We start from the raw sequence: 109,301 nt of genomic DNA, 5'->3' as shown, positions 1-109,301 counted from the left end.
GAAGGCAGGATCGTGATAATGCCCTTAGTTTCTGTAGCATTTACAGATTTCTTCTGATTTCAAGCATTCTTATGATTTCTTTGATCTGCACAATCATGCTATAAGTAGGCAGGGAAATCAGAAGATGAAATTGAGGGCTGGGATGGTTATAAGACTCACTTGAAGCCACAGAGCCTACAGTTTGCTGGACTCATAGCTAGACTGTCTCACAATAGCAAAGGGCTACTAGGCCATGGCTCAGATGTATTCCTTGGTTGCTTTTTCTTTTATTTTACCACCTTATTTGTCTGCTCTGTTCATGATTTTGAATCCATGGAGGCACGCAGAATGGATTTTCCTGCCGAAAAGAAGTTGCAAATGACAAACAAATGTGCTGAGAAATCACTCAGCACAGGACACACTCCTACCTCTTGCTTCTTGGCTCACTCACATTTGCCTAACTCTGGCTCCAAACACCCCTGGTGAGGTTGCCACAGGTATTCTTTTGGCTTTATCTCCTGAACTTTTAGACTTTTACCTACTCTTTCACCCTCAGAAACTCCTTGATTCTAGAGCCCCTGGACTTACACTAAATTCCTGGCTAGTGCTCTACTGGCCATAATCAGATTGTGAGAGGTTAAGTTCAACATTTCTTATACCCACTGGATAAAATCATGGCAGTTCTATCTTTCACCTCTGAGGAAAGAAAGCATGAAATCCTTCAGACAGTTGGCTATACTTATGGCCTGACAGGCAACACTAAAGCTGCTGGCTCATGTTTAGTTACCATCCACCAGGGCATTAGCTCTGCCTTGTCCTTCCCAAAGAGTTAGCTCTAGTAAATTTGGGACCTTTTTTGTTTTACATGACTACAGAATTTCTAATCTGTGGGAATGAGTGATCCATTTTAATACAAATCATCCCAAATCACAAGAGCCTTCCTTGTCCCTTATGATGTGTCAAACACTACATCAATCCATTGAGTAGAAGGTTTGGTGTCAATGCTAGACCTGTTTCCACTACTATTGGGTCAGAATGAGGTCTTTGCAGTGGTTTGATTACAAGCACAGGAACCTACCATTGCCAACTCAACTTTTTGAAAGGGGGAATCAACTGTGGTCTGGTTACTTGTATGGTACTTTGTAGTGCACAATTTCACATCTTATTTGCACTAGCTTTCCATCACTACAGTGAAATATTAGAGGTGAATTAATTTATCAAGAGAAAAGATTTATTTGGTTCACAATTCTGAAGATTTCAATCCATGACTGAGCAACCCATGGCTTTGAAATCTGATAGTCAAAGAGCCTTGAGTTTGTGAGCCAGGAAGCAAAAGAGAAAGAACAGGAAGAAACCAGAGTACTACAACTCCTTCAAAAGCATACTGTACTAGACCCTAAGGTTCTGTCACCCCCCCAATGATTCCCACCCCTAGGATCAAATCTTAGGGAGCATGGACCTTAGGAAGACACTCATTCAAACCACAGCACTGGCACTTCCCAGCTGGAGATTAAGCACTCAGATCTTACCTGGGAAACCTGAATCTGCACTTACTTTCAAGTACTGCTACCAGTTCTGCTATAGGCCCCAAAACTCAAGAATAGTCTGCCCATTTCTAGAATCCTAAATAGTATCTTACCTGCCAGCAAGCATTTTGCCACATGAAGCAGGATAGACGAGATTCCAGTGACTCAAACTTGTAATCCTAGCTACTCAGGTGGATGAGATCTGAGGATCTGGTCAGGAAAGTCTATGAGACTCTTAAATCTCCAATTAACCATTTAAAAGCAAGAAATGGAGCTGTGATGGAGTGCTATCCTTTAGCAAAAAGCTGAGACAATTGTCTAGTCCCTGTGTTTGAGCACCTATACAATACACACACACACACACACACACACACACACACACACATTACAAGGATAGCTGTTACAGCCTACTGTCTAGAGCCTGTCTACCTTCAAAGCTGAAATGTTTGCTATTCAAGCCTGAACAGCACCTTGAGCTCATGAGAACTTCCCTGCCTTAGAAATGTGGTGAGCTATCAGAGCCTTTAGGCAATCTTTCATTTGGGATTGCTAAGCTAGTTTACCAACTTCCCTTTCTCCCACGGGGACTTCAAAAATTTGAGAGTAATCAGATAAATTGTGCCTGCAATTTAGGCACAGGATTGCAACTGAATATGATAACCACAGTGGTAAGGGCTGAGAGACAGTGCTGTGACAGTCACAAAGATCTCGTTTTAGGAGTAAAGAATTATCTAGTAGTCAGCCAGGCATGGCGGCTCACACCTGTCCTAGCTACTCAGAAGACTGAGATCTGAGGATCGCAGTTCAGGCCATGAGAGTCAATCTCCAATTAAGCACTAGAAAACTGGCAATGATGCTGTGTCTCCAGGGGTGGCAGACTTGAGCTGAATTGCTCAGGGACAGTGCTCAGGCCCAGAGTTCAAACCCCATGGCCAACCACCACCAACAACTAAAAGAATATTTAGTCAAAAGTGCTACATCCACTCCAGTGGAGTCTGTGCAGCATGAAGCAGAAAGAGCTTGAATGGCTGCCAGTCCTGATGTTCACACCAATGGTGATCAGGCCTCCTGGAGGTCCCTGGCAGAAACTGGGACATATGTGTGGAATTCTCATAATGCTGGGTGCTGGGGTTCTTTTAACACTCTTTTCATTTCTGATAGTTGATGGTATGGCAGTAATATTCTGTGCCAGCTACTGGCCTAAACAATTGATTGAGCGACTAGATGCTCCAGGAACTAAAAGTGCATGCCCGACTACTCTGGCGCAAGACACACCCACAGCAGCCTTGATGACCTCAATGCATTCTATTAATAATAAGACAGAATTAGAAACTAAAACAGAAAATATGATCTTTGAATTAGTAATAAATGTTTGCCTGAATATGCCTTTAATGCGTCTGCATTACTTGTGTAAATGTTGCAAGTACATAATGAATCACATGGGAAAGGATTAGAAGGGCTAGAGCACCGTGGTGTGCTCTAACTGAACAGCAACAATGGACTCTTAGGTTTAAGGTTTTACAATTCCTGGCACAGGGTAATAATTACTGACTCAGAAACAGAATCATAGGAAGAACTAGAATGGAACAAATGGTAAACAAAACTAATATTGATTAATGCCAAGGCGGATGACGCCTAACCACAATGTCTGACATATTAACCATAACTCCTTAGAAGGGAGGGAGAAGTTTCTTTTCTACTTAGAAAATGTACCCTGTAACCATTCTTAAACATGATTGTAATCTTTTGACCTTATGCCAACTGAAAGAAAATGCTCCTGCTTTGACTGTATATAATCTCACATTCTACAAGTAAAGCTTCGCAGCAGACTTCAAACCTCCCTTGCGTTTGTGTCTGTCTGTCATCGCCGAATCCATTCCTGACTTGTGAATCCAGACTTGGTCTCCCCGCACTCCCGCTGAGTCGGTCTGTAGCACAAAAGGATATTTGAAGTCTTCAGTCAAAATTGAACTACATTTAGACATAAAATTCTGTGCAGATGAGAATGTTGACCAAAGCTCTTTCCAGAAGTACTCTGATGAGATGACCTAAACCTGTTAGATTGCTTCTGTGTCATTACATCACTGCATCATACATCAGAGTGTTCCATTCAGGAACTGAAGAAGGGCAGAAAAGGAGGACCTAATATTGCCTCTCTCAGGGATGTGGCTTTACAAGGTGGGTCCCCTCAGGCACACTGCCTCTATAACATGGGAGAGTCTTTCTTTTGGGGATTTAGTGGTTCTACAGATTTGGGGGAACTTGGCAAGGGGATGCTTGCTTGAGTTCTGTTGCTAGGAGAAGACAGGAAATTTAGCATATCAAATGGCAAAGGTAAAACCACAGTGGAAGGTTTGTCTGTGGACAATGACTGCAAGGTGTGTAGATATCGAAGCTGGACAGCAGCTGGGGTGCCTGACAGAATCTCAGCTGCCATCCTTAGGGACTCAGAGGCTGCCTTTTCTCCTTCTGCAGCGATCATCTAGAAAACAGAAGAAAAGCAAAGTGATTGTGCTTTTTCACTCATGAAGGTTTTGTTCACTCACTATTCATTGTGATTCACCCAACAAGCACTGAGTATCTCTGAGGCAGCAATGGTGCTCAAGAGAACAAATTCAGTCAGTATCCTTTTAGAAGGATATGGAGCAGTATAGACAGTTATAGCAGTTATCAGTTGAATTTAGTTTGGCAGAGGCCATGACAAGTATAGAAAAGTGTTAGAGGAGTTATTAATGTATGGTAAGCTTGAAAAATAAGTTGAATTTTGCTATCTGGTATAAAAGCTGGCTAGTGTTCAGGAAAAGACATGGAACTGTGGATGAGTAAGTTCCAACTTGGTCCAAATAAACAGGAAGGGCATAGGGTCATAGCTGAAGTGGTGGAGTGCCTTTTCAGCAAGCAGGAGCCCTGCATTTAAAACTTAATACTGGGGGGGGGGGAAGAATAGCCAAGGGCCAGGCACTGTGGTTCACAGTGGGCTAAGAGGATCATGATTCATGGCTAATCTAGACGAAAGCATGAGGCACTATCGGAAAAAAAATAAAGCAAAAACATAAAGGGGGGTGCTCAAGGGAAACTTGGCTAACAAGCTCAAGGCTCTGAGTTTCAAGTCCCAAGACCCATCTCCTCAAAACAAATGGACAACTCAGTAGTTAAATGTCACCTGCAAACAGGCTGAGAGGACTAGGCTCAGTTAGCTTGAAACAGCTCTGCCAGAGAACACCTTCCTTTGCACTTTCTCTTAAGTATCCCAACACGACTGGATCTCTTGTGCGGTTAGGGATTTTTCCTTCACCTACTCTGTTCTTGGAGAGAAATACCCCTGCCCCTTCATTCCTTCACCTGTAACCTGTTCCTGTAACCTACTGGGAGCAGGTGACTGAGATTACTAAAGGAAAGATGCCTTCACAAGAAGAGGGTGGGAGGAGATGTTTTTAAGGAGAGAGAGAAGGCAGAGGCAGCCATTATTGGCACCAGCTTTGGAAGGAGAAAGAGGTATTTCACTAGAACAGAGTCTGTGACCCTTCTGGAAGCAATTTTAACCGAATGGTGGGGACTCAAGCCAGACTGCCCCCAGCACCGGGATGAATAGTAGGTAAGCAAGCAAAAGGGGAGTGTTCTCCAGCAGCAGCCCTGCCTTTAAGTTCTGTGGTGTTCCTCAAAGAAACACCTCATTGAAGGCTGGGGTGCTCAGTCCTGGCTCACCCGCACTTTGGCTTGTCTCTGTGCTTCGGCTTCCACAGCCAGGGAGTGCTGAAGCCCAGCCGGCAGCCTCAGATCCTTACTGAAAGAAAGAAACAGGCAGGTTGGTGTGGATGCTGACAGTCAGGGATTTCTGACAGCTTGCTGCCGTTCTACTACTTTTCCATGAGCAGCAAAAGGAATGTGCTGGGAAGAACATGCCGGGGGGGGGGGGGGGGGTATGCCTTAAACACAGGTGTGGCTTAGTGCAGGGACTACAGGGAGGTTCTCCTGTTCTCTTCACACACCTGTATTTGGTGTTTACAGGTGGTTGGCATTTCCCCCACTTAAGAGTCAATCTGCATCTCAACTGATTCATTTGAACAATGCAAAACAGCTTTGACTAGGCATAGAATTTATATCATGTGCTTAAGTTTAGAAAAGAACTAATTTTGAAGTATAAAATTGACCAAATAAGAACAGCTTAATATATTGCACAAAAGGTACCAAACTGGTTTTTTTGCCCTGATTGTAATGAATGCTTTTACAGTTTAGCAGTTCCTAAAAAGTAATAGAGGGACTGGAAGTTTGGCCTAGTGGTAGAGTGTTTGCCTAGCATGCACGAAGACCTAGGTTCGATTCCTTGGAACCACACATACAGAAAAAGCAGGAAGTGGTGCTATGGCTCATGTGGTAGAGCACTAGCCTTGAGAAAGCTCAAGGATAGTGCCTAGGCCCTGAGTTCAAATCCTAGGACTGGCAAAAAAAAGTTCTAGAGTTTACCATGCAGTCCAGTAATTCTACTCCTAGGAATATAGCCAAAAGAGTTGAAAATAATATTCATACAAAAATCTTGCAAATGAATGTACATTTCACACAAAAATCTTGTAAATGAATGTACACTGAAGTATTTTTCCTAACAGTCAAAAAGTGACTAAGCATGAATGGGTAAGTGTCTAGCCATACAAAGGAATATTACTTCATTTTTAAAAAATAATGAAGTTAGGCTGGGAGTTTGGCCTAGTAGTAGAGTGCTTGCCTAGCATGCATGAAGCTCTGGGTTCAATTCCTCAGTACCTCATACACAGAAAATGCCAGAAGTGGTGTTGTGACTCAGGTGGTAGAGTACTAGCTTTGAGAAAACTCAAGGACAGTGCCCAGGTCCTGAGTTCAGTCCCCAGGACTGGCTAAAAATAATAATAATAATGAAGTGCTGATCTATGCTATATCATGACTTTAAATCTTGAAGATATTGTGCTAAGTGGGAAAGAAGCCAGACACAAAAGGCTTCTTGCTATGATACTGTTTATGTGAAACGTGCAGAATAGGCAGATCCATGGAAAGAAACAGTGGTTTCCAGGGCTTTCAGCATGCTGGGGATAGAGAGTTCCTAAGTGTATGGTCATAATGGCTAATATGCTAGGACATCTAATAATTTTCCAGTAATGGGCTCTCAGTTTTTTCACTCAAGGCTGATATACTACCACATGAGCTTTGCTTTCATTTCTTACTTTTTGCTGGTTACTAGTAGCTAAGAAAGTGTCAGATTTGTCAGGCTATCTTCTTTGAACCTTGATCTTTAGATCTCAGCCTTCTGGGTAGCTAGAATTATAGATATAAGCCATGGCACCCAGCAACTGTACAGTTTTTAATGGCTAAAATTGTAGTTTCATGTCAACCTTTTTTTTTTTTCTTTTTTTTTTTTCTTTTTTTTTTTTGCAGGTCATGGGGCTTGAACTCGGCCTGGGTGCTCTCCCTGAGTTCTTCAGCTCAAGGCTACTGCCCAACTCTGAGCCAAGCCCCACTTCCCATTTTCTAGAATTAATTGGAGATAAGTCTCAAATCCTTTTGTGCCCATGCTAGCTTTGAACTTTGATCCTCAGATCTCAGCCTCCTGAGTAACTAGGATTACAGGCATGAGCCACCATGCCCCAGCTAAACATCATCTTTTTTTTTTAAAGGCTTTTTAATGCATAATGAAAAGAACCAAGAGTAGTTTGTCCAGTTTCTAACAGTGGTTGCATATTGGCTATGAGATGTTAGGTATTTTTTTTCTCTAAATTTGTGCTAGTATGGAAAGAGTACTCAAGATTTTTCTAGTAGAAACTTAAAATGAAACCAGATATCTTCCCTTATTGTACTATTCTTCTTGGTTATTTTCCTACCCACATTTCTGTTCTCTCCACTTTGATGCCCCAAATACAGGTCACTGAATCCAAGGCTATCTGTGGAGAGAAGAGTTGGGATGTCAGTGAGAAGCTCGGGTAGAAGAGCAATCCATGCCCAAGAGCCATACTTCTCTATTAAGAGCACTTCTAAGAGGATGCTACTTGCTTTCCTGTGTTGGTTAAGTTTCACAGTGTAGAGCTGTTTAGCTTTCAGAGTGCCACTCAGTAATCCTTTGTGGGACTAAAGACCACTGTTTGGTGGTAGGCTGAACAGTGGTCCCCAAAGATGTCCATATCCCCATCTCTACCACCCGTGTTAGCCCAAGAAGCACTTTGCAGATGAGATTAAGTCAAAGGCTCTTCAAATGAGGCTATCTAGATAAACAAGGTGGGCTCCAGATACAATCATGGGTGTATTTTAAGAGGAGGGCAGACTTGAAGGGGATTCCACAATGGAAGCATAGATGGAGTAGTGCATTGTGGAGATGGAGGGAGTAAAGAGGGACTGGGAAAGTGATAAGATGTTGACAAGGGCATGGGAATTGGTTCTTCTCCCAAAACTTCCTAGATTTCTGGATACTGCATTATTTTTAAAGTTAGTGGTAGTTCAGGTTGCCTAATGCAGTCATCATGCAGTTCCTTTGCTTCTTAGTGTCCTAGTATCTGAGGTTCTCCTTCCTATATCTGATTTACAACCTCCTGACCCTATTCTGGACTTAGGCACCCTGTGGTTTCAGTGATAGGGTCAGTCACTAGTGGTACACTGAACTGGGCAGCTGCCTGAAATTCTGCTTTTTTCCTGTGTTTTCTTCAGTGAGGCTACTTGGGGGGCAGGTTCCACTTTTCTCCCCTCCTTGAACTCCAATTTCCAGACCAAGTAAATCCAGACAAAAGATTAGAAAATCATGGAAGGCTGAGCAGCATCTTAACTTCTGAAATTCTTACTTTAAGCTATTATTACTTACTTTAAGCTATCATTACCTTCAGCTATCATTACTTAACTGCATATATTGTGCTAATCCACAGCTAGACTTTTAAGTCCCTAGGATGAATGTGCCATCATTTTTGTATATCAGCAGCCCCTCTACCCATCCCTGTCAGTTCCATCACTCCTGCCAGCAGCCACTCCTAACACATTACAGCAAGTGTGTACCTCACAGGGAGTATGGGGTAACTGTAGCAGTAGAGTTGAGAGGCTTAAATAGAGACTATAATTGATTCAGGGGCCAACTGGGAAACTTCCTAATTAACTATCTCCTAAGGGATGGCATCTTGAACCCTGAGTGTTAATTACCTTTACATCTTGGGCAATGCTCTTCCTCTCCAGAAGAATTTCAGTGAGGGAACGATGTGCTAGGAGGCGCTTCATGGTGGTTTGCACCAGGAACTGGATAGCTTTGGACACATGAGCAAGACTGCTTAGGAGAAGAGAGGCATTTTCCATTCGGTAGTAGCAGATGGCATCTATCTCCATTATAAACATGTCTTTAGTAACAATCTAGGCATAAAAAGAAATGTTTGGATAACAGGCTGGGGTTCTTGGATCCCTTCCCTATGTGGGAGGAGAGGAACTAAAGGTATTCAAAGTGACTTTTTTTTGGGGGGGGGGTTGGTTGTGGGGCTTGGACTCTGGGCCTGGGCGAGGTCCCTGAGCGCTTCAACTCAAGGCTACCGCCCTACCCCTGAAGCCACAGTGCCACTTCAGTTTTTTTAGTAGTTAATTGGAGATAAGAGTATCAGTCTTTAGTGCCCAGGCTGGCTTTGAACCTTGATCCTCAGATCTCAGCCTCTTGAGTATCTAGGATTATAGGTGTGAGCCACTGCACCCAGATCAAAGTGATTCTTTTTTTTATTAAAGAATTTATTAACGTTGATTTTTACATCATATTTTAAATGACAAGTTTAACAAACAAGTGTTCAAGAAGGGAATCTCTATTTACAATCACTGGGATTTAGTATTTAGAACTTAATAAAAAAAGTGATTCTTTTTTTTCAGAGAAGGTATATACCATGGAAAAATAATTAGCCTATCAATGTACATGTTATTTCTCATCTCTTTTGTTGTCCCTTGGTTATTCTCATATTGTTACAGTATCTTACCTTGTTATCTGGTATATTGTATATATGATTATTTATTTGAAATAGGAAAGGGAAGGGGGAAAACAAGATGAGGGGAGGGGGTGGGGGAGCGAAATGGGAACAAAAACATTAGAAGGGGTATCAATGTGTGTGTGAAGTAATGCACCCTCTATCCAGCAAATATAATTGTAACCCTTCTATTAATTACAATAAAAAAGTAAGCAACATATTTAAGAAAAAAAAAGAGATGACAAAGGCCCAGAAGGTAAAGGGTTTAGTATTTTTCTTTGGGAAATGTCTCATTTTAGAAGAGAATTCTATGCCTCAGTACCAATTCTGGCTTTTTTCTATGTATGTGGTACCAAGGAATAGAACCCAGGCCTTTGTGCATGCTAGGCAAGCACTCTACCCCTAGGCCAAACTCCCGGCTGCCTTGATTATTTTTGTGTGACCGTCTAATGATACAAATGTCAAATGGTCCTTGGCAGAAAAAAGGTTCGCCATCACTGTAAGAATGAATAATATCACATGATAGGTTATGTATCACATTTTATCTATTAGCCATCAGTGGGCTGCATCTCTTGTTTGGCTATTGTAAATAATGCTGTGAGGAATATGAATATTTCTTAGGATCCTGCCTTCAAGTCTTTGAAATTGCTAGGGTCTAAAGTAATAGTGTCTTTAATATTTTGCAAAGCTATCATGGAGATGGTGTCGCACCATCTTGTTCTCCCATCAGCAATGCACATGTTTCAATCACTCTTCATCCTCCTCCCTATTTGCTATTTTCTCTTTTTAAAAAATTGTGGTTGTAGTCAGGTTTGAACTCAGGACCTCACACTTGCTAGGCAGGTGCTGTACCACTTGAGCTATGCTCTCAGCTCTCTGTTGTGACTTGGTACACTAGCCCTAAATTTTTACTGGTTATGAAATGGTATGTTCTTATTTTAAGTTGCATTTAGCTAGTGGTGATATTGGACATATTTTCATGTGTTTGTTGGCCATTTGTATAACTTCTTTGGAGAAATTTCTCTTCAAATTTAATTGAATCTCCAGAGAAATAAAACCAATAGTGTGTATGTGCATGTATGTATGTGTATGTATGTGTGTGTATTTGTATGCGTGCGCACTAGTGCACTACCAGTTGAGCTATATCTCTGGTCCTGCTTTATTCAACGTTTACAGGCTTAAATTCTAATTCCATCTAGAAGGTACTTACAAAATAATATCCAGATGTGTTTAGCTAAATGTAGGCTAAATGATCATTTAGTAGATATATAAGGTTAACAATCATAAAGTTCTTCATTCATGTTTGGGTCAAGTCTTTGCTTTTTTTGTTGATATATATAAATTCTTTACATGTTTTGGATATTTACTCCTTATAACACACATGATTTACAAATATTTTTTGCCATTCCTTAGGTTGTCTTTGTCTGTTGTTTGTATCCTTCATACACAACTGTTTTTAATTCTGACATCTGTATCTTGAGCATTGTCATTTTCCCCTGGACCATGTAAATACAGAGGAAGCAGAGAGCATCATTATAACCTTACCTCATGAAAGGGTATCTCCAAGGTCTGGAGACGGAGGTCAACCTTGTAATAGGTATCCAGGCAGGGAAGAAAGAAGAACAGACCTAGAAGAATAGGAAAAGGTACAAGTGAGTAGCAAGTGTGAAGAGGGGTACTTTTTCAGAATCAGGCTGCACTCTGCATTGCATTTATTAGCCTGCCTAGTCATTGCAGCAGGAATGACTGGTGCATGCCATCACATCCATCTTCTTCCATTGATATGGGAGCTGTGTGCACTTTTCTGCCCAGGCTGGTTTAGAACTGTAGTCTCTTGATCTCCTCCCCTCCCCCAATGTAACTAGGATGACAGGCACATGCCATTCTGTCTAGTTTTTGTTGAGAAAGGGTCTCTGGAACTTCCTGCTTGCAGTTCTCCCTCAACTTCTTGAGTAGCTAGGATTATAGTAATGAGCCATTGGCACCCATTGGTACTGGGTTTGAACTTGTACTTGCAAGACAAACATTCTACCACTTAGTCATGCCCCCAGCCCTTTTTACTTTCATCATTTTAGTAGTCTTCTGTTTTTCTTTTTTGAATATTCTTATTATCTAAGTAGTTGTACAAAGGACTTGCTATTCTACAAAACCATTTATGAATATGGCATGTCTTGATCAGCGTCCCCCATTTTCAACATTCTCTACACCTTCCAATCCACCCCTTTCCTCACTTTTCTTAATCTTTAGGGTATGTATTGAGTTTTTTCCATTTAATAAAGCAGTTATGTATGTGATGCATCTTGATCTGTATCACCCTCCTTGACACGGAGATGTGTCAATTCTGAGGTATATGCAATTAATTTTTGCCCTGGTACTTTGTTGGGCCTTGACTTTGTTTTTTGAAAGAATTACACTATTTGAGCTCTATCTTCTTTTTTAATAGAATCTCCTGTTTATCCAGGTTTGGCCTGAGCGATGGTCTTCCTAGTTTCTTATGTAGCTGGGATGAGAGGATCATGCTACTATGCACAGATGTGTATTGCTTGAGATGGGTTCTTAACTTTTTGACTGCACTGACTCCAAATCACAGTCCTCCTGACTTCAGCCTTCTGAGTAGCTAGGATTACAGGCATGAGCCACCACACTCAATGAGGCAATGCTTCTTTTAGTACCTTCATAACTGACTTGTATCTCCAAATACAGCTATTAGACATTTTTACACTAACTATAATTCTTTGTGTGTGGGGGGGGTGTCATGGGGCTTGAACTCTGGGCACTGTCCTTATGCTCTTCAGCTCAAGGCTACCGCCCTATCCTTGAGCCAAGCTCCACTTTCCATTTTCCAGAGGTTAATTGGAGATAAGAGTCTCAGGTCTTTTTGTGCCTGGGCTGGCTTTGAACTGAGATCCAAAGATCTCAGCCTCCTGAGTAGCTAGGATTACAGGCATGAGCCACCACGCCCGGCTAACTAACTATACTTATATGTTTACCTCATAACCAGCTTGACTTTAAGAGAGGCCATGTCTGACCATCTTCATAAATTAGCACAGCGGGTCCGAAACTCAGGAATGAATCAATCTATGTCTTTTATTTCATTAGCTAAAGACCAACTTGTTACTTAGATACAGAATTTCCCTGATTTAATCTGGCCCATTGGAGTCTGGACTAGTTCATCTCTTCTCTGAGAAGTCACTTGACTCCAGTCACACCCAGTATCCTCAGAACACTGGTCCAGATGTGGCTCCCAAGCTGACTTGCTATTCCCATCAGCCTAGCACTGGTATCTAATACCACCCCCCACACCTATGTCCTAAAAGTTATAACTGGAGAGTCTCTTCCATGGTTCATAACATAATAAAGTAGCTTCATGTAATCTAAGATCTGTGTTATAAATGGATTGGAGACAATAGCAAATTAGGAATTGAGTGAGAGGTTGGTGAGCTGGAAAAAAAGTTTCTTACCAGGACCTTTGGCTCTTCCAGGAAGCAGGTGTCCCAGTCGGAATATAATTACTCTCTCATATTCTTGGACAACCTAAACAGAAATGTAATTCTTTTAAATCATAAAATAAAAAGTCTTCAAAGATCATTTTTTTTGGTGGGGGGACAGGCATGGGGCTTAAACCCAGGGCCTGGGCACTGTCCTTGGACATTTTTTATTCAAGGCTAGCACTCTGCCACTTGAGTCAAAGCACCACTTCCAGCCTTTTCTATGTATGTGATACAGAGGAATCAAATCCAGGGCTTTGTGCATACGAGAGCACTCTACCAGTAGGTTATGCTCCTGTCCCAAAGATCTTCATTTTAAGAATGAGCCTAAGTATCAGAAATAAATTGTTCTGAGAATTCAAAATAAATTTGTATTGCCACCTGATATTCTAAAGTCTAGATTTAGTACATGTAGACTTTCACAGAGAGACCAATGAAAAAGTATATAGTATTTTGGAGTCTATAGGTAGATTTTTGATTAAAGACTTGCTCTAAAACATGTTTTGAATTTGATTTCCCAAAAGCAAATCTTATGAGCTTTTTAATTTTATTTATTTATTTTTTTGTCAGTCCTGGGCTTGAGCTTGGGGCCTAAGCACTGTCCTTGGACTTTCTCAAGGCTAGAGCTCTATCACTTGAGCCTCAGCACCATTTCCAGCTTTTTTTTTCTATGTATATGGCACCAAGGAATCGAACCCGGGTGTTTGTGCATGCTAGGCAAGCACTCTACCACTAGGCCAAACTCCCGGCCCTTAAAAGAGCTTTTTTGAATTTCTATCTTTGCAGTGATTTAAGCATTGCTAGCTTTTCCATGTATCGCACACTAGCTATTGAACAAACAATGTGATCTTAGTAACACATATTTTGTTCCAAACTGCAATTTCTTCTAAGGCTACTTCAAAACGACCCAGTTGGACTTTAATTTGCCAGTTCTCATGCATCTTGAAATGTTGAGCACATCTGAAAATGGGTAGAGATGTTTTGAAATGACAAAAGGATTATATAGAATTCTCTGTGTAGTAGAATAGGAAAATGATTTCTGGTTCAATATTAGGATATGGATTCTGCTGCTAGATTATTTGATCTACTTACTTATATACCCAATAGACTATAATATAGATTTTTTTCTGTGCCTAAAAAACCACCTAACAGGTAGTTTTCAGTATATGTTGTTGAATGAATAAATAATTTGTGACCATAGGCAAGTCCATTTTCCTTCTTCATCTTTCACCTTAAAGCAACAATATAGATGATTCCAGATGAGAGCGTTTTGCAAACACTCTTTCAAAGTTATTTCCTTCCTTCCTTTTCTTTTTTTTCTTTGTATTTTTTTGCTTAAACTCAGGGCCTGAGCACTGTCCTTGGGCTTTCTCAAGGCTAGAGCTCTACCACTTGAGCCCCCGCACCACTTGCAGCTTTTTTCTATGTATGTATCACTGAGGAATCCAACCCAGGGCTTCATGCATGCGAGGAAAGCACTCTACCTCTAGGCCAAACTCTCAGCCCCCTCCTTTCTTTCTTTCCTTTTTTTTTTTTTTTTTTTTTTTTGCCAGTCCTGGGCTTGAGCTCAGGGCCTGAGCACTATCCTTGGACTTTCTCAAGGCTAGAGCTCTACCACTTGAGCCTCAGCACTATTTCTGGCTTTTTTCTATGTATGTGGTACTGAGGAATCAAACCCGGGTCTTTGTACATACTAGGCAAGCACTCTACCACTAGGCCAAACTCCCAGCCCCATTTTCTTTCCTTCTTTTTTTCCCCTCTTTTTGTGGTGTCAGTCCTGGGTCTTGAATTCAGAGCCTGGGACTTGAGCCATAGCTCCACTTCTGGCTTTTTTTGGTGGTTAATTGAAGTGTGTCATAGACTTTCCTGCCCAGGCTAGCTTTGAACCACAATCATCAGACCTCATACTTCAGAGTAGCTAGGATTACATGCATGAGCCATTAGCACACAGCTGAAAGTTGAATCTTGTCAAATATTGTTACAATACTGTTCCTGATAAGGAACATGCACCCTTTCAAAAAGTGCTTTGGCTCAACAGAAGATCAACTGTCGTAACTGCCACTTCCACCTAGGCCAACCAGGGGAGTATACTTCATCAACAGTAGACCAGTCAATGGTTCAAATATAACCTTCATTTGCATAGTGTACCATGTTTGGTGTAAAAATGAACCAACAGTTGACACCCTCATCCCCTTCCTATTCTGAACCTGGAAGACAATTTGCTAAGATAAATAAGCCAGATATAGAAAGATGAGTACTTCATACTCTTATGTGGGAATTGAAAAAAGGCTGAACTCATAGAAGCAGAAAGGAGAACTGGGCTTATGGGCTTATTGGGAAGAAGTTCAATAAAGGATAAAAGGTTCAATTATGTAGGATGAATGAGTTCTAAGGTAATTACAGCATGATGATTATATTATACTGTAAATTTGAAATTTGCTGAGATACTATCTTTAAGATTATCACCAAATAGTACCTATAAAATGGTACATATGAGTTTGGTGGTCATAGTCATTTCACAATACATATGTTATATAAAAGCATTATATGGAGACTGGGTAGTTCAGTAGTAGAGTGCTTACCTAATATGTGAAAGCTCTGGGTTAGGTTCATAGCACCACAAAAATAAAACACACTGTATAATTTCTACTTTTCAAGTATATCACTGGAAAAACTATAAAGAACTTGAAGAAAATGGAAAGTACCCACCAAAAATCCAAGACCAACTGGTTTCACTGGTGAATTCTGCCAAATACCTGATAAGAAATTATCAACTTCTCAAATTTTCCCCCCAAATAACAGAGCACACAGAAGTCTTTATGAGATATCGCTAAAGCTAGTATTACCCTGCTGCCAAAACAAGTTAGAGATGTCACAAGAAAACTATACAGTATATTTTATTAATATAGGTATAAAAATCTGTATGCCCTGTCTTTCCAGCCTATTTTTTTTTAATCGGTCATGGGGCTTGAACCCTGGGCTGAGGCACTGTCCTTGAACTCTTCAGTTCAAGGTTACTACTCACCACTTGAGCCACAGTGCCACTTCTGGTTTTCTGATAGTTAATTGGTCATAAGACTTATTGGGGCACAGACTTTCATGCCCTGGCTGGCTTTGAACCATGATCCTCAGATCTCAGCCTCCTGAGTAGCTAGGATTACAAGCCTGAGCCACCGCGCCCGGCATCCCCCAAAGTTTTATTTCTCCTATTAATTGTATATAGGCTGTCTCCCAATAAATACCCTGCGCTTCTGATTCTACCTCAGCATGTACTTTCTGAACTGGCATAGGGCTTTGTTTACTTCAGGGATTGGCATGTGTCATTGCCATGGGTGAATGTCCTTCATGAGCTATAGAAGTTGCCTGAGAAGTTTTCGTCTGTGTCAGGAGGGGATGAGTAGATGTCATGGTCTATTCTGGGCCAGTCTTTGGGTCACCAACTATGGATGAACTATATGTGACCCATTCCCTAAAGGCCCTCTCCATCTGATGGGTGATAACTGGGTCTCGGTAAATACACATGTGGCAAATGTATGAGTGGAGTCAGATTGGCCCAGAAGCATAGGGAAGGGATTTGCAGTCTGGAGGACTCCCAAAGTCTTCCTGGTGACATTTGAGCCAGGTCTTGAAGGAGTCAAAGCTTTCCTGGAGGGTAGGTAATATCATAGGCATTCCAGACTGAGCTACAGCAAGTAGTAATATACATGCCAAGAGTGGCCTGCTGTGGTCAGTAAGAGGCATCAGGAAATTATTTGTTAGCTCCTCATGAAAACTCACCTTTATGCAGAACCAGATGGAAAAAGGGAAAGTCAGGATGATGAAGAGCAGGGAAGTAAGGACAAGAAGCCACTCGAAGGCCCCTAAACCAGAAGACTTGATGCCTTAAAATAAAAAAAAAAAAAGAATTACATTGAAACTCTTCTATATTCACTGTATAGTCAGTACATATTTGATATCAGCATTTTAATAGTTTGGAGATGTTTCAGAAATATTGAAATGGAGCAGACATCAAAGTGCTCAGAGTTCTCAGGACTGAGAGTGTGGTCTGTGTGGCTGGTGGATGGAAGAGCAGGCTCTGGGGGAGGGCAGTCCCCGTGGTTCTCAGTTCTTTTTATTTATTTTTTCTGCCTATAGGGCTTGACCTCCAGGCTCTTCAGCTCAAGGCTACCATCCTACCCCTGGGCCTGGGTGTTGCCCCTGAGCTCTTCAGCTCAAGGCTACTGCCCTACCCCTAAGCCACAGCCCCACTTCCCATTTTCTAATGATTAATTAGTGCCTAGGCTAGCTTTGAACTGTGGTCCTTAGATCTCAGCCTCCTGAATAGCTAGGATTACAGATGTGAGCTGGATCTCAGTTCTGGCTCCATCATTTCATGTCCTCAGATGACATTTAGCAGGGCATAGGACTTCTTTAAATTAGTTTCTTCATCAGTACAATGAGATGGTTATACTTTCTAAGTGTTATAAGTAATGAGAGAGGGAGAGAGAGAGCTCATATCACATAATGCTAAAATCACATATATACATAAAGACGCTGTTCTGTGGAAAAAAGTGTTCAGAGTCTCACCTCCCATGAAATAATTTCCCCATCTTCTACCAGCTCTGAAGTCTAATTCCTCCACTAGAGTCCATTCATTGATTTTTATCTATGAAAATCATAGAATGTCATATATTTTAGTGTCTGCAAAAACAAGTGATAGTTGGTTGCAGAACATGCAGCAGGATAAATGAAATGGTACTAAGGACAGTTAACCTCAGGGATACAAAGTCTTGCAGTTTTTGCCTTGTTTACATTGTGTCCTCTTGGCTTAACAGAGTGCCTGCTCAATAAGTACTTACTGAATAAAGAAGGGAGGGAGGGAGGTGGGAGGAAAGAAAGGAAGAGGGAGGGAAGGAAGAGAGGGAGGGATAGAAGGAAAGGAAGGGAAGGGAAGGAAGGAAGCACAGGACCGTGAAAATTACTTAAATTGAATGGAAATCTGAGTGATAGAAATCACATATGAGACATGAAAAACTGATTCAAGGTATGAAAAAAACTGATTCACAGAGATCTAGAAAATGATTAAAAATTACAAAATGGTAAAAAGCTAAGAAAAATGAGTGCTGAGAGCTGAAGGCTCCTTTCCTTGCCTACCCTGCTTATGTGATCTGCTACTGCAGCATTGAACCCAGCATTAACACAGCCCCCATTGAAACTACATCCCCACTTATAGATTTCCTCAGCTTTCTATGAATTGGCATATACTGCATTGCTAGTAACAAGCGAATGTGAAAACATCATAGCCAAGCAGAAAGCTATGTATGTGACATGCAATTCCTTAATTTCCTTTCAATGTCTACCATCCCGGATTTCAGGTATAATGGATGTCTTCCATTCATTACATAAAGGAGTAATGGTCGATAACTTTGTTTCTAAGAATTGCTCCACCTGTGAAATGGACACTTTTTTTGTGCATTTTCCCCCTTTTGATCTGGTGTTCTTGTCTAGCTACAAGGAGTTAGCTGTAATTGAACATAATATTTCCCCCAAGTTTATCTCATTTTATTCTCACAACTGGCTCCAGGCTTTTCTTTCTTTGGCTCTGCTCTTTGGAAAGAATATTCCTCCAAAGAAACCATGAAATGCATTCAGCTAAGCCTGATGGATGGGGTGACAGGAGAAGGGGCCAGGGCTGCACAAAGCTTGGGGCTCATTTGCGTCTTATGTATCCATACGCCCTTCCCTCGACACAAATATCAACTCCGGCTCATTTGCACGTTGCGGGGTTCTGGGCCACGCTCCCTCTCACCTGCGTGCATGGCTGGCCCCGAGTCCCCAGGACATTTAACTGCTGTTATGTTTGTATTTCCTCTGATGCACTCTCGTCTTGCGGTGAACGTGGTTTGTCAGATCCTCACACTTCATTCCTGCAGTGTGCCCTGGCTTTGTCCCACAGGGGAGAGCCATTCTGCCACCTCTCCGGTCCCCCCCTAGAAAGGCGGAGCGACCCTCCCCGTGCTCTCCCCTCCCTGGTGCCCCACCTGCCCTACCTTCTTCAGGTCGCTCACTCTCCAGCAGCGCCATCACCTCCGTGCCCTCCTCACCAGAGCCCTGGACTTTGTCCACGTCCACCACGGTGGTGGCAGGGACTCGCAGGGCGGTGGGGGACTCCGCGGGGCTCCCAGCCCTCGCGGGGCTTCCAGCCCTCCCGGGGCTCCGCCGCTGGGGCCCCGCGTCCTGGCGCCCGTGCTCTCGGCCGCCCCTCTCGGCCTTGGATCTCTTGCCTCCCTTGGGGGAGGGTCTTCCACTTCTCCCCGGGGCTTCTCGGGAGTGGCTGCGCGCCCTCCTCTCCATGCTCACATGCGGGGAGGCAGCAGGCAGGCGAGGCTGGCAAAGTGCGGCCGGAGTGGGTGGCCCAGACCCTGGCCATAAAGAGGGATGGGCGGGAGGGCGGGGTCTGGCCTTGGGAAAGCCGGTGGGTGTGTGGGTGGGCGGGGGGTGGAGTGAGAGGTGGATGAGAGGCCTAGTCTACTGGCTCAAAAGCCCACAGCACTTCCCAGAGGGGCTGGGTACACAGTGGAGTCAGATGGCCAAACACGTGGTATTGCCAGTTATCTCTCCGTGGACACAGGATGCCTGGGCTGGGTAGCTGGGGACACAGCACTGCCACCAATGGCTGGAAATTGCTGAAGGGATGGAAGCACTCAGCTTTGATTTGTAAAGATGGTGTGAAGTAGGTCCTAGGGCAGGAGTGGACCATCTGGATATTTATAACACTCAAGATTATGCAGCATTATCAGTACAGGCAGATAGAGGGCCAGAGACAGGACAAGTCCAGGAGAGAAGCTGGCGCCTGTCCTGTAGGAAGTGATCCATGGGCCCTGGAAGTTCTCCAGCCTTGTCCTAGAGAAACACTACAACATGCTGGGAAATTCAAGTGTCATTGAAGTACGTGAAATCAGACATTTCTCCTCTTGCCCTCTGTTTGCCCTTTGGAGTTTTCCCAAGGCTGCATTTTCCTTCTTCCTGCTTATTACTTTCATATCAGCCTGCTGTTTTCCTCCCAATATATTAAGCAGTAATAGCATTAGCTGAATCTTCCCTGCTTCCCTACCTCTTCCCCCTTCTCTATTTTTATTTATTATATGGTAGAAAGGTTAAACGTTAAACATGAGGTACAGTTTATAATTTCATAATTATAATTTTTGATGGTCCTACTTTTTTCCTCCTATTTATATTTTTAATTTTTTTCTTAAACCCAGTGCTTGCTAGGTAGGTGCTCTACCACTGAGGCACACCTCCAGTCCTTTTGTTTTCAGCTTTAGAGTCTTCACTGTTTGTCCCAGTAGACTTAAACCTCAGTCCTCTTATCTAAAGTCTCTAGGACTACAGATGCACACCACCATGCACAGTTTTGGCATGGTGGTTTTGTGGAGATGGGTTTTTTTCTTTCTTTCTTCTTTTTGGTTGTAGGGCTTGAACTCTGGGCTTGGGCCCTGTCCCTGAGCTCTTTGGCTCAAGACTGCTGCCCTACCCCTTGAGTCTCAGTGCCACTTCTGCTTTTGTAGTGATTAATTGGTGATAAGAGTCTCACGGTCTTTAGGGTCTTTAGTTCCCGGGATGGCTTTGAACTGTGATCCTCAGATCTCAGCCTCCGGAGTAGATAGGATTACAGGCGTGAGCCACTGTACCTGTCTTGGTCTTTCTAACTTTTTGCATGGGCTTGCCTCCAATCTTGATCCTCCGGATCTCTGCCCTACCTCCCACCCCAATTAGCTGGAATCACAGGCAAATGAATCACCCCAACAGGCCAATAATGTTTAATCTGATGATAATGTAATGCTTCATGGAGAATTCTAGAAGGGAAGGGGTAGGCCCACTTTTTTCTTTCTTTTTTATTGTATTATCAGGGTAATGTATAGAGGGGTTACATTTACATTCATCAGGTAGTGGGTATATTACTTCTTGAACATTGATACCCCTCCTTCTCATGTTTTTCTCTCACTTTCCCTCCCCCATCCCAATCATCTTGTTTTTCCCCTTCTCTTCCCTATTTCAGAAAAAAACAAAAATATATACAAAGTCAGATGCAGTAACAACATGAGATGAGCCATAAGGGGGAAAAAAGAGAAAAATAACTTCACATAGTACAGTAAGAACAACAATCACAAAGATAAACCCTTGTTTAGACTCACTGTTTTCAGGGCAAAGTCACTTTTGTCCCAACTAGACCCTGTTCCCATATAGGTGGTATGAAAGGGTTTTTCTTTCCTTCCTTTCTTTCTTTCTTTCTTCCTTTCTTCCTTTCTTCCTTTCTTTTCTTCTTTCTCACAGGTTTGAACTGAGGGCCTCACTTTCAGTTTGCTGAATAAGCTAGCAATCTATTACTTGAACCATGCTTCTAGCCATGCTTTTTGCTCTCTATTTTGGAGATGGAATCCCATGGACTTTTCTGTCTAGTCTGGCTTGTATCTCATTCCTCCTGTTGTATAGGTAGGATTCCAGATGTGAGCCACCTGTTCTCAGTTTTGCTTTTTCTAGACTCACAATTTAGGCTGCTTCTAGCAGCAAACTGTCTCAACCATTTAGGAGGAACTTGAAACATCCAGTAGATGTCTCTTATACTCTTAATAAATTGTTTTTCACTGAATGAGAGGTTGGAATAGATAAGTCTTTAAGCAAAATTTATGATTCTACTTGAATAACTCAGTTCTCAAGTTGGTAAAAATAACTCTGTTTTCCAGTATTTATTGAATGCATACAGAAAGTTTTTTCCCTCTCTCAAAAATATTGAAGACTGTAGAGCCAAAATATTTGGGTCTAGGGAAACTATCTAGCCATCTTTTCCATAGGCTCTACTCTAGATCATTAAGAGTAGATTAATTTTTAGTTTTTACCTCTTCAAAACTGGTAATTTCACTGATTATGGAAAGGATGACAAATATCTGGCCAGATGATAGTCTTCAAACTGGCCAGATAATATTCTTCAAACTATACTGTCAGCCAATCAGAGCAAATTTTTTATTTTTGTGGGCCATGGGGCTTGAACTCTGGGTCTGGGTGCTGTCCCTGGGTTCTTCCACTCAAGGCTACTGCCCTACCCCTTGAGCCTCAACCCCGTTTCCCATTTTCTAGTGATTAATTGGAAATAGTCTCACGTTCTTCAGTGCCCAAGCTGGCTTTGAACCTCGATCTTCGGATCTCAGCCTTCTGAGTAGCTAGGATTACAGGTGTGAGCCACCTCACCCAGAAATAAGAGAAATTTCTTGTAAGAGAAAAACCAGTGAGAACAGCTACTATTGAGTGTTGAGGTTCCTACTTGGCACTTTTTCCCCCTAGTCTCTCTTGTTCATTTGACCACAGGCGAGTTCCTTAATCACTGCTTATTTTCTTTTTTCTGTTTTTCCCCTGGAGTTCCTTTCACTTACCATCATCTTTTTAAATTTTATTTTATTTCATTTTATTGTCAGGGTAATGTATAGAGGGATTACAGTTACATTCATCAGGTAGTGGGTACATTACTTTTTGCACATTGATACTCATGTTTTTGTACCCCTTTCCCTCCCCCCTCCCAATCATCTCTTCTCCCTTTCCTTCCCTTCCCTATTTCAAATAAACAAATAAATGTATATACAACATACCAGGTAGCAAAGTCAGAAACCGTAACCACATGAGATTAACCATAAGGGGAAAAAGGAGAAAAGAAATAACATAGTACATTAAGAACAACAATCACAAAGATAAAACTCTTGTTTCCATATCCTAGAGTTCATTTTGTTTAGTCTCATCCTATATGACCATATATACATAGCTTTTGATCTGTTGTGATTCTCTGCTAGGAGAGTCTTAGATGTGTACTAATTATTACAAATGAGGGAAACCATTAAGCCTATGTTCCTTTGGTCTGGCTTACTTAATATGATTTTTTCCAAGTCTTTCCATTTCTTTACAAATGGGGCAATGTCATTTTTTTCTGATGTCAGCATAGAATTCCATTGTGTAAGTACCACATCTTCTTGATCCATTCATCTACTGAGAGCCATCTGGGTTGGTTCCATATCTTAGCTATGGTATAATAATGCTGTAATGAACATCATTGTGCTAGTAAGTCTAATATATCCTTGTTTCTGGACATTTAGGTATATACCAAGGAGTGGAATTGCTGGGTCATAGGGGAGCTCTGTGTTTAGTCTTTTGAGGAATCACCATACTGCTTTCCAGGGTGATTGAATGAGTTTATACTCCCACTAACAGTGTAGTGACATTCCCTTCTGGCCACATCCCCACCAGTATCTGCTATTAGATTTCTTGATAATGGCCATTCTAACTAGAGTGAGGAAGAATCTCAAAGTTTTGATTTGCATTTCTTTTATGGCCAGAGATGTTGAGCATTTCTTCATGTGTGTATAGGGCATTCGTTGGGGTTTTTTTTTTTGCCAGTTCTGGGACTTGAACTCAGGGCCTGAGCACTTTCTTTGGATTTTCTCAAGGCTAGAGCTCTACTACTTGAGCCACAGCATCACTTCTGGCATTTTACTATGTATGTGGTACCGAGGAATCGAACTCGGGTGTTTGTGCACGCTAGGCAAGCACTCTACCACGAGGCCAAGCTTCTGGTCCCATATAGGCCATTCTTATTTCCTCTTCAGAGAAGTCTATCTTTAAGTCTTTAGCCTACCTTTTAATGGGATAGCTGTTTCTTTGAGGATTTGTTTTTGAGAGATTCTATTTTTTTGAGCAGTAGGCATATTTTAGATATGAGGCCTTTGTTTATTGTATGGCTAGTGAAGATCTCCCACTTTCTGGGATTTGAATTTAACTTTCTAGCTATGTCCTTTGCCATACAGAAGCTCTACAGTTTAATGCAGTCCCATTTGTCTAAACTTTCTTTGTTGTGTTTCTGGTCTTTAAGAAAGTTTTGACCCGAATAAAGAAAATTTCAATCTGCCTATTTTCTAGATCTATGTAAAAAGTAATACAAACACCTGCTTACAAAACAAGTTGGTTGGGGTTATGAATAAAAGTATCTGAGAAAATACATCACATTCCATGGAAAAGAGGCCATGTCAGCATTTCTGCAAGATAGAGGAGTTGGGAAGTGGAGTGTGCCATCAGCATGTGGGTCCAGCTGGCCTCTCCTACTCTTGTAATGCTGCTCTTGTTTCGTTTACTTTTTTTTTTTTTTGCCGGTCCTGGCTTGAGCTCAGGGCCTGAGCCCTGTGCCTGGAATTCTCAAGGCTAGAGCTCTACCACTTGAGCCTCAGCACCTGTTCTGGGTTTTTTCTATGTATTTGGTACCGAGGAATCGAACCCGGGTCTTTGTGCATGCTAGGCAAGCACCCAACCACTAGGCCAAACTCCCGGCCCCTTCGTTTACTTTTTAATGGAAAGTGTTGCTTCTTCCTTGGTTGAAAGTGTCCTTGGTACACATTTATAAATGCTTACTACTTGTTGTGGGAATGGGATTGTAAGAAGGAAAGGCTAAGCTAACTTTTGCGTTTGTTTCCAAGAAGAAAGATACTAAACGATGGTAAAATCTTGAAAATTATTGTATTCTCACTTCGTGTTTTGAATGTTGAAATTCACATAGATTAATGGAATATTGATTTATGTTGATTACTTAGTGGAAACATTAATAATCACAGGCATCGTTAGATGAAATTGAAATTCTTGTGATTTTTAAAGCTGGAAATCATGATTTGTTAAATTTGACCTCCTCAATTTGTGGGTGGCAGAGAGCCAGAGTGTGTGTGTGTGCACGCACGCACGCACATGTGCGTGTGTGTGTGCGTGCACAGGAGTGGCATAGGGGCCTGACATGAGGCTTTGGCAGCAGGGATGGCCTGGATTTTCTAGGTAAATCTAAGGTATCAGCAGAATTTGGTGATTTTATGGGATTATGGAACAGGGACTATGAGGGAGGATAGGACTTGAGAAAGATGGAAAATGGAGACTTCCTCTGAGGCTCAGCTGTTGGTCATCATAGCAGCTGGCTTCTCGCTTCTTAATACACAGACTCTGAACATTCCCAATGCTTTTCCAGGAGAAGCAGGAGTTAGATGGCTTCAACTGTGCCATCTGGAAGCCTGCCAGCTCACCCCACTTGATTGCCTCCTACAAAGTCTAGGTGAAGGCTACTTTGAACTTGGGGTTCCCAGCACTTTTTTGCACTAACCCCAGGCTTCCCTGACAGCCTTCCCTGACATGCTGAGAAAACCAGAATTAGACATCTATTCACAGCACCATGGAAAACTTCTCTAGGACATGTATCAAAATCACCTAGAAGTCTTGGTAAAACATTGCTGGACTCTACACATGCTCCCCTGCACCCCTTTCTCCCTTCTTATATGTGTGGAACTGGAAAATCTGAATTTTCCTTTTTCTTTATGTAGTACTGATATTTGAACTTAGGGCTTCATGCTTGCAGGACCACATTCTACCAACTGGGCCATACTTTCAACATTTTTTGCATTATTTTTCAAAAAAGGTCTAGTTTTACCCCCCAGGCCACCACTGACCGTGATCCTCCTATTTATACTTCCTGCTTGGCTAGGGTGACAGGTGCACGCCACCATGCATGCCTTACACTAATTAAGATGAGGGTCTTGTGGACTTTTTGTCTGGGTTAGTCTCAAACCATAAATCCTCCTGATCTGCTACTGTATCCAGTGAGAATCTGCAATTTTTTTGCCAAATTTCCAGGTGATGCTGTGAGAAAGGTTAAAAGTGTTTTCTGAATATTTCATGTAATTTAGGGCTTTCTTACTCTCTTAATTTTGGCTTATTTTTCCACAAAGCATTTTGTCTTTACTAGGCATTATCTGTCTACTCTTTCCTGCTTGTCTTCTAAAAATTCTCTTGGACCAGAAATATTGCTCATATAGTGCTTGCTTATTTTGCACAAGGTCAGGGATTTTATCCCCAACACAGCAATTTTTTCCTCTCATTTCTGTCATAAAGCATATATTGAAATGCCAGGAACTTTAGATACATAGACAAAACTCTTTACTGACTTTGGTAAGGGAAGAATGCTTCCAGGAATGGCTTTAATTAAAACATACTCCCAGATATAAGCAGAAGTGGGAGGAGACCAGCTGGAGGCAGCTAATTACTAGAAGAAACATAATAAACAGATGGTAGGGGGTCATACTGGTCTAATCCACAGAGCCCTCTGGTTGTAGTTAATTGTAGGATTCCAAAGAATGAACTCAACATTCCATTAAGCCTTTTTGGTTTGTGGAGTAATAAAAACCTTTAAAAACACAGGCTCTTACTAAAACCCATCTCCTACTTCTAATCCCTTATGCAAAACTTCCCTGTAGAAAAGAAAATAACCTAAACTTGTGACTACCACTTGGCAATCCCAAACTGATACCAATTTCTGGGACCCCCAAATGTTCCTGTTTGAAATCAACATTTTTAGGGTTTGGAGACAAATGAACAGAATTTTAGTTCAAGTTCATGTTTAGAAAAGGCTAGCAGGACTGAGTTCATGCTTTGATTATGGCCCTAGTTGCCAAGTATTCAGCTGGGAATATATAATTGATTGTGCTGGTGGCTTTACTGACTCTTGGCCTGTACCCTTTTGGGTTAGAATTACTGGATCATAGGGTAATTCTATTAATTTTTTTGAGTAACATCCATACTGCATTCCAGAGTAGTTAAAAACGTGTACACTGTCACCAACAGTGTATTTAGGGTTCCCTTTTGACTACATCCTTGCCAAATTCTTGCCATTTCTTGATAATGGATTTTTAATTGGGATAAGGTGGTCTCTCCATGTAGCTTTGATTTGCATTTCCTTTTGGTCAGGCATGTTGAGCATCTCTGTCTACTGGTCATTTTTACTTCTGAGTTCACTAGCCCATTTATTAAACAGGTTTTTGGTCTTCTGAGAATTTAAAAGTGTTCTGGATATTAGGCCATTGTCTAATGTATAGCTGGCAAAAAGCTTCCATTCTGTAGGCTGTCTATTTACCTTTCTGGCTATATCCTTTTAGCAACCAGTCAGTTTGGGGGCTCTGAACCCCCCAGCAATAGAGTCACCAGCACTCAGTGAACTGAGCTAGGAGTCAGTTTAATAGTAGCACAGCAGCTACTGTCCACCTTTGGGCTGATAGAGAGCAGCCCTGACCTTCAGTAGGCTGAGCTTTTAAATGTAAACACCACACCCAAGTGGTAGTGACTGACCATATAGTCACTATATGACATCTTACAATGCCCATAGTCAATAACCACAAGGCTGAAACCACACAGGTGGTAGTACACACTTGCATGTGGTTGAGCAGGTTAGGCATTTTTACAAAAACAATTTGGCAGCTAAACCTTCCAGGTTATTACATTTCTAAGGACTTCAGTGTACCCCTTTAAAATCTGGAGTTTTTTTGTTTTTTGTTTTTTTTGCCAGTCCTGGGCTTGAGCTCAGGGCCTGAGCACTGTCCTTGGACTTTCTCAGGGATAGAGCTCTACCACTTGAGCCTCAGCACCACTTCCGGCTTTTTTGTATGTATGTGGTACCAAGGAATCGAACCTGGGTCTTTGTGCATGCTAGTCAAGCACTTTAACCACTAGGCCAAACTCCCGGCCCAAAAAATCTGGAGATGTTTTTGTTCAAACTTAAATCTTTCAATCTACCCAACCCTCATGACCATTACCCTTATTACAATTCTTTTCTAGTTCTGTCATTCATGCAGTAATTTTCCTTTTACTACTCAGACCTGCTCATTCTACTACAGACCAGCTATAAATCTGTCTATATTGTTAATAGTCTTTGTTCATTGGTATATTTTGATTTTGGTTATAACATACATAAGATGGGATTTCAGGAAGTATTTTTTTTTTGCCAGTCCTGGGCCTTGAACTCAGGGCCTGGGCATTGTCCCTGGGCTTTCCTAAGGCTTAGTGCTCTACCACTTGAGCCACAGCACCACTTTCAGCATTTTTCTACTACATAGTACAGAGGAATTAACCCAGGTCGTGCATGGTAAGCAAGCATTCTAACATTTGGCCAAACTCCTAGCCCTAGGCTTGAACTTGGCTTGGGAGCTGTCACTGAGCTCTTCAGTTCAAGGCTACTGCTCTACCCTTGAGCCAAGCCCCATTTCCCATTTTCTAGGGAATAGTTAGAGATAAGAGTCTCAGGTCCTTTTGTGCCCGGGCTGGCTTTGAACCTTGGTCCTCAGATCTCAGCCTCCTGAGTAGCTAGGATTACAGGCATGAGTCACCACACCTGGCTTTTTATTTATTTATTTAAGGATTTATCAATGTAACCCAATAGTCCATATTCTTAGATATGCTCTTTGTCTCAGCCTCTCAAGCGCTGGGATTACGGTGTGCAGATTTGTCATTCCTTGGTTATCTTTTAGTTTGTCCTGTACATTGGGTTGTACATAGTATGCCTCCATTTTCCCTCTCATAAACTAGTGTTTGGTATTTCTCAAGGACCCTATAAGTTTGGCTAATTTCCGGACACATTTTTTCTCTTCTTGAGTCCCCTGAAATTGTTGGAACCTGGAATGTCCTCCACCCAACCTTGCAGTGGTTTTCTATGAAGAAAACCTGTGGGTGGGGTTTGGACTCCTTACAAGGCAGGAGTGCTACCACCTGAGCCAGGTCCTTGGCCTCGTGTGCTGAGCTGTTTCCTTATAGCGCATCCTGGGCGTACCTGGTTAACAGCCCCCAGGGGCCGGTGCCCTGGAGAACCCCAAACGCCGTAATCCCACCTGGCTTCTTCTACTCACAAGGGAGGCGACAAGCAGAGCGACCCCGACAAGGGACCCCCCAGGTGGGCCTCTAACCGTCCCTCCCACACACGCATCACGCACCCTAGGCCGAACGTCCTCGTGCGTGAGCATGCGCAGTGCAGCGGCAGGCGGGCTTGGGGAGGGCGGTCAACGGCCTCCAGGCCGCGTGAGGCGTGCTAGGCCTAGATCACGTCCGGGTCCCCGACCCCGGTCCCCGAGATCCCCGGGCGGGTGGAAGGACGGCTCTTCAGTGCCACGGGAGGGGGGGTGGGGGGCAGGGACATTGGGGGCCGTTGGTCGCGGGACCCCAGCACCCTGGCAGAGTGAGGAGAGACAGGCTGGTGAGAGACTCGGTTGCCTTGAGGTAAGGGGAAGCTCTGAACACTGTAGGCCTCCTCTGGCCCCAGTGTACATGGGGCGGCTTCCTCCTCCAAACTGTCCTGGCTTCACTCCCAGCGGGGCCCTCCCCACCCTGAGTGGTTGGGAGAGATGCCATAGGGACCAAGCGGTACCCCAAAGGAGCCCTAGTGATCCTCTGCACTGAGCCAGGCTGGGTGTCACACCAGCCAGAGTCAGGGTCTCCTCACCACAGCCTCACTTTTGAGGGTGTGAAGGGGTGGGGTAGGGGGCATTCCCCATCACCTTTATGGCTTGCGTCGAAGTATAGATTTGTTATTGATCATTCTGTTATTGATGGTTTAAGGAGATTTTCCCCCCTCCCCGCCTTGAGCAACATCATTGTCTTAAATCCTGCAGGGTACAATGTCTGAACAAGAGCGTGTACAAGAATGTTTGCGGAAAGAAATAAGGTCACTTCTTATTTCTACCAAAAATGGTTTGACCCCGCAGCAACTGGAAAAGGAGTACCTTTTGATGGTTGGCAACCATCTACCACTACGAATCCTGGGTTATCGGTCTACCATGGAGTTGGTGTTAGACATGCCTGATGTGGTTAGTGTCTGCCCTTGTGGAAATGGTACCGTAATACTGAAAGGTAGGTTTACACAATGCAGAATTGTTCTACCTTGATAGATATCCTAGCAGATTTTAATTTGAGAGTTTAAAGAATCAGGTGTCTTTTAAGATTGTGAGCAAAGTGAAAAGCCTCTAAAAGAAGCCAGCCCTGTGTTGGTGGCAAACACCTCTTCTCGAGAGGCTGAGATCTAGAGGATCTGGGTTTGAAGCCAGCATGGCAGACTCTCTTTACCAGTTAATTAGCAACATGTTGGACAGGATGTGTGGCTCAAGTGGTAGACTGCCAGCCAACAGGCTGAGCCAGCATCAGGCCTTGAATTTGAACCCCAATACTCCAGTACTGCTTAATAATATACATTCCTCAGAAAAATGTGCATTTATAAAAATGTATAAAAACATTTACATGAGCCTGACTGCAGGTTCTCACCTTAAACCAGGGGAAAACAGTGAAAACTTTTAAATTACAGTAATTCTTACTTTGTACAACCTGGGTCCTGGGGATTGAACTCAGGGTCTGGGTGCCATCCCTGAGCTGCTTTTATACAAAGCTAGTGTTCTGCCACTTAAGCCAAACCCTCCACATCTGGCTTTTATTTATTTATTTATTTGGCCAGTCCTGAGGCTTGAACTCAGAGCCTGGGCAATGTATTTGAGTTTTCTCAAGGCCAGCGCTCTACCACTAGAGCCTTAGCACCACTTCCTGCTTTTTCTGTATGTATGGTACTGGGGAATTGACTCCAGGGCTTTGTGCATGCTAGGCAAATACTCTACCACTAGGTCACGCTCCTGGCCTGACTTTTTTCTTATTTTTTTATTTTATTTGGTCATAGGGCTTGAACGCTGGGCCTGGGCACTATCCCTGAGCTCTTCAGCTCAAGGCTGCTGCCCTTCCCCTTGAGCCACAACCCCACTTCTGGTTTTCTAGTGATTAATTGGAGATAAGACTCTCATGTTCTTTAGTACCTGGGCTGGCTTTGAACCGTGATCCTCAGGATCTCAGCTTCCTGAGTAGCTAGGATTACAGGCATGAGCCACTGTGCCTGGCTCTGGCTTTTTTTTTTTTGTAATTAATAGAAGGATACAGTTATATTCGCCAGATAGAAGGTGTATTATGGCCGTGAGTTTGGCTTAGTGGTTAAAGTGCTTGCCTAGCATGCACGAAGACCCAGGTTCAACTCCTCGGTACCACATACATAGAAAAAAGCCGGAAGTGGTGCTTAGGCTCAAGTGGTAGAGCTCTAGCCTTGAGAAAGTCCAAGGACAGTGCTCCGGCCCTGAGCTCAAGCCCAGGACTGGCAAAAAAAAAAAAAAAAAAAAAAAAAGGTGTATTACTTCACACACATTGATACCCTTTCTCATGTTTTTGTCCCCATTTCTTTCCCCCTCCTCCCTCCCCTAATCTTGTTTTCCTTCCTTCCTTTTCCTATTTCAAAGAACCAAATAATCATATATACACTATACCAGATAACAGTGTAAGATACTGTAACAATATGAGAATAACCAAGGGACAAGAAAAGAGATGAGAAATAACATAGTACATTTTTTTTTACAATAAGAGTCTTCTGGACTTTACATGCTCTGACTGGCTTCAAACTTGAGATCCTCAAGTCACAGCTTCCTGAGTAGCTAGGATTACAGGTGTGAGCCACCAGCACCTGGCAAGTACTCGAGAAACTTACACATAAATCATCACAGAGAAATTTTTTGTTCATCTGAAGAGTTTCAAATCTTTCAGGAGCCAGTAATGATGATACAATGGATTTCATCTTAGAGGGTTTAGCATGCTGTTGTCCAAAAGCAAGAAATGATGGAACAAGGATTTCATGTGTATTATGCTACTTAGATAAAAAGCTTCTTGGGGAGTTCAAACTTTCTATATAACTTCAGATACCCAGAATAAACTGAGGGTGTAGTTCACCTAGATATGCTTTATCTGTTCTCATCTCCTTAGCCATTCCAGATGAATCCACAAAAGGAATAGCAAATCTAGTTGCAAAACAGAGGAGCAGCAATAAGGTTCGAAACGCCATACAAAAGGGAAGAGCCAGTGCTTGCTCCGGGCCTGCCTCTCGTCGAATGCCTTACCGAGGGCGGGTGCCCCCCATTCTCCCAGCTGTTGTGAAGAGTGAGTTGAAAGACCTCTTGGCATTGTCTCCAGTTCTCCTTTCTGATTTTGAAAAGGCATTTGTCAAGCGATTTGGACGGTCATTTCAGTATGTGCAGTATGGATTCCTCTCTATGTTTGAAGTCTTGAATGCAGCTTCAGATATCATTTCTGTTGAGCAGACCAGAGCAGGTTCTTTATTGATGCTAAAGAAGAATGTATCTGAGGAAAAACATAGAGGATGGCCAGCAGGTAAGCATATTCGCAGTAATAATTGTATTTTGGAGAAGAACATGTAGAAACAATCAGGGCACATAGAGATGTGCCACAATCAGGGGCTAAACTCCTTGAATTTGTGAAAGTTAAAAGCTTTCAGTGCCCCTTGCAAACTGCAAGAATCTGCAGGTTTCCCTATCTCAAAAATAGAGATGATACTTGCCGATTGGAGATGAGGTCTGCAAAGCGGTCTGTAAAGAGCTTGTAACAAGTAGTCACTATAAAGACTCGAGACTAATGCTAATGCAATCTTTCATACATTATAGACCCTGATACAGAATTTAACAATGAGCAGAAGATGACTGTAAATCTGGCAACTAAAATTAATGATTTTTCTTTTTTTCCAAAGTCTCTAGATTCCTCCAGGTGCTGTAGGTTTCCAAAACAGTGTTTACATTGGCCAGCTAGAAGTTTGGTGATAGAACACAGTCACGGAAAACCCTGGAGGCTACTAGTGTTTTAGGTGTAGCTTTCTCAGTATCAATTTTTTTTTTTGCCAGGTCTGGGGCCTGAACTCAGGGCCTAAGCACTATTCTTGGACTTTGGTCAAGGCTAGAGCTCTACCACATGAGCCACAGCACCACTTTCAGCTTTTGTTCTATGTATGTGGTATTGAGGAATCGAACCTAGGTCTTCATGCATACTAGGCAAGCACTCTACAACTAGGTCAAACTCTCAGCCCAGTATCAATATTCTTAACATGCTCAAACTTAAGACTAAGTCATGCTATTACACTTTGCAGAGGTTGAGTTGACTGAAACAGTTTTTGTGGGGGAGTGGGGAAGGGTAATTCTTTTCTAGTGACTGGGTTCTTCCTGTTCCTAATATCTTGGAAATAGTTGGGTTATGTGGTAAACTTGATCTTGAGGTAAAGGTAGCTAGATCATGGTGAATTCTAGGAATATGTTTTTCAAACTGAACAAGATATCCTCATCCAGTAGTGGCACTTCCTTCCCACAGATATTGAAGAAACAAACCTACACTGTAGAATGATCATCTTTCCTTTGTAGATTCTCCTCTTCCTCCCTCTCCCATACTATGAAATTGTCATCCAGTTTGAGAAGCACAATTCTAAGACTCTCCTTAGTTGGATTTTGTGGTTTTTCTAAATTAAAGCTTTTAGATTTTTACCTGCTCAGTCATACCTCTTTGTAACTACTTCTAGGTAATTTAAAATGGAGTTTTAGAAGTGCCAGTCTTTTTTTTTGTAACATAGTTAGGATTTCTTGGTTTTCTTCTGTGGATGAGTAACTACTCACATGTGTGTTTTTTATTTATTTTTATAAAAATATAACCTACCAAAAAAATATATAACCTACCTTTCTCCAACCTTCTCAGTGAAAATAAGCAATTACTTAATATTGACAGTTTTTTATTCTGTTATTTACAAAAGGAAAAAATTTTAGCCAGCCATTTAGAATGAAACAGCAGGGGTCATATTCCACAGGCTGCCCAGTTGCAAAGGCACCCTTTTCACAGCCCACTTCAAACATGGAATCACCAAAGCAAATACTGACCCCAGAGAAGACTTTGTTCAATGCAATGGAAACTTCGAGGCTGAACCACAATGAAAAATTAAACCAGGTAAGGTTCCCCAGTTTAGGGATAGCAACAAACCAAAAATGTTTGTTGGTTTTTTTGTTTTTGTTTTGTTTTGTTTTGCCAGTCCTGGAGGGTTGAGCTTGGGGCTTGAGCACTGGTCCTTGGATTTTTTCAAGGCCAGAGTTCACTTGAGCCACAGCACCACTTCCAGCTTTTTCTATGTATTGTGGTACCGATGACCCAAACCTGGGTCTTTGTGCATGTTAGGCAGTAGCATTCTACAACTAGGCCAAACTCCTGGCACCCAAAAATAATGTTTTTAAGTCCAGTTGTGTTACCACCTAAATCTGATGGAGAAGGTAATCTTTAAAAAAATTAAACTATTTGTTTTTAGATTTGAGAGCTGACACTGCTCTGGTTTCTGTTGTTTTTGATAAATGATTCCCAAATGTGTGTCTAGTTCTAGCTTCCACCAAAGTGATAGAAGTATATTTGCAGCTTCCTTACGAGTATCTTCACTTGAATGGCTTACCCTGAGTACCATAATCCTAGTGTTTTGCTGTGGCTATAATGCTGAAGGATGTAATAAAAACTAGCATGGCACAGTGACTTATGCCTATGTTCCTGCTTACTTGGGAGGCAGTGATCAGGGGGATTGTGCTTCAAAACCAGCTTGAGAAAAAAAAATTAAGACTTTATTTTAATATGGCTTATACGTATAATCCCATTTACACAGGAGACCTAAATTGGAGAACTGCAATCCAAAGCCAGTCCCAGACTAGAAAATAACAAATCATAAAAGAGCTGGACATACAACTCAAGTGGAAGAGCACCTGCCTGTTTCAGGTGTAGCTCACAATAATAGCAGTACTCAAATACAAGGCCCCAAATTAGCATGAATGCTTATGCAGAACTCAGAATAAGCTTGGAGGAATCAAAGAAAAGACTTTTTGCTGCTGTTGTTGGGCTTGAACTCTGGGCCTGAGCTCTTCAGCTCAAGGCTATTGCCCTACCTTGGAGCCTCAGCGCCACTTCCATTTTCTAGTGGTTAATTGGAGATAAGAGTCGCACTGTCTTTAGTGCCTGGGCTGGCTTTGAACCATGGTCCTCAGAGCTCAGCCACCTAAATAGCTAAGATTATAGGTGTGAGCCACCATGCCTGGCTAAATTCAAGACTTTAAGGTGCCTTATTTTTGTAACTTTAAAAAGCTAACTATAGGTCCAGCATCAGTAGCTCATGCCTGTAATACTAGCTACTCAAGAGGCTGAGAGCCCAGGCAGGAAGTCTATGAGACTCTGATCTATAGTTAAACCAGAAAAGCCACAAGTAGAACTGTGGCTCAGAGTAATAGAGCACTAACCTTTAGTGCAAAAGAACAAAGACATCACACACACACAAGTTAACTCTGGTAACACAGCTTGGGCATAGTATACAATTTGAGTTTTGACAAATATAGTCATGCAGCCATTATCCTTGAGGGTTCATATAAAGCCACATTGTTACCTATCTATACTTTTGATTTTCAAAAAATACATATAAATGGAATCAAACAGTAACCTTTTATACCTGGCTTCTTTAGCCTCGCAGGATGATTTGAGGGTGAGCCTTCAACCCTTGGCAATGTAGGCACAGATGTGCTTCCCCAGCTTGGGGTGGGCAATGTAGGTTAGTCACTGGAACTTGCCCGTGGCCTGCTCAGGGAGCTTGTGCTTATTGCTCACTACTTAGGGTTTCACCAGCCTTGGCCTGCATACTCATGGCCCTGGCATTGTTGGCTTGCATCTTCTTAAGTTCTTCCTGTTGTGCTTTTTAGCAAAATACATGTTCCTCAGGAACTTGGGGTCCACCCCCTTCAGAGACTCATATCTTTGTGATCTGGGTTTCTTGATGTCATTTCTGTGCCATTTCCGGGACTGGTTGTGCATAGTGTGGTTCCTGGACTTGGCCAAGTCTGAGCCAACAACCCGCAGGAGCCGATGCAATGCTTTAATTTTAATAAAGTAATTCTTTCATATGGCTCTCAGTCTACCTAATCTTTGATTAATCCAAAGTCACAATCTTCTCCCTTGTAATTCCAGAATTGTAAGTTTTTAATTTTTTTTTATAAATTGCTTTGTTGTGTTTTCATAGTTTGAAATTCTTTGTTTTGACCATATTCAGTATTCTTCATTTTCTTGGAAGATTCTAATTTTTAAATTTTCAGATCTGTTGTGCATTTCAACTTAATGTTTGTATAAGATATTGGGGTATATAGCTGACTATTATAGCTCTGTTGTTGAAACACTTTGGCATTTTTATCCTACCTGGCATTTTTATCCTACCTGTTGATTTCATGTGTGCAGTTCCTCTTTGGACCTTTCCTCTGGCTCACATATCAACATGTCTGCCCTTTTGCCAGTACCAAATGGTCTGGATTACTATAACATTGTAATATCTAGATATTAGACAGCTGAGTCCCACAACTTTTTCATAGTTGATTTGACTACTCTAGGATTTGTGTGTCCACATTTTAAATTAAGTTCTTTTAAAATAGTCCTGCTGTGACTTTGGTTAGAATGAAGATAAGCTAGGCATGGTAGCATACTACGGAGGTAGAGATGGGATCATGAATTTAAGGTCATCCTCAGCTACAAGGCAAGTATGAAGAGGATGGTATGGGCTGTGTAATGAAAAAAAATTGCACTGGATCTATCCACTGGATGTATCCACATGTTCTGGGGAAAGTGATACCATTACATTAGAGTCAACAGATTCAAGAGCATGGCACATCATTTACTTACGTCTTTAAATTATCTCAGCAGTATTTGCAGTGCAAAGGTTTGAATATATATGATTAAACTTCTGTCTTTCATCTTTGCGGGACAAATTGTACTTTGTTGTCATGGTGTAGCCTTATTTATACATTGCTTTCAATTTGCTAAATTTTTTTAAGAATCTTTGTGTCTGTATTCATAAAGTATATCATTCTGTAGTTTTCTTATGGTATCTTTATTGGTTTTAGAATGGTAATACAGATGAGATGGGAAGTTCTTTTTAGATCTTTATTCTGTAAGAGTTTATATGGCATTAGTTCCTCTTAAAATATTTCAAACTTCATTGGTGAGGCAAACTTGATCCAGAGTTTTTTCTGTGGAAACATTTAAAACTGTGTATCTAGTTTCATGAACGTGGTGTTACACTCCTGTTCTTCCTCTTCCCCCACCTCCCAATGAATTTTGATACTTTGTCTTTTCAAGGAGATTATCAAATTAATTGAAACAGTTCCTTGTCATTCAGTTTTTAAGGCCAGTGATGATACTCTCCTTGTTTTTCATCCCTTACTCCCTTTCTCTCACCTGTCTTTCCAAAGATTTATCTTTGTCTTTATCAAAGATTTTTTTGCCAGTCCTGGGGCTTGAACTCAGGGCCTGAGCACTGCCCTTAGGCTTTCTCTACCACTTGAGTCTCAGCACCACTTATGCTAGGCAAACACTCTACCTCTAGGACAAACTCCCAGCCCAGATTTATCTATTTTTATATTTCTCAAAGAACTAGTTTGTTATTTTTTGCTTTTTCTTTTATTCTTTCTGTTTATTTTGGATTAATGTCCTCTCAAGGTAGAAGTTTGTTTTCATCCTTTTCTAATGTAAACATTTAAACAGGTAGACTTTTTCCTCTTAATTTTAAGATAAAACATTTTATAATAACAGTGTATAAGCTCTTGGGAACAGGCCAAACAGCAAATGGGAAACTGTACTACATCAAAAATGGATGCTAACAAATATGTAGTGTATATTGAAACAGGCTGCCTAAAACCTCAGTAACTGTATTTCTAGTGAGGGGCTGCTTCCTCCTTCCCAAGTGGAAGTCTTTTCACTATACATTTATATGACAAATGTGTAAAAGATTGTTTCCTAAAAATAATTTAATTGCTATATTTTAAAATGTTTTTTACTCTTCAAATGGTTTTACAAGGGTATTACAATTTAACATGTCCATTATGAGCATTTTGCATCTTGATCAGAATCATCACTTCCACCATCCTCTCCTTCTCACTCTGCCACTCACTACCCCTTCCCTTCCTAGTCACATTAAGCTTCCCACTTCCTTGTTCACAAATGTATGTTGAGAATTACGTTTATATTTGTCAATATTCCTTTTCCCACTCCCACTTATTCTCCTACTAGTAATAATGTTTTAGCTTTTTTTTTTTTGTCTGGACCTAGGGCTTAAACTCAGGGCCTGGGTGTTGTCTCTGAGCTGCTTTTTGCTCAGGCTAGTGCTCTATCACTTGAGCCACTGCACTACGTCCAGCTTTTTTTTTTTTTTTTTTTTTAACCAGTCGTAGGCCTGAGCCCTGTCCTTGGACTTTCTCAAGGCTAGAGCTCTACCACTTGAGCCTCAGCACCACTTCCAGATTTTTTCTATATATGTGATACCGAGGAATCGAACCCAGGTGTTCATGCATGCTAGGCAAGCATTCTACCACTAAGCCATATTTCCAGCCTTGTTTTAGCTTCTTTATTTCCCTTTATTCTGTTAACTGTCTAATAATTATTCACTGGATCTAACCATGGCATTTTACTCCTGTATTTACTGTATTTAATCAGCTTGGTCACATAGTATGTGCATATGAATTTTGGGTTTCTTGCTTCCTGTATCTTTTTTTTTTGGCCATTCCTGGAGCTTGAATGCAGGACCTGGGCATTGTCCTTGGGCTTTCTCAAGGCTAGCACTCTACCACTTGAGCCACAGAACTACTTCTAGCTTTTCCTGCATACGTGGTACCAAGGAATTGAACCCAGGGCTTCGTGCATGCTAGGCAAGCACTCTTCCGGTTACCAGTAGGCCAAACTCCTGCCCTTGGTTTCTTTTATAAGAGCCCTGATGACCTAATCACTTCCCAAGATGACAGGACTTTTACATACAGATTTAAGAGAGGGTCATCAACATTAGGACCACAGCAAGTATCTGGAAGATTCCTAGAAAATACTGAATTGCTTTGAAACATTGCCACAATATATTTCTTTGCCAGTTGTGACCTATTAAAAGTGTATTGCACATAGCCAAAATGTCTATGGAATATTCTATTACTTACTGTTTTTAGCCTCATGTACCTTCTTTCTCAGATATTTTCTTCATGTTTCTAAATTATACAGATTTCTGGTTTTAAAAAGCCCCCTTTTTTTAAAGGTAGGCTTGATGGCTCATGCCTGTAATCCTAGCTACTTAGGAGGTTGAGATCTGAGGATCAAGGTTCAAAGCCAGCCCGGGCACAAAAGGACCTGAGACTCTTATCTTCAGTTAACCACTAGAAAATGGGAAGTGGGGCTTGGCTCAAGGGTATGGTGGTAGCCTTGAGCTGAAGAGCTTAGGGTCAGTGCTCATAACCCACAAAAAAAAAAAAAAAAACAAACACTTTTTTAGTTATGGGGACTTGAACTTAGAGCCTGGGCACTGTCCCTCCTAAGCTCTTTTGCTCAAGGCTAGCATTCTACCACTTTGAGTCACAGAACCACTTCCAAATAAAACCCTTTACTTATAAAAACTGATACAATTAAGAAAGGTTAAATTTTGAAAATACAAAATCAAAAATTTTGATTACATACCTAGAAAAATTGATTTTGAAGAAATGAAAACCCTTGGCTTACTCCTGTAATCTTAGCTATTGTTGTAAAATGCTAGAACCCCTCTCTATATTACCTTAGTAAGTCAGGTAATGACTACATTTCTTTTTTGGACAATGCAGCCCTTCCTTTGTTTTCCCCATTTCCCCTCCTGTTCCTGTACACAATTCATTTTCCATGTAGTGTTTAGTGACTAGTACCTTTCTTCCTTCCCTTTTTGCACTCTTTTTTTGCCCCCCTAAAAAATAAAATTGGAAAGCACCACCACCACCACCACCAGCAACAAAAACATCATCTGTGCAATTTCCTGGAATTTGTTTTGATAAATAGCTTTTGTATGTTCAGAGGAGTTACACATTTGGGTTCCTCCCTTTTAGGGTATCCTCTGGTAGTCTGATGTGAATGCCTAGAGTCCTGAAAAGGTCATCAATAACATTTAAATTTTCTTAGCAACTTTAAAGTAGAAATACTGTTATTTACTGTAGTCGCTATTGATACAAAATAGTTCTCTTCAGCTCCACCTGGCTAATTCAAATTATTCATCCTTTGGCTACTCACTCCAGCCGCATGTGACCATCATTTGATCTCTACTTCTGTGAGTTTGATGTTTTTACACTTCACATAAAATGAGATCAAATGGACCTTGTAATTGTGGCAATTACAATGAAAAAAATCCAAGTTGACGTTTATGTGGTTGTCCTTGTCCATCTCTTCACACTAGACTGTTTGATCCAGGCAGGGAACTGTACCTAGTTTATTTATCCCTGTATACCCAGCACTCATTGCAGTAAGAAGCACATAGAGTATGCTCTGAACTTACCAAAGGATTATTAAAGAAGTATTTTACTACTAGTAAGTATTTGAGGTTGAATTTCAGAGTTTTATGTGATTTTTAAAAGTCATATAAAATATAGGTATTGATATATTTTGTCAGGACTGAGGCTTTAAACTCAGGGTTTCGTGCCTATTAAACTGGCTCTTTACTGTAGAGCCATGCCTTCAGTTCTCATGTATTCAAATTTCTTCTTTGGTTCTATAGGCTCCTATTCTGAATATATCATTTTCTTTGCTACTTTATATCTTTATTTTCCACTTTATTATTCTGTCTCATTAACCCAATTGATTGTCCATCCTTTGGTTAATCTGTAGGCATCTAAGAATGAAAGCATTGTTGAAATCAGGGTTTCCTTTTCATCATTTTGCTCATGTTAGTCATTGATGACCTCACAATCTTTGTTCCAGAGTTACAACTTCTTCCCTCTATAATGACAGATGTCTCAACTTTTTTTTTTTCGGGGCAGGTGTCTCAACTTTACAAATCTTCCCACCCACTTAATCTTTTAGCAAATGCTGTAAGGGTGAGCACTGCCATGCTGGAGAAGCAGGATGGGGTCATACTGAATGCACATCTTGTACTGGGTGCTGGGATTGGCACTCCATGCCTTACCTCATTTAGTTTTCATACCCCTCTATGAAAGACTTAGAAGCTGAGACTTAGAAGCTAGCCTATTCTTTTGAGAGGTCAAGGGAAGAGACTAATAAAAGTTTAGAGCTGGGCACCTGTAATCCTAACTACTCAGGAAAGTCCCTGAGATTCTTCAGTTAATCATAAGAAAATGGAAAGTGGTGCTACGGCTCTAAGTGGTGGAGCACTAACCTTGAATGAAAAAGAAGCTCAGGGACAACATGAAGGCCCTGAATTCAAGCCCCATGTCTAACAAAAAAAAAAGTTCAGACAGAAAAAAAATTACAGTGATCATGTCTCTGTGATAAGATTTCAATTAACTTGTGATTTTATTTTACTTTTAAAGAGTTCAGTTTAGGGCCGGGAGTTGGGCCTAGTGGTAGAGTGCTTGCCTAGCATACACTAAAACCCGGGTTTGATTCCTCGGTACCACATACATAGAAAAAGCCAGAAATGATGCTGTGGCTCAAGTGGTAGAGCACTGGCCTTGAGGAAATCCCAAGGATAGTGCTCAGGCCCTGAGTTCAATCCCCAGAACTGGGGGAAAAAAAGAAAAACAAAAGTTCAATTGAAAGTTACAACTTTAATGACTCGAGTGCACATGGTTCTTTGGTCTCACTCCACTTCAGTGTACCACTGCTGAGGCTCTCGCTTGACATGACAGCATCGATATGCCCCCTGCTACCCATCACTGTCACCTGTCCTTCCTGCTTGGGTTTTTTTTTATTGTATGTTAATTGTTAATTCCATTTATATGAAATGGTAGAAAAGGAAAAACAGGTATAAATAGATGATTCACTGGTTTCCCAGAGAAAAAAATTGGCTAGCTACAAAAAAAGAAAAAAAAACACACTGAAAAACCTTAGTGGAATGATGGACATCCTCCACAGCTCATTTGTGTTGATGCTTAATTACAGAGCCGCTTACGTAAGACAGCCTGCTGAGTTGTACGTGGTAAATGAGTGCATTACCATGCTTTTTTTTGTTTGTTTGAACTCAGGGCCTTGTGTTAGATAAGTGCTGTGCCACTTGAACCATGCTCCTATAGTCCCAAGATCTTGATTAGGAATGTTTTTTTTGTATATAACTACCAAGCATTAGGGAGTCATAAGTGTTTAATTAAAAATCTGAATAGTGGGGCTGAAAGCACGACCTACTAGTAGAGTGCTTGCCTAGTGTGCACGAAGACCTGGATTCGATTCCTCAGTACCACATCCATAGAAAAAAGCCAGAAGTGGCGCTGTGGCTCAGGTGGTAGAGCTCTAGCCTTGAAAAAGCCCACATACAATGCCCAGTCCCTGAGTTCAAGCCCCAGGACTGGCAAAAAAAATCTGAATGGTACTCACACCTGTAATCCTAGCTACTCAGGAGATGCTCTCTGAGGACCAAGGTTCAAAGCCTGTACAGGCAGGAGTGTCCCTGAGAGTGTACATCTTCAATAAAATAGCAAAAAAATTAAAAAAAAAGAGAACTGTGGCTCAAGTGCTAGCCTTGAGCAAAAGAAGCTCAGGGACAGAGCGTAGGCCCTAAGTTCAGGCCCCAAGACTGGGACACACATGTCCGTGCACATGAACACACACATACGTTTGTAAGTAGAAAATTCGTTTTAGGTAGAAGTATGGATTAATTGAAGGATTCTAGACTATGTTATAGACAATGTTACCATAGAAAATTCCATGCACCTATTTTATGTGGTATGAACTATGACATTGTCATCTCTTTTTTTCTTTTTTTTTTCTTCTGCCAGTCCTGGGGCTTGAACTCAGGGCCTGTGTCAAGGCTAACGTTATCTACCACTTGAGTAACAGCACAACTTCTGACTTTTTCTGTGTATATTGTACTAAGAAATTGAACTCAGGGCCTCATGCATGCTAGGCAAGCACTCTACCATTAAGCCACATTCCCAGCCCTACAGTGTCATTTCTTAAGACCAGTATTCTATCCATTTAACTAAAATACATTTCATTTTAGATATATTTTTAGACTGTTTAGATTTATCTTTCACTCTTGGATGGTGGAGGATGTGATCTGGCATTTTCTTCACAGTTGGAGAATACATTCAAATCAGTTATTGCACAAATTGGACCCGGAGGGACTATCAATCCAGAGCTAAAACATAAGATAAAATTTGTAAGTATTTTCTGTTTGAGTTTAATTTGCCTGAAAGTATTTATTAATTGCCTGAAAATATTTATATAATGTATTGCAAATGAAGTAACTTCTTTTAAAAATTATAAAAATTATTTTATAATATTTCAAATAGTGTATAATTCATTAGATTTATATGTCATATTTCATTTTATAAGATCTGTGATTGAGTTTAGATTGTTTCTGTACTTCACTATCTAAAAAGTGCTGCAGTTAATGTCTTTGAACCCTTTTGTAGTACTGATTACCAATCAAAAAGGCTTTGGGTGTTTTATTTTGATAAAAAAAAATACTGCTATATTGCCATCTAAAAGATTTGAACAAACTTACAGTTCCACTGACAGTGAAATGTCTCACCATCCAGTCATGTTTTAATTTCTAACTTTTGATTTTTTCACATTAAGTATCTCCATATTTGCTTGTTAGTCACATATTTTACAATGTGAGTTCCCTATTTAGGCATTTGGCCTTGTTGTCTTGCTGCATAATGCTCTTTGGCTATTCGGTGTTGGGTAAAGGGTATGTACATTTATGGTTTTGGTAGTACTATTCTATTTTTTTGATTGGCCATGAGTCTTTGAACTCTGGGCCTGGGTTTTGGTAGGACTATTCTGATGTAATCAAGATGTCATTACAACTCTTACTGCCTTATATCATCCCACTTCTGCTGCCAGGTCTTGCTGTGTGTGAGAAACAAAGCTCTGGTGTATGAAGGTTCTCCTGGTTACTGTTACAATCATTCTGACTTTCTATGTTATAAAAATATAGGCATTAAGTATTCCTGAGTAAAGGATTGGTTCAACTAGGGAATGTCATGTGGCTAAGAAAGTTTATATATGTCTCTATTAGATTACATGTGGGGGTATCTCTCTTACAGATGGTTGAACTGAATTGACTCTTGAACTAAAAATTGGTTTTATAGAATACCTTATTTAGTGTTGTCTTTTCATAAAAGTCATGGGAAAAGTAAGTATATGTGCATTCTGCAAGGATGCTGTCTGATGTGCAGTACAGGCTGTCTCTAAGGTTTTGAAATGTTTTATCTTTTCCCTAAAGCCTGAATTAGAGTTTTGTATAAACAAAAGCTTTTATTGAGCAATTTTAGGGACTTGTTCTAAAAAATATCATTAAATATACAAATATACAAATGAAGACATTCCTTGCAATATTATGCTGAATCAAAGAAATAAATTTAAGCCAGGCACAGTAGCTCATGCCTCTTATCCTAGCTACTCAGAAGGCTGAGATCTGAGGGTCAAGGTTCAAAGCCAGTCCGGGCACTAAAGTCGGTGAGACTCTTCAATTGACCTCTAGAAAACGGGAAGTGGATCTTAGCTCAGGGTTAGGGCAGTAGCCTTGAGCTGAGGAGCTCAGTGACAACATCCAGGCCAAGTTCAAGACCCTCAATTCACCAAAAAAAAAAAAAAGTTAACGAATGTTTTGAAGAGTTTATAGCTGTTAAAATGTTTATCTGTAATTATGGATTAACCTTATTTCTATATTAAATGTAGATATTCCTAGCCACTATTTTCTATATATGCATACTTAAAATATTGTATTTTTGACTTAAATATATGAAAATTTGCATGATGTCCATTGCATTTCTTTTCTACTAATTTAAAATGCTTGAAATTGTGCCATAGAATATTAACTATTATATGAATTAGAGATAAATCTGTAGCTCTTTCTGGGAACTGTAGCAATATTACAATATTCCTTAATGATTTCTTGACTCTGGGAATTGTGGAAATCACTATTGTTATTAAAAAGTTTTATAAGACTGATTTAAATTTTTGTGTGCCAGTACTGGGGTTTAGCAGGGCCTCATGCTTCGGCTTCGCTTATTTGCTCAAGGCCATACTCTTATCACTTCAACCGCATCTCACACACACACACACACACACACATACATATATGTAAATATATATATATACAAACTATTATATATAGACTAGTAACACATACAGTTTTTACTATTCACTATTTTTAATTCACTAATGTGGATAAATAAATTTTTGCTATTAAGTTTATGCTTTTCAAAAGCATTTGTCTCAGCATTCCTGTTGTATATACTTATTTTGTTTTCTATTTATTAGGTTGTGGCTAAATTTCCAGAGGGTTTGTTTATTTCTAAACTGCTTGGAGAGTTTGAGGTAAATGTTTTCTTTTTAACAACCCTGGATTTTAAAATATTTTTATTATTATTAAGGTGTTGTACAGAGGGATAATTCAGGTAATGTATACAATTCCCTTTTGGACCCTGTTACCCTTCCCTTCTCTTTCAATTTTCTGGCTTCTTATTCTTTTTTTTCGTATATTTTTATTGTAATTAATAGAAGGGTTACATGATATTTGCCAGATAGATGGTGCATTAATTCCCATACATTGATACCCTTTCACATGTCTTGGTCCCCTTTTCCCTCCCCCCCACCCCCACCCCTCATCTTGTTTTCCCCCATTACCTATCCAATTTCAAATATCCAAGTACAAATATATCTGATATATCAGGTAACAAAGTGAGATAGTGTAACAATATGAGATAACGAAGGGACAGCAAAAGAGATAAGAGATAACATAGTACCTTAAGAACAACAATCATTCATTATATGGCTTATGTTTCTGTATCCTAGAGATCCTTTCATTTAGCATCCTACTATATGGCCTTTTGTATCAAGGTTTTGCTCTATTGCAAATCTCTGCTAGGAGAGCCCAAGGTTTCTACTGATTATGACAAGTGAGGGAAACCATTGAGCCTAAGTTCCTTTGAGTCTGGCTTACTTCACTTAATATGATCTTTTCTAAGTCTTTCCATTTCCTAACAAATGGGGCAATGTCATTCTTTCTGACAGCAGCATAGAATTCCATTGTGTACAAATACCACATCTTGTTGATCCACTCATCAATTGAGGGACATCTGGGTTGGTTCCTATGTCTTTGCTATAGTAAATAGTGCTGCAATGAACATTGTTGTGCTGGTGGATTTAGTATGTCTTTGTTTCTGGATGATTGGGTAAATGCCAAGTAGTGGAATTGCTGGGTCATAGGGGAGCTCTATGTTTAGTCTTTTGAGGAACTGCCATACTGCTTTCCATAGTGGTTAACGAGTTTGCACTCCCACCAACAGCGTAGTAGTGATCCCTCCTGCCACATCCCCTCCAGCATCTGTTGTTATTAGTTTTCTTGATCCTAGCTATTCTAACTGGAGTGAGGTGGAATCTTAAGAGTTGTTTTGATTTGCATTTCTTTTATGACCAGAGATGTTGAACATTTCTTCATGTGTCTGTAGGCCATTTTTATTTCTTCTTCAGAGAAGACTCTCTTTAAGCCTTTGGCCCATCTTTTAATGGGATGGTTGTTACTTTGGAGATTAGTTTTGGAGTGATTCAGTTTTTTGAGCTATTGATATATTTTAGATATTAGGCCTTTGTCTGTTGTATGGTTGGTGAAGATCTTCTCCCACTCTGTAGGCTTCCTAATTAGTTTACTAGCTATGTCTTTTGCCATACAAAAGCTCTGCAGTTTAATGCAGTCCCACTTATCCAGCCTTTCTCTGATTTGTTGTGATTCTTGGTCCTTATTAAGAAAGTTTCGACCTGTGCCAAGGAGGTCTAGTGTATCTCCTATTCCTTCTTGTAAAGTTTTCAGAGTGTCTGGTTTTACCTCCAGGTCTTTGATCCATTTGGAGTTAATTCTAGTACAGAGTGACAAAGAAGGATCCAACTTTAGTTTTCTGCATGTGCTTAACCAGTTCTGCCAGCACCACTTGTTGAAGAGGCTATCTTTCTTCCATTCTATTTTTTGGCTCCCTTGTCAAAGATTAGGTGGCCATAGGTCTGTGGTTTAATATCTGGGTCTTCAGTTCTATTCTTATGATAGGACTTGTGCTGTTAATTCTCTGAATTGTTAGTCTTTAACTCAATTCTTACAACATCTTGTATTACATGTATTTTTTTCATTATTGTAAGAATTGAGAATATCCTTACTAATATTTGATTGAGCATGGAAGGGATAATTTTGCCACTTCTTGTTCTAACATCATTGACATAAAAGATTATTTTTTTAAGTATTGAGGTTTGAACTTTGGGCCTGGTACTTGGTAGGGGGTGCTTTACTTGGTAGGAGGTGCTTTACTGTTTGAACCATATCCTCCAACCTTTTTGCTTTAGGTTATTTTCCAAATAGGGCATCAATCTTTTTCTTGTCTGATTTTACCTACACTTAAATCTATGATGGCTGCATAGCTAGGATTACAGGTACATACCACCACACCTAGTTTGTGATATGTGCTTGTGATCTCAGCTACATGGAGGCCATAGATTGGGGGATCTTAGTTTGAGGCTAGCCAAGGTAAAAAGTTACTCTTAGAAAAATAAAATCAAGCAAAAATGTCTCGAGGATCATAGCTGAGGATCATAGCTTAAGTGGTAGAGTACTTGCCTAGCAGGCACAGGGTTGTGAGTTCAAATCCCTAATAACACCAAGATGAAGAAGCACATGGCTGATAAACACATGAAGAAATCTTCAATATCTTCAGCCATAAAGTAAATAGAAACCAAAATCATAACCAGTTAAAATGGTAGATCAATGAAATCTATTACTGGAATTCTTCATCAGAGCAATAAAGCTAGAGAAAGAAAAATAAAGGATCCAAATAGGGAAGAAACACCAAAGCCGTTTTTATGAAGTCAGCATTATACTTATTCTAAAACCAGATAAGGACACAACAAGAAGACCCATCTCTCATGAACACAGACTTAAAAAATTCTTAATAGCATACTTGCAAAATGAATTCAACACCACATGAAAAAAGACTATATACATACCATGATAAAGTTGGCTTCATTCTAAGTATAAAAAGTTGATTCAGTAAAATGTTAGTACTGAACCTAAACAGAATTGAAGACATGAATCCTGATCCTCTCAGTTGATGCAAAAAAAAAAAAAAAACAAAAACATTTGACATAATTGGACATCCTTTAATGTACCTCAATATAGTTAAGGGTATACATAACGAACCTGTGGTCACCATAATTTTAAATGTGGAAAAACTAAAATCATTTTCTCTCAAATCAAGAATGAGAATGAGATAAATGTTTCTACATACTTCACTCCTATTCAATCTAGTCCTGGAATTACTAGTCAGAGAAAGAAAGACAAAGGATCCAAATAGGAAAGGAAGTAAAATGGTCCATTTGCAGATGATATCCTATACTTACGAAGAAATCCTTGGGACTGGGAGTGTGGCCTAGTAGTAGAGTGCTTGCCTAGCATGCTTGAAACACTAGGTTTGATTCCTCTTTACCACATACGCAAAAAAAAGCCAGAAATGGTACTGTGACTCAAGTGGTAGAGCACTAGTCTTGAGAAAACACAAGGATAGTGTCCAGGATCTAAGTCCAAACTCCAAGACTGGCAAAAAATAATCCCCAAGATCCCACTCTCAAACAAATCTGATAAACACTTAGGCAACATAGCAGGATACAAAATTAAGATAATACAGAAATAATCTTTTCTAAATTCAAAGAGGTAAAAGACCTCTACAGTGAAAACTATAAAACCTTTAAGAAAGTGAAGAAAATAGAAGATGGAAAGACCTCCCATGCTCATGAATTGGCAGAATTAATATGAAAATGGTTATACTGCTGAAAGCAATATACAGATTCAATACAATTCTTATCCAAATCCCAATGTTGTTTACAGAAAGAGCAAAACCAATCCTAAAAAGCCTCAAATAACCAAAACAATCTTGTGATACTTTCAACATTGCTTTTGTATGCTCAATAGTAGACTTGAGGTGCCGGGAGTTTGGCCTAGTGGTAGAGTGCTTGCCTAGCATGCATGAAGACCCGGGTTCGATTCCTCGGTACCACATACATAGAAAAAAGCCAGAAATGGTGCTGAAGCTCAAGTGGTAGAGCTCTCTAACCTTGAGAAAGTCCAAGGACAGTGCTTAGGCCCTGAGCTCAAGCCCGTGAATGGCAAAAAAAAAAAATAGTAGACTTGAAATTATGCAGCAGAACTATAGTTAAAAAAATACTTGCACTAAACAGACAAAATGGCAAATAAAACAAAAAACTCAGAAATATACACATCCATTTTTGACCAAGGATCCCATAATGTAAGTTGGAGAAAAGATAGCCTCCCTAACAAATGGTGCTGGAAAAATAATATCTACCTATTGGAGACCAAAACTAGATCGCTATCCATTCAAAGTAGATCCAAGATCCTAATATAAGACCTGAAATTTTAGAAGGGTTACATTATAGTCACCAGATAGAAGGTGCATTACTTCACAAACATTGATACCCTTTCTCATGTCTTGGTTCCCATTTTCCTCCCCCCACCCCTGCCCCTCATCTTGTTTTCCCCCCTTCCCTATCCTATTTCAAATAACCAAATGAGCATATATACAATATATCAGATAACAAGGTGAAATATTGTAACAATATGAGATAACAAAGGGATGGCAAAAGAGATGAGAGATAACATAGTACCTCAAGGACAACAGTCACTCATTATATGGCTTTTGTTTCTATATCCTGGAGGTCCTTTCGTTTAGTGTCATACTATATGGCTTTATGTATCTAGGTTTGTTCTGTTGTAAATCTCTGCTAGGAGAGCCCAAGGTTTCTACTGATTATGACAAATGAGGGAAACCATTAAGCCTGTGTTCCTTGGAGTCTGGCTTACTTCACTTAATATGATTTTTTCTAAGTCTCCATTTCCTTACAAATGGGGCAGTGTCATTCTGACAGCAGCATAGAATTCCATTGTGTATAAATACCACATCTTGTTGATCCACTCATCAACTGGGGGACATCTGGCTTGGTTCCATATCTTTGCTATGGTAAGTAGTGCTGTAATGAACATTGTTGTGCTTGTGGATTTAGTCTGACCTTGTTTCTGGACGATTGGGTAAATACCAAGTAGTGGAATTGCTGGTTCATAGGGGAGCTCTGTGTTTATTCTTTTGAGGAACTGCCATACTGCTTTCCATAGTGGTTGAACGAGTTTGCACTCCCACCAACAGTGTAGTAGTGATTCCTACTGGCCAGCATCTGTTGTTATAGATTTCTTGATAATGGCCATTCTAACTGGGGTGAGGTGGAATCTTAGAGTTGTTTTGATTTGCATTTCTTTTATGGCCAGAGATGTTGAGCATTTCTTCATGTGTCTATAGGCCATTCTTATTTCTTCTTCAGAGAAGACTCTCTTTAAGCCTTTGGCCCATCTTTTAATGGGAAGATTGTTTCTTTGGAGATGAGTTCTGGAGTGATTCAATTTTTTGAGCTATTGATATATTTTAGATATGAGGCCTTTATCAGTTGTATGGTTAGTAAAGATCTTCACCCACTCTGTAGGCTTTCTAGTTAATTTGCTAGCTGTGTCCTTTGCCATACAGAAGCTCTGCAGTCTAATGCAGTCCCACATATCCAGACTTTCTCTGATTTGTTGTGTTTCTTGATCCTTATTAAGAAAGTTTCGACCTTTGCCAAGGAGACCTAGTTTATCTCCTGTTCCTTCTTGTAAAGTTTTCAGTGTATCCACTTTTATCTCAAGGTCTTTGATCCATTTGGAGTTAATCCTGGTGCAGGGTGACAAAGAAGTATCCAACTTTAGTTTTCTGCATGTGCTTAACCAGTTCTGCCAGCACCACTTGTTGAAGAGGCTGTCTTTCTTAGTCTTTTTTTTTTTTTTTTTTTTTTTTGGCTCCCTTATCAAAGATTAGGTAGCCATAGTGGTGTGTATCTGGGTCCTCAGGTCTATTCCATTGAAAACCTGAAATTTTTGAAAGCACTACAGAAAAACAATGGAACATACTGACATAAGGCAATAACTTCCTGAATAGAACTCCAATAGATCTTTACATAAAAGCGAGGCTTGATAAATCGGATTACATCAAACTAAAACCCTTCTTTGCAGTAAAGGAATAGTCACTAGACTGAAGAGTCAGTTTACACAATGTGAGAGAGTCTTTACCAGCTATATGTCTAACCAGAGATTTATAAACGTAATAAACAAGGAGCTCAAAAACCAATTCCCAAAGAATCAATCCAACTAATAAATGTGCAGATGAACAGAACAAACAGTTCTTGAAGTACAAGAAGTCTTAATACATGCTTACAATGTTTCCTGGCCATAAAGGAAATGTAAATCAAAACACAAATTTCACCTTACTCTGTCAGCATGACAGTCATCAAGAATATAAATGCTGATGAGGGTATGGGGGAAAAAAGATCCGTTATATATTGTTGGTGGGAATATAAATTAGTGCAATTAGCAACAATGAGATTCCTCAAAGGCCTAAAATAATCTACCATATGATGTAGGGATACCATATAATGCAAAGCCAGATATCCAAAGGAATATGAGTCAAGATACTTGCACATATGTTTATTATAGCACTATTCATAATAGTCAAACTATGGAAACAGCCTACATGCCCTACAACTGATGAATAGATTAGGAAAGTATATATATACACAATTGGATATTATGCAGCTGTAATAAATTCTTGAAGGGAAATGGATAGAGCTGAGAACTATTAAGTGAAGTAGCCAGGCTTAGGATGACAAATGTAGAATGTTTTTGCTCGTATGTAGAAGCTAGACCTGAAAGAAAAACATGTAAACACAGGAATAAATGCATACAAACATTGTTGATAGTTGTGGGACTTAGGAGATTGGGGGGTAAATAGTACTGAAATACATTGCATCTGTGAGGAATGCATAAAGAAACATTGAAATCTGTTAATACTAGGGGGTGGTAGATAATGCGGAAAGTGAGAGTAAGCTAAGGATTTATCTGATTATAGTATATGTTTGTGTGAAGTACTATGGTAAAACCTGTTTGAACAACTAATGTTTATATTCCTGTTACTTTTTAATGTACATGTACTGTTACAGGTGTAGATACTAGTAGAAGTGGGAAGGCCAAACACAGGGTGAACAAGGGTGATAGTCAAAATACTTTGTAAAACACAAGTGTAAAAATGGAACAGTGAAGCTTACTGAGATTGGGAGAGATGTCCAATCAAAGGAACATGATATATAGGTACAGACATACCAAAATGAAAATGAAACTCCCTTTTAAAACTCACCATAATAAAAATGTGAGAAAATGGGACTTCACCTAGAAGTTATAAGAGTGTTTGTCTCTTGGTTTAGAATAGGCTTGGGTTGAACTCAACTTTACAGTTGAGTTCACTGACCAATTAACTTTCAGCTTGACAAAATTCAAATTTAAGTATTGTCCAAAGGCATCTGTGTCTGTTATCTATTTCTTTTATATAATGTTTTCATTTAATTTTTTGTGACAGATAGTTTTTAAAGAGCAGCTTTCACCAAAGAAATTGGGCTTCTTAAACATAACAGAACTTGTTGGAGCTCTTAGTGACATTCTCCGCGTTGAATTTAGGGAAGGAGAACAAGACTTGCTGGTGTTTGATGCTGAGATGAGGCCTGTGCAACCTGGTGAGTTGAGCCATACTATAATGCAACCTCATGTGTAACTGTCCTTTTTAGAAAGTTATTATAATTCTCCTTCTAAGCATAGGAAGAGAAAACACTAGTGAAGGAAGAGTTGTCATCATAATAAAGCAACCTAATACTTCATATATTAGTATGGCATGTTTTGAATATAATAATCTCCTTTTTAGAAGTATTTATTATAAGGTTAACATATATATGTATATATAATATGTATGTATGTTATATATACATTTTATTTTTTTACTAGTCATGGGGCTTGAACTCAGGGCCTGGGCATTGTTGTTGGATACTTTTTGCTTAAGGTTAGTGCTGTACCACTTAAGCCACAGGGCTACTTTTTCTTTTCTGTGTATGTAGTACTGAGGAATTAAACCCAGGGCTTTGCTAGGCAACCACTCTACTCCTGGCCCCCCTCCCCAATATTTTTATGAATCAATTTGAAATTAACTTTTTTCCCCTGTTCTGGGCCTTAAACTCTGGGCCTGAGTACTTTCTCTAAGCTCTTTTTGCCCAAGGGTAGCACTCTACCATGTGGACTACAGTGCCACTACTGACTTTTTCTGTGATTAATTGGAGCTAAGTGTCTTATCGACTTTTCTTCTGGGACTAGCTTTGAACCATAATCCTCAGATCTTAGCCTCAGGCATGAGCCCCTGCTACCTGGCTTTGAAATTAATTTTTTTTGGCAATTCTGGAGAAAATTTTCTGAACTGGTTATCCTGGTAGAAAAAAATGTTCAGTAGGTTTTTTGTTTTTGTTTTTACTTTTTTAGTTAGCATACATAAATAGTACAAAGGTAGTTCAATATCTCTTAATTATATATCAAAAGTTTTTTACAGATGCATGGAGAATCAGAATATGATTATATATTAGAACTCCATAGTTATATTTATAATGTTTATGGAAAATTGGTTTAAAAAAGTACTATACAGTTCCATACAACCTTCATCCAGTTTTCCTGCTACTGTTATTTTACATTCCCAGGATATATTTGGCAAACTTCAAACTTTTTTTCTCAGTCAGTTTTTCCATTAATTCTTTTTCCTGGTTTTATATATACTCCAAGATAACATAATGTATTTAGGACACTTGATTTCCTGGGTTTTTTGTTTGGTTTTAATAATTTTCATCAAGATAAATGTATTTTATGCAGCGATAATAAATTATACAGATCCCATTTATTTATTCCAGGGCCTGAGCGTGGGCTTTTTCAAGGACAGAGCTCTATCACTTGAGCCACAGTACCACTTCTGGCTTTTTTCTCTGTATGTGATACCAAGGAATCAAATCCAGGTCTTGCCAAACTCCTGCCCGCCCCCCCCCCCCGCCCCATGCATTTTTTACTTGGTTTCCTTAATGGTAACAAAGCTATAAGAACAATGATTTTTTTTTTTTTTTGGTGGGCCTGGGCACCTCTCCCTGAGCTCTTCAGCTCAAAGCTACTGCCCTACCACTTGAGCCACAGTGCTACTTCTGATTTTCTAGTGATTAATTGGAGATAAGAGTCTCATGGCCTTATCAGTCCTGGGGCTTGAACACAGGGCTTGAGCACTGTCCTTGGACACCTTTTGCTCTGCCACTTGAGCCACAGTGCCATTTCTGGCTCTGTGTGTGTGTGTGTGTGTGTGTAACCCAAGGCTTTGTGCATGCTAGGCGAGCACTCTACCACTAGGCTATACTCCTGGCCAAGAGTCTCATGATCATTAGTGCCTGAGCTGGCTTTGAACTGTGATCATCAGATCTCAGCCTCCTGAGTAGCTAGGATTACAGGCATGAGCCACCACCAGGCTAGAACAATGGTACTTTTTACAAATATCTACAAGTGGTAAAATGGACAGTTACTTTTCCATTCCTTACCTATTGTTATTGTTTTTTTCTGATTATTAAAACAACTCACATTCATTTAAAAATAAATATAGATGAATAGAAAGTGAATTTTTTTCTTTTTAATTTTATTGTCAGGGTGACATATAGAGGAGTAACAGCTACATTCATAAGGTAGTGGGCACATCATTTCTAGAAAATTGTTACCCCTTTCTATGGTTTTCTCCCACTTTCCCTCCCCTACCTCCTTCTAAACTGTAAAGTTCATTTCTAACACACTATCTTGTCAATATCACTGTTCCATTGGTTCACCCTTTGTCCTTTGTCTCATCTTCTTGTTTAGAAAGTGAAAAATTTACCAATCTAGATACCCTTCTAGAAGTCATGCTTTTTAGATAGTATGTATATATGAACATAAATATTTTTTTGCCAGTCCTGGGCTTGAACACAGGGCCTGAGCACTGTCCTTGGACTTTCTCAAGGCTAGAGCTCTACCACTTGAGCCTCAGCACCACTTCCAGCTTTTTCCTATGTATGTGGTACCGAGGAATGGAACCTGGGTCTTCGTGTATGCTAGGCAAGCCTCTACCACTAGGCCAAACTCCCACCCCCAAACATAAATTTTTCTAAATCACAAAAGCTTGTTTGAGCCATCCTAACAATATAGAGATAATTAATGTGAATAGTTTTAATATGTATATTTGTGGACCTCTTCTATATAAGATAATTACATTACTTTTTTGCACAAAGAAATATTGTATAAATATTGTTTAGCCGTTTACTTTTATTAGGTAGAAGGGCAAGTTTGTACTCAGGATTTGTGGGGTAGGCACTCATCACTTGAGTTACACTTATAGCCTATTTCTTTCTCTCTTTCTTTTTTTAAAGATAAGTCTTGTTCTTTGCCCAGGCCAACCTAGACAGTGATCATCTTATTCTTCTCACTGTAGCTAGGATAACATTTTTTGCTGTTACGATGGGATCTTAGGAGTTTTTGTTGTTGGTATTTTTACAGACTGCCCTTGATGTTAACCTCCTCTACTGATAGTATGCCAAGTATGCATCATTTTGACCAGCTATTTTTGAGAACTTTTATACTTGTAAACTTTAGCCCAGGCTGACTTTGTGCCACAGTCTTCCAAATCTCTGCCTCCCAAGTAGTAGTACAGTATTACAGGCAAGATCCATCATACCTGGGTTATAATTCTTTTATATAACCATACTATAATTCATTTAACCAGTTGACTATTGGTGGACATTTATACTGTTTCCATTTCACCATTACAAATATAATTATAAACAGCATTTATTTGGGGAGAAGTCCTGGGAATCAAACTCAGGGTCTGACATAGCTAGGCAAGCGCTCTACCACTGAGATATAGCAGAATTATAAATATTTTTGGACCTACTCTTTATAGGAAATAAACTCTTGAGTTTATTCCTTTAAGGCCCACTTTAGTCACAGGCCTATAGTTCTAAAATTATCATAGATGTGTAAATTTGAAAAAAGTATGTGATTGATTTGTAATTATAAAGACATCACCTTATGGAATATTATGCAACACACATTGTACATTTCTTAATTGGAACAATAAATTAGTCAATATCTGGATGTTGAAAAAGATACTAGGGTTTCAGAAGTCTTACCAGACTATAAGGTCCCATGCCTTAGTACAAAAATTTTAGGATTCTCATATTGAACATCCCTTGAATCTGTCCATATTGCAAGATTTATGAGGACAGGTTAGTAATTTTCCATCCGTGTTGTCTCTCTAGTGCCTGGCACATAGAAGGGCTTAGTAACAGTGCTACTACCATTCCCACAACAAATATGCATAGGCTGCTCTGTTGGCCATTTCAGATACCACTATTTCATCAGTTAAAAACCCATGGCTAGTTCAACCAACTAAGAAAGTAGAAGCCAAAGGTTGGGTCTCCAGTCCCCCTAGAAATTCACTGTCTACTGCTGCTGTAAAGGAGACTACATGGGATGGCCTCTTGAAAACCTGTAAGGACCCAGAACAGAAGATTTGCAAGAAGCCTAATCTGGTGGTAAAGCCTTTACAACTGGTGAGTGAGGTTTAAAGTCTTGATATGCTGGAGATTCATCATTGCAGAAAGTAACCAAGTGAATGTTTTAGACTAAAATTTCTTTAAGGAAACTCTTATTTCTAGATGGATCATTTCTTAAACCATTTATTTTGTTCAAAGTCAACTTACATGATTCTTCTAGTTTTCAATTTTTTATGTAAGTAGCTTTTCCTCCTACCTCATTTTGAAGTTTCCAGATGATTTTGAGATTTGAGAGTTATCTCCTGATAAATCATTGCCGACTCAATATCCATTGTTTGAAAGTAGAAGCTTGAAACTCCTGTTTTAGAGGAGAGAGCAAAGGAGCTCTGTGTTGCCTCGATGACACTTCTGCAAAGTGCCTTTGTGTACCCATCCTGTTATTTGGTTCTTTTAATTTTTTCCCTTGATCTTTACATGTTCTCTTTACGTCTTTGATTTTAGTGTTTTCATTTCTTATTTTGTTGTTACTAAGGAGTTCATTGTACGTTCTTCCTCACTGAAGTTAGCTTTTTCATGGAATGAAAATGTATTTGAGAGCCTTATATATTCTTTGGTGAATACAAGGAAGGCATAAAGGAAACTAATACATTTTAGAATAAAAAGTGTTTTGGTTGGATGACTAGGCTCAAATTTAACCCATTAAACTTACTTGTGACTATTGGAAGGGCTGGTTAGGATGACAGCCTTGTTATTTGAAGTATCCTGTTGTCAGTTTTCTATAGAACATTTTCTCATGACGTCAAGCAAACAAATGAGCAAGAATTACTTGGAGATTTATAAATGCATACTCATAAGTTCCATTCTCAAGTGTTTTGAATCAAATCTGGCTTTAAGTACAAAATCTGCATTTTTATAATTTTTCAAAGAATTCTAATGAATGTATTAAATACCTTTAAAAAGTGGAAACAGCCGGGCACGGTGGCTCACGCCTGTAATCCTAGCTACTCAGGAGGCTGAGATCTGAGGATCGCGGTTCATAGCCAGCCTGGGCCCTAAAGTCAGTGAGACTCTTATCTCCAGTTAACCACTAGAAAATCAGAAGTGGCACTGTGGCTCAAGAAGTAGGATGGTGGCCTTGAGCTGAGGAGCTCAAGGACAGCGCCCAGTCCCAGAGTTCAAGTTCCACGACTGACAAAAATAAATAAAAAAATAAATAAAAGGTGGAAACAGGGTTTGAATGTCACCCAAAGTTGTATGATAATTTCTTCTTTTTCTTTAATTGATAGCAAGTAGAAACAGACAAATCACAGCTCAACTTGGCAACAGCAAATCATGATATCCCTCCAGATGCTGCCCGGGAGAAGAAATTATGCAAACTTCCACCATTGGATACCAGTACACTTATAGGAGTCTTTGTGGAATATATTGTTTCTCCTAGTCAGTTCTACATTCGAATCTATAGCAGAGATTCATCAGAGTTACTTGAGGACATGATGATTGAAATGCGGTAGGAGTCTATTTTTTTCAGTATATTTTTCTGTGTATTGCTAATCAATCTCAGCATCTTAAAAGATGAAAGTTTCAAGAAATCTTTGGCTTATTGATGTCTACTATATAGAAATTGAAACTATATTTCAAGAACTTATATGTTATTATAAATAATGTATCTTTAAAAAAAATAATAATTTTTCTAATCCAACCATACTCATTGAGATCATTGAAATAACATAGTCTTCCATATTCTTAGCAAGGGCTATATTTCGGAACCCTTAACAAGAACCTTAAATTGTGGATTATACAGCCAGGGCTATATAATCCCATACTGGGATCCTCAGTATATAAGATGTGGAATTTTGCATTACTTTAGGGTTATTCATAGATAATAATAACATTACTTTGTTATTATAAAGGTGATGCTACAGAGGTGTTACATAAATCAGGTAAAGAGTACATTTCTTCATGGAAAATGTCACCTCTTCCCTTGCTATCTCCCAGTTTTTCCCTCCCATCCCACCCACAAGTTGTACAGTTCACTTTCAACATAGGGTCCAATGAAGAATGTCTGGTTTTTATATTATATCACATTCAAGAATAATTTGTTGCTAAGTGCCAGTGACTCATACATGTAATCCTAGCTATTCAGGGACTAAGATCTGAGGATTGGGATTCAGAGTTAGCCTTCCAAGAAAAATCTATAAGACTTTTATCTCCAATTAAGCAGCCCCCTCCCCCCCAAAAAAATAGAAGTGGAAGTGTGGTAAGTGGTAGAGTGTCAGCATTGAATGAAAAAAGTTAAATAATAATGCACAGCCCCGAATTGAAGCCAGAGAACATGGGGCATAATTTAGATTATATAATACTCAGTAAAAGTATATAATACAGCATGTAATATGTTAATATATAATATGTTATATATTTTTATTCCAGTTTATTTGTGCAATTTAGGTCATTTTAAGGCAGACTACCATCTTTGTGACCTTGCAGTTACTTGGCTTCCTTGATCCCAGTCTCTCTTTCCTTAGTGGGATAATACTAGTACCTTCTGCAGAGCTATGAGAATTAAAGTACTTAAGAGACTAGTTCAACTGTTGGATGCTGTTCTCAATAATATAATCACTCAAGGCACTGACATTGAAATGATAGCTAAGTCATAGACTTTGCTTTTGTGAAGTCACCACGATTAACTGGAAACGTGGTAAGGGGATAATTGCGAAGTTGTAGGCTACTGTAGATCTGCCTGGGCAAGGTTAAAGAATGCCTCACAGAATAAATATTTGAACAAGGTTTCAAAACAATGAATTTGTCAGTTGAGGTGAATATTTGGGGGCCTGTTCAGGGCCTGAGACTGGCAAGCTAAGCCAGCACTAGCAAAGAAGTAGTGTGTTTTGTGAACAACAAATGGGGGAAGTCACAGAAGCCTTTGGGAAGATGGAGGGACAGACTGGCCATGAAACTGGAAGACTAGGGAGAGGTATATTCTGAACACCATAAAGTAGACTTCTGACTTTCTCTGTACAGTGATCCCTCACCTATTGTGGGAGTTATGTTCCAGAGACTCCCACAATAGGTAAAAATCCACCAAGGAGCAGCATTATGCAGTCAACTCTCACTACATTGTGGTTCACTTGTTACTACTGTGTGGATTTTCGCCTATCACCAGAGGTCTCTGGAATGTAAATCCCACAATGGGAGGATCACTACTATTTTTTTTAACCAATGATACAGTAAGGCCGCCGTAAGCGAATCACGAAGTAGTGAGGAACCACTAAAGGTTTTAGAAAGTACATGAAAAACCACTGAAAGTTTTAGAAAGTACATGAACTGTTTTGGTTTTTAGAAGGAGAACTCTAGTTGCAAGTCTAGAAAATGGAGATGAAGAAAAGATTTATAAATGGGCATTTCTGTGTGAAAGAGAAAAAGTAACCGGCTTGGACAAAATAAGTGAAAAATATGAGAATTTATGGCTTAGAGAATGATTAGGTTTGAGCCAGGGTGCTTCTAAGCAGAACAAAACAGGTGATATTAGGATTGGGTCTAGTTATTTGTTGCTACTATGGTTACAAAGACATAATCTTAGTAACATCATGAAAAGTCTATTCCTCCTTCCTGTAATAGCCCCAATAGAAGTGATGCAGGTTAATGTATAGCTCCACGATGCTAAGGACTCAGGTGTTTTCTGTCATGTGATAGTCAGTGTACTGCCAATGCATGTGTTCTCAAGGAGGCTTACCACACACCTGCTCTTCCTACCTAGTTGGAAGAAGAAAAATACTGCCGTTTCTTTTATTTGAAACATCTTTTTGAAAGATACAACCTGAATTTTTTTTCTATGTGCTTTTTAGAAAAATTGTTAGTGATGTATAGAGGGGTTACAGTTACATTCATAAGGTAATAGGTACATTACTTGTTAAACATTGTTAGCCCTCCCTGTGGTTTTCTCCCACTTCGTCCCCTCATCCTCTTCCATTCATCTTGTTTTTCCCTTACCTACCTTCCCTTTTTCAAATATATACAATATACTAGGTACCAGAGTTAGATGAGTATCAACATGAGATAAACCATTAAGGGGGAAAAAAAAGAAAAGGAATAACTTCACATAGTACATTAAGGACAATCACAAAGAACAACAATCACAAAGAAAAACGTTTTGTTTCCATATACTGGAGTTCATTTCACTTTGCTTCATCTTATATGGCCATATGTCCATAACTGGTATGATCCTGTTAGGAGAATTCTAGACCTATACTAATTGTTACAAATGAGCTTATGTCCTTTTGAGTCTGGCTTACTTCACTTAATATGATTTTTTCCAAATCTTTCCATATATTTTTTGTTGTAATTAATTGAAGGGTTACATTATATTTGCTAGATAGACGGTGCATTACTTCACATACATTGATACCCTTTCTCGTGTCTTGGTTCAAGTCTTTCCATTTTCTTACGAATAGGGGAATGTCATTCTTTCTGATACAACCTGAAATTTTCACGTTAATTTTTCAGTAATTTGCCATCTTAACACTATATATTTTTTTTAAAATTGGCTAGAACTTTGTATTCAGATAGCTGCACCTGGATTCTGAGATGTCTGAATGGTTATATAATCAGTTCAATATGTGTTTCTTACTACTAAGAGAAATCATTAGTATGAAAAAGTCACTAGCATGTCCTGCATACAAGTTTTGAAGATTAGGATTCAAGGTTTTCTGTAGCAAAAATAAATTTATCATTCGTAGTACATGATGTGAAAATGAATAAGATGGTGTGCAGCAACAGTATTTGCTTATTATATTCAGTTGTTAAAGTTTTACACACTTGTATAGACATAATTTTTTTCATATATTTTTATTGTAAATAATAGAAGTGTTACATTATATTCACCAGGTAAAAGGTGCATTACTTCACAAACATTGATACCCTTTCTCATGTTTTAGTCACCATTTCCATCCCATTACCCCTACCCCTCATCTTATTTCTCCCCCTTCCCTATCCGATTTCAAATAACCAAATGAACATATTTAATTTACCAATATGAGATAACCAAGGGACAGCAAAAGAGATAAGAGATAACATAGTACATTAAGGACAACCGTCACTCATTATATGGCTTTTGTTTCTATATCCTGGAGGTCCTTTTGTTTAGCGTCATACTATATGGCCTTATGTATCTAGATTTTGTTCTATTGTGAATCTCTGCTAGGAGAGCTCAAGGTTTCTACTGATTATGACAAATCAGGGAGACTATTGGGCCTATGTTCCTTTGAATCTGGCTTAACTTCACTTAATATGATTTTTTCTAAGTCTTTCCATTTCCTTACAAATGGGGTGATGTCATTATTTCTGACAGCAGCATAGAATTCCATTGTGTATAAATACCACATCTGTTGATCCCACTCATCAAGTGAGGGACATCTGGGTTGGTTTATAGACCAACCAGATCTAACAGACATAATGTTTTATTTCATAAATTAATATGTATCTATGATATACAAACCCTTAGCCTAATTTTGATTGTTCTAAAAACTAAGCGCCAGTGATTGTATATAGAGATTTCCTTCTTGAACACTTGTTTTTTAAACATGTCATTTGAAATATGATGTAAAAATCAGTGTTAATAAACTCTTCAATAAAAAAAAGTTTTTATTTTTGCCCCCAGTCTCAACAAGGAAGTTGAAGCATGTCTTCTTGTCAATGATATAGTCAGGATCTGAACCCAAGGCTCAAATTTCTGACATATTTCCTAAAGATAAGGCCTTTGGGAACCCACATTTTTGAGGCAGTGAAGAGTTTTTTAAGAAATAATTACTGCAAAAAGGAGAGAATTTTATTTTGGAAATGAATTGAGAATTTGAAAGAGGATAACACAGTGTCTTGAAGGCTGAAGAGAGAAACTCGTAGTTTTGAGAATTAGTAGGTTATTACACATTCATTTTAGAAAGTGCTATTTTTTGGCTGTAGTAAGCTTTGAACTCAGGGTTTCATATATTCTAGACTAAACAGGAACTCTTTTTTTTTTTTTTTTTTGCCAGTCCTGGGCTTGAGCTCAGGGCCTGAGCACTGTCCTTGGACTTTCTCAAGGCTAGAGCTCTACCACTTGAGCCTCAGCACCACTTCTGGCTTTTTTTTCTATATGTGGTACCGAGGAATCGAACCCGGGTCTTCATGCATGCTAGGCAAGCACTTTAACCACTAGGCCAAACTCCCGGCCTAAACAGGAACTCTTATTTCTTACAGGAAGTCTTTATTTTTTGAGCCATACCGCATGCCCTTTTTTATGATTATTTTTTGAAAAGTATCTCACATTATATTCAGGCTATCTTAGACCATAATCCTCCATTTTTTCTGCATTGTTGGGATTACAGATGCACAAAACCATGTCTAGCTTTTTTTTTTTTCCCCTTTCGGGTTATGGGGCTTGAACTGGGCCTGGGTGTTGTCCCTGAGCTCTTCAGCTCAAGGCTACCACCCTCCCCTTGAGCCAAGCCCCACTTTTGGTTTTCTAGAGGTTAATTGGAAATAAGAGTCTCAGATCCTTTTGTGCCTGGGCTGGCTTTGAACCTTGATCCTCAGATCTCAGCCTCCTGAGTAGCTAGGATTACAGGTGTGAGCCACTGCACCTGGCTATGTCTAACTTTTTTATTAAGATTGGGAAGCAAGTTGCAAAATGTTTTTGCCTGGGTTGGCCTCAAACTATGATCCAGCAGATCTCTGCCTCCCAAGTAGTTAGGATAATAGACAGGAGTCACCTACTTAGCAAAACTGGACTGTTCAGAGAAAATAAGAGAAGAAAATGCGTGTATAGTTTCCATACTTTCTCTTTAAAGTTTATTGATGAAGGATTTGAATTATAAAATTGGCATTAATAAATCAAAAAATGTTTTTTCTTTGCTTTATTAAAGACCTTTTTCTTGATGCTTGAATACAAATTAATCTTTTTTCTTCCCCTATGGGTTTCTCTATTGAATTCTACAGGCGTTGTTACTCTAACCAGCTGGTTTCGGATCGATACGTCATGCCAGAACATTTTATCCAACCAGGACATCTCTGTTGTGTAAAGATTTCAGAGGATAAGTGGTGGTATCGCGTTATTATCCATCGCATCCTTGGGAAAAAGGAAGTTGAAGTTTTCTACCCAGACTTTGGGAATATTGGAATTGTTCAGAAGTCCTCTCTGAGGTTCCTCAAGTAAGATTTTGAATTGCACTGTCAAAATTCTGAAGCTGGGATCTCTCTTCCATTTCTCTTACCTTTTCCTCTTCCATCCTTTCTGCCTTCCCTTCTTAGTACAGATTTATCAACTAGTTGCATAGTTTCACAGATGATAGTCTTAAATTCTTTCACTCGACCATAATAATAAATTTCAGTCTCTTAAGAAAATGAGCCATGCTAAGAAGTGGATACAGCAGGAAATTTGTACTGTTCATACCTGTGTTTTTATTGCATTATAAAGCATTTACTGTAATGAGTTTTGTATGTGCTAATTAAGCAAGCACCCTACCACTTAATCTGTTCCTACACCCTTCCTGTTTTTATTCTTTTGGAAACAGAGTCTCAGTGCTAACTTTGGTTGACCTTAAACTTACACTACAGACATGATCCATGGTGACTAGCAGCGTATTAATTGTAAAATTCATGAATTAAATACTTGAAATAACAAATCAAATGATTTAGGGAATCAATAAAATTCAATTTAAACACATGATTAAAGGTTCACATGTTTTTCTACTGCAGGTGCTGCTACACAAAGCTTCCAGCTCAGGCTATCCCTTGTTCTTTGGCTTGGGTGAGACCAATAGAGGTATGTTTGCTTGTTTCCCATTAATCAGCAAACATATTAATGTTTACTATATCAAGAATTATGCTGAGTTCTTAGATACAAAAATCATTGGAACCAGGCCCCCAAAACATCACTGTCTTGATATACAAAGTAGACATGTGTACAGCATGTCATATGCTGTGTCATATTTACTCTAGAGGTTTTATAGCATATGAGAAAGACACTCAAGGAATCATGCCTCTGTTGAAGACAACAGTGTAATAAGTGAAGGTCACAGAAAATAGTTGGCACCTGAGTGGGACTTGGGAATAACTATATACAGAAGTAAAGAGACATTCTGGGCAATGATTGCAAGTGCTGTACTTTTCAGTCCAACAGGCAGTGTAATACGTTTTGTTTTTGCAACAGTGTTAGCACGAACACATGAATAATATATTGTGCTGCAATATGGTAGCACAACTACAACACCACTATACAATAGGAATTTTTCCATTCACTTATAATCTATGGGCACACTGTCATATAGTATGATATCAACCAAAGTAGTGTTACATGTCTGTAAGTAAAAAATGGATGGGCAGGGAGGGTAATGGGTACCAAGACATGTGAAAGGGTATCAATGTATGTGAATTAATGCACCTTCTATCCGGCAAATATCATGTAACCCTTTTACTAATTACAATTAAAAAAATTTAAAAAAATGGATGGGCAGTGGGCAGGACTGCAGTTGAGTGTTAGATTGCTTGCCTGCTAGTATGTGTCAGGCCTTGACTTTGATCCTCAGCATTGCAAACAAGTGATACCTTGTCACCAAGATTTTTTAAGTATAAGAAGTGCTAAAGGAATCTCTTGAAGGAAATGAAACCAGATGGTAACTGACATTTATAGGAAGGAATGAGGATTATGGAAAATGGTTAATACATGGGCAAATAAAGACTATTTTATGGTCTCTGAATTTAAGAGACATACAACTGAATTTAAGAGACGTTTAAAAATAAAATCATGATATTGTATTTTGGTGTTTATAACCTATGTTGATCTATATTTATTCCAAAAGTCTTAATTCTATTTAATAACTTCTACAAATACTACAAACTTGAAAAACACTGTTTGAATGTATAATTTTTAATTTAAGCAATTATTAGTTATTATATTTTGCTATTTTGTTTTTATGAGAGGCACTGAAAAAATATATAGTATTGACAGATTTTTTTTCCTTTTTGAAATGATTTTTAAGGAATGTGTCTTAAATTTTTTTATTTTATTTGCCTCAATTATTGATGATAATCTCTAGTCTTATTTTTGTTAGACAGGGTCTCACCATATCTAACACAAAGTCTCACCAAAAGTAGCCTTCAGCTTGTCCTTTCTTTCTCAGCTTCCTGAGTACTGGGATTTCAGGTGCTTGCCACTGCACCCAGCATTTTTCCCCTTTGGATGATGACTATATTGTGTATATTGCAATATATTGCATATATTGCATATATTGCAGTGTCTGTATTGGGGCTTGAACTCAAAGCCTCTACTCAGCTTTTTTTTTTGGCCAGTCCTAGGCTTACATTTAGGGCCTGAGCACTGTTCTTGGATTTTGTCAAGGCTAGAACTCTACCACTAGGCCAAGCTCCCAGCCCTGCCTCTGGCTTTTTGCTAGCTAAAAGATGAGTCCCTTGAATTTATCTGCCTGGAGTAGCTTTGAACCATGATTCTCAGATTTCAGTCTCCCGATTAGCTAGGATTACAAGCAGTAACCCTGCCCTTTCTCAGTACTTTTGATGTCTACATCTGTAGTGATGTGTTCTTATACATCTAAAATACTGTTTTATCTATATTTTATTTATATCATCTCTCATTTTTATCATTTATAGACTGTGACTTGCCATATTGAATAAGTTTTTGGGGAGTGAGGGGGTCTGGTCCTGAGGCTTGAATTCAGGGCCTGGATGCTGTTCCTGAGCTTTTGTGCTCTACTACTTGAGCCACAGCTCCACTTCTGCTTTTCCTCATAGTTTTTAGTGCAGATAGTCTTCATGGACTTTCCTGCCTAGGTTAGCTTTGAACTGAGATTTTCATATCTCAGCCTCTTAAGTAGCAAGGTTCACAAGTGTGAGCCTCTAGCACCCAGCTTTGACTTGCTTTTTTAAAGAACCAACTTTTGCCAGGTTCTGGTTCCTCACACCTGTAAGTCCTAGCTATTTAGGAGGCTGAGATCTGAGGATCACGGTTCAAAGCCAGCCGGGGAAGAATAGTCTGTGAAATTCTTATCTCCAGTTAACTGGAAGTGCTGGAAGTGGCACTGTGGCTCAGTGGTAGAGTGCTAGCCTTGAGCAAAAAAAGCTCAGGGTCATTTGTATATAATACTGAAATGCCAGTATGGAGAGTACTTTATGGGCTTGCTGCAGAAATGTGTAGGGTTGTACCTAGTTAAAACATGAGTTTATTTTCTTACTGTTCAAAACAGGGAAAATTATTGGAATGAGAAAGTTGTTTCATAACAGCTTGGCTATTTATGCCCTTACCTTGTTTGTCTTTTGGTTTGGGAGAGGATGCCAGCCATTAGAAAGTGTGCCTCATTAAATTTCTTCTTAATGGAGAGTCTGGATATTTTAATTACAAGTTGTATTATAAGAAGTCTAGAGATTATCTGTTATTCATAATTACATCTAAAAGTAAACTTGAAAGAAATTTGAAACATATATATAATATGTGTATTATATATATATGCTTTGTTCCACTTTAAAATAATAGGCTATATAATTAAAATGTGTAAAGTTTACCAGTTAGTATTTAGTTCCTGACTTCCTGTATTTTTTTTCTATTCAACAGGCAGTTTATGAATACAATGCAGCTTGTTAACTCCCTCTCAACTTTTTCAACTCTTTGACCACCTCTTTTCCTCCCTTCCTTAATTTTGTAGTATATGTAGGAATGAATTTTTTTTTTGCCAGTCCTGGGCCTTGAACCCAGGGCCTGAGCACTGTCCTTGGGCTTTCTCTGTACTAGAGCTCTATCTACTTCTTGAGCCACAGCACCACTTCCAGCTTTTTTCTATGTATGTGGTACTGAGGAATTGAACCCAGGTCTTCATGCATGCTAGGCAAGTACTCTATCACTAGGCCAGACTCCCGGCCCATGCAATGAATTTTTTTTTTAATTAAAGAATTTATTAACATTGATTTTTACATCATATTTCAAATGACACATTTAACAAACAAGACTTCCTGTATTTCCTTTTAAATGAGAATATTTTCTGCTTGTTTCAATAGAATAGATGAGTGGTGCTAGTTTCACACTTAATTTAAACCCTACTTCGAATGATGTACTTCTTTATCAAGTCAGACATTTTAATCGTGTCTAGGTTTAAGGTCTCCTTTATTTGGCAAGATACCACCTCCAGCCTCTAAGAAAGTTGGTATCTTTTTTATAATCTATCGTGTGTATTTCTGGATATAAATGTGATATTTATACACAGTTGTCTTAAAAAGAAATTCTAGGATGGTTGAATCAAGAATGTACTTTGAAGGCATAACCAATAAAGGAAAAAAGCTACTGATTTTTCAAAACAAAAAAGTTCAGGGTCAGCACCCTGGCCCTGAGTTCAAATCGCAGGACCAACCAAAAAAAAAAATAACTTTTCCTATTTTGCCTTTGTTAGAAGCATGTTTTCTTACTTTGTTGTTCTTTTTTCCAATATCAAAGCTTAGGTTTTTAATTTCTAGCTTTTCTTTAGGTAGATATCATAGTTTTTCTGTGTATAATTTTTACTGCTTAGCTGGACACTGTGGCTCACACCTGTAATTCTAGCTACTTTTGATTTTGACCTAGTAATTTGTTAACTTGCCAGTTCTTTTAGGTTTTATTTCTGGGGGAAGGTTGGTCTAATGATCTGTTTTTGAAACAGTTTCTCGTGAGATGAATATTTTCCACAGTCATATGTGCTATTCTTTTATAGTTTTATTTTTCCACTTGAAGCTTTAGCATACCAATGATCCATTTTCATATTGACAACTGTAATACATGTTTAGATCTACAGTATAACATAAATATCTTGGTATTTCAGGAACACTGGACATCCCGAGCTATTTTGCAGTTCCAGAAGTTGTGTGGTTTGAAGCCATTAGTGGGAGTGGTGAATGAATATATTGATGGAATCCTAAACATTTTTCTGTGTGATACATCATCCAATGAAGATATCTATTTCCATCATGTCTTGAAAACAGAGGGCCATGCTATTATATGTCGAGAAAATGTACCTTCTAAGGTAGGAGCAGGATGGACATATTTTTGTTCAATTCAACACTTTAGGATGCAAGAGATTTTTAATGCAAAAGATTATTTGACTTTTTAATCTTAGAGACATGTATGAAACTTCTTGCTTTTTAGTATACAACATCACTTAATCCTCAGATGACCCATAAACATTTTGTAAAAACATTTAACTGTCTTGTAGATGTGAATACTTTAATATTAAATGATCAAATAGCTCTAGTTAAGGCTATACTAGAGAACAACCTTTATTTTGTAATAATTAATAGTGGTAGCTTTATAACTACACATATTGGTCTTAGAACATCTCTCCATATTGAAATGTTTTAGCTAGGAGATTTTAGAAGATGATGTGCTTTTATTTAAAAATTCTGTGAAGTGTTAAATCATTTCAGGTTTACTCTTTTAATTATGTAACTTAAATATTCTTTTTTTAATCTAGGGTTTCAAAAACCTAAATCCTTTAGCTTTATATACTAAATCCTGTAGAGAGCCAGATGATGTGGTTTTGACAGAACTGGGTTATCCTTCTCAGCAGCACTGTTTAAATGAAAACCCAGAGAAAAGTCCACAGATCAAAGATAGCACGTTACATACTTTGGTAAGGAGTTTCACAAATATTATAATTACTGTTATTTTAAGCATAATAACCATCATTTTTATAGGTGAGGGAAATGAGGCTTTCCAGACTTAGGAAATATTGGGACTTTTATACAATTGCCTTGTCTCTCACACAATTAATTGCCTTGTCTCTCACTATTGCTGGTTTTAACCTTTTCATTAGACTTGTTTCCTCCTGAACTATTGTCATGAACTACATGCCCTTGTTTTCCTGCATGTGTTCCTCTCCTATACTACTCATAGTCTTTCTCAACTGCTTTCTTGTAAACATGTTGCTAGACCTCCCTTCCACCCACAGTAATATTATATCTTTTTAATTATGTGTTCTAGCCAAAGGTATAATAGCAACACTTATATAACTTATATTATTACATCACTGACACTGTAATATACTCACAGTGTGTTAGCTAATTTAATCTTCTTTACAATAGTATTTCACCTAAGCTAGATAAAGGGAAAGTGAAACCATAGTTAAAAACTTCAAAGTTGTATATGTGTTTCCATTTCCTTTTTTCATGCATGTGGTGAACTCATGGCCTTGCTAGGCAAATACTCTACCTCTTAGCTATTCCCCAGAATTCTTATTTATATTTGTTTTTGAGAATGGGAAAGTTAATGAGATCCCGAGTTTGCTTTGAACTTTTTTCTTCTGGGTCTGCTTCCCAAGAAGTTAGGATCACAGGCAGGTACCACCATGCCTACCTTCTGGGTTGGTTTTTTTTTTTTTGGTTTTTGTTTTTAGTACTAGGGTTTGAACTTAAGGCCTTGTGTTGCCTACCATGTACTTTACTACTTATGCCACTTCTTAAATGGGTCCTTTGTGAGTCTTGTATTACTCAGGACAAAAGATGCTGGACTAAGAATATACAATATGGCCAAGGTCCAAAATGTTTTGTTCATTTATATAACAAGGCTTTGTATAGTCTTTAAAAAGTATTGTTTAGTATGAATTGTATGTACCTATATTCATACATATGATTTCAGTAGATATTTACTTAATTCTAAAAGATAAGATGTGTCGAGAGCAGTGGCTCAAGGCCTGTAATCTTAGCTACTCAGGAGGCTGAGATCTGAGGATTGTGGTTTGAAGTGAGCCATGAGACTCTTATCTTCAATTAACCACTCAAAAACCAGAAGTGGTGCTGTGTCCCAAGTGGCAGAGCACTAGCCTTGAGTACAAACTGCTTAGGGACAGCACTGAAGGCCCAAGTTCAAGCCTCACAACCAAGGGGGAAAAAAAGTCAAGACCCCTTTGACTACTAAGATAATTAACTTGTTATAAAAGTATGTGTGAGCTAGGGAATGGTGAGGTTGCATGTAATCCTAGGAGTATTATAAATTCAAGACATTGTCAAAGATAAAGTATGAATGTCAAAGATAAAGTATGAATGTTTCTGCTGCATGCCAAAATAGTATAAGGAGTTTAGATTTCTAGTTAATGTTGAAATCAACTAGACTTGTTTAACCCATAACAAACCCAAATTTTACTTGAGTATCAATCATTGCTAAAGAAGAATTACATTTCTTTAGTGAATTGAATTCAACTTTTAACACTTTGTTAGCTCATTTTGTATGTTGTGTAGCAGAACTCTCAGGTTACACAGACATACCTACCTTTGTAGACCTAATCCTCTGAGGATTCCTCCTTTTGAATTAAGTATCTTTTCTAGTTTGTGTTATCTCCTTTATTGCATCTTCTCAAACACCCACCCTTCTCTGAGTAATATTTTGGACATGTCTTTATGTTGGCTGTACTCAGAAAACTATGCTGTGATTATCAATTGTTTGTTTCCCTTTATATTTTTACTTCCTTTAAAGCTAGGACCTGTAGAGATTGTTTATACACACTCAAAACATGCCTGAAATAGTTTTAACAGAATTGGAAACCTAGGGTCAATGGATAACGTTAGAATACCACACTTGTATGAACAAAAGTGAAAATACCCTCTAAAATAGTGAAAATACCCTCTAAAATTTATAAATATATAGACTTTGGAAATAGCATTATTATTAAAAACAAAATTTTTCTTTCATGCCTACTAGCAGGATGTTAATAATGAAAAGTCTTTAAGTGACCTTAAATCTGTGCCAAAGGAACTATTAAATGATTCTGAATTTAGTCCACTGAAAACCCATAAGACCTGTGAAGAAGATCCTAAGTGGGCCATCCTGGAGCCAAACAACCTGAAAGAAGAAAATGAGGTAAGTGGAGGAAAGGTAGTATCGTTTTTTTTGTTTTTAAATTTTTAATTAATATAAATCATAAATGAAGAAAGGGGCCCAGGAGTATGGTCTAGTGGTAGAGTGCTTTCCTAGCATGCACAAAGCTCTGTGTTCAATTCCTTAGTACCACATACACAAAAAAAGCCAGAAGTGGTGCTGTGGCTCAAGTGATAGAGTACTGGCCTTGAGAAAGCCCAAGGACAGTGCTTAGGCCCTGAGTTCAAGCCCCGGGCCTTTGCAGGGGAAAAAAATGAATAGTACAACTACTTTTGGTGTCATACTGCATCTCTCAAAGATGAGTTAATCTCTCTCTGAAAGTCACCAAGACTAAAGGCATGCAGTATAACACAGGAAAAAGAAAACATTATTAAGCTTCAATGTGCATATTACTATCCTGTAGCTGTGAGCCAATATCAAGTAGATTGTATTTCAAAGTCAGCTTGGGCAGGAAAGTTCATGAGACTCTTATTTGTAGTTAACCTCCAAAAAGCTGGAAGTGGGATAACTGATTCAAGTGACAGATTGCCAGCCTTGAGCAAAAAAGCTCAGGACAGGCGTTGAGTTCAAGCCTCAGGATTGGCCCAGAAAAAAAAAAAAAAAAAAAAAGGATAAAAAACGTCAATGGGGAAACATGCTTACAACTTCTATTCATTATGACCGTGTAAATTCATTTCACTTATGAAGGATAGCTTTACAAGATACATTAGGTTAAGCTGGGTACTCGTGGCTCACACCTAACTACTAAAGAGGCTGAAATTTGAAGACCAAGATTCAGAGCCAGCCAGGCAGGAAAATCCATGAGACTCTTATTTCCAGTTAACCATCAGAAGCACCATGACTGATGACAAAAAGGGCTTGAATGATGTAATTTCATGTACACCTTGCTTTTTTGGAGTTTGTGTTTAGAAATCTGCTATTCTAATACATTTGTTGTTACAAATAATCTGTCACTTCTTTGGAGCCTCAGCGTTTTTTCCCTGCCCCCTTCCCCACCCAATCCTCCAATCCTGGGTCTTGAACTCTGGGCCTGGGCACTGTCCCTGAGCCTCTTTGTGCCTAAGACTAGCGCTCTACCACAGCACCTCTTGAAAAAAAAAAAGTGCTGGGCGTGGTAGCTTACACCTGTAATCGTAGCTACTCAGGAAGCTGAGATCTGAGGATCAAGGTTCAAAGCCAGCCTAGGCACAAAAGGACCTGAGACTCTTATCTCCAATTAACCTCTAGAAAAGGGAAGTGGGGCTTGGCTCAAGGGTAGGGTGGTAGCATTTAGCTGAATAGCTCAGGGACAGTGCCCAGGCCAAATTAAAGCCCCATGACCCACAAAAAAGAACTTTTTTTTCTTCTTTTTTTTCTTTCTGGCCAGTCCTGGGCTTGAGCTCAGGGCCTGAACACTGTCCTTGGACTTTCTCAAGGCTAGAGCTCTACCACTTGAGCTTCAGCACCACTTCTGGCTTTTTTCTATGTATGTGGTACTGAGGAATTGAACCTGGGTCTTTGTGCCTCCTAGGCAAGCACTCTACCACTAGGCCAAACTCCTAGTCCCTTTTTTTTTCTTTTTATAGTTCTTGGTGTTGATTTTCCCTCAGCCTGTATCATTCCATGTAGCAGGTGGCAGTTTGCTGTGCCTTTTTAAAAATTATATATTAATTTAAAATAAAATATATATAAATTAAGTAGTTGTACAGAGAGGTTCCAGTCAGCAAATCAGTTTATAAGTACTGTGCATCTTGATCTGTATCATCCATTTCATCATTCTCTGCCGTCCTTCCCAACCCCAACTATTAGTGTGTATCTGATAACAGAATTCAGTCATGAAATAATCCCTCCAAATAATGTCATTTTTCTACAGCTGTATTCAAGAGAGTTCTTTGTCTTTGGTTTTCATGATGCTGATTATACTTTGGGCATAGATTTTCTGCATGGGGTACATTTCTTTAACAAGTTTTCAGCCATTCTTCCATTTGTTTTTTTTTCATCACTGGAATTGGAATCCAGGGCCTTCTGCATGTCAAGCAATCACTCTACACTTCAAGGGATATAACCCTAGACCTTGAAATCCTTTTTCTACATTATACTCTTTCTCTTCTACTACTTTGATCACATAAATAATACTTGGGAATTGTCCCACAAGTCTCTGAGGCGCTTAAATTTTTCCTAATTTTCTATATTATTCAGATTAAGTAACTTTGTTATTATATTTTATTGTTGAGGTGATGTATAGAGGGGTTACAGTCACATTAAGTAACTTATGGATCTGTTTTCAAGTTAATACTGTTTCTTCTCTTTTCTGACTTGTTAAAAAGAAGGCCAGGGATTTCAATTCAGTGTAAAAACTGTTTTGATATCAAATGTCCCACGAAGATTCATATATAATGCTTTAGTTTCCAACTGGTGGCACTATTGAGAGGTGGTGAAAGCTTCAGGAAGAGATAGGGATATGCCTTCCTTCACTGTCACTCTCTGCTTCTCTGCTTTCCTCTGCCATGTCCTTCTACCATGATGTATCTGCCTCAAAGCAATGGAACCAGCCAATTTAGATCGAAAGCATGAGCCAATTAAACTTTGTTCCTTTAAGTTTTCTCAGGTATTTTATCACATTGATGGACAACTGACAGTATAGAAAATTGGTATCAGGAGTAGGTTTGTTGCTGTGGCTTTACCTGATATGGTTCAGAAGCTTTTCAAACTGGTTTGTGGGAGGAATCTGGAAAAGTTCGGAGGAGGTGGCTAGAGAAAGCCTAGAATGCTGTAGCAGAATTTGATGGGTGAGTGTGATAATAACCAGAATGCTAAAAGAAATGTGGACCACACTAATGAAGTTTCTATGGAAATGAGAACTCTTACTGGGAATTGATGTAGAATCCTTTTACATTACATTCTGTCAAATAATTGCCAACATTTTGTCCAGGTCCTGAGATTTTGTGTAAGGCTGAATTTAAACTTGCTGGGATGGTCGGGAGGAAAAAACTGAAAGCAGCACACCATCTGGAGTATGAAATAGATATTACTACTTTTCAGACAGAGTATGTTTAGAATTGGGAACCAGGATTTGGAAAACTTATTGATTGGCCAGAGAAGAAGCACATTTAAGGTTGTAGACTAGTAAGATGTAATTGATGAAGTGCAAGGTCCTGACATGAGACCCCCAGTGCTGCACACAACATTAGTTGTACTCTTAACAGTTCTATCTGTTGACATAGGGTCTCCTTCCTATCTGGTCATGTACCTGGACATGCCACCAAACCCAAATTGTTCCAGTGAGCAGAGTCTTATGAAATTTTTCTGCCTTGACCTCCCACAAAGTTAGGATGACAAATGCATACCACTGTTCCAAGCTGTGTTGAGGAATCTTTTGAAATGTTCTATCCTGGCTGGCTATAAACGATGATACTCCTGTTATCCACCTCCACAGAAGTTGGGATTATAGGCATGAGCTGCCAGCACCTGGCTAGGTGGAATGGCATGAACCTTGGAGGGTCAGAAACAGAATGAGGGAGTATTTCAGATCCCAAGAGTAACAAAGTCATGTGCTAAAAGTTCAGTACAGTAATGGTACCTGTGGTATTATTGGAAAGTGGTAAGAACTTTAGGAGGCAGGACCTAGTTGGAGGAAATAGCTTAATGGGGGCATATTTTTGAAGGATGTCTCTTGTCCTCTGCTTGCTGCTTTCTTTACTTAGCTTCCTAAACATCATGAGGTGAGAAGCCTCCTCTGTTACATGTTCTGTGATACTATGCTTTGCTTCTGTCCCATAGCAACAGATGTGAATGACCCCAAACAAATTCTGAAAGCATGAAGCAAAATAAACTTTCTTCTTTTAAATTGTTTCTTAGCTTTCTATCACTGTGACAAACTATGTAACAACTAAAGCTTTTATTATGTTTGTATAACGATCAGTTTTACCCTTTAGAAACCTTTGACTCTCCAGAAGGACCTCAGGCCTTCCACAGATGGAAGAGAGGTAATTGCCTGAGTTCTTGGAAGAGGGAAGGCTGTCTGGAGATAGTAGCACTCTGATTTGTATTTGTCTCTAAAAATCTCACCTCTAAAATTCTCCTGAATTTGGATTGTTCTACTTCTGGGGACTCCTTAAATAGCTGTTTGTTTTCCTGTATCCAAGATATAGATGGCATTTTTCCTCTTCTTTTTGACCATAGGTTTGTAATTTAAATCCATTGATACTTTGGCATTTAAACTTTATTTCCTACTCAGAGACAAAAGAAAACTATAAACCTAAATTTTAAAATACACTTGTATACAAGTATCAGTGATAATTTTTCTTTGTGCCCTGATGCTTTCTAGGATGAGATTCCTACTGGAATGCCATGCCTGGAGTCAGTGACCACAGGTGATGATATTTGGGATGAGAACTGGTTACCACTGCGGGCTAGAATGGGAAAAGGTGATGCTGCCCCCCACCTGTTTACCTCAAGCCTTGTTGGAAAGGAACAGTACTCATCATGTGAAGAAATGCCACAGAAGGTTAGGACCTAAGGATAATGGCAAAAGAAAATTTATATTTAATTGGCCTTGAGAAAGCTATGAGGATTGGTCAGGCTATAATTCAAAAGAATTCATGAAAGGTTGGGTTTTTTTGACGTGGTAGTTGTAAGGGCTAGAACAGAGACAAATGAAAGATTATTTGAATACTTGACATTTTAAATGTTATTTGTATTTTTTTTATCATTTGCCCCTACTGAAAGCTTTAGCAATTTATCTTCTCTAATTTTATGCTTAACTGTATTAAAAAAGAAATAGGCAGTCAAGTTGTTCCTTAGTATTTATTTGTACCTTTTAAATACTAATCAAAAAAGCATCTACCCAGAAAAGTGATATTTAACCCTATAAACAGGGCTGTATTTATTTTTATGAGATCCAAGAGTTTAAAATACTGGGTACAGATCAGTAATGTATTACCTCGAAAATAATCTATGTGTTCCTTCCATGCCCAAGTCATTCTGTTCTGGGATGTTGTATCAAGTTACCTGTTGCATATTTTTTCTTTATATAGGACTGGTGTTTTTCTACATCTGAAGATATATGGGATAGTTCAGGGCAACATGCAGGCCTTGTGAGTGGAATGAACATAGAAAATCAAAAAACAGAAGGGCTGGGTGCTCCAGAAAAAAATACTGGTACAGCCAGAATTGAAATGGTAAATATGTAGTGAGTCTTATTGTGATGGTTTTTAGAGTAAAAATTGGGGCTTATGCCTTCTGTCATCATATTGTAGGGTACTGATACATAAAATGTAGAATGGGATTTAAAATTACCTTCTGAAGAATAAACTAAAGACCAGAATTAAAGCTTTGATTAAACTCATATTAGGGATAATTAGGCTCCTCCCATAACTTAGGCATAAATTCGAAGCTCTATATCTTCCTCAGTCCCAACCAATATCACACTGTTTTGGCAGAAAGGATTAACCATGGCAAAAAAAAATTACATATGTTTCCTGTTTCTCAAATACGTATGGAGCAGGACAGTTTATCATTCCTCTCTTCTCTAGATCATGTTTGTTAATTATAACCTTTTCTGTGATCTGCCTGCTCCCCACGTATGTATCATCTATCTTATTCACCAAAGTTTTCTTAAATATGTTAAAGAGCTTCTTAAAGAATTGGTTTTTTAAAGTTTTATTTACTACATGAAAATATTTGGGTTTTGTGTAAGGAAACGAAAAAGGACTTAATTCATGTTATATTAATAGTGACTTTCTTTGCTCCATTTTGTAACAAACTTAAAGGATCCTTTGGATTCTTCCACACTGCCTAAACTGGAAGAACTCTACATCTCTCTTACCCCACCACAGTTATCAAGAGAAGTGAGCCAGTTTGAACCTAGACACATTCAGACTCAACCGAAGTACAGCCAGCTGTCCACACAGTTGTCTCCCTCATCTCCTGCAGTGGATGAATCTCCAGAAAAATTCTCTCCATCTGGTAGGTTTACATTCACTTGTGTGCTCACACTTGACAAATAGCTGTGTTAAAAAAAATACAAACTTTCAGTTAACCTTTTTCAGAACATTACTTGAAAGATTGCAGGCATTAACATTTGTTCTAAGACCTCATCTTAATTTTCAGTTCACTTAGTGCCTTTAACTTTACCATTCTTTTTTCTCTGCCATTTTGATAGAGGGTTTCACATGTATATAGAATAAAATGGTTCTTTTGAGTATTAGCAATTTAATACAATCAGTATTTTCATCAACCTGAAAAGTGCCTTTGTGCGTCTTTGTAGTCAGTCTCCCTCCCCACCACCGATTTACTGGCCTCTTAACCTGTCACTGCCTAGAATCATGTAAATAGTTTATGTCTGACTTCTTTCATTTACCAAAATGTTGTAGTCCCACTTCTATTTTATATTTATTTCCTTAGAAGTAAATGTTTGCAGGGGCCAGGAGTTTGGCCTAGTGGTAGAGTGCCTGCCTAACATGCATAAAGACCCGGGTTTGATTCCTAGGTACCACATACATAGAAAAAGCCAGAAGTGGTGCTATTGCTCAAGATAGAGCACTAGCCTTGAGAAAAGCCCAAGGACAGTTCTCAGGCCCTGAGCTCAAGCCCAGGACTGGCCAAAAAAAAATATATGTTTTGCTAAAGTGGCCTTAAAATTTACATTTTTACCTAGCCAGGTATAAAAGTTTCAGTTGCTCATTCAAGCCCCATTTGCTGGGGCTTGAACTCAGGGCCTGGGTTCTGTCCCTGAGCTTCTCTTTGCTCAAGGCTTGCACTCTACCACTTGAGTTACAATGCCACTTCCAGTTTTTTCTGTTTATATGGTATGAGTAATCAAACCTAAGGCTTCATGCATGTAGTCCCAGCCCCGTTTTGATATTTTGAATTTTGGCAAATAGTAGTATTGTAATTTTGCATTTTTTTATTTACCATGATATTAGCAATCTTTTCGTGCAAAGATATAAATGCATATCTTCATTGCCTTTCAATAGACTTGTTTTCTTCATCTCAGATAGAATTTCAGAATTTCAGAGAAATTCAATCACTTATTTTTCCACTTATTGATTTATAATTCAATTTCACTGATCAGAGAAGAAAATCCTCTCAAACCTTTTAATTGTTGACATTTACTAGCCTAGAGTAGTAAATTGCTTCATGCTCTAGATAGTAATGTGCAGACTGATGCTAGGTAGATGAATTAAGTTGATAATGTTGTATTCTATATAACTTTTGGTCAGGTATTGAGATGTAATTGTTGAACGTTCACAATATTTTAGATTTGTCTTTCAGTTATCTAAGGTTTTGCTTCAAATATTTTGAAGCTCTTATTATGATTATTTCACCCTTTTGTCTTGGTAGTACCCTGCTTTGAAATCCACTTTCAATTATATTTCATTTTTTTTCTACCAGTCCTGGGCCTTGGACTCAGGGCACTGTCCTTGGGCTTTCTCAAGGCTAGAGCTCTACCACTTGAGCCACAGCACCATTTCTGGCTTTTCTTCTATGTATATGGTACCGAGGAATCGAACCCAGGTCTTCATGCAAACTAGGCAAGAACTCTACTACTAGGCTAAACTCCCAGCCCTTATATTTCATTTTTAACTCTGCATTATTATAGTAGCTTTTGTATAAATGGCTTGCAATTTGATCTTGATTGGCTTGACTCTTTGTGTTTTGGGATATTTTGTTTTGGCCAGTCTTAGGGCTTAAACTCTGGGGCTTGGGTGCTGTCCTTGAGCTGTTTGCTTAAGGCTAGCACTCTACCACTTACCATTTCCAGCTTTTTGTGGAAATTAGAGGCTCATGGACTTTTTTGCCCAGGCTGACTTTGAACTGTAATTTTCAGATCTCAGCCTTCTACATAGCTAGGATTGTATGCATGAGCCACTGATACCTAGCTTCTTTGTGTTTTTATTAGGCTATTCTGGAACAGGCTTTTTTAGTCTGTGTACAAACTACTCTTTCTGAGGATATTGGTTGGGACTTGATGTCACATGTGTTAGGATGCCTTTCCACTATAGTGAGAATTCAAAACTGTTTAGGCTTGATGTAAGTTCTTAGAATTGTTTTTCCTACTGTTTTGAGGTGTTACTCAGGCCCATCCTGGCCTGAGTAGTCTTGCACAAGGAAGCCAGATCATTGTTCAGTCTAGGTTTAAAATCTTCAGCTACTTCCCCTCTATAGCTTCTATTTCCTGGAGCTTTATAATCTGAAATTTTAGATACCTTGGCCTCCCTGAACACTGAACTTTGTTTTCTCAGCAAGGCCTCCAGACTCAGCCTACACTTCTTTCCCTATACTCATAACCTGAAAATTCTTGGAGTGAGCGAAGGCACCTCTAGTTTGTTTCCCTTCTTTAGGCATCACTGTCCTGCGCTACCTTGAAAGGGGTTCCATACAATCTTTCCAGGTTCCTAGTTCTGTATGGCAAGAGAGTATATATACAATTCCTGTTCAATCTGGCTGAAAGTAGTCATTTTGCTACTTTTCTTTGGCTATATACCCTTGCTTTTAATATATATCTGCACCATTAAAAATCTGAACTCATCAAGGATCTCTTATAAAACTACATTTTTTCATTAGAAATAATCTTTGAGCATTAGTTTCATGCATTAGAATTTCATTAACAAATCCTTTTGATATAACTGAACATAAAGGATTGTACTATGCCTACTTTTGCTCTACATTTTTGAAATTGCTTTTTGCTAAAACAGCTGTGTTGATGAATTTTTAAAAGTTTTTTTCCCATGGTCTGGCTCAACCAAAGTCATTATCATCTGCCTCAGTTTGGGACTACAGGAGTTTGCCACCACTCCCTGTTAACATAACAAGCATGTTAGCTTAGATGAGAAACAACTTCCTCCTCTCCTTTTACTATATAGGCAAGTACATAAAATAGACCAGCTACTTCACCATCTAAGAATGCACAGCATCCTCTTCCTTGGTTCTTATGTATTGTTTAAAATTTTATTACTTCCCAGCTAAAACTAATGTGTATATATAGTATGGTTAATGTGATGGCTGACTTTTGGTCCTTGTTAGCAACCAATCTTGAGACTTTTAATTGGAACCATTGGCAATGGGAAAAGCCGAGGGGATGCCATTTTTCTCAGGGCTGAAAGAGAACTTATTGGCTATGAATTTGTTAAATCCTCAAGTATTCTTCCTGTTCATGTTTCTTTTTGTTGCCTAGTTTGACTCCACCTCTCTGATTGGCTATAGGTGGTGGCAGCAACCAATAGCCAGACAGTGGTTGGGTGACATGTTGGTAAAGACTGATTGGAGGCCCTCTTGAAAAGACTCCTGTTTTTCTCTCATTTTTAGTGGAGAGCTCTCCAGGGAGTATAAAGAATGAAGATTTTTCTAGTAATGATGCCGTCACTGTATTCAAGGACAAGAGTCAAGGTGGCATAGACCAGCTGTCTTTGATTTTGTCTCCCACGCACCAGATTTCTCAGAAGCTCTACATTCCTCGAAGTACAGCCACTGCTGCCTTAGGAGCTGCTGCACGGCTGGCTACATCCACAAGCCTCCTGCACTGGTACCCTAGTATGAAAGGGTGGAAGCATGAGGGACAGGGGGAGGAAGGGATTGAAGAGAAATAGCATTTTGCTAGTGAGGCTGTGTCTTCTAGCTTAAGTTTTCTGTCTACTTTGTTGAATGAGTGTTGATTTTTTTTCCATTTTCATGATTTTATTTCATTGTGTATGCTTTTGTTCACCTTGTTTTTAATGCATAAGTTCCAAAGTTTTTGTTTCTATGAATGTTTTTCTTGTACATATCACTGATAAATGAAAACTGAAAATCTGATGTTTTGTGAGCCATATTTAGCAAGACAAAGGTATTCTGACCTCCCTATCTCCTGACATCTAAATCTTCTATCATAGAGCAGTATTTATTTCAACCAAACTATGTCAACTAAACATGTCATGTACTTTTTACCTCTTTTTCTAAAAGCTGTTTTTCAGAATAAGTGAAACATAGTTGAGTCATCTCAATAGTTCCCTGCTGTGTCACTTTTTTATGGTACTAGGGTTTTAAACTAATGGCCACAGGCACTCTACTAATTGAGGCACACCTCCAGCCTCTGTTTAGATTGGGTCTTAAGTTTTTGTGTATGTAGCCTTGTACTACTACACAGTCCCAGCTGCACAGGAAGCATAGATAACAATGGTATCAGATTTTGCCTGGCTGACCTCACTTCTGACATCTGCCTACCACGTAGCTGAGATTGCAGGCATATCTTACCATGCCCAGCAACAGTAGAAGTCTTTAAGCATTTAGACACATGTTCTCATAGTGTGTAGTAGACTGTCACATCAAAGACAAGGAAAACTGAGTGACATTTTTGTGAAAAATACCAGACTTACCCCCAACTTTTAAAGAAAATTATTTCCAGTGTAGAATCATTTCTGACAGTGCACACCTCTAATTCTAACTACTCAGGAGGCTGTGGCCTGGAGGATTGCAGTTCAAAGCCAATTAACCAGCCAGAATAGTGATGTGGCTCAAGCACCTATGCTTTTCTTGGTTTAAGTTCAGCACCAGAACTTGGCAAGTAAAAAGAAAATACCACCTCTTTTCTCCTTATAGTACAAACACTAAGAAAGTAAATGGGATAGCAGTAAATATACAAGCACACTTAGGTACTATTGGCCAAACAAATTTAAGTAATCATAAAACAAAGCCAAACCCAAAATCTTCATTTTAATCCTTAGAATGTTTGAAAATAGATCTGGATTAAAATCTTATGAATCTAATGTGTATAAGAATGATATAAAGTACCTAGAAATATCACTAGTAGTTGTCCCAACAGTTTCATTAGGCTCTCACTGGGGCTTTTTATTATTTTTTTCAAAGATTAGAAAATGATGTCTTTAAAGATCAAATACAGTAGCAATACTCATGGACTGGCACGCCAAAATACTGTTTTTCATGTTTAATTCCTCTTGAAATTCTTCCTTTAAAAAGGGAGGCTTGAAAAAAATAAAAAGGGAGGCTTATAGGCTTGAGCCACTGTGCTCAATTTGGCCTAAATCTAACCATTGATTTTATAACCTGACAGGAACTAATTGAACATTCTGAAAGCACAGTTATTTCCCAGTTTCTTTCTAAAGAGTCCCATTCTTTTGCAAATTGTTCCATAGAGAATCAGTAAGATGTTAAATGTGCTAATACTCACTGAAGTTAGACTGGAGATTGAAGCTTTGACAGACTTGTACATTTTTACTACTTGGCTTTGACTATGTGAACCTGTTTACTTATTTTGTACCTAATGTGGACTTTGTTTGGTAATTAACTCACTCAAAGCATCAAAATTTCATAGGCTGTTTCTAAGATAGTATTTCTGTATATGGGCAAGAATGTGTACAGAAGGCACCAATCATGGTGGTACACACCTGTAATCCCAGCTGTCAATAATTGAGGCAGGAGGGTTGAGAATTATAGGACAGCGTGACCTACATGAGACTCTCTGAAAAAAATGGAGGGAGGGAAGGAATGTAGATGCCCTGTCATTTACTGTAAAACTAGATTTTTATTGTAGAAGTGTGATTGATGTCTACACCTTGAACATGTATTAAAAAGCAATTCGTAGTAGTGAAGGTCCTCAGGAATGCTGTCTAGGAAATGGGAGCTGAGAGTGGGAGCAGGGTAAGAACACAGAGAAATATCCGGGTTCTAGACCCTTAGGCATGCAGGCAGGAATAAGCTTTTATGAATAGCCACTCAGGTTAAGCAACTCCAGTAGCCCATAGTCAAGACTAATACTCTCCCCCTGTTTCTCTCAGAACCTCACATCCATGATGCCAGCTGCCCATTTCAAGGCACAGAAATGACAAAAGTCTTCTGCCTGCATTCAGCCAATTCTTAACCTTGAAACTTAGAACTCTGTAGAGTTTTGATGAGGAATGTTGAAGCCTGAAAGTTCTGCTTGCCTAAAGTCAGAGCTTGAATCTCCGTATCTGTTGACTCCTATCCCAGGACCTTTTCCACAGCAAAATAAGGCAACTCCATCTTGTATACGTGAAATTGATTTGTGCTAAAGATACAGATAGTTAGAATAGATTTGAAAGCTGAATACCTTTGTACATCAATTCCTCACCAATGCTAAAGATCATAGCCAAAGATGAAGAAAAGGGCAATACCATGAGGAATAGAAAGCCAGCGTCTTAGGACAATCTGTCCGAAGGTTCCTGCTAACATTGATACTACTTAACAAGTCTTTTCTGTATTTTCAGAATCTCTCTTAATGCCACAGATGGCAGCACTATGTCTCATTCTTAAATTTCTAGAAGTCATCACACATTGAAAAATATTTCATTTCCCAGATTACAAAGAGATTTCAACCTTCTAAGATGTTAACCAAGCAACAAATTCTGTCCATATTTGAATTTAAGCCCATTCTTAACAGATGGTGTTTGTCTCTTTTAGTCTTGTGACTCGTAAACTTAGCAAGTTTTTGGTGTTATTGGCTTCCCACAACCACAATACTTTAAACACTGCTTTAAATGCATCACAGAAAGTATTGACTGCCTAGTTGAGGACTTCTCCCATATTTATTACAATTGACATCTATAATTGACTTCTAGACCACTTTTCCGTAAACTGGTGAATTTGGCCATGCATCAAAACCAAGTATTCATATTTCCTTAGTTATAAGCATAATTTTCACAAAATGCTTTGCAAAAGCTTTCTATTAAGTGTAAACTGTTTATGAAAAATGGATGTTACTTTTTCTCTATAATTTCAATAATTTGATTAAGGAAAACAAGTTTACAACTCTCAACTTTTATTCCAGAATTAAGAGGTTACTAGGTTAATCTTTGGATTTGTAACAGAATTATTTGAAGTATTTATGATATTGGAGTTTGTTATGTCAAAATGTCTACCCATTTCTTTTCAATTAGTCTTTGTTGTGTTAATTCTGTAAGGATGAGAATTTCACAGGAAAATGTGATCTGAAGAGCATAGTGGAGTAAAATACAAAATTTGTGTGCTTAGAAAACAGACCTGAGAGTATTTTTTTTTACCAGCTGTGGGGCTTGAACTAGCTGTGGGGCTTGAACTAGCCATAACACCCTTCACCGTCATTATCTGTGTGACCTCTTCATTTTCAAAGATGGTCTTTACAAACCTATGCTGTACTATAGAAGAATTTTCCACTTTATGGAATTCAGCATTTATGTTTGAGAGTCCCAAGCTCTTGACAGTGACAGCTACATTTCAGAGACTTGATTTTGTTTTTTCAGGGGTAAGAAATCTTTCTCTGCCAGAGGCCACTTGGATATTTATAACATCATGCCCAAAATGATTAACACAAAATTATCAATATAAACAAAGCTTGGGTAGCCATTGTGTCTGTCCTGAACCAAGTGATTCTGTAGGCTGGATCCCAACCCCTAAGTTGTGACAAGGCCTTCCTGAGGATGATAAAATTCCCTTGGAACACTCTTCTACATGCCAAAATTCCCTTGGAACACTCTTCTACATGCCAAGAATGAAATCCATTCCCATCTTACAGCTGTAAGTCACATGGATTCTTCTACATTCAGAACCTTTGCTACAGTCTAGCCCTTCTGCCTAAAGCAGGTTGTTGCCAAGTGCTTCACAAATTCCAAAGTGTTTCCTTAATCCCATCCCACTAGACCATAAGTAGAAACCACAGACTGAGTGCTATTCATTTTTTATACTAGTACAAATTAACTTTGTGACAAAATCATTTATTACCACAGAGTTCTGATGCAAAGAATTGTCTCACGACCATTCCATACTTCCTCCCCCTGTCCCCTCCTCCTCATGTTATAGTTATCCTAAGGATAACTATATCTTCTCCTTTGCTCAGAAGTGGAAAGAAAAAGCAAACATTCATAATATAGGCCAAAGCACAACCCTTTCCTTTCTGAAACTGTCTTGAAGCAGGACAGCAAAACTGAAAGGCAACATAATTCATCTTCTAATTCAGAGCGTCGTTTTCTGATTAGGTAGACAAAATGTCCTCATAGTAACCTTTGCTAAAATTCTTACATTCCAAATCAACTCCAAGAAATTAAGTGATGTTTATCTAGCTTCTAAGTGAAAGTGTCATTAATTGACTTCACCCAGACTCTGGAGGCTCAGCAAAGTTACCTCAAAAACTTGAGAGAAAAAATAGTTGACATAAATGCCAATTTAGTTGTAGCAAATGTCATGTAATTATCTGTAAATCTGTATAGCATCCTGACTTCACTTTGGGTCTTTCAGATTGAGACAGACATACTGTAAGAACCAATTTGTGACAGAATTTGGAAATAAAGTATCATTCCCAAAGGTCATTTGTTTAAAATGTCAGTCTCCACCTGTTGGTGCTATGGAATGGTTTAGCATTTGGGAGTGTTAGCATCATCAATGGAAAACATTGATGAGTCGTCATTAGATGGGCTATTATGAGGAAGTATATCACTACAAGCATGCATTTGATGAATGTTGTATCTTGTCTCCCTGTTCCCTTTCTCTTTTGAGCTTCTGGAACAGCTCCAGTGTTGACATGGCTGCTGTCAGACTTCTTTCTGTTAAATCCTTCACCTGTGGCTCATTGCAGGGCTCTTGGGCCGTAAGTATACTGAGCAAAAAGCCAACAGTAATATGCCTCGTGGGCCTACCTCAGCAGGGTGGGCTCAGAGTGTGGTAAGCATGGCGACATAAAGACAAGGAAGGATAAGCTGTCTCTAGGACCTTCCCTGAAGAGAATGTGATTTATGACTTCAACTTGAATGAACTCTGCCAAGGATCCAAGAAGCTATCAAAGGGTAGAGACTAGTTCCCTGAGGAGATGGAGTCTGTGTTCACTCCATCACAGTACCACTTAGAGAAAGCAAGGATGACAAGCAGGAACTCTTCCATGGCTTTGCACCCTCCCTTAGCATCTTGGAGTCAAAGTTCCTGTAGTAACTACAAGTCTTTGTTTTTCTTTCTGATTTTAAAGAGGCTTATGGGGGAACTTGAGTACTTTACTGGAAGCCCTGCCCTACTGTGCCTAGGCCTGAGATGTCATGGTAGAGGAGGAAAATGGGTTCCCTACAAGTTAGGTCAGTATGTAAATGCTAATCACCACTCAAGTCTGTGTTTCTCCTAGTGGACCTGTCCAGCCTGGGCTAGACTAAACCCTAATGCTAGGTGGCCACAATACAGAACACCAAGAATGCTTCCTCAAGCACCCTTGCATCCCTTAGGCCTCTGTGGCTTTGTCTGTAGCATTAAAAATGTTTAAGCCCGGGGCCGGGAGTTTGGCCTAGTGGTTAAAGTGCTTGCCTAGCATGCACAAAGACCTGGGTTCGATTCCTTGGAACCACGTATATACAAAAAAGCCAGAAGTGGTGCTGAGGCTCAAGTGGTAGAGCTCTAGCCTTGAGAACGTTCAAGAACAGCGCTCAGGCCCTGAGCTCAAGCCCAGGACTGGCAAAAAAAAAAAAAAAATGTTTAAGCCTAAATCTGTCAGTAATCCCAAGAAGAATCAGAGTTTTTATCTTGGAAAATAATATTGATTTAGCCCCCAGTTATGTGGCGATTCAGAGGAAGGGGAGTTTTGCATAATAAAGAAGTGGGATTGTCCAAACCTAGGACTAGTCTACCCACACTAACTCTGTCCAAAGCCCAATAGAACTCTGAAGTTCAGCAAGGTTGCTGCAAAGAAAGGGTGAATTTACAGTAAAATCTTGCCTTGGCACCAGAGAGATATTTAATATCAACAGACCATGTTTGCCAGGTACTGTCCTGTCTCTGAATAAATTGCACTTTAGTAATAAATTAGTAAAAAGCATATTTAAAAAGGCAGATCCTGACAAGTCTAAAGCTAAGCATTTCAAAGCACTAAAATGTCTAAAGTACAGGTACACAGAAAATAAGCAGTCTATTTTAGGATTTCTGGAAAGACAGGTGCAAGAAAAGCAGATTAGAAAGACTAGAATACCAATCTGTCAGTGCCCAGACAATGTTGCACACATATAGCATCAGCAATTGCAAAGTTAGGATCTCTCAGAACAGTACCAGAAACTACTATTGTGGGAGAATGCTCTGAGAATTTAAAACAGCTATTAAAAATATACCAATACTCTTTCACAGAGAAATGATATCAAGATGGAAACAATTTAATTCTTCAGCTACAAAATGTACCAAGTGAAATGAAAATGCAACAGGCATAAGAGTAAGATAGAAAAAACAGAAGAATTAGATCAGAAACAGGTTCTCAGTACCCAGTTGAAAAAAATGAGTAACTTCACAGGGACTTTGAGGGCAGAATATTCATATTTTCAAGAAGGACTTTATTCTAAAGGAAATAAACTTGGAGAGTGAAATATCCAGATGTTGGATGATCAGAAGTCACCATCAAGTTTAAGTCAAACCCCCAAAACAGAATCAAGCTCTTAAAAGATGAAAAAGAATCCCAAAGCTATAAAATAAAAGGAACAAATACAACATGCAACATTTCACTTGACATCAGAGTTCTTAGCAGAAACTACAAGCCATAAGAGGCCAGAAGAAGGTGTCACCACATTTTTAACTCAGCAGAGCACTGAACCCAGCAGCCTTGTCCTCTAGAAGTAAGAATGATAAAGGTGTTTCCAGACAAAAGCTGAGTGAATATCTGCCACGCTTGTTCTGCAAAATAATACTAGAAGTTATTCAAACTTTAGTATGAAGACTAAAATTTAAAACCCTAAAGAATTGCATTAATATGTCAATAAGCAGTGTAAAATGAGGAACAGAAAACTTTGGAAATAGCACAAATATATGTAATTCAAACATAAGCAACCAACAGATGAAGAAATAAAGGAAAATTTCTAATTTTTCTTTGTGCTGATTGTGGCTTTGAATTTATGACCTGGGTACTGTCCTTGAGGATTTTGTTTTGGTTTTTTGTCAATCCTGGGGCTTGAACTCAGGGCCTGGACACTGTCCTTGAATATTTTTTGCTCAAGGCTACCACTCTGCCACTTGAACCATAGTGCCCCTTCTGGTACTCTTGGTACCTGTGGTACCAAGGAACGGAACCCAGGGCTTCATACATGTTAGGCAAGCATGCTACCACTAGGCTATGCTCCCAGGCCTTCTTGAGGCTTTTTTTGCTTAACATTTAACACTCTACCACTTGAGCCACAGTTACACAATTGGAGATGAGACCCATAATAAAAGTCATCTCAAAGTTGAAGGCTTTTGGCCAGGAGTTTGGCCTAGTGGTAGAGTACTTGCCTTTAAAAAGCCTGAAGTAGCACTGTGGCTCAAATGGTAGAGCACTAGCCTTGAGCAAAAGAGCTTAGAGACAGCACACAGGTCCTGAGTTCTAGACCCATAACCAGAACATTTACTGCTGGATCCTACCAATCATTTAAATAACTAATACCAATTCTTAAAATAAACAGCTAGGAATACTTCCAACCATATTCAAGGCTAGCATTACTCTGATATTAACAAACTAGATAAGGATATACAGTGGGGGAGGAAGTAAGGATAAAGAGTAGACCTTGATGAATATACACACATGGACCCTCCACAAAATACTAGCAAAATGAATCTAAAAACAAGGAATTATTCACACATGTATGTACATGAAAATGCCAATGAAACTCAGTTTGTCACATGGAAAAAAAACCACAAATGATGGTTCACCATGATTGCGAATATGTAAGGGATGTGAAGATGGTTCAGTATACATCAGTCAATAGATACCATGTCACCAGAACACAGGAGAAGAAAGAAGCAATGCTGATCAATTCAGCTGCTGTAAAAAGGGCATTTTATAAAATTCAGTGATTTATGATAATGCTGAACAAATGAGGCCTACAAGGAATGTAAACATTATCAAGGCCATTTATAGTAAGTTAACATCGTGAACAGGACAAGGCAATGATGTCCACTTGTACTCAACATGTCTGAAAATCCTATCCAGTGTAATTAGACAAGACAAAGAAATAGAAGGCATTAAAAAAGTGCTAATGAAACCAAATTGTCACTTTGGAGTTATGATCTCATACACAGAAAATCCTCAAAATCACAAATTTTACATGATTTCAGTGAAGTTGTGGGATCCAAAACTCCAAATAAGACTGCTTCCACTGCTATGTGCTAATAAAGTATCTGGAATAGATATCAAGAAAGCAATCTCATTTAAAATAGTTACAAAGGGGCCAGCAGTTTGGCCTAGTTATAGAGTGCATGCCTAGCATGCACAAAGACCCAGGTTTGATTCCTCAGTACCATATACATAGAAAAATGTCAGAAGTGGTGGTGTGGCTCAAGTGGTAATGCTCTAGCCTTGACAAAGTCCAAGGACAGTGCTCAGGCCCGGAGCTCAAGCCCAGGACTGGCAAAAACAAAACAAAAAAAAACATAGGCTACAAAAATCTAGGAATGAATTGGACCAACAAGTGACAGAATCACAGCAAAAAAAAAAATAAGACATTGTTAAAAAACTGAAAAGGACACACAAGTGGAAAGAGAATCCATACTTGTCCACTGAAAGAACCAATGTTCTGTTTCCCAAAAAGATTTAAAGATTCAGTCCATCCATATACTCAACCCATATCAAAATCATCTTCACAAGAACTAGAAAAAATGTTAAATATGGGCCAGGAGTGAAACCCTGGATTTGATTCCTCGGTACTACATACACAGAAAAAAGAACTAGTGCTGTGGTTCAAGTGGCGGAGTGCTAGCCTTGAGCAAAAAGTGTCCAAGAACAGTGTCTAGGCCCCCTGAGTTCAAGCCCCAACACTGGCAAAAAAAAAAATTATATAGACCTACAAAAAAATCATAAAAGCCATTTTGAACAAAAAGGACTAAACAGGAGGCACTTCAGTACCTCATTTCAAAGCTACTACACCAAGCTATAATCAAAATGGAGTACAAAGCAGCTTGTATTAGCAAAGGACACAGACTAATGGAATAGAGTTTAAAAGTAAACCCATACATCTATAGCCAACAAATTTTTGACAAAGATACTAAGAACAAACTGAAAATATTTTAAATATATGGTGGTGTTGAAATTAGATATCTACATGCAGAATAAAATTCAATCCCTAAAAAAATTTGACCCAAAGTCTAAAACTTACAAATTTAAGTTCCCAAACCATAAAATTACTAGAACTTAAGGTTAACACTTCAGGATATTGAAATAAGAAAACATTTTAAGACTCCAAAAGCTCTCTATACAAAATTAAAAATAGACAAATGGGATTACATAAAAGGAGTCCACACAGCAAAGAAAATGTGGAGGAAACATACAGAAAAATGAATATAGGCAAAAATGTTCTCCCTAACAAAAGGGTTGAATAGGCCAGAAGCGTGACCTAGTGGTAGAGTGCTCGCCTAGCATGCACAAAACTCTGGGTTCAATTCCTCGGTACCACATACACAGAAAATGCCAGAAATGGTGCTGTGGCTCAAGTGGCAAAATGCTGGCTAGCCTTGAGCAAAAAATGTCTAAGGACAGTGCCCAGACCTCGAGTTCAAGGCCCAGGACTGGCAAAAAAAAAAAAAAAAAGCAGGGTTGGGGTGAGGTTTGAATGAAAGTATTAAAAAGAAAAAAACTCCAAAGACTCAAGGATAAAATATAAAAACACCCAAATAACCCAACTTAAAAATAGGCAATAAGTCTAAATACACATTTCTGAAAAGATCTATGCATGGCCAACAAGTATATGAAAACTGCCCAGCATGTCATCAGAGAAATGCAGAACTGCAATGAAGCCAGTGCTGGACGCTCAGACTGAGATCTGGAGAACTGAGTTTTCAAGTCATCTTGGGCACAATAGTGTTTTCTGCCCAAGAAAAAGACTCCATCTCCTAAATAACAAGCAAACAAGTAGAAGGTGTGACCCAGTCATCTGATAGTTAAGCAAACAAGCTGAACAAGTGGGAGCCTCACAATTAAAACTCTGGTACTGTCAAAAAGAACAATGTCAAAACTACCTCCAGTTGGAATGGCTTGTTATCAGAAGACACTAAATATGACCAATGCTAGTGATAATGTGAAGAAAAAGTCATCTTGTACACTGCTGAAGGGAATGTAAGTAAGTATTGCCATTACACAAAACATGGAGTTTCTTCAAACAAGTAAAATCAAAACAAAATTACCATATGATCTAGCAATCCCACTACAAATACATTCAGAGCAAACCCGAGACACCCGCACTGCCACATTCTTTGTAGCACTACTCACAATGGCTCAGAAATAGAAATACCCAAATGTCTACCACTTTCATCTGCCAAGTGGGTAAAAAAAAAAAAAACATGGTACATATATACAAAAACTATGATACATATACAGAATGAATGTGGTACATATACATAAAGAAAATGGGGTGCATGTAGGTACACTTGTAGTCCCTGCTACTGGGGACTGGGGTGCTGAAGTAAAGAGATTGCTTCATTTGGAGATCAGCCTGGGCAAAAGAAGTAAAATCTCAGGGCTGGGAGTTTGGCCTAGTGGTTGAGTGGTTGCCTAGCATGCACTAGGTTCAATTCCTCGGTATCACACACATAGAAAAAAGCTGGAAGTGGTGCTGTGGCTCAGGTAGCAGAGCACTCAGGCCCTGAGCTCAAGCTCCACGACTGGCAAAAAAAAAAAAAAGAAAAGAAAAAAAAGTAAAATCTCATCTCAAGGGAAGGAGAGTGAAGGGAAGAAAAAGGGAGGAAAGGGAAAAGGAAGGGAACAAGAGGGAAAAAAATAGAAAAGAGAAGCATGAGGGACCGGGAGTTTGGCCTAGTGGTTAAAGTGCTTGCCTAGCATGCATGAAGACCCGGGTTCGATTCCTCGGTACCACATACATAGAAAAAAGCTGGAAGTGGTGCTGAGGCACAAGTGGTAGAGCTCTAGCCTTGAGAAAGTCCAACGACAGTGCTCAGGCCCTGAGCTCAAGCCCAGGACTGGCAAAAAAAAAAAAAAAAAGAAAAGAAAAGAGAAGCATGAGAAGAAAAAAAAAAAAAAAAAACTAGGAAAGTTGCTTCCATAGAAGTTGACACTAGAATGGCCATTACAGTTACCAGAGGATGGGATCCGGTGGGGGGGCGGGAAGGGTGAGGTAGATGTTGGTCACTGGGTTGTGAGCAAGAAGTTCTTGTGGTTGTCACAGACTAGGATAACAACAGATATCAAAAATATATTGGAAAGGCGGGCACTGGTGGCTCACGCCTGTAATCCTAGCTATTCGGGAAGTTGAGATCTGAGGATCGAGGTTCCAAGCCAGCACAGTTACAAAAATCCATGAGACTTTAATCCATCAGAAAACTGGAAATGGCACTGTGACTCAGCATACAGCCTTGAGCTGGAGAGCTCAGGGACAGCGCTCAGGCCAAAAGTGCAAACCGTGACCAAAAACAAAAACAAAAGCCCATGTCATGACTTATTGAACACACCACACTCCAGAACAATGCAAACCTCTCATCTGGAGAGATGCACAACACTGGCTATCCTGGCATGCACTACCCTGTGTAGATATCCAGGGCTGCTCTTCAGCTTGATTGCCTTCTCAACTTAAATTTACTGTCTGTCTGAACCCAATGACGCATTCTACCCTGAACCAGCTCTGTTTAGTTTTCATTTAGTTTTGACCTCATTACCTCCCTCGCTAGCTCTGTGAGGCTCCTTTATCATAAACCCATTACATTACCATTAGCAACTTTGTATCCGTATCAGAGCTCAATTCCCTTTGAACCCTCCATCATCTTTAAATCTTTCTTAGCTTTCTGTAGTCTTATGGTGGAGTATAACACATAGTAATTAAGGACTGAAACAACCTGCTTGTCCATTGGCTCATGACTATGAAGCAAAATTAGTGGTACTTGGCAAACTGATTTGAATGAAGTTGGTAGCTTGTTTATTGTTACTCAATAAATGTATTGTGGGAAGACGCAAATGTGTCTAGGTTTTTATGTCTCCCCTCACCATACCAGTGCTATCCCCTGATGGTTCATGGGCATTGCCATTGCGTTAGTAAACAGTGCAAGGACAGAGTAGCACCTGGCTCCTCTGGTTGTTTGTAATAGGGTCACCAAGGGGATCAAGCTATTGTGCATGGGGCAAGAGCGACTCAGAAGGCTAAGATCTGAAGATTGTGGTTTGAAGCCAACTTGGCCAGGAAAAACATCTGTGGGACATTTTATCTTCAATAAATTCTCAGAAAAGGCCAGAAGTGATTCTGTGGTGAAAGAGGTGGAGTGTTAGCCTTGAGCACAGAGGCTCGGGGACAGTGCCCAGGTAATGAGTTCAAGCCCCAAGACTGGCAAAAAGAAAAAAAAAAAAAAAAGGATTTTTAGTTTATAAAGCTCATAGTAAATCTTTACCATACATGGTAAAAAAAAAAAAAAGTACTAGCAGGGGAAATACAAGAATACAGAACTTAGATATAGAACAATAAGATCCAGGTTGCAGTATCTCAAGATTTCTCTACTGAATTTTTAGAACAAAGCTGTATTTTCTTTTCCTTAAGCTTGTTTACAAAGGTCAAATGGAGTTATTTTTCCAAGGCTGGGGTTTGCTTTTTCCATGCTGCAAGGTGGCGCTGTAGGACAAGATCTTTGCTGCTGAGCTGACTGCTAAAATCTTGAATTTGACGTTTCATGAGCATTGTAGTTTCAGAGTTGGGAATGGAGCTTAAGCTCACTTCATCCAGCCCTTTATTTTTTTTCTGTGGGGGGGGAAGCAACTTGCAAGTGAATTTCTGCAGGCAACTTGCCAGGAAGTGTCCCTCTTACAGGACTTACGCTCTGAAACAATCTATTGAAGTCCCAAATCACATCCGGAAGCTATACGCTACAGATGCTATTTCTAATGCTCCACTAAAAAATTTATCAGGAAAATAGAGCATGCCCTTTGTATATGAACTCATGGGTTTGATCCCAATACAAGAAAGGAATGGAAAAAAAGAGGGGCAGAGAAGGAAAGGGAGATAGGAAAAAAAAAGCAGGGAAATGCGGGAGAGGAGGGAGAAAAGGAGGAAAGAGAGGAGACAGAGGTAGGAGAGAAGAAAAAGAGGAGAGAGAAGAGAGGGAAAAAGGCAGAAAGGACAGACAGAAGGAAGGAAGGAAGAAAAAGGGGGTAGATTAGTTAGGACTCAGGGCATGTGGGCAGCATCTTGGCTGGGGAAAGAGTCAGGGAGAGGGGAATGCATATGATAGAACAGTTTTTCTAAAGAGATTGCAGCAGGAAACACAACGTTCTGCCTCTGTATCAGCTCCTTGTAGCTCCTCAAATTTCAAAAACCATTCCATGACTCTGGGAGGGATTTTGCAGAAGGGACCTGATGAGGAATTAACAACCAATCAAAATGTCAAGGGAAAAAAGTCAACTTCCAGACACCTAATTATTAATAGAGGAGACTAATTAGCACATACCCTCAAGTATCAAAACTCCTAGACTCAGCCACCTAGGTAGAGCACAGCAGCAGCTGGCCCTGGACTGAGACACTTCCCTTCTGAATAATATCTTCCCATTTACCCTTACTGATTGCACTCCTCACACAAGAATCCAGGAAAGCCAACAGTGGCAGAGGCAGCACCGAAGTTTCACCACTAGCAGGCATTGCCTGCTGCTGAGCTGTAATAAACTAATAACTGATAAGCTGTAATTACTAATAATAAACATTAATAAACATTGCCAGCTACCGGGCTTCAAAACTAGTGGACTTAGCTGCATGCAGAGCCAAAACAGCACTTAGAAAAAAAGGACAAAACATGTAGGGCCTAATAACAGATGTACTAAATGGAGTATGGCTAACAGGGACTACATAGTCCACCTCATCTGCACCCTAAATTGCCAGCTCCAGAGTCTTCTGTAACCCAGAGACCTGCAAACCAAAATTCTTGAAGTAATCAGTGACTCTCTGGAGACCCACCTTTTTCCAGCCAGGAAGTCCTATAAAAATAGTGTGGAGGGAACAGGAGTTTGGCCTAGTGGTAGAGTGCTTGCATAGCATGCATGAAGACTTGGGCTTGGTTCCTAGGTACCACATACATAGAAAAAGCCAGGAGTGGTGCTGTGACCCGAATGGTAGAATTCTAACCTTGAGAAAGCCCAAGGCAAGTGCTCAGGCTCTGAGTTCAAGCCCCAGGACTGGCAAAAATAAAAATATTGTGGAATACCTCCACTTCCCATCATGCCAGTCAGAGTCCCAGTTTTAAACCTGGGTTATTTCAACAACCTTGTATGGATTCCCTTTGTCTCCTGATGCTCAGTTATTCTCCACAAAGCAGCCGAGGAGCCTTTCCAACTCGAAGTCACAGTGTAGCTTTCTGTCCTTTGCTCAAGAAGCTCCCAGTTTTGGGGCAGGGAGTTTGGCCTAGTGGTAGAGTGCTTGCCTAGCATACACAAAGACCCAGGTTCGAGTCCTTGGTACTACATACACAGAAAAAAGCCGGAAGTGGTGCTGAGGCTCAAGTGGTAGAGCTCTAGTCTTGAGAAAGTCCAAGGACAGTGCCCCCCCCTGAGCTCAAGCCAGTTTTACCTAGTCCTAATGGTGGCCTACAAGAGGTGTTACTAGCTATGGTGCTGGAAGTCAAGGTAAATGTGATTTCAGGTTAGCAGTGAAAAATTTCTCAGTGTGTCTCAGGCAGTATCTGAGAGCTACTAAAAAAATAATGATTGCGCTGGTGGGAGTGTAAACTAGTACAGCCACTATAGAAGGCAGTTTAGAGGTTTCTAAAAATACTGAAAATAGACCTTCCCTACAATCCTGCCATACCACTCCTGGGCATCTACCCTGAACATCATAACCCAAGATATGATAAAAGGACACCTGCTCAGCTATGTTCATCTCTGCACTATTCACAATAGCCAGGTGATGGAAACAATCCAGATGCCCTACTGCAGATGAATGGATACAGAAAATGTGGTATATATACACAACGGAATTCTACATAGCCAACAGACAAGATAAAATGATGCCATTTGCTAGGAAGTGGATGAAACTAGAGCGAATCATGTTGAGTGAGATAAGCCAAGACCAAAGAAACAAAAGGTACATGGTCTCCTTAATATGTGGATATTAGATCCAAACAGTACAAGAGCGAGGACTCTTTGGGTACCCAAAGTTATGGACATGGTCTTGGAGATATAAACATAACTAAAAACATAAAAATCTATGATGGGATATATACTCTATAGAAATAATTTTATATAGATGAATATGTATCTATGACATACAAATCCTCAGCTTAATTTTGTTCTGTGTTCTAATTATGTTCTAAATCTATGTGCCAGTGATTGCATATAGAGAATTCCCTCTTGAATACTTGTTTGTTAAGCATGACATTTGAAATTTGATGTAAAAAATCAGGGTTAATAGAATCTTTTTTTTTTTTTTTTGCCAGTCTTGGGCTTGAGCTCAGGGCCTAAGCACTGTCCTTGGATTTTCTCAAGGCTAGAGCTCTACCTCTTGAGCCTCAGCACCATTTCCGGCTTTTTTCTATGTATGTGGTACTGAGGAATCGAATCTGGGTCTTCATGCATGGTAGGCAAGCACTCTACCACTAGGCCAAACTCCCAGCCCCCGGGTTAATAGAATCTTTTTTTTAAAAAAAGGATCTGATAGGACTGTGTAATGTGGCATCCAATACAGGATCCTAGGATACAATAAGACATTCGTATTCTAATAGCCTGTAGTTTGCATAAACAGTACTGCATCAATGTCAATTTCTTGTTTTGACAACTTAACTCTAGTTATGAAGCTATAGACATTATAGGAAGTGGAATGAAGAGTAGATGGAAGCATAACTTTTTTCAAATTCATATTATTACTTAATTGTATGTATATATATTTATATTCATATTCATATATAGTCCTTATAGATTCCTCAGGACTTATAGTTTAAATTCATGCCTTTAAATATGGTTTTGGAAATCTGAAGTGTTCTTTGAAGCATTATTTGTAAGACTAATCACTCAAAATGTAACAAGTCTTTTATGAAAGGCCTACATTTGTTATTAAAATAGTTCAATGTGGGTTCTTTTGCTACAATAAAAAAAATAATGAATTCTTGTCATGAGATGCACATTGAACTGGGAGTCCACATGGGCAATTAGTTAGGTTCACAGACCTTACCCATGAGTCGCCACAGGACCTGCCCCGAATTACCTCCCTGTGCTCCTGTCTCCCTGGCTGCCTTGCCTCTCCTCCTCCCCTCAATAGCTCCTACCTTCTACCTTGGCTTCGCTTCCTCTGGCATCTGCATCTTCTCAAAGAGAGAATTTGGGGGCTATACCGGGGTTTGAAATTGGGGGCCTATATTTGCCTGCAAATACTCTGGCATGTGAGCCACAGCTCACCCTTTCCCCTGACCTCCTTTTTCCATAGCTCCTAACTTCTAACATACAGCAGAATGATGCTTTTTCCTGGTCTCCAGCAGAATCTAAACTCTGAAGCACAAAAAGGTTTATCTACTGTGTGCATTCTTGTATCCTGAGATGCTAGAACAAAGCATTGAGGCTCTTGCCTGGCTGATAAAAGGGAATTGGGCCCCAATTCCTTATATCCCCTCTCTCCTCCCCACACCCCACCACAGACTAGTTATTTCCTACTCTGAGAAGTCTCAAGAGAAATCCAATGTGAATACTAAGCAGGCGCCCAGAGAAACACATGCACCATAACCTCAGCATGACCCCATGTGGGCCTCAGCGCAGTGAATCAAAGGGAGGAAGCCCTCATCTCCATTGACGCCAACAGGAAAGTGGAGCACAGAAGCAGATTTGCAGCCTACAAGTCATTTCCCTTAGACAGCCCCAGGAGGCACATACATCATTAGAGTTCTGGTAATAATGTGTCCTTGATTGCTCTGTATAAATGCTTGACCCATCTTATTTCTGCACTATTGAATCTTCCTGAATTGATTAGAGCGATGTCATTTGTACATGTGTGTACACATGTACATGTACACACACACACATGCACTGGAGCTTAATCTCAGGGTCTAGGCATTGTCCCTTAGCTTTTTTTCTCAAGCTGACACTCTGCCACTTGAGCCACAGGTTTGCTTCTGGCTTTGTGATGGTTGATTGGAGATTCCAGTCTCACAAAATTTCCTGCCTGGACTAGCTTCAAACCTAGATCCTCAGAACTCAGCCTCCTGAGTAGCTAGGGTTATAGGTGTAAGCCACCAGCACCTGGCAAGCAATTGCACCTTCAAACCAGAAGGAATAAGTAGAGGTTAAGTATCTTATGGAAGGAGGGTTTTCAAATCCTTTTCCTTTCCCCTCGTTTCATTTTATTTTCTGTAGTAGGGATTGAACTCCTGGCTTCATGCAGGAACTCTACTGCTGAGCCATACCTCTGAATATATAGATTTTGGGACCCAAAGCTCCTGGACAGTGTCTTGGACTGGCAATGGAAACAAGATGCAAAGGAGACACAAAAGCATTTCAAAAGAGATTCCAGCAGCAAACAAAACATCTGCCTTTTCCCCTCCCTAGCCCCTTCTAACTTCAACAACCTTCTCATGACCCTGGTAAAAAGGCCTGAAGAAGGGATCTAGTTAGGAATTAACAACCAATCAAAATGCCAATAGATCACATCAATAAAGAGTTACCTTCCAAGCTGCTGCTAGTGACTCGTGCCTATAATCTTAGCTACCTGGTAAGGAAAATCCTTGAGACTCTTAGCTCCAATTAAGCATTAAAAAAAAAAAGCTGGAAGTAGAGCTGTAGTTCAAGTACTAGAATGCTAGCTTTGAGCAAAAAAGCTCAGGGACCGTGTCCAGGCCCTGAGTTTAAACGCCAAGACAAGCCATCTTTTCAAATTAATAATATATACTAATTATAGGGGTAACCACAGGTTTTTGTTGTTGTTTTGCCAGTTGTGGAGCTTGAACTCAGCCTGGGCACTGTCCGTGGACACGTTTTTGCTCAAGGCTAATGCTCTACCACTTGAGTCACAGCCACTTCCAGCTTTTTCTATGTATGTGGTACCAAGGAATCAAACCCAGGGCTTTGTGCCTACAAGGCAAGTACTCTACCACTAGGCTATGCTCCCAGCTCGCAACTATACCTTTAAAACCCTTAGATAGCCATTTGGAGATTGAACAGAAGCCCACCTTTGACTAAGATATATCTCTTATGAATAAAGTCCTTTGTACTCATTCTTTGCTGTCTACAGACTTCATTGTAGTTCCTGAGTTAAGAGCCTGAGAAGGAAGAGGGCAGCAGCAGGCAGTGGACATGAGCAGGCATTGCCTGTGGCAGTGGACCTAAAACACTAGCACGCATTACCAGCTACAGGCTGCAGCCCTAGCAGTCTCTGACAGGAGGGCAGTGATACTGTAAAAGGTTCTTCCCACAACAAACACCCAGGGGCGTGAAGGATTGGGGTGGGGAAGGGGTCCTATATTACCACCAGCTTTTTTTTTTGCCAGTCCTGGGGCTTGAAATCAGGGCCATGGTATTGCCCTTGGACACTTTTTGCTCAAGGCTAATGCTCTGCCTTGAGCCATAGCACTACTTCTGGCTTTTTTTGGTGCATGGTCTCACAGATTTTCCTGCCTGGGCTGGCTTTGAACCCCCACCCTCAGATCTCAGCCTCCTGAGTAGCTTAGAACCAGGATTCTGACTGGCATGGTGGGAGCAATGGTGGGAAGCAGAGGTATCCCACAGTATTTTGTTTTGTGTGTATACCATTTCTGGGGCTTGAACTCATGGTCTGAGCACTGTCCTTTCTCAAGGCTTTCTCAAGGCTAGCTCTCTACCACTTGAGCCACAGCACCACTCCCAGCTTTTTCTATGTATGTGGTACCAAGACATTGAGCCCAGGGGTTCGTGCATGCTAGGCAAGCACTCTACCACTAAGCCATGCTCCCAGTCCCACCACCAGTCTTTTTTTTTACACTTCTGGTATGTACTGCTATAAACAGTACCAATTCTCTGTCCTAGGCCATGTCCTGCTGCTCTAACATCATCTATGTGTCAAGTTAGAAACTATAGAAGCATTCTGCTCAAAGTTCTGGAGCCTGGGAAGTGGGAGACGAAGAGGAAGACCACACCTGGCAAGGGCTGCCTCATAACACAGCAGAGGGCAAGGCTAGACAGAAGCAGAAACATGGAGAAAGAGAAGTTAGTCCTGTGACAATCAACCCACTTCTGAGATGATGGGCTCTGGAGGCTCCATCCTCGGGGCCCAATCATCTTCAGGGTCACCTATCACCAGAACATTTAAATTCTGATGTGAGTTTTAATGGGGTCTTTCAGGCCATAGCAAAGCCCAGCAAGTCCCATGATCTGCAGGGTGAGCTGGAGAGCAGGAGACTCAGGGGTCCTACCACCTAGAGTTAAACCTATATGGCCTAGCTCTTTGGTTTCCTGGCTTGCCTATGGCAATCCAGTAGATGTTCCATTTTCCTGCTAGCTTAGGATTCAGCCTCAAAGCTTCAGGCACTGTCCAGGTGGGCGGTAGGGAGAGGCGGGAGGGAGCTGCCTGACCATGTCACACAGACCTTTATTTGAAATCCAGTGGCAGCCTCCCTGTTACTTTTGCACGCCATATACCTGTATTATATGGACAATGCCAGTGTCTGTCACCTGCTTAAAAAGTGGCCCCCTAACACCTCGGCTTCAGGAGCATGAGTGCCTATGCGAGTAAGCTTGCTAACAACGTTTCCCTAGGTATACCCCAATAGCTGCCTCTTCTCAATGCCAAGTCTTCCAAGTGGAGTTTACAATATTGTGCCATGGAGCCTGAAAGAGGTGGGGTTTAGCTGACTTCTGAGATTCCTTCAAGGTACCTTTCTGGTGTCCCAGTGCAAAGTACTTGGCTTCTTTTGAAAGGAGAAATTTCTTTAATAATCACAACTTTCAATTCGCACCTTTTCTTGCTAACCAGAGCATTCACTAATTTTGAAGGATTTTTTTCACATCCTATTCTTTTTGTTCACAATTCTCACTGTACATTTGACTAAAAACAGTCAACAACACCCATACCACAGCCTGAAAGCTATCGTGTCTTAACATTTCCTCTGCCAAGTTAATTATTCCATTACTTTAAAATTCATTGCCCACAAGGTGTCAGGATATGGACAAGTTATAAACTATTTGCCAGAATGGAACAAAGATAGCCTCTAGTTCAAGTCCAAACCAAGTTCCCATTCTCACCTAAAACCTCATGAGCCTATCTTCCCTGTCCACATTTCCTGTTGGTGTTTTGTTTTCCAAGGTCCCCTAAGCTCTGGCTACAGGATAGTAGGCTTTCTCTAACATATTTCTCCAAACTTTTCCAAGTTCATTCTGCAAAAAAAGTTTCAAAGCCTCAGGAACGACATGACTGTGTTTAGTTCCAACAGCTCCTCTTTTTGATACCAGTTTTCTATTTTGATAACTTTTGTCTCATAGTGACTATAGGAAGACCTCATGTGAACAACTAAAGGGGAGAACAGCTTGACTTTGCTCAAGTCACACATGGTTGCACTTGGTGGGAACATGGGGGCAAGAACAGGCAGAAGAGCTGTAGGAAGCAGACAGGAACCAGAGAGGACTATCTTCACAGTGATCTGTTTTCTCCAGCTAGGTCCCATCTCCTAATGTTTCTAAAACCTCTCCAAATAGTGCCACCAGCTGAGGACCTAGACTTCAACGCATGAACTTGTTGGTGGCATTTCATATTCAAACCATCACACCACCCGGATAACTCATGACAACTGATGAATGGATTAAAAAAGCAATATACTAGCCAGCCAGCACCTGAGGAAGAGGACACTGAGAGTAACCACTGGTAGAAGTGGAATTTCTCTGCCAGATGGCAGGATTCTCAGTAGCTTGGGCTACAGGTGTAAGATGCCAGTACCCAAACAATTCTGTTATTTTTAACTTGGTTAAAAAATAGCCTTTGGATGACAGCAAAAGCCCATGTGTGATCCAACAGAGAACGGATAATCTCATATGCTCTGAAGAAGGTGTAGAAGGGGTATGTACAAACCCACTTTCAGACCTTGGGATGTAACAGAACTAAATCATACCAGAGGATCTTTAGAAATTGTATAGCTCCATAACTGTTTCCATGCCCTGTCCCCACTGTATAAAAAAATGTAAGGCTGGACTTACTATATTTCTGGCTTTGGTGTTCAGGACTTTACAGTTGTTAAAAATCAATATTAGATATCAGAATCAGGAAATATGAATGTCACTCATAATAAATCATTTAATCTTATACCAAGCATTGTCATCCATACTCTATTGATAATTGCTGTCTAGCTTTCTCATTTCATCAAGAAATATTTATAAATTATGTTGGTCCTGATCTTCTTTTCTCAAATTCATGTCAAGAATGTAGAGGGGAGCCGGGAGTTTAGCCTATTGGTAGAGTGCTTGCCTAGCATGCACAAAGACTTAGGTTTGATTCCTCGGTACCACATACATAGAAAAAAAGCCAGAAGTGGTGCTGAGGGTCAAGTGGTAGAGCTCTAGCCTTGAGAAAGTCCAGGGACAATGCTTAAGCCCTGCGCTCAAGCCCAGAACTGGCAAAAAAAGAAAGAATGTAGAGGGAAACTGGGCTCAGCCAGCCCAAGCACAAAAGAACCTGAGACTCTTATCTCCAATTAATCTCTAGAAAACTGGGAAGGGGCTAGCACAACGATGTTCATTGCAGCACTATTTACCATAGCAAAGATATAGAACCAACCCAGATGCCCCCCCCAGGTGATGAGTGGATCAACAAGATGTGATATAGACAATGGAATTCTATGCTGCTGTCAGAAAGAACGACATCACCCCATTTATAAGGAAATGGAAAGACTTAGAAAAAAAATATTAAGTGAAGTAAGCCAGACTCAAAGGAACATAGGCTCAATGGTTTCCCTCATTTGTCATAATCAGTAGAAACCTTGGGCTCTCCTAGCAGAGACTTACAATAGAGCAAAACCTAGACACATAAGGCCATATAGGATGATGCTAAATGAAAGGACCTCTAGGATATAGAAACAAAAGCCATATAATGTGTGATTGTTGTCCTTAATGTACTATGTTATCTCTCATCTCTTTTGCTGTCTCTTGGCTATCTCATATTGTTACAGTATCTTACCTTGTTATCTGATATATTATATATATGCTTATTTGGTTATTTGAAATCTGATAGGGAGGGGGGAAAACAAGATGAGGGGTGGGGGTGGGGGGAGGGAAATGGGGACCAAGACATGAGAAAGGGTATCAATGTTTGTGAAGTAATGCACCTTCCATCTGGTGAATGTAATGTAACCCTTCTATTAATTACAATAAAAATACATAAAAAAGAAAGTAATAAAAACAAAACTGGGAGGTAGGGACTGGCTCAAGAGAAGGGTGGTAGTCTTGAACTAAAGAGCTCAGAGACAGTGCCCAGGCCGAGTTGAAGCCCCATGGCCCACAAAAAAATATGTAGAAGGGAGCCAGGAGCATGGCCTAGTGGTAGAGTGCTTGCCTAGCATAAACAAAACCCTGGGTTTGATTCCTCAGTACCACATACACAGAAAAAAACAGTAGTGGTGCTATGGCTCAAGAGGACACTGCTCAGGCCCTAAGTTCAAGCTCCAGGACTGGCAAAAAAAAAAAAAAATGAAGAGGGACTCAATGAATGCAATTCACTTCCCCTCTGTTATATCAAATTGATGACTGTATCTCCATGCCTTCAGCAATGAAGCTTCCTAACAGTAGCTTGAAAATATGAAATATGCAAAAAATGTAAAGATTAACATTATTAATCAAAAAGGAAGAAGAAATCTCCATCACTGACTACCTTATGTAAGCTATGGCTCACAGCCTCTGTCTTGGCAACATGAAATCTCCAGCGTTTTCCCAAGAATAGTAGTTTCCAGAAAAAAAGAAGAATGACTGGTGACAAGAATCCTGAGGAGTGCTTCAATCTGCCGCTGTGATTTACAGCTTCCTTGCCTCAGTAATGACTCCAGAATTTGGTCCAGATCACAAGAGGCTGTGTGTAACACTGTAGTGGAAGGACAAGCATGTATCCTCCCAAATCTGTGTTGGACTGATCAGGCACATTGAGCTCACGAATCACCTTTCTTCCCTGTAAAGTCATTGGCTGCTTCATTATGGAAGGTAAGTTTGCATCTGTGGCCAGGAACCAGAGCCAGGTTTATGAAACCTGAACTGGCCCTGGTTCCAAAGTCGGTCAACACCAGGGACTCCCACTGCTTGCCTTTCTGAAATGATAGGGTTGATGAAAACAGCTTGTTTTCAGATCCATGGATGGTTATGGACCATTGCTAATAAAAATTCCTAGCTGGGCACAGTGGCTCACACCTGTAATCCTAGCTACTCAGAAGGCTGAGATCTGAGGATCAAGGTTCAAAGCCAGCTGAGGCAGGAAAATCTGTGAGACCAAGTACCAAAAAAGGAAGTGGAGCTGTGGCTCAAGGGGTAGAGTGTTAGCCAGGATCAAAAAGAACTTCAGGGGGGCTGGGAGTTTGGCTTAGTGGCAGAGTGCTTGCCTAGCATGCACAAAGACCTGGGTTCGATTCCTCGGTACCACATGCATAGAAAAAAGCTGGAAGTGGTGCTGAGGCTCAAGTGGTAGAGCTCTAGCCTTGAGAAAGTCCAAGGACAGGCCTCCACCCATTCATTACTTTTAATTTTCTAGTTTCCTGTCTCAGTAGTGTTGGTACCAGATCCTGTTACTGGTCTCTAGGATAGAGCAGTGAGCAAAACAGGACTGAGCAGCTGTATAGGGAGGGAGAAGCAGAGCAGATGGATGTGATTTTATAAAGCCCAGGAGAGAGTCAATTCCATGAATGCAGGGCTGCCCACCATATCAAGAACTGCATGAAGGTCCGGGGATTTGGTTTTGGCTACGTGATTGTGGTTGGTGAGCTTGCCAACTGTTCCAGCAAACTGCTCTTATCAAAAGCTCAATTGAAGGGGCCGGGAGTTTGGCCTAGAGGTAGAGTGCTTGCCTAGCATGCATGAAGACCCGGGTTCGATTCCTCAGTACCACATACATAGAAAAAGCCAAAAATGGTGCTGTGGCACAAGTGGTAGAGTGCTAGCCTTGAGGAAAAAGCCCAAGGACTGTGCTCAGGCCCTAAGTTCAAGCCCCAGGACTGGCAAAAAAAAAAAAATTAAAGAAAAGCTCAATTGAAGAGGGAAGGTAAAGATTATAGCAAATTTTTGGAGGTATAGTAATTTTTTAAAAAAATTAGAAGAGAGCGCCCAGGAGAAAGGCTTCCCTATTGTAAATCAAAGTTTTTCTTAAAATGTATCAAGGCATGTTTGCATATATGTGAATCCAGAAGATTGGTTAATTCATGAAAGAAAAAGATGATTGCAGAAATATCAAGTCCTTGAAACTATAAAAGGAGGCAGCACAAGGCAGCAGAGTACACAAGGCTTGGCTCTAAGAGGAGCAAGAATATACCTTTCATTTTAATAACTTCACACCCTTTCTTAGAACATACATGGATATGTGTGTGTGTGTGTGTGTGTGTGTGTGAACTCAAGTAGCAAATAACAGCATGCTCTACATACTATTTAATATTTTGCTTAATTTAGATGGTGGTTCTGGAGTCTGAACTCAGGGCCTTGAAGCAGATACTCTACCATTAGAGGCATTTTTTTTCTGGTACTGGGGCTTAAACTCTGGGCCTTGGTGCAGCTCCTTTTGCTCAAGGGTAGTGGCCAGGGCCACTTTTGGCTTTTTCTGTGTAGTTTAATGGAAATAAAAGTCTCACAGAGCCAGGTGTGGTGGCTCACACTTATAATCCTAGCTACTCAGGAGGCTGAGATCTGAGGATCATGTTCAAAGACAAGCTGGGCATAAAAGTCTGTGACACACTTATCTCCAGTTAACCACTAGAAAACCAGAAGTGGTGCTGAAGAGCTCAGGGATATCGCCCAGACACAGAGTTCAAGCCCCATGACCAACAACGACAACAAAAAACATCTCACAGACTTTCCTGCTTGGACTGGCTTGAAACCCCAATCCTCAAAACTCCAGCCTCCTGAGTAGCTAGGATTATACACGTGAGCCACCAGCACCCAGCTGAGTCATTCTGTTTACTTTGGTTATTTTTGAGATAGAGTCTTGTTTTATTCGTGGGATAGCCTGGACTGGAATCTCCTGTTTATTTCTAGGATGATAGGCTTACACCAATGTAGCCAGCCATTGAGATGGAGTCTCGAGGCTGGCCTCGAAGATAACCCCTCAACCTCTACCTCCTAAATAGCTAGCATTTACAATCTTGAGACACAGTGCCCAGATTCTGGCTTGAAAACAAAAACACCATATCTGAATTTATATTTATTGCCTTTCTCATTCCTTTTGATAGCTGCATGTTATCATGAGGGTTGCCAAAAGGAAACTCCTATTTCAAGGGAAGAGAGTTTACTGAGAGAGAGAAAGACAGACCAAACTGCAGGCTGTACAAGATGGAGACAAGCAGAGCAAGAGAGCTATGGCAGGAGGAGAAGTGATATAGGGGAGTCGAGTCACAGCAGATGTGGAGGTGACCTCAGAAGATGGAGAAATCAGAGGCTGGAGACCTCCCACTGCCTCCAGCCATGCCAGTTGCCTGGATTACAGGTGCTGGGTGGGGAGAGAACCAAGGGAAGGAGCCATTTCTCCCAGGCAGACCTTACAGATATTAGCCTTGATTATTGCATTATAATTGACTTTTAATCCTCTAGTAATGGACATTGGTCATTTTCAGTATTTCTCTGTCTTAATGAATTGCTTTGTACAAATATATTGGTATATCTGTATCTTCGCAATAAATAAGTAAAAATGAAATTTCTAGGCCAAAGAGAATGGACATTTTTAATTTGAGGAGCTTATCAAATTTGTGTTCAATTTAGAGACCTAAATATATATTAAAATGCTTGTTTCTGCCTCATGTACTCAGTATTAAGAACATTTCCATATTTACCATTCTCACTAGTGAGAAAGTCTATCTCATGGTATATCTGCATTTATCTTAGTACTCAAGGTTAAGCCTTACTCACCTTCTGTATTTCCTTAGCTGTAGACTTTCTCCACACATTTCCCCTACTGGCATATTAACAGTCAAAAGGGCTTTCCCTGGGATATTTCCACACATGCATTAGTCCATGGTTCAGGGGCTATAGGACTAAGACCTAGTGGCTGTATCTGCAGAGGGCTTGGTGTGCTGTGAGATATAGTAGAAAGACCAAATGGCAAAGGGCTATGTGCAGAAGAGACAAAAACTCAAGGAAGACTCACTTTGTAACAACCCACTCTCAAGAGACAAACCAACTCCCAGGAGCCTAATCCAGCCCCACCATAGAAGTACTGGTCCATTCATGAGGCTGTGTCTTCATGATCTAACCACCTCAATGGTCTCACCACATCTTAAGATCACTACTTTGGAAATTCAAGGCCCTCACACACAACCTTTTGGGAACCCAGGCAAACCCAGTAAAAGGTAAGCAGATGCTTTAGATATGGTGGCCAGGAAAGGCCACTCTGAGGAAGAGATATTAAGTTAAATAAAGATTTAAAAAGAACCTACCCTATGGTGAGGTTGGAGAACTTTCTAGGTAGAGAGCAGATATGCAAAGGCTCTGTGGTTAGATTTTTCTCAGGAACAGAAAGGAGGATTTGCCAGCACGAGGCCAGGTGGAGGATAGAAAGAGGAGCTGCACTGTACTGCATAAAGGAAGAGAAACAAGATGGCATCGTATAGCTGGTTCGAGATCCTGCAGTGAGAGGACAGGATAATGGGAGGCAGTTAGAGGGTGTCTGCCCAGATACCATGAACTACTACAGACAAAGTGCTAAACCCAATGCATGAGGCACAGTCATTCTTGCCTTCCCTAACCTGTCTTTTCCACCTCTACTCAAATTCATTTTCATGTAACTGTTTCCAGATGGCGAGGCTTCTTCACACAGCAGGATTGTACAGGGTGACTGGAGAGGCACCCACGATTACAAATAATCAAGTCTGTAAACAGCATAGACATTTTTCTCCTTTTTTATGTTTTATTTTGCTTTTGCCAGTCCTCAAGTTTGAACTCAGGGTCTGGGCACTGTTCCTTAGCTTCTTTTGCTCAAGGCTAGCACTCTACCACTTGAACCACAGTGCCACTTCTGGCTCTGTTTATGTGGTACTGAGGAATTGAACCCAAGGCTTCATGTAAACTAGGCAAGCACTCTACCAATAAGCCACATTCACAGCCCTGACAATATTTCTTTTCCGGGATTGTGAATAGAAGGCTGTGGTCCAAAGTGGCCCCTTGGAATACATGAGGTTGGTGATGGTTCCTTGAAACCTGTCAGGGTGACACCACAGGGAAGTGCCAAGGAATGCGACATCCTCACTTTTTCCCCCGTGGCTTCTGTCCCACCTGCTCCTTCACAGGACAGAAAAGGACAGGCGTAAGCGCACCTAGGGAATTGCTTGTTTTCATACAGATGTGCTGGCACTTCAGTCCTTCAGTACCTTCCAGGGACCATTGAGGCTTGTGGGTTGAGGTTTGTGTTGGGCCTTTTGTTTGCTAAGTGTCTGCCAGGAAGTCACACTTTCCCAGTCATCATTATTTATGAGCTCTAGAACTGGACAGAGCTTAGCCACAAGGATATTGCAACAAAGCTAGCTGGATCCCTGCAGGCAAAACCCATCATCCCAGCAGGAGGAAAGGCCAAGCAGGCCTTATGCCACTGTTGTCTCAGGACCTGGGCATAGGAGTGGCTTGGAAATCCTGCTGAAGAATCAGGTGACTGAACTTCCCAGCAAAGACATCTTGATTTGTAATCAGTCATTTCTATGGTAGGAAGAAAACTTGCCTTCTCATCTTCAAGGTGGTGGCACAGAATGGACCTTCTGTTCCTCTTCTCTCAGCATCCTGAAGCTTCTCTATGTGGAGTCCTTGCTTCTCACATTCCCCCCTTGTTCTCTCTCTCTCTCTTTGTTCTGGTCTTCTTCCAAAGCCTCTTGGTGTGTGTCCATTATAGGTCTCCAGGGATTGGGGACATCTATCAGTCATTGCTTTACATTGCCAGAAAGTGATCCCTTGTGGATTTTCTTTTACCTATTGTGAGCCCCAGACTCTTTTGATTTCCTTTTAGCAGCTCTAAATGGTTTGAGAATTTGAATGCCCTTCTCTAACTTCAAGGATCTTAAGAATTTCACAGGGGAGGCAAGATATACCTGTGTGATACCATTTTAAAAAATAGGGCAATGGGGACAAAAACATGAGAAGGAGTATCAATGTATAAGAAGTAATGCACCTACTATCTGGTGAATACAACTGTAACAATACAACATTACAATAAAAAAATCAGAAAACAAACAATCAAACAAAAATATAGGGCATAGGGTCTGGGAGTTTGGCCTAGTGGTAAAGTGCTTGCCTAGCATGCACGACGACCCAGGTTTGATTCCTTGGTACTACATACATAAAAAAAAATAG

At 39.8% G+C, this 109,301-nt stretch overlaps 2 protein-coding genes across 5 annotated transcripts; one reads left to right on the top strand and one right to left on the bottom strand.

Annotated features, from left to right (window-relative positions):
* Positions 1 to 3,492: 3,492 nt before the first annotated feature.
* Positions 3,493 to 19,295, bottom strand: Nphs2 (NPHS2 stomatin family member, podocin). Its single transcript, XM_090340335.1, has 8 exons — positions 18,960 to 19,295; positions 16,708 to 16,811; positions 12,904 to 12,976; positions 10,988 to 11,070; positions 8,649 to 8,852; positions 7,356 to 7,411; positions 5,211 to 5,289; positions 3,493 to 3,987 (listed from the first exon to the last, which is right to left on the bottom strand). The coding sequence occupies exons 1-8, from the start codon at positions 19,261 to 19,263 to the stop codon at positions 3,709 to 3,711; spliced, it is 1,182 nt and encodes a 393-aa protein (XP_090196461.1). The 5' UTR covers positions 19,264 to 19,295; the 3' UTR covers positions 3,493 to 3,708.
* A 9,640-nt stretch (positions 19,296 to 28,935) lies between these two features.
* On the top strand, positions 28,936 to 83,687 carry Tdrd5 (tudor domain containing 5). 4 transcript variants are annotated; one of them, XM_090340332.1, is made up of 19 exons: positions 28,936 to 29,016; positions 29,409 to 29,646; positions 31,579 to 31,983; positions 33,401 to 33,591; positions 42,668 to 42,751; positions 44,866 to 44,922; positions 52,089 to 52,242; positions 55,946 to 56,154; positions 57,384 to 57,604; positions 63,067 to 63,279; positions 63,826 to 63,892; positions 67,929 to 68,129; positions 68,577 to 68,735; positions 70,802 to 70,957; positions 75,282 to 75,461; positions 75,991 to 76,134; positions 76,726 to 76,921; positions 80,264 to 80,488; positions 82,729 to 83,687. In XM_090340332.1, the coding sequence occupies exons 2-19, from the start codon at positions 29,415 to 29,417 to the stop codon at positions 82,809 to 82,811; spliced, it is 3,177 nt and encodes a 1,058-aa protein (XP_090196458.1). In that variant the 5' UTR covers positions 28,936 to 29,016; positions 29,409 to 29,414; the 3' UTR covers positions 82,812 to 83,687. The 4 variants fall into 4 exon arrangements, with proteins under 4 accessions (XP_090196458.1, XP_090196456.1, XP_090196460.1 ...); XM_090340330.1 differs by having other exon boundaries at positions 70,799 to 70,957; XM_090340334.1 differs by having other exon boundaries at positions 70,799 to 70,957; positions 80,264 to 80,480; positions 82,729 to 82,815.
* The last annotated feature ends 25,614 nt before the right edge of the window (positions 83,688 to 109,301 follow it).

Source organism: Megascapheus bottae, chromosome 10 (genome assembly GCF_031878675.1).
Source record: "Megascapheus bottae isolate mThoBot1 chromosome 10, mThoBot2.hap1, whole genome shotgun sequence".
Classification (NCBI taxonomy): Eukaryota; Metazoa; Chordata; class Mammalia; order Rodentia; family Geomyidae; genus Megascapheus; species Megascapheus bottae.
Note: the sequence above shows the minus strand (reverse complement) of the source record. Positions and strands in the feature narration are given on the sequence as shown.

Bases quoted from the DNA above. Each gene is read 5' to 3' on its own strand.
- Nphs2 (XM_090340335.1), bottom strand. From the start codon at position 19,263: ATGGAGAGGAGGGCGCGCAGCCACTCCCGAGAAGCCCCGGGGAGAAGT. The intron at 16,812-18,959 runs GTAGGGCAGGTG...TTTTATTTTAAG, and splicing joins GAGTGAGCGACCTGAAGAAG to GCATCAAGTCTTCTGGTTTA. The intron at 8,853-10,987 runs GTAAGGTTATAA...TTTTATGCCTAG, and splicing joins TGGAGATACCCTTTCATGAG to ATTGTTACTAAAGACATGTT.
- Tdrd5 (XM_090340330.1), top strand. From the start codon at position 29,415: ATGTCTGAACAAGAGCGTGTACAAGAATGTTTGCGGAAAGAAATAAGG. The intron at 44,923-52,088 runs GTAAATGTTTTC...TTTTTGTGACAG, and splicing joins AACTGCTTGGAGAGTTTGAG to ATAGTTTTTAAAGAGCAGCT. The intron at 56,155-57,383 runs GTGAGTGAGGTT...TTTAATTGATAG, and splicing joins TGGTAAAGCCTTTACAACTG to CAAGTAGAAACAGACAAATC.